This window comes from Brachypodium distachyon, chromosome 4 (genome assembly GCF_000005505.3).
Source record: "Brachypodium distachyon strain Bd21 chromosome 4, Brachypodium_distachyon_v3.0, whole genome shotgun sequence".
Classification (NCBI taxonomy): domain Eukaryota; kingdom Viridiplantae; phylum Streptophyta; class Magnoliopsida; order Poales; family Poaceae; genus Brachypodium; species Brachypodium distachyon.
Window position 1 is genome coordinate 5,799,969 of NC_016134.3, and position 140,395 is coordinate 5,940,363.

The following is a 140,395-nucleotide window of genomic DNA, read 5'->3' on the forward strand; positions in this document are numbered from 1 at the left end:
AAAGTTACATTAAGTTCTTTGAGTTTTGTCAGGAGAAGAACATAGCAAGGTTAGTACCTTCGATAGTATCGCTATTTTGTACCGTTGCGTGATTTATATCTTCATGCTGAATGTGTTGACTAGTTGCTCTACGCATCTAGTCTAGCCTCCCAAGTTACTTTATTTTTCTCCCTTTGTCAGCTGCCTGAGGGCACTCAACTCTGTGAGGAATGCGTTCTATGATGTGCGCACAAAGTTCCTGACCATGCATCAGGTATCACCTTATTTAGTACGTAATGTCATGTTCGTATTCTACAAACTCTCCTCGGTCGCTTACGGTGCTGACATATTTTTTTCCTGTTTGAATGTAGCGGGTGCAGCAAGTTCCGTCCCATTACCTGAAGATGTAAACCCGTTGGAGTAACATAGTGGAGCTGCATGTTCCGACGATACCTCACTACACCTTTGAAGTCGTACAACATGCTCAGCTTGGCTCCTAGTCGTTTGCTTGGGTTGTTGCATTGCTTGAGGTTGTACGACTTCAAAGGTGCAGCGTGGTAACGTTCGAGCATGGTCTGGACTTTTTGATCATGGAACTGATTCCTCACATAGTCGAGTGTCTTTAGGCTGCTCATAATGGGGAAAACAGTTCAGCAACTTATAAGGCTAAAGTAGATGAGTAGATGAGTTCAGCAATAGGTTCAGTATGAAGATCTAAATAATACAATGCAATGGTAGAAAATGGCGATGTTGTGACATAATGCTATAAGGTACTAAACCAAGCTTTGTTCTTCTCCTCACAGAACTCAAGGAACTAAAGGAAAGTTCTCTTGACTCTCTGAGCAGCAAAGCTGTAACATGCAAACACATAAAATCAGGAGTTTGCCTTACAAACTTTGATACCATTTTATTGGAGAAACTTTGACAAAATTTGTAAGCCAAACTCCTGATTTGTATACCTTTTCATGTTACAGCATTGGTGCTGAGTGAGTCAAGAAAAGTTACATTAAGTTCTTTGAGTTTTGTCAGGAGAAGAACATAGCAAGGTTAGTACCTTCGATAGTATCGCTATTTTGTACTGTTGCGTGATTTATATCTTCATGTGAATGTGTTGACTAGTTGCTCTGCGCATCTAGTCTAGCCTCCCAAGTTACTGGATTTTTCTCCCTTTGTCAGCTGCCCGAGGGCACTCAACTCTGTGAGGAATATGTTCTATGATGTGTGCACAAAGTTCCTGACCATGCATCAGGTATCACCTTATTTAGTACGTAATGTCATGTTCGTATTCTACAAACTCTCCTCGGTCGCTTACGGTGCTGACATTTTTTTTCCTATTTGAATGTAGCGGGTGCAGCAGGTTCCGTCCCATATTACCTGAAGATATGTAAACCCACTGGAGTAACATAGTGGAGCTGCATGTTCCGACGATACCTCACTACACCTTTGAAGTCGTACAACATGCTCAGCTTCGCTCCTAGTCATTTTCTTGGGGTTGTTGCATTGCTTGGGGTTGTACGACTTCAAAGGTGAAGCATGGTACCGTTCGAGCATGGTCTGGACTTTTTGATCATAGAACTGATTCCTCACATAATCGAGTGTCTTTAGGCTGCTCATAAGGGGGGAAATAGTTCAGCAACTTATAAGGCTACAGTAGATGAGTAGATGAGTTCAACAATAGATTCAGTATGAAGATCTAAATAATACAATGCAATGGTAGAAAATGGCGATGTTGTGACATAATGCTATAAGGTACTTCAAAGGTGCAGCGTGGTACCGTTCGAACATGGAGCGACACTTTGTTGCTCGGGATGGTTTACTTCTTGGGTTATAGGTCCAGACCTGCTGCACTAGCTGCATTTAAAAATAGAAAAACATGCCTGGACGGTAAGCGATCAAGAAGATCTTACGACATAACAACATGACATTAATAAAAATGAGGTGATGCCGGAAGCATGGTCTGGAACTTTTTACGCAGACCGTAGAACTCATTCCTCACATAGTCGAGTGTCTTTAGGCAGCTCATAAAGGGGGAAATTTAGTTCAGCAACTTATAAGGCTACAGTAGATGAGTAGAGCACACCAGTCAATAGATTCAGTATGAAGATCTAAATAATACTATTCAATAGTAGAAAATAGCTGTTGTCACATAATGCTATAAGGTACTAACCCTGCTTCGTTTTTCTCCTCACCAAACTCAAGGAACCGGATGCACGTGTTTTTGACCCTCTGAGCACCAATGCTGTAACATGCAAATGCATAAAAATAAGGAGTTTGGCTTACAAACTTTGATTCCATTTTACTTGAGAAATTTGACAAACGTTGTAATCCAAACTCTTGATTTGTATAGATTTGCATGTTACATTGTTGGTGCTAAGAGAGTCAAGAAAGTTGCATTCGGTTTTGAGTTTTGTTGGGACAAGAACATAGCAAGGCTAGTACCTTTGATAGTATTACGTCACGGTATCACTATTTTGTACCGTTGTGTTATTTATATCTCCATGCATGCTGAATGTGTTGACTAGTGTGCTCTACGCATCTAGTCTAGCCTCACAAGTTACTGGACTTTTCTCCCTTTGTCAGCTGCCTGAGGACACTCAACTATGTGCGAAATGTGTTCTATGATGTGCGCAAAAAGATCCTAACCATGCATCAGGTATCACCTTATTTAGTACGTAATGTCATGTTCGTATTCTACAAGCTCTCCTCGGTCGCTTACGGTGCTGACATATTTTTTCTGGTTCGAATGTACCGGGTGCAGCAGGTTCTGGCTTATTACCCGAAGATGTAAACCCACCGGAGTAACATAGTGGAGCTGCATGTTCCGACGATACCTCACTACACCTTTGAAGTCTTACAACATGCTCAGCTTGGCTCCTAGAGTCGTTTGCTTTGGGTTGTTGCGTTGCTTGGGGTTGTACGACTTCAAAGGTGCAGGTACCGTCCGAACATGCATCGACACTTTGTTTCTCGAGACGGTTTACTTCTTGGTTGTAGGCCCGAACCTACTGCACCATCTGCATTCAAAAACAGAAAACATACCATGAAGAGATTACAACATAACAACATCGCCGTGGGCGCCGGGTGCCTGTCGCATGAGGGCAGCACAAGGAACGCCTTGGAAGTAGAGCTGCAACTTTGTGACCCTCAGGGTATTCTTTGACCCTGTTTAGTTCAACCAAATGAACTAAAGTTTCAAAATGACACAACCTTTTGAAAAACTAGTTCATTTGTTTGAACTAAAAAGGGTCAAATGATACCCTGAGGATCAACATGTTGCACTTCTACTCGCAAGAGGTCGTCGTTCGCACGCACCATCGCCGTGGCCGCCGCATGAACCCAGCGCCAGGCCTCTATCGCTTGGGGACGATCTAGATCGCAAGGTGGCCTTGGAATAGTCACTCCTTCGCCGCCTCGTCGTCGCGCCAGGCCTGGATGTCGGGCTCAGTGGCGGTGTAGCCGAGGTGGCGGCGTGCGCTACTCCGCCTCCTCCTGGCTGGCACGCTGGGCGGCATGAAAGCCCGGGAACTCCTCGGGGTCGTCCTCGCGCCGGTACTCGAGCAAGGCGCTCGTACTCGGCCTCCGGCGCCCGTTCCCTCTCAGGCTGGACTAGCCGGAGGTGGTCGTGCGACCACGACGCGGCCCGCCGCGCCCGGGAGGAGGAGGCCGAGCCCGGCGCATCCTTGATGAGTCCGAGCGTCGGGGTGCGCGCCGCCGATGAGGAGGACGACGACGAGCCACCGCCCAGGTAGCGGGGGCGGCAGGCCGGCGCGGGAGGAGGCGCCCCTGCGGCGATGTGCATCGTCACCACGTCGAGGGTTTGGCCTGGCTGCCAGAAGGTGCGCCGGTCCTCGATGTTGTTCCGATCCACACCGTCGGGTGCGGAAGGTCTTGGACGCGGCGCCGCTGCTCCGCCTCGAAGAATGGCGTCCAGGCGGTGCCGGTGTGGCGGTCCCACTCTGGCATCACCCTCTACGCCTCCTTCAGCACGTCGACGTAGTGGTTGGCGATGGCTTCGCGGCAGCGTGCTCCTTACGGTACCAGCGCCACAGGTCTGCCACCCAGGCGGCTAAGCACCCATCCGTGGGGCAGGCGACAGTCCGGCGGCGCGGGTTAGGTGGCCCGCGCCAAGGCCTCGGCCTCATCGACGCGCAACCACTGGCGGGTTTGTGGGTTTCCATCGTCCATTGGCGAGGGGCAGGGCGAGAGAACGGGCGAGCGGAAGGGCTAGAGGAGACCGGTGAGGGGCGGCGAGGCGAATGGCGTGTCTGATGGACCTGGATCGAGCTGGAGGGTCATCTTGGCTCCAAGGACACACAACGGCCCAGCCCAAGGCCAGCCCAAGATGCAACAAATGAGGCCCAACTCTGGAAATATTGTCATCTTTAGTATTTTTCTTCCTTAATCTGAACTAATACATGTATTCGCGTTTTTGCCGGAAATCAAGGTAGGTCGGCGCCCGACTTCGCCATACCAGAGCTCCGACCATGACATGGGCACCTGTCTTTTCAGCAAATGATCATTTCTGCTTGGAGCTTAAAGTACTCTTTTCTTTCAAAAAAATAAAATAAAGTACTCTTGCACCAAAAATTTAAAACTATCATGCGCTCTAAATAAGTACTCCAACTTTGACCATTAACTTTTGTGTGAAATTTTCTTGTAAGCCAGCGGTTCTACACTTATACATAAGTACATTGCTGAACAATCTTTCGTGACAAATCTAATGGTAGAATTTATGTCTAAAAATCTGTCTAGATAGTTTTTTTTACAGCAGTCTGTATAGTTTTTATTGATAGTGATCAATGATTAAAAAAATGTTCTACAGCGCTTTCTCGGCAACGGATGATTCTTCACTTGGTGCCATGCTTAGTTTCGCTAAAGCAACATTAATAGAGCCACAATGAAAACCTTTTGCCATTCCACAATCTTCGCTCAGGTATTCCAAGCGTGTTGTGTGAGTAGTTAAAAGCTCCAAGGGTCTTTGAACGAGCTTTCTGGCTCGGCTCTACATCATAGTGCAAACCAGTGAGGTGACACTCTCTGACATATCAACAGACATTGTTTCTTGAGAGGCCACCGCAGCATAGATGTAGGTGTCGCCACACCTCTCAAATCCCAATGCCTCCCAAGCCCACCAAAGCCAGCTAGATGCAAACCCTCTGTATGTAAAAGAACGAGAAAGAGCGGCCACCATGAATAGAGAATGTATTTCATTTAAATGAACTAAATAGCAGTTTAAAATGACTGTTCATCTCACAAAATGTAGCACATGTGCACCTTTCTCATTTCTTTTATAAACCAGAAGGTATCACCGTACAATATTCCACAAGATAGTACTATGTGATCCCAGCCATTTACTCAAGACACCTACAGGTTGCGTGGCACTACAGCGAGTTTTCAGAAGGTAATTATATGGCACTCTATTCAAGATGTATGGTGATAATCTTCCCCTTCCAATAGTAGTTGAATAAATTTTACATTTTTGTTACACAAGTGACAATTATTACAAAATAGAGTGCTGGGTTACTATATAGTACACTATACACGTGCAACATTCTTTTTCATGCGCTGTGGTAGATGCAAAGGTAACCTCAGCTCAGGTCAGCCCAACCTTGGATTATTGTGTAAAGTATTTTATTATACATACGGAATTTTAATGAACTGTTCTCCATGAAATTCAAGTATAGCAATGCTTTTGGATAGAGATCTTTTGGATATTCTAGAACACTGGACGTACTCCAAGCACAGCAGCAAATTAAATCGCAGAGTTTAAATCCCGGTTTCCTCGTTCACCACGTCATTAATGAGTTGCATGCTTTACAAATTCTAACCTCTCTTTTTTTCCTTCGCCTGATTAGCATTTTGTCTAGAGCTGAGATTATATTTTACCTTTTGAGGGTATAAATAATCGATCAAGCACAGAGACTAGTAGTTCAGTGCCCCTACTTTTACTACAGTACTCCCACTTGCCCTTTAATTTCTTTCAAGATGCAGAAGTTAGAATCTGTTAGTATGAATACCAGATGACCTAAAAGATATATGGTACTCCAATTGAAACAATACTTCAAGAACAGATTGATCATGGTTCCCAAGAAGTTAACAGGCCTTAATAAAAAAACAAAATACTAAAGTCATACTCTCTAAATGAGAGCAACTTGTATCCTTAACCTACGAAACGTAGTGCCTTGCGAGATCACAATAGCATAGATCTCAAGGTGTCATCAAAGCTCTCAAATCCCAATGCCTCCCAAGCCCACCATAGACAGAGACAAACCTCTGAATGTAAAAAAAAGTGAAACCATGAATGGAGAATGTATTTCATTTCTCTACTTGTCGACAGTCCAAAATGAACTAAATAGCACTTTAAAATGAATGTTCATCTCACAAAATGTAGCACTTGTGCACCTTTATCACTTCTTTTATAGACCAGAAGGTATCACAATATTACACAAGAGTACTATGTGATCCCAGCCATTTACTCAAAACACCTACAGGTTGCATGGTACTAGAGAGAGTTTTTAGACGGAATGGTCAGAGGACACTCTATTCAAGAGGCATAGTGATAATCTTCCCCTTCCAATAGTACTTGAATAAATCTTACTTTTTGGTTACACAAATGGAAATTATTACGAAATTGAATGTTGGAAGGCGATAAAGTGTACAATATACATGTGTAACATTTTTATTATTATTATGCATCATGGTATACGCAAAGGTAAATACTCAGCTCTGCCCTAACCATGGATTATTGTGTAAATTATTTGACTATTATACATAGATAATTGTGTCACTTACCTGAGCCTTGGTCGAACGTACTAGAAACCTTGTGCCTCAGACCTGAGCCGCATGGGGTGGCCTCATTCCTTCTTGAATTTCAATTAAAGGTGAGTTCCAATTTTGGATGTTAGGGTTTGTAATTTCGCTTTCTTGCAATTTGGTAAAATTTGCAAAACGGGGATTATGGTTTTGAATTTTCTGACAGAAAATAGGCATGGTTTGATGTATATATCATGGTGGATTTGCATGAGATTTGTGGTAGGCTTTCAGAATTGATCTTCTTAATCTTAATCTTAAGAAATGAAAAGCAGCATTGTTGCGTTTCATCAAAAAAAAATTCATAATTGATGGGTGAGGATATGCATGGCGATCCTATGAAACACCCACCACATGGAGATGTGCCCTTGTCAACAAGGGTTGGCCAGTCACTACCGTTGTAGCAGGGTCGTCTTCAATCCGCTCGTACGGGGGTAAATTTGTGTGATTGTACTCATTCAGAATGCACGAGAAACAGAAATAATATTTCTCCCCATGGCAGCAGCATAAAAAACACTAATAGAACGGTGAAGTTGTCTTTATTCACTAATGGTCCCTGCAGCTCCTACATCAGCCTCCTGTCCATTTGCAACTTTCCACTCCCCTGTGAAGCTTCATCATAGTAAGGAGTCCCTACAATAGGAGGAAACTTGGCACTAAGTATTAGGGAGAAATATCAATAAAACAGTATGATCAGTCATGGATATTGCATCCTTACCCTTATTGACAAGCTAGGCAGAATTTACTCCTCAATTACAACAGGCTTGGACCCCTGGGCCCTAAATTTGCTTGATTCCGCCATAGGTGAAAAGCATGCTTTCTTCTTAGGATCATTTTCACCCTTGAATTTTCTTTTCCCCGAGTTCATGGAAGCGAGGCGAGTGCACTCTTTCTTTCTACCCTTAAGCCGCTCCTCTTCATGAGCGCACATAGCCGTGAGCTCACTCATGGTCCACTTCTCCTTAAGCATGAAATAATTATTCCTGAACGGACCATACTCAGCAGGAAGGGAAGCCATCATGAAGAGGACCAAAAATCCCTCAGAAATCTCCTCATCCATTCCCTTCAGTTTTGCGGCCAAATCCATCATCGTCATCATGTATTCTCTTATGCTGCCCACACCATCATACTTAGTTTTGAACAGTCGTACTGGCATAAATCTTAATGCAGCTTCTGAATTGCTCCTCAACTGAGGCCAAGTAAGTTTGAGCATCATTAGACTCGGGGATTGCTGCCCTAATCCCAAGTGGTATGGTGCTCTTCATGACCATGAGGGCCATGCGATTGGACCGGTTCCACTTGTCCATAGCAGACTCATAAGCCTTGGTTTCCTCGGCCAGCTGCTTTTCATCACTAGGGGCTGGTGCTGCTGGAGGGTTGGGAGCCTTCTCCCTAAGTGCATAATCAAGATCCATGACTCCCAGTAAAAGAAGAATCTGCTCCTTCCAGGAAGGAAAGTTTTCCCCAATATATCGCTCTATTCCATTGAGGCAACCAATAACAGCTAAAGGGTTTATGCCTGGATTTAAACAATTGAATAATATAGTAGGGATGTCAGAACAGAATTATGTTACCCACAAATAAATTATGGCATGATATTAAGCCTACTACGTTGATCTGATTAATAGCATGCTAATTAAAAATCCTCGCAACACTATTGCATTGGTAAGAAACGAGAGGATACAATATTCCATCAACGGGAAATTAATTCCAACTATTTTTGGCTATAATCAACTGTTGTAAGAGTATGAACATACACCAATTAATTACATTACTCCTAAATTCATATGTAGAAGTAGTTTTTTTTTCTCTGTTCTATTTGAACTTGTAACTAATTATACTCGGAACTTTTTTAAAGACTAATTGTAGTGATATGATATTCTACTTTAGTTAGACAAATGGTACTTCTCTCGTCCGAAAATAAGTGTCGCAATTTTTTTTTTCAAAATGAACGAATCTATGCAATAAATCTGTCTAGGTACATACATACATACATACATACCTAGACAAAATTGTGGCACTTATTTTACGACGGAGTGATTAAACCTTAACCGAATAACCAGAGGTAGTAATTGATAGCAGAATGAAAAGCGAGACATATACCAGAGTTACAACACATAACAACATTTTTTAGAGAAATTAACACCAACAGTGAAACATCGTCGTGTACTGCTTCTTGCCAGCAACGCGTGCATGGCCAATCTAAAGGACAGCTTAACGTAAGTTGTGAAATTCGACGGCGGCACGGCACAGATACGTACTCTGATGCATGCCGCCATGCCGTCCAGGTGGCGCAACGTTGAGGAAGCCCGATCGTATTACTCCCTCCGTCCCATATTAAGTGACTCAAAATTGTCTAAATATGAATGTATCTATATCAAAAAACGTTTAGATACATGTAATATTTCGTCATTCAATATGGGACCGAGGGAGTATTAGGAGAATTTACAGACTAATCTACCGTGGCTCTGGATCGGAACTGCATGCGAGGCCTGTTAATACAGGCTAACGCTGATGGATGGATCTTAATCTAACCCTTATGTACCCGGTGGATATTAGCGTGGAATTAGATATGGACTAACCTGAATTTGGTGTAGCCATCATCTCCGAAGTTGACATGGAGGAAGAAGCGCAATCGAATTGGTGATGAGAGAGACCTTCCGGCCGGCAGCTTTGCGTGGCCGATCTTCACGTACGTACGCCAATGGAAATGCCTTCCAGATTGGTTTTTTTTGGAGTACTGATAGCAGGCAGGAGTATTTTGGAAGAAGCGGCATGCGCGAGTTGTTCCTGATCTGTATATATTGCTTCTGGGACCTAACCGTATCTGCGTTTCAGCCGCGCGCAGTTTATGGTAATTACTCATCTCCCCCCTTAAATGAGGGTGTTAATCCCGTTTTTTAAGTGATTGTTCTAGGTCCACTTTTGACTGTGGACGTTTTAACATTTTGATCGCATCTTCTGGCTAAACACAAATAGAGACCTCCTACGCGAGAGCAACTGAAGGCTAAATTAAAATTTGGTCCTCCATATGTATTAAATATTTTATCCTAATTGCTTAAAAGTGCATAATGCTTATGCACTTATTGGAAAGAATGGGCGCACAGGCTTCCGGGCCACCCGATATCTCTTAAACGAGGGGCACCGCCCGATCCTTTTAGGATAACCTGCGGCCTGCCCTTCTCTCCCGACTCTCCGTTTCTCTCCCGTCCCCATTTCTCTCCCAAAACAAATCTCAAATCATGTCAGGTTGTGCTCGTGAGGGAAGTCAGTGGCGACGGGGGCAGCCAACGGCGAGTTGATACAGGGCGACGGCTTCCTGCGCGACCGCCCGCTGGCACCAGCTGCTTGGAACGCGCTGATGGGGGCAGCCCCGCCGCGGGCTCGCAGATCAAGGCAAAGCACGGCTGCCGTGTCGCAGCAGACTGGTCGGGGTCGGGGGAGCACCCGTAGACGGAGAATCCGAGCGCGCGGGCGACGTGGGCGTCGGCGAATAAGGACCAGGAGATGGAGAGCACGGCAAGCAGCGGGAGCTTCACAGGGGAGTTGAACGGGGCCGTGGGGATTTTTAGCGGTGTGGTTGGCGGAGTTCAGGGGCGGGGGGAAGAGGGAGCGTGGCCGACATGGTGGGCGAGGCCGACGAGGTGCTCGAGCTCACTGTTGATTTCTTGCCGCGGCGTCGACAACCAACGGCGAGCGCCATAGGGGATTGAGCCATTTGGGAGGGCCTCTGCATGTCGCACGACGCCTTTCCGTGGGTTGAGCGAACAAGGTGCTGATACGTGCTCGGAGGGCGCGTCGACGACGTGGAACGAGCTCGGAGGCCGCAACGAGCACAACGATTTTCTCCCGATTTCACGGTTAGTCCTCTCCCAACCCAGTGTCTACACATGCATTGTTGATTTGCATCTCCTAGGGTTACTGATGTCGTCGATTTGCACCGCTGCGTCTGCTTTTTTTGGTTGTTGATGTTGCCCTCGCGCGATTTGGGGCTGTTGGTGTCAAATGTTGATTTAGGCTCCGCGCGGTGGGTGTCGCCAGGTGATGTTGCTCGCCCTTATGTTTTGTTGCAAAAGTAGTGACGCCGATCGTTTCCTCGTATTTTTTACTGTGCTAAATAAGTGCTAATGGGGTGGAGCTGTGGATTTTTGGGACTCGGTCCCGGTCTTAGTACTGGGATATGACCTAGAGTTGTTTTGAATTTGTTGCATGCTACTAAGTATCTATTTTTTTTATCATAAGTTGGTTCACTAACCAGTTATTATTTGACGATTAGTTGCTTCACTAAGAGCTGAAATGTACGCTAATATTTAGTTGTTGCAAATCCTCCATGGAACTGTGTGTTTTATGGGTATAAATTCATCTGTACATTGGGGAACTATTATGTTTTGTGGTTTGTTTTAGTTATGGGGATATCAAACTATGCTAAACATATTAATTCGATGTGTGTTATGTCGTCGTAAAATAAGAACTGAAATGCATATTTTTAGAAGATGTATTATGAGCGAACATTTTCTGAATGCAGGGTCGCATGATTAGCAATTCAACTTGTTTTTAGCTTGATGCTTTCACGAGTTGCTGGACTACTAAGTTCTTTTTGAGTAAAAGTGGCATCTCCTAGCAAGATTTTGAATTAGAAGTTGCTATACTAGTTACACCTTTTGCTTTATCATATAGTTTCTTTTCTGACCAGTCAACCCTGGTCTAGAAATTGTATTACATAGTCAATTTTCTGAAGCAATTTCTACATCACTGAGCATTCAGTTTTTGCTTTTTCATTTTACTATTGTAATTAGTTGCCTTTTCAACCACTTAAATATTTCCTGAGTAAAAGTTGCATCTCTATCAAAATTTTGCATTAGAAGTTGTTCCAATAGGTACACTTTTTTGTTTTATCATATAGTTTCTTTTTGACCCGTCAACCTTTGGCTTCAAAATGAATCAGAGAGCCAACCTTTATCATATAGGGGCCATAGATATTGATACAACCATTTTCTTTTCTTGTTGCAATTCAGCTTTCTATGATTAATTAGTTGGGAGATGTTTGTTCATAGTTACTTTTAAACCATCTTGCTGCATTTTCCAATGTTTGTACATAGTTGCTTGTCCTTGCTATTATAGATTGCGCCTAGATGTCTTGTAGTTCTGAATTTTGTGGGGCCAGGTTTTGTAGATGTTATTGATGTCTTTGAACACTTGCTGTTTTCCTCTCCCCATAGGCATGACTGCGGCATTTTCATGCTAATGACTGCACAAATATGGGATGTGAGGACACCTCCTGAAAATGGACAATCAAAATTCCGAACATAAGGAAATTATTCACCCATGTGTGGATTGATTCTGATAAAAACGACATACCATGGAAAACCGTCCTCAAACTCAAATAAGTAAGTCGCTGCTCATCTCAATCATTTTAACACATATATGTTGTGACTCTGTTCACTAGTCCTTTGTTGCTTTATTCATCAAGCATAAAATCCACAGGCAGTGCTGCCATCTTTTGCTCATCAGCGTTTCCTAGCGATTTATTTTATTCATGAAGCAATAATTTTTTATTAGATTTTATTTTGCACTAATTGTTGTACTTCTGGTCATAATTATTTGTTAGGCATTTTGCTGCCATCTATCCTTTTTTGAGGGTTTTATCATTAGTAAATGAATCATATCAAGCAACTTCTAACAAGAGGGTCTAACATAATTGCTTTACTATGTTAGGTTTTTGAATATTTGTGGCATCGCCGATCAGGCAAACCATTGAGCAGCTGGTGTTTCTCTGTTTTTTCTTTTTCTTTCTTATAAGTTGCTTTTATCTAATTGAACTCTAATCTTTTCCCAAACAGCAGTTGCATTTTCATTACCGATTAGTCAACTTATTTAGTAGCACTCGCTGCACCACTCATGAGTTTTTTATAAGTTGAAGTTGATCATGATTTTTGAATTTGATTTTGCACCACCCTTTAGGCAACATTTTGACAAACTTTGACTTGGAGCCACTTCAAAATGCTTATGTTGTTAATTATAAGTTGCTTTTAGTCTCTTTGAGCAACCTTTTTTTTTACCCTTTCTCACAATTTGGATGACTGATTAGGCAAACTTCGGTTAGCAGTCGCTTCAAAAATCCTCGAGAAGTCGGGTGTGTTAATTATAAGTTGCTTTAGTCTCTTTGAGCAACTTTTCCAACTTCACTCGCATTTTACTTTTTTAAGTAAAAGTTGCATCTCTAGCAAAATTTTGAATTAGAAGTTGCTATACTAGTTAGCCTTTTTTGCTTTATCATATAGTTGCTTTATGACCTGTCTACCATTGACTAGAAATTGTATTAGAGGGTCAAATTTTGACTAGAACTTGCTTTATCATATACTCCCTCTGATCCTAAATTGTTGTCGAAATATTACATGTATCTAGACGCTTTTTAAGAATAGATACATCCATATTTAGACAAATTTGAGTCAAGAATTTAGGATCAGAGGGAGCATTTTTCGGTGATAACTAGTTGCCTTTTCAGCCATTCAACTATTTGACTAAAAGTTGCATCTCCTAGCAAAATTATGAGTTAGAAGTTGATGCACTAGTTAGACTTTTTTTTTATCACATAGTTGTTTTTCTGACCTGTCGACAATTGAATAGAATTGTATTAGAGAGTCAAAATTTGACTAGAAATTGCTTTATCATATATTTTCGGTGATAATTAGATGCTTTTCTAGCCACTCAACTATGTGTAAAAGTTGCATATCCTAACAAAATTTCAGTTAAAAGTTGCTAGACTGGTTACACTTTTTTTTGCTTTTGTCACATAGTTGCTTTTCTAACCAGCCAAAGGTTGACTAGAATTGTGTTAGAGAGTCAATTTTTTAAGTACTTTCTGCATTATTGAGCATTCAGCTTTTGCTTTTCATTTTTCCTGTGATATTTAGCTGCTTCAACCACTCAAGTCTTTGAGTAAAAAGTTACATTACTCGGTACACTAAGCAGCTTTTTCTTGCAATAGGCATCAATGAACACAATTGAGGAAGAAGAAGCAGCGGGAGTACTCGAACATGCTCAAACTTGGGATTTAGTGCCTTGTTGCAGGAGGCGCAATGCACATGATAGGCATCTTTCAATGGCAGAATCTCAGGGAGAAGCATCCTATTTATAACCACCGGAAGCATGCCCTTCCTCCCTGACCCAGATTTCAATTCTCGGGTGTAGGGACATGGATCCATGTGATATCTATAGGTGCATACGAACATTTATCTACTCTGGTTTTTTTTCCTATTTTTCTGCCTATTGTGTACATAAGCAAATTTGGGGGGTGGGGTGGGGGGGGGGGATATGATCGGTGTGATTTGCAGCAATTTGGGAGGCAAAAAAAAAACAGTTTAGATCAGCAAATTTTTTGGTGGAAAAAGTGCTTTATCATGTTTTGTACCGATGAAGAAGTGTTTTTGTTACTACCACAACATAACCAGGCAACTTTTGTACATTTTCCCCTATTGCTTATGTTCTTTTGCAAATCACAACTCATAATTAGGCTCATAATTTGCCTTGATCTGCAGGGTGTTTTTGGCATGGTAGGCTTTGTGTACAGATGCAGATGATAGTTTTCAGTAAAATCAAAAAATAAGAACATGTACATGGGAGCCGATGATGGGGATCAGATGCAGGGGAGCAACATCTAAAATGCAGCAAGCAGCATATGGCTGCAGTATGTTTTGTGTTGGGGAAACAACAAAGCAACTTATGTAGGATAAAGTATTTTGACTACTTTTGCAGCTACCAAGGAGGGGATTATGTGAGAAGGGGGCTCAACTAAAGTGCTTTGTAGCTGATTTTTTTTGTGTGTATGTGTGCTTCAGATAACCCTGTGTGCGCGCTTGCTTGTGCTGTTGCTTTTCTAAATTTGCTGTTACAGGGGTTTGCCTGAAGCATGACCATCCTCCTGACTCAATTTTCAAGTTTGGGGTTAGGGATATGGATCCATGTAAAAGTTGTGTCCTGGCAAAAGACAAACCCCTAAGCAACTTGTTATTTGTTATCCTATTTGTTTTCGATCAACAGATTTGAGGGGGAAACTGCTTTTCTTTGCTGTTTATGTAGAGAGGGGGACAATAGCTCAGTAGTTTTGCTTGATCTAGCGCAATCCCACCCTCGTCCATATTTTATTATAATAATTGTTGTGTTAGTACCATTATTCAAACTCATATGGATCATTAGGGTTTTTAGATCTAAAACAAACTCCTTTCCATCCATATATCCATACATGTATATTTTTTTGAGCGAATTATCCATACATGTATTATGATCCATAATATGTATTATAGCCATTTGCAATGTCTTGATTTACCAGAACCGAGGTTTTGAAAGCACATAATGTAAATCTTACTGGAAATGGTGTAATGCATGCAGGGCGCATATTTTCTGGCACAAATATTAACCCAGCCGGCCTTTTCTCCTCCGTGCAACTGTTTTACTCCTTACAATTCTGAAATTGGTAGAAAACAGAGAGAGTACTAAGAATCAACTGTGGATGTTTCTAATGGTCTTTTATGTGTCCCACCTGATAGTTTTTGCGGGGAAGGATTGAGATGATGTGACGTGGACAAGAAAAGAATAAAAAATAGTGTATATCAATGGAAAGAGGAGGGGAAAGCTGACCGTGAACTCTAGCCACGTCTACACTACCTCTCTAGGTCCGACCGTTGTCTTGTGGCTTCAAAAGAAGTCTCCATAACTATGAAGAAAATCAGCCAATTTTTGTTTTTCATATTATTTTTATTCGAAAAGGTTTGCAATTTGGCTTTTTTTTTCTTTCGAGGGAAGTATTGTAATCCGATTTTTTTTGTAACTACTCCTTCCGTCCAACAAAAGATGTCTCAAGTTTGTCAAAATTTAGATGTATTTAAATATGACTTATTGTATAGATGCATTCAAATTTAAGTTAAAGTTGAGACTTTTTTTTTTATTGGATGGAGTAAGTATTATAATCCGACTATGTGATGGACAGACTTTACATGGCCATATAGCCGAGAGGCCGAACCGAGCGAAGCCCAAACCGGCCCAAGCCCAAGCCGTTGACAGCTGCTTCCTCCTCCGCACGCCACGGCGAGTTTCTTTCCGACAGACCCCCGACCTCTCCTCTTCTCGCTCGCTCGCCGCGAGATCCCGCGCGCAAGCCCAACCCATGGCGGTCGGCATCGGGCTCCTGCTCAACCAAGCCACCCGCCTGCCCCGTGCCCCCATCCACTCCCACGCTGCCTTCTCCGCCGCAGCTGCAGCCGCGGCGGCGGCGGCGGCCGTCTCCTCCTCCGGCGTGCCCCTCTCCGCGCGACACTTCTTCGGGTTCGTTCGACCCTCCCTCAGCTTCTGAATCAATCTCTTACTACCAAGGCTCCTGTTATTTGCCTTCTCCTCTCCCGTGTCGAATTTCTTTTGTTTGTGCGCGCGTCGTGCTTGAGTCGCGATCGAGGTGTTCGACGCATTGCGCGGGAGGATTATTACCAGGGTTTTGGCTTCACCCTAGAGCAGTTTAGCGCGGCCGGGGTTTGGTTTTAGTAGCCACACATTAGGCGATCTCCATGCTCCGCCGGAGCCGGAGGAAACGGGGACCTACCGTGTTCTATGGATGTGTCTGAGGCGGTGGAGCCCTACCTCCTTATAGCGTTATCTTTGAATTTTATGCATTAGCCACTGCAGTTGCTAAAGTTTCTACCTTTGGAGTTGGAGATTGTTTTCCGATAGCTACTTTCAAGTATTAATTGTCTCAAATTTGCCCAAATATGGATGTATCTATGCCTAACAATCATCTAGATACATGTAATATTTCGACAACTAATATGGATCGGAGGGAGTATTTTACTTGTTTGCATTCAAATTTTGTTGTGTCAATTTTTACCAACTTATGTCAACTTGGCCTCGGAGGTGAACTTCGTTGTGATATGATGAAACTTGATGATTTGATCTATTAATTAGGTTTTGTCTTTCAGTATACTGTCAATGATCATTGGATCATTCATTTGAGTTGTAAAAAATAGTACTCCCTCCGTCCTGAATTAACTGACGTGGATTTTTATAGATTCTTATACAAATCTACGTCAGTTAATTCGGGACGGAGGGAGTACTTGATTATGTCTGTGGGACAGTTAGAAAAATGCCTTCTTTCTGGTCTGGAAGATTGATTGCCTCTAGCAGCCATATAGTGCAACAAAATACTCCCTCCGTCCCATATAAAAGCGACGAAATATTACATGTATCTAGACGCTTTTTGTGTATAGATACATCCATATTTGGGCAAATTGAGCCACTTAATATGGGACGGAGGGAGTAGATATTTATGGATCTATGTGTTTGTGGATCCATCCATGAATCGTTACATACGGCATTGGTCTAAAAGTACGGATCACGGATGTTGTTTGTCATTGCTGGCAAGTTGCATTTAGTTTTTTTTATCCATTTTAATTATGTTGACCTAAATACTACTACTGTCTAATAACTGTTGTGTTCTTGCTTCAGTTTTCCAGGGTTCACTGTTGCTCATTGTGATGCTAGTGCAACATATGGATTGAACGATACTCCTGATCTTATTAATGATCTTAACAGCAAGATATATGACTCGATTCATTCGCCAATAAAGGAATACCCTTTGGAGCTGAAGCCGCTTTATTATGCATTTCAGTTTAAAATTTTTGGTGTGACAACCCTGAGGGCCTTTTTATTGTACTATTTGCCGCTTCTTGAACCTCGTCCACCTAGTGATGATGACGAGGATGATGATCTGCTTCAAGATGATTCAGAGAGGCCGCCTGTCGACCTGGTTACTCCCTTCCACAAATCATTGAAGCAAATCGCCCGTGAGGTACTTATTTGCTCAATGGCACTTCAGTAAAGTAGTGCAATCAGTTCTAACAGTCTTTCGTAAACTGACTAGCTAGATACAATAGTTCAATATCTTGTTATCAGATGATCCCTTATGTTCACCTTAATTGACCTCCATTTCTGCCTTTGCCTTTTCCGTTCCACCAAAAACGTATTTTGATCTTCGCATATTTAATGTTTGCTGAATTTTCCAGTCAGTAGTGTCTAACAGTTGATTTTAGCTTTCCATGTAGACCTCCTTTGAAACAGACATAGATTTGTTCTCTATACGTGAAATATAAATCTACTTTTTATATCCATGTTCATGGCCTGGGCTTCTGGCCTTCTCTTGTAAGCCTAATCTGTTTTTACCAGGAGCCCCAAATAAGCTGGCGTGACTTGAGGGCGTTTATGAGTTACAACGCTCCTTAGTGCAAGCCTAACCTAAATATTGTAAAAAATTAAAGCTTGGCCTACACCTTTATTTGCTGTTTTGTTTATCCTATGCAAAGTAAAAGTCCTTGCTTGTTCTTCTGTTCTACATTTCAGACTTCAGTTGTAACAACAAGACGTGTATTGGAAAGGATCACGGTTCGTCATGTGTCGCAACGAACAGCATGGAAGTATCTAAAAGGTAAGGTTTCTCTGTTTTACTCATATCTTCAGGCAGCACGCTCGATGATTGAAGGGTTGTGGACTTGTGGCATTCTAGCAGCCTATAAGTCTAAATGTGGTTGTTGTTCCAACTGAATCATTCTGAAAAAAGTTGGAGTTGTTATTTTTCATATGAAGCAATATGTTCCTTGATTAATTAGAGACCATATTACCATATTTTCATTGCCTTAGTTTCCCCCCCCCCCCCCCCCCCCTCCTATAACCTTCCTGAGCAGGTCATTGACATATACTCCATATTGCTGCTATTCTCCATAATAACTATTTGATGCTCACTTCAATTTGCAAATTGCTTATTGGTTTAATTTGTAGTTAGCTTTTAGTCAACTAAACACATTATGACATTAGGACTACACAAGCTCTCTCGTTTACATACAATCTTCTTTCGCATGCATGTTTAAAGGACTAGTCTTTTTATAACCTGGAGTAGTTCGCACATGACCAGGTTAAGGTAACTTTTTTCAGAAACCTGAATTTGGCTCGGAGGTCCAGAAAAATCTAGCGCATAATGCTTATTAGCTTATCTGTTTCTTTGGTATGTCTTGTGCTCTCATTGCCCAGTTGGTTGGTAAGTCATTATTCATTAGATTCCAATCTCTTTGTGGTCGAGTTGAGCACTCCTGAGTGACTGTTGAATAGGTACTCCCTCCGGCCTCTGGGACAAGTAATATGGGTCGGAGGGAGTACAACATCTTGGGTTGTGGCCAACATCATTCAATCCCTTTGCAAGGATGTTCCTCCAAATTTACCTTAGATACGCTAGCTACATTTTGTTTTATATGCAAAGCGTACCAATAAGTTACATCGTTTTCTGTCTGATGTGTTCTCTCTGTTGCTTTTGTTTCAACACATTAATCTTACTGTATTCTTTTAATTTCTTGTCTGCCGAGTTATGATTAATATATTATCGCATTATCTGCTGTTACTTATAATACCGTTTACTTTGTTCTCTAAAGATGCTGCAAAATCATCAAAGAGGAAAGCTATAAGGGGGATGCCAATTCCAGAATACACATACTGTGTTGCCAGAACAACTTTCCGAAGTAAGACTTTGCCTGCACTCGTCGTTTCTCCTTTTTTAGGTTATTACTCATTCTTTTTATTTTTTAAACAGCTCATACATTGGGGGTAGCTGCTGCTTGGGTTGTACAATCTATAGTCCAGGTTTACAAATGTTTCGTTCGTAAACCTGATAGTGATGATGATCAGGAATTGTTTGATGAGATGGAGAAATTCAGATTGTTTGGGAGAAAGATCTATAGTGTAACCATCAAATGTGGTTTCTCTTTGGTATTTGCCTCAATAGGAGCAGGCCTTGGTGCCCTCCTTCATTCACATCATGGACAGTGGATTGGTGAGTTACAACTTCCTTTCTTCTGTCAATTCAAGTACTGGACTGCCGAAGCTTCTCATTTTGTTTCTGGACTTAATAATCTTTGTTGGAGTGTTTCATGTTCACTTTATGTTAGCGATGAAGATATCTTTTAGGGCAACGTATCAGGTGAAAACCTCTACTCGGTGAAAACTTGAAAACTTCCAATCCTAGCCATTAGATCTCAAATAAACGGATCAGATAAAAGGTGGAACCTCTAATCACTTGAACACATTTACGAAAAAAACTTGTGATTGGAGATAAAAGCGCTGCCAGATTCAGCATGTTAGCATTGGTTCTGCTCAAACTAAGTTGACACTGTTTCCTCCTATGGCTTGCAGGTTGTGTCCTTGGAGATTTAGCCGGACCAGTTATTGCTATCCTTGTTTTTGAAAAGCTCGGGTGCCCGCTAGAAGATTGAAAAACCCTGGTCATTGGACTATGCATCCGTCGGTTCTTTCTCCCGTTGAAGAACATGATGTGGCGCTGCTTCGCCTTGAGTCCTGCCCTTTGGGGTATCTACGTTGATCTAACCTGGAGCTCACACTTGATGAATAACTAGCCATCACCTCTGCCATGTGCATGGTTAATAGCTTCTTTGTGACGCATGAATGCCTTCGGGCATCATGACTGAGATGTTGATACTGGCATATGCTTTGTTACTCTGTCTCAGATTTTGAGTTTGTTGATTGATCTTCTAGCAACTGTAACAATGATGAAGCCTCTCCACGACTGGATGACTACGTCACATGAGTTATTTGATCTTGAATTGACAAATATTTTGATTTTTTACGGATGCGAATACCACGACCGAACCAGCAATGACTAGCACAAATATAATTAAATTAACAGTTCTTGCAGAAATACAATCACAGGCTTGACAGTTTCCATTGCGGTTGTTCATATAAAACCCATGAGCAGGCCGATCGTTCGAACTGTGGTCTTGTACGAGTTTTGTCCAAAATCAGCCATTGCCATCGAAACAGAGCTGCATTTACAACTCAGGGGCACAATGTTTCATAAGAATGAACAATGATTAAATAACTTCGGGCCAAGAGAAATGGAAGAAACGGCTTATATGCTGGGTAGACGTGCGTGAGATTGGGTGGGATACGTGCTGTGAAGAGATCTCTTTTCCACACTGGCAAACAGGTCGGCATCATTTCGCCAAAGGCAAAATCGGCTATGGATTTGATGAATTGGAGTATGCCAAAACCATCAGAAATGCAATAACACATGTGAATGCAGATCACAAATCCTCCACACTTGAGTTGAGTCACCTGCAAACACACACATGCATATATGCAAGTCACAAACGGTAACAAAGCTATCTCAAAAACATCTACTTCCTCCGCCCCTGTTGGTGTCGTGTGGTGTTGGCCGGGACGTACGGAGGTAGTAGCTCCGGCGTGCCGTGAAGGTCACCATGGCAGTCTGGCAGAGGGATGGATATGAGACTGATTAGAGAGTGTGCTTGTATATTCTGCAGCGCGGTGGAAGCTAGGGAAGCTAATGTGTGAGCTGCTGATGATGTACTTGATGAGTGTTTGTGATGAGAGCTGAATTCTCTGTGTCTATTTTATACGCGCATGCAGTCAGGTAGGGAGTTTAAAACTAGGAAGGATGTTTAGTTTGACTCGCTTCAAGTATAGGACTTGCTTGGCAATTTTTCTGTCTTTTTCAGGATCTTCTGTCCAACATTTATCCATAACATGCATTTTCCGTGATCTTCTGTGCAGTTTCAAGATTATTTTTTTAAAGGGCCGTGAATCGTTTCGTCCACTGGTTGGCGGGCGCGTGGACGCCATGCCCGCGCCGGCCAAAGTATCGCCGGCCGTCCATTGCAAAAAAGAAAGTATCGCCGGCCGTTCGCTCACTGATAGACTAAAGAATCTATATCCACCTTTTCGAATGCACTCCTCAGAAGAAGAGAATGCCCAGTGTTAGCATCCTTTTGGGTCCTAAAATATTCAAGGAAAATTGAAACAAATCGAATGAGTTCATAAAATATGTGTTTACCAAATATTCAAATCCAAATTCATTATACATATAGAGAAGAAGAAAAAAAGACAAATCCAGCCATGAATGATGCCTGAAATTTCGTCTTTTCTATTTGTGTTTTTGTGATATTATTCACAATTAGGGGAAGAAAAAGAAGGGCACTTTTACTACCAGAATCAGCATTCCAGGCACATTTAGCTTGACATGATTAAAACAACCAGAAAAAACATTTTATGTGCAAAGTAAAAATGGGACATGATCAGATCTCTCAAAAAGAAAAGGATATCAAGTTTTTGGCACACCCTCAGAAGTCCAGAAATGCACTGATCATAGAAACATTGCTGCCAGAATCATCTCAAATTTAAATGCATAGCTTCTCTCAGCACTCAGCAGCATGAAACCTTTTAAGATAAACTGCTCAAACAGGGTTTGTTTTCCTACATTGAAAGCTTGTACGTGACAAAAGATACATCAACTATACAGGAACACTCCGCTCCAGACCCAGCTAGTTCATACAATTTGCGTGTCAAGGTTCAGCTGTTCTCATGTGAACGGGTAGAAGTTGGGGAAGAGCAAACTGCCTAGAAGAATATAAGCAATGAAGTAAACGACGATGAAATATCCCCATCTCTTGGAAGAGCCCCTCGGAGAAACCAAAATGTGTGAAGCAGCCCAGTAAATTGGAGGACTAGCAGACAAAAATCGTGTTGACACCTACACCAAAGAGATATAAGCAATGAGACTTGATGCACAGGGGTCTGCAGCAGCACCTCCAAATGAGCTACACTTTTTATGAAGAAATCATTATACTGACCTGGACGTGCATCACGAAGAAAGCAGTCAATGTCATGAATGCCAGATGTAAGATGAAAGGGATAACTAGTATGGGGCACCCATCCTTATCGTCTTTGAGAATTTGGCCGGTCGAACAATTATCATGTAAAGATGTCGAAGCAGACTTGGCTGCAACAGATTTTCTCTTCTTAATCTCAGTGTGTTCTGTTCAAGCAGTGCACAGTTAGATTCTATTAAATGTTCTAACTTATTAGTATCCAATATCACTAGGTTCATGTAGGTTCTCTATTTCTCAGGTCACTTCAAATTTTCTTAATTCCTAAAACACTTTCAAAATACTCAACTTTATCCACAAAATTTATAATAGTATTTCAGAGGTAATAGCATGTTTAAGAAAGCTGAAAAATATCACTTCATGGTGACTCAAATAAGGAAAACATGTTGAGGCTGTGTTAATAATAATAGTACCTTGTTCTTTGTAATTTGGTCCGATAGAAAATTTGCTCTTCAATACTGTGGCAACATCTGAGCGCTCATATGCTTCAACTGACCTCTCCTCAACAGTGGCAATAATCTGCTCGTGCAGGCTAGTTGACTGGAAGAGTTGGCAAAGCATTTTTGTGTAATGAACAATAGAATAAACCGCAAGAGATAGTACTGGTGAAGCCAAAAGAAAGTTCGGCAGCTGCTTCACTTGAAAGTATCTCAAGAAACCAACCCCCCTAGAAATAAAGAAAGATAAAAATGTAAAGTTTGTAGAAGAGCCATGTAAAATAGTAAAGCTGCTTCACTTGAAAGTGGTCAAAATTAATTATTCAAAGAGTAAGCTAGTAGAAGAGCCATGTAAAATAATAGTAAAGGAAAATGCATATGCGGCCATTCAATCAATGATCTCAAACAGCAGAGATACTTCAAAATTCTGGCACACATAAATGAGAAAGAGTTCTGCTTATTTCCTACAGGTGGGGCATACAACCCAAGTGGCATCCTAACAGCATACACGATTGGCCCAACAGAACACATCCTTAATGATGAATCCTTAATACACATAACAATTCTTATTAACAATACAATCATGCTTATACGTGAGTTGTGACAAAAAACAGAATACTATCCGAAGATAATGAAATTAAAAATGTGAGGGGAAAACGATGGCCAGATTTGATAAATGATAAAGTTAATACTGGTAAGGCTAAGATAGAAACTATTACCAGTAGTGGCTCTGGATAAAACTGTACAAAAGGGGCAATTTCGCTTTGCACCATGGCCTCAGCTCATCTGAGTTTCCGTGTAGGCATATGTTGAAATACCCATATGCTTGGAAAGCAAAGAATGGTATAAATATAAAAATGGAGTGCAAAACTCCAGTGATAAGGGCCTGCATTGCCAACTTGGGCCAAAGGAAAAGGTAATGCGGTTAGATAAACATCTCTTTCCTAATCGCATCTCAAGTACACCGACATTACTTTTGCATATATCAAATTAACACATAAGGTTATGGGCTTATGCACCCACACTACTATGCACTTTGGAGCTCCAAAATTGGGCATTTCAACAATTTCCACAAAACATTATAGCAGTAGAGCATGTGAAAGTATATCTGCACGCAAACGTTGTGGAAACAATGAATGCTGTTTGTATTGCAAGATTGTACTCATTTAGTCATTTTTCATATGAGCATAATCAATTGCCTTTTTGCACATCACATATATGATAATATTTTTGAACAATTTTTTGCATGGATGATAAACCCTGATTTTTTAGGACTCAAAATTTCCATGACTCTTTTTTAGGGGGAAATTGTAACTTCCTGGTGATAAACCCCGAACTCAGGGTGCATAGGAGTGCGGGAGCATAAAGTACCATGTAAATCAGTAGAACAGTTCATAAAGACTAAATTAAACTTACTATGGGCCTTTTCTTTTGGACAGCAGCATCATATGCTTGTAGCAAAGCCTGAAAACAGAAATAACCAGCATTAAGTGCTCCATTTGACCTAGCTGAACCAGAGAGAGCAAGCATTATCATTGCAACAGTATTAGCACCAGAAAACAGGTAGAACACCCCTCCAAGCGAAAACAGCGCATAAAGACTTTCTGAGTATCTGCCAGAAAAAACGAAAAACAGAAACATGTCTGTTAGTTCATCCGTCCAGCACATGATTCTTTCTAGTTCAGGTAGAAAGGAAAAGAAACTTACAGTGATGAGTAGAACACAGAAGCAGGATTGAAGCAAAAGAGAACCGATGCTCGGTAAGCTGCTCTTGAGTCCTTCAAGATTATCACAGACAATCTGCAGGAAGCATAATTGAAAGTCACTTTACTACTATATGAAATGGTAGGGAAAACGGGTCTAAATCTTGTGCTTCGAACATGGAAAAGAAAATCATCAGTGCTTGTGCACAAAGGCAAAATTTAGAAACTAGAAATAGGTCGTCCTGCGCTTGAAATGGATCACTACAACTAAAATTTGCGAGCAGAAATTTCATTGCAGCTACTCATGCACTACAAAAAGAAAATGCAATCACTCCAAAAGATACTAAGACCGTCCGAAGCACCAGGCATCTCAATGACTAAAATGCACCAACATTAGTAGGCCACCAATCAAACGACCCATGAAATATAATAACCTATAAATTCTCTACAGACATTACCCCAATAAAATGAAGCAGATACAATCCAAATATTTCTGTACACTCTTAACGTGGACTTGCACTCATTGCTACCTGTCAAATATAGTCGAACAGTTCCAAGAACCTAAAACAACAATTAAATGCTAAAAACACTTAAAGTCCGACATCATAAATACACACAGACAAATTGCGTCGTTGAAGAACTTCAATCACCTGTAGAAGTAGGCCGCAGCGGCTACGAACGCCACATTGTTGAGAACAAGCCCAGAGATCACGAGCACGGCCCTGTACCCAAGAACAGGCACCAGCGGCGCGAACACTGCACAAGAAGAGAAAGCCCCAGCCCATGGACCGAGCACCAGATCAGACGAAGAACACACACCTCAGCAATGAGAAAGCGAGGTAGAGGGCGGGAGGTAACATACGGGATCGGGAGAGGAGGACGAGGGAGGCCGGGAGGAGGGGGAGGAAGGCGAACGACTGCTCGTACTCGTAGCCGCACTCGGCGGGGCGCGCGAAGTGGACGCCGTCCCATACGGCTAGCGACGAGATGGCGGCGGCGGCGGGAGTGGCGGCGGGCGTGGAATTAGAGGACGAGGGGGAGGAGAGGCATGGCGGGTGGAGGGAGGCGGAGGTGTCGTAGGGGCGGAAGAGAAGGCGGGCGAGCAGAGAGAGGGCAAGGACTAGGACGCGGGAGGCGGCGGCGAGCCGGACGACGGAGGCGAGCGGCGACGGCGGCGCCATGGGTCGCCGGCGGGATGGTTTGTCTTGTCACACCGGGTTCGACTCAGCCGATGGATCTGATCCTCGGGTCGAGCCGGGGGCAAAATGGTCACACCGGTCAAAAAAAAATCACCCGCACACTCCTATCTCCGGCTCTCCGCTGCCTGCCGCCGGGAGCCCATGCCCCAGCCCGCCCTAAGCTTTGGTAGGCTTCGTCCTGCTGGGTGCCCATTGGCCTAATGGCCCGATCCAAAGCTGTTCCTCAGCCGCAACAGTCCCTCCGTGCTTAGTAACCTGCTCTCGCTCTGTGCAGACAACTTGCTCGATGAAATGACCAGGTGTGGCAAAGTCCAGCGACCGCAACAATATGTGGTTCCAGTTTCATTTTCCAATCCCTGCCTTTTGGCCTCTTCACAGTGGCAATTTCAGGAGAGGTCAGTGTCATGCATACAAACCCTGTACGTACAGGACCAACTGCACATGCATGCCTAATTTGACAGTTTTCGAATTTCGATGAGATTTGACCAATGAGATGTAGCCAAATTCCCCCATATTATTTTATGAGATTTAAAGGGTTAGGCTGCACCAGTTGACCTTAAGGGTTACTTTATATTCTCTTCTATTCATTCACGCAGCAGCGGCACAGGAAACTTCTTGATTCCCACTGCTATAAAGCGTTGACTTATACTCTTGAGCAAGAGGACATCTGAGTTACTCTTCCAGATCCAAGAGAAACACTCGGCAAGTTCCAAGATCCTCTTCTGATTGAGACTCCTCTTCTGAACTCTGATTGAGACTAGATAGATGCTAGCCGGTAGCCGCAGATCAATCAGCAAGGAGGCCAGCCAGTTTGATCAGGTATGCGAAGGTATTTTTTTCCTCACTTTTCATTTTCTGCATGATAGCAATGTTGTGTTCATGTTCCAGACATGAATAGCTCAAATGCATCGGTAATAGATTAACCTCATATGGATTGTTTTCAAGGGAATGGAATGGATGACATAAAATTATTTTTTGTGACCTGTTTGAAAGAAGTCTGTGAAACCGCAGTTAGCATTTTCACCAAGCCTATAAGTTTCTTAAAATTCCCAAAACATGATGACATGTAGGGGATGTTGTCTATCTCTTCATGTCAAACTTCAAGACCAATCACTCCCATCTGTGACACGAGATAAGAAAATAATACTTAATTAACACATTAATTAGAAAATCTCCCTATCTTTCATATCCATAAATTCTACGGAGTTTGGTTTTGAAATTTTGCATATAAATAGAATGTAACATGCCCGTATTTGACGGAGTTTATTTTGTAACGTAGCAGGGTGGAATTGAGTCTTGAAGTGGCATACTGATTTATCATTACTCTTCGCAAAAGCAGTAACAATACAATGGCAGAGACTGCTATTCTTTTAGCCATAAAGAAAATAAGCATAGCTGTGGCAGGAGAAGTAGTAAACCTAGCAAAGCCCATATTTGCAAAGAAATCTGGATTAGTCGCAGCCCTTCCGACTAACATGGAATTGGTAAAGGAAGAACTTGAGATTATACATGCATTTCTCAAGAAAAATAGTACAAGGGAATGCAGTGATACAGTCTTGGAAACATGGGTAAGGCAAGTTAGGAGGTTGGCATATGACATTGAAGATGTTGTGGATCAGTTTATCTTTATTGTTGGTGAACAACACGGAAAGAGTTTCTTCAGTAATTTGAAGAAAGTTGTCAGGAAACCCCAGTCCTTGTTTTCATTGGATAGGATGGCTACTGAGGTTCAGAAACTAAAACAGAGACTCACTGAACTGTCGAGTAGGCGAGACCGCTGGATACAATCAAAAGTTAGTGGACTCGATGTTGAGATACCAAACTATGGCAGCAAAGAAGAAGCATATCAATTCAGACACAGTCAATCGGACAATGAGGATGACTTTGTAGGTGTTGATAAATATAAAGAAATCCTGGATAAGTTGCTGAACTCTGAAGATTATTCTCTGCGTATCATTGCTGTTTGTGGTATGGGTGGATTGGGCAAAAGTTCTCTTGTTCACAATGTCTACAAGAGAGAACGGTCGCATTTTGATTGCCGAGCATGGATTTCTGTTTCACAATCCTGTAAAATTGATGATATTTTGAGAAACATGTTGAAACAAATGTATGGCAGCGATAACAAAATACAATTTGAGGTTGCAAAGATGAATATTGAGGAACTAAGAGAAGACTTGAAGAAAGTTCTGGAACAGAAGAGGTTCTTAGTTGTATTGGATGATGTATGGAGAGGTGCAGTTGCTTTGGAAATCAGAGATCTCCTTCTTAACAGTGGGAAGAGAAGCAGAGTGATCATCACAACTAGAATTGATGAGGTAGCTTCTATTGCTGAAGATGCATGCAAGATCAAGCTTGAGCCTCTAAACAATCATGATGCATGGATTTTATTCTGCAGAAAGGTGTTTTGGAAAATCCAAAATCATGTTTGCCCTCCAGACTTGCAGAAGTGGGGTGAAAAGATAGTGAAGAAATGTGCAGGCTTGCCATTGGCTCTTGTGGCGTTAGGGGGATTATTATCACTAAGAGATCAGAGTGAAGCAGAATGGAAATCTTTTCACAGTAAACTAACGTGGGAATTGCATAATAATCCTGATATAAACCACGTGGAGTGGATTTTGAATTTAAGTTACAGGCACCTACCGAGTTATTTGCAAAATTGTTTCTTATATTGTGCTATGTTCCCAGAAGGCCGTCTCCTTAAGAGGAAGAAGCTGATTAGACTGTGGATTGCGGAAGGGTTTGTTGAACAAAGAGGAACAAGCAGCTTGGAAGAGGTTGCTGAAAGCTATCTCATAGAGCTTGTCCATCGAAACATGATTCAAGTCATAGCAAGAAACAGTTTTGGTCGTATTCGGCGTTTCCGTATGCATGATCTTATACGCGAATTGGCCATTAAGCTCTCTGAGAAGGAATGTTTCAGTTCAACTTATGATGACACCTCAGGAGTCATACAGATTGTGTCAGATTCCCGCCGTATGTCAGTGTTCCGATGCAAGACCGACATTAGATTGACCTTAGATTCACCGAAACTTCGCACCTTTTTAGCATTTGACAGAACTATGCTGCATTGTTCATCGTCTCATTACATTCCAGCCAAATCTAAATACCTTGCAGTGTTGGACTTGTCAGGCTTGCCTATTGAGACTATCTGCCATTCAATTGGCGAATTATTTAATCTTAAGTATTTGTGCCTCAATGACACCAATGTAAAGTCACTGCCAAAAACTGTGAGTGGCCTTCAGAATTTAGAGACCTTGAGCCTTGAAAGGACTCAGTTAACAAGTCTCCCTTCTGGGTTTGCAGTACTAAAGAAGCTGCGGCATTTACTTTTATGGAAATTGCAAGATACTGCACAATCAAGTTTTACTCATTCCTTAGGTGTTCGGACAACTGAAGGTCTTTGGAATTTGAATGAACTGCAAACTTTGGATGAAATACGAGCAAATGAACAATTTATCAGCAAAATGGGAAATTTGTCCCAATTAAGGAGTCTTTACATTTCAGATATAAAGAGTAAATACTGCTCACAACTATGTTTGTCTTTGTCGAAGATGCAGCATCTTGTGAGATTACATGTGAAAGCAATCAACCAGGAAGAGGTGCTCAGGCTGGAATCTTTGGCATTGCCTCCTCAACTTCAGACACTTGAGCTTACAGGGCAGCTGGCAGGAGGGATTCTGCAATCTCCATTCTTCTCAGGTCATGCAAACACCCTTGTCAGGTTGAGTTTATGCTGGTGCCATCTTGCAGAAGACCCATTACCATATCTCACCAAGTTTTCAAATTTAACAAGCTTGCGTATGAGGAGGGTGTACACTGGGAAGAAGCTGGGGTTCAGTGCAGGTTGGTTCCCAAAGTTGAAAGGGATGGCCTTGGTAGACATGTCACATGTTTGCCAGATTTACATAGAGGAGGGAGCTTTGATCAATCTTGAGTATCTGAACCTTGATGGTCTCAATGAATTAGTTGATGTTCCTGATGGCATCGAATTTCTCCCATCCATAAAGGAGGTACACCTCAGTAGGTTGCATCCTGATTTCATGGGCAATTTGCAAGAAAGCGCGAGAATGGGGAGGCTACAACATATCCCAGTCATGTATAGGAGGTAGAAAGGTAAAACATATCCATCTCTGAATATCACATCTTGCACAACTTCCCCTGATTTTCAGTTGTCATTTTGGGGTCTCAATATACATCTGTCACAATTACTTCTCCCTTTATATGTTACTAAAATTGGTAAGAATATATGGGATAAAAGTATTTTGCTAAATAGAACTGTCATGGGCGTACATCCCTATAGGGGCACATCCCTAGGTATCCAAATAAGGGACAATATCCCATTAGCATCTCCTAAATTAGTTAGGCACGAGATAAGATAGGAATATTAAGATATGGTTTGTTAGGAAAGTAGAGATTAGTTTCTTAGATGTCAAGTCAAGTCTTCCCTATATAAAGGGCCCCCTGTAATCGTTATGAGGCAAGCAAGAATAAACCAATCTAGTTATACCTCCTCCTTGCCCTTGAGGTGCGGCTGCCTTTCATGGCGCCGTCGCGCCTCTTGGGTCCAGGGTCACCTCGTATAAGCCCTAAAGCCATTATCCCCATGTCGTGAACCTGGTTCATGACAGAACTTTCGTCAAAAAGTAAAATAGTACTCTAAAAAAGAATGGAGGGGTATGTTAGTTAATAATCCATCTGGTTTTAATGGTTAATGTATCCTAAATCTTCAGGTCCACAGGGGTCTATATGGATTCTGGATTCTGGAAAGTATGCGAAGCTGCTAGTACTTGTTTGGTTTTCCTATCACTTCCTTATTTCTTTGTACTACTCGTGTGTAATATATCTATACATATGCATGACGATCTCAATGTTGTTTGTACTATTATTATTTTGCTCTATTTTGCACAGGCATCTAGCTCTTGCTAAGTGAAAGTGCATCTTCGTCCTCTAAGTGTGTTTTAATTTTTAACGGTTAATGATCACCAACTAATGGACTGTTGTGTTTACTAAGAGGGATAGTCAAGCTATTAGGGCATCCACAAAGGTATAGTTACCATTGACTCTCCATTAAGAGTCAATCGGAAAAAAAAATAGACAGTGGGTTGTTATGTCTATAAGCTAACTCTACATAATTTGTTAGCATTAATTCAATGATCTGTAATGGTAACGAGATTGACTCTTAAGATCTTTGCCGACTCTTCGCAAACAGTAGGTTCTTTTCTCTCTTCTCTCAATATCTGTACATGTAGCCTTTCGCAGTCCAAATAAGTCAAGGAAACAAATTGTTGTTTGGTATCCATTTCCTTTACATTCTTCGTACAATTAATTTTATCATTCATCTGCTTCTTGTCCCATCCAATAGGATGATGACAGCATTAAAATTGTTTGGAAAGTTAATCTGCTTTCAAAGTAAATATCCTAGAGATTCTACTAACTTCGTATTTTCACTTTGTTACTGGTTGGATTACTGGTCGTTGCTTCAAAAGCCTGAGGCCAAAAAGAAGTTGATGGCTGGTTCTCTGATGCTGAGAAGTATGATCAGAGGTATTCTGAATAAGGGTCATGGTTGGAGTTTGTCTAAGCGCCTGTAGGGAGCCTGATGCTATCCTATCATGAGTTTTTGCTGCTCTATCGTGTCTTAATTGTTTACTGGAACTATAATGCTGGCCCCTGTGCAGTGTGATGCCTGTAGTCTATTGTCCAGTCCAGCGTCGTTCTGGCAATAATAAAGGAAAAAATAAAAGGGAAAAACAAAGGTGCGAGTAACTAAGGCGGAAAATAATAATAAAAAAAAAGAAACAAGAGGATCAAAAACTTCTATTCCCATCCCCACTTCTCTTATCTCCCGCTCTCTTCTCCCTCCACTCCCCATGGCTGCCGTTGGCGTCACTTCTCCCTCGGCGCCGGGCACCGTATCCGCGGCCATCTCCTCTTCCTCGTCCACCCGCTCTCGCGTCCGCCTTCTCCCCACCCGATTCCACGCCGCGGCTTCTTTCCGCGCGCGATGCGCCGCCGCCGCGGCCGAAGGCGGGGCCACGGCAGCGGATGACCCGGCCGGTGCGGTGGCAGAAGCGGCAGCGGAGGGAGACCCCGAGGCGGGGAAAGACGTCGCCGGAGGAGCCGCCACCTCGACGCTTCCTCCCTACTCCCTCATCTCCGCGGCCAACGTGCAGAAGGCGATGCGCGGTCTTGGTGCGCCTTTCTCGACCCACCCCTGTTAATCTGAAGCAGCTGTGTGCTCTGATATTAAACCAAATTAAGTTTGTCCACAGTCTAAACCAAATTAACAGCATAACGTTAGTCACATGTAAAATTTTGTGTGACTCAGCTCCTGTTTGCGATGCGATAAAATTTTCCTTCCTTCGGTAGGACGTACATGCTCTATTTCCTGTACGTGATTCCTGCACCCAAATCAGTAGTATATTTTAGGCAGGAATAGTCTAGTATAGCACATAGTTATCTGTTGGAAAAACAATTTTATTCAAGGGGACTTTTCCGTACTTGCAGCAATTACAGATGCTGATCACTATGGGAGGCTTGGAATCACCAGATTAGCTTCAACTGATGAGGTACAATGAAAATTTGAAAATAGCATGTATCTAATTAGTCATTACAGTGGCATGAGTACGGTACCTGATTAATGCAAACTTGAGAACATTATGAGAATCTTTTCGGTCCACAAAATTTGCATGGTATCAAACAAGACGAAACCCTGGGTGGCCCCACTATGACCAGCCAATATAATCACATCGTCCAGTCATGCTAAAGTTGGATATTAGCCTAGGCATGTCTGTTTAACTAACGCTCCATGGCGTTTAATATTCTCAATGTGTAAGAAACTTTGGGATTTTACCTTAGAAAACAGATTGTGAACACACTTGTCTTTTTCTTTGAGATGTTCTAAGGTAAAATATTCTATCAATGCTCGAGAGGCGGAGAGGCAGGGATTTAATGTATTCTTGAGAAATGAAAAAAACAAAATGATAACAAAATGTCATGCTGTACCGAACTTTGGCAGATCAACCCATCATTGGTCTCACGAGCTTCTTCTTTATCCAACACAATCATGTAGCCCAGGGACCAACAGGTTGTCCATCATCAGACAACATTAAAGGGGCACACTAGTCTTAATAGTGGAGATTGGTATGTCAGGATATGTTGGCTATGTAACAGCTTATTTGTAGTTTTAAACCCTTGGAGTTTATTCTAAACGTCAATGACTCAATGTTGATACCAAGTGCCATAAAGCAGGCATATTTTAATGGTTATAAGAGGTATACAAGTTCCATAAGTGCCCACAATATGTGCTAGTAGCCTCAATTGTAGTCTGTCGAACAGCCTTATTGGCAACGTGCATGACTTTTCACATTGAGTGCTCGGAGTATCATTTATATAACCTCCATCAGAGTCTCGAAAGTCCAGAGTATAAAATCAAGTATTGATTTGCGGCTAGTCTCATATCTTGGTTACTTTCAGAAATATCTGGAATTTCCATTTTTGATTTGATTTGCTCTCAAATTTTAATTATTGAGTAATATGTATATTGGTATTTATATTTGCTGGCTAACTGGTAAATTAGTAATAAGATTGTAAATGCACTTTCTAAATTTATCACCAATTGATTTTAACTTTGCAACCAGGTTAAAGCTGCGTATGAGAAGAGGTGTGAACAGCTAAATAGCCAAGGACTGGAAGAAGAGGAAATCAGCAAGGAACATGATCTCTTAAAGGTTTCAGACAAAATGAGGAGTCAGGGTGATTCTCTTTACCCATTTTCAATTTCCACCACTTAAGCACATGTGCATCATTGCAGGAATCTTTCACCATACTATCAACCGAGGAAGAGAGAAGATTGTATGATTGGAGCTTGGCAAGAAATGGCCAGCCCGAGCGATATGTCTGGCCTTTCGAAGTTGATCCCATGGAATTAGCACCAGACCCTCCAAAGGTTTGTACCAGCCTGTAGAAGAATAGAGGATTTCTAGATGAATGCGCATCCATTTGAATTTGAGTAGTCTTACTGATGATTAAGCTCATCAACATGCTCCAAGCTGATCGCAGTCATTAAGAAGTGTTACTTTTAAAACAAAATACAATGAAACTGTTTATAGTTAAACTGAAGAAAGAGCGAAGGTGTTATATGTAGCGGATTAACAAGAACTCATGAATAATTATGGAGAACTTCAAACTCTGTTGACAGTTCTGATTGAAAAAAGGGAAACCTTTTATTACAGCCCTTGCACAAAAGTATTATGTTTCAGCCACTAACACGAGTTCTTTGTATTTATGATTTATGTCAATTTCGCTTTTGGTTATTTATAACTATTCAGAGGTGTGCTTGTTTGATGGGACAGGAACCAGAAGATGAGTTACCAACAAAGCTTGTCGGCTACTTCTTCCTAGCATGGTTCATAATTTCTGTGGCCTGCTCGCTGATTCTCAACAGATCATGAAGTTCTCCCTAAAAGGAGATGGATCATGACACAATCCTATCCTGCTTTAATACGAATCCTTTTCCTCCGACAGTCATACTGTTTATGTTAACTAGTTTAAATACTTTAACTTGCAGTTTGTACAGCTCAAATATATGAATCTTTATCAATATACCGAGATGCAAAGTTTTTTGCGTTTTCTCGGGGAAAAAAAAAAGCTCTTTACAGGAGTATTCCTGAGTTGCTGACCATGTATTGCGCACAGGAATACGCCATTATGGTCTCTATGTGTTCCCAGTGTTGTTGTGTTTCCCCTCGCAGAACAGATACAGATTTATGAGCTGTAGTTTGAAATTTTTAATGCTTGCAGTGCAGAAAGGGGCCAAAATCGATCAGCAGGTACATAAGTTCATATATATAAAACATATACCCTTTTTTGCGACAAAGAAAATATATACCCTTGAGTTTTAAGATTTTTTTTTATTATCATAAATTATATGTTTTCACAAGATTACTTGTCTTCTTTTAATAGAACAACTGCAATGGAGGCCCTGATGGTATATATTACTTCGTCTGATCCATAATAAGTGTCTCAGATAAAATAGCTTTATGTAAAACACTGAGCACGCAAAGAAAACCCGGGAAAAAAAGTCACAATCTCTTCCTTGGCCCTAAAAGGGTGCGAGTTTACGGCCGTTTGAGCAAGCGAAGACATGTGTGAACTCAACGGGAGATGAAGAACTCCATGAAGAAACAAAGGGCATGAAACAAATGTTTGGCCGGCATAAGCATTCATGGTATAATCCATATTTGATTTACAGAAAATCACTACTAGAAATCACAGGTTTCCCTAGTACCAAATACTCTAGGGGAAAGCATAAAAACACTAGGTAAAGGCTTTACCTAGTGATCGCACTAGGGAAAAAACCCTAGGTATGGTATGGTGGGGAAAGAGTGTTTTACCTAGGGGCATTTGTACAACTCTAGGGGAATATTTCTTTTCGTAGTGGCTGGAACTGTAGGTAAAGAGATCACATGGCAGCTATGTGCCAACGTGGAAAGTTATGATCCCTAGGGTCAATTTGCCTCTAAGGAAAGGTGTGGGACCAATATTTGAATCAAATTTGCCACATCATCATCTTTCACTAGAGGACTTTACCTAGTAAGATCTAAACTACACTCTAGGGAACCATATGGAATTCATATTGACCATATATAAATTCATATTGACAATATTTGAATTTGAAATGAACGTAATTCAAATATATTCGAATGGGGTAGAAATTAATAACCAATAGAAACTTCACAAGACACATTATATTCACTCATTCTTAGTTTTCGTTCAAATAACATGTCTGATCAGATTACAGCCGTGATAGATCAGTACATGCATGCTAGAGTTAGCTATGGCCAAAAAATATGACACGATATGTCTACTATTGTCCCATATCAACTATTGTCACATATCAGTAAGTAGCTAGATTTTGCTACTCCAAAAAACTACATAAGCAAGACCTATTCAGTTGCTATGGCTACTCATGAGCAGCGATGAGAACGTAATTGCGCCTGCTGGAATCTCATTGAAGAAACCTCCAAACGCATCTTGATCTGCAGCATGCGCAGGCTCGTCGGCAGAAAAATTTGAGCTGGCATTGTGCTCCTGAAAATAAGACGACAATCATGTGGTAGCATCAATATATACAATGGTAGTAATTAACAACATCTCATTAGATATCTAGTCAGTATGTACCTTTAACTTAAAAGCAACTCTACATGTACTCACTCTGTTCATATGTTCGGATGCATTGGAGTAATTATGTGGTAGCATCAATATATTCAAGCATGCTCGTACTAAACTTATGTTCACATGCATTGGAGTAATTATGCTAAAAGGGCTGCAATCTCTCAAGCTGTACACACAGTTATATGACATCCTCAAAAAGATAATAGCATTTCTCTATTGTGAGAAGAAAGCACAGGACAGTGTGTTGATCAGTGTGTTGACAAACAAAACTCAAGAGTGCAGATCTGGAAGAAGGCATCAAATTACATGACAACGAGATTCTAGTCTTTTGGAGGAAAAAAAGGAACAACCAGCAAAGCACGTATGTCCAATTAGCAAACCTGTCCATGACCACAACCAATCTGAGATGCATACTTACCAAAATATAGGTGGTTATCAAGCAGAAGTCCTAGAACCCAAAACTAAACATGAAAGTGGAACCCAAAACTAAACATAGTGGAACCAAAAGGGTGGCACCATGGCACACTCATGTACAGAATGCAAAATAAAAAACATTTGGTCTGTCCCTGCATTTCAGTCTAATTTACAAACAGCGCCTGATGCAGTGAGACACGAATATTAACGCCCAAAAAAATAGGGACAGAGGGGGTATAAGGCTGCATGTATACCAGTGAGCCTACTGAAAGAGAAAATCAACCAACTGTTGTGTGTCAGATAAAACTATCTTTTACATGAAAAGCTCATAACTGTTGTGTGTCAGATAAAACGCTCAAAACTGTTGTGTGTCAGATAAAACTTGATGAGACTTGGTTGTGAAACCTGACTATGTACATCAAACGTGAACTATATTTACAGGTTAAGGAAGTTTTGTGCATTTAGCAGAGAGCAGGTCATGAGTAAGGAAAAGTCCATACTGAACAATCTCCCAAGTGTCATCCTACAATTTTTTTCACATATTAACATAGGGATGAAAATGCATAAGTAAGGATAGAGGTACAGTAAGATAAGAAACACAATCCAAAATACTTAAAATTGTTGAGAATGGATACAAGAACACGTTCATTCAGAAGTTTACAATGGATACTTAAAGCACACAGATTGTTCACAACAGATAATAAAAACATACAGATTGTCCACAATGGATAATAAAAGCACACAGGTTGTTTAGAAGGGATACAAGAACATATAATGTTAAAAAATCATCAACATCTTCTTCAATATGCTCTATGATCTCTTCAGGACATTCTTCTTCTTCCACCACATGCCGCCCGGCCCTTGTACCAGAAACACCGTGCCTTGTGGTTATGTCAGATAACTCACTTGGATCAACCACCTCATCCAAACCACTGACAGTCATGTTATCAATATCAGCTCCTAGGTGGGCAACAAAACCATCTGCATTATCAGTATCTTCTTGAAAGACATCACCACTAGCGCTTGGTGCTTCGGTGTAATCATCAATTGATGGAATTGGCTGACTGCCTAGCGGTGGAACCTTGTACACAACTTTCCAAGCATTAAGATTGGAAGAGGTGCAAGAATAGGGCACGAAATATACTTGGGATACTTGGTTGGCAATAACAAAAGGCTCATTTGCTGGATTGCTGGATTCATGTGCAACTTCAACTAGTCCAAATCTATTCAAGTGCCTGATTCCTCTAGTTGGGTGAAACCAATGATAGTCAAACATCACAATCGTCAATTCATCATCACCATCGAACTTCGGTTCTACAATGTCCTTGATAAAACCATAGTATTCTAGCTCTCTATTAGTAGCATCATCAACTCCAAGTGCAAGTACCCCAGTGTTAGTAGTTGAAAGGTCTCCTCTAGATTTTTCATATTTGTCTGACCGGAATCTATACCCATTGACCTCATACATGTCATATGATTTCACTCGCATACTACAACCTCGTGAAATTTTGCGTAATTCAGGATGAATAGAGGCATCCTTGATGCACTGCAACAATTGTACAATACAACATATTATTAGTAAAGTTTATGTATTATACAATTTAATTTAGATGTTTCAATTTTAGATTCTTACTAGGGTTTTGAACCAATCTAGCAAACCTGGTTTGCCTACACCAGCACCATTACGCCTTAGCTTGTCTAATTCTTTTTGAGTTGGTGGTCGAGGACGCCTCCATTGTTCAAGTTCGAATTGCCTACATTTGGTAATGTTGGTAATGTAGAGGAACTTACTTGGCAATGTATACAATTGTTGATGAGCAAGGAACTAGTGAAAAATATCTGTCATCCATTTCTTCCAAGTTTGTTAAGAGAAAAATCATTGCTGTCTTGTACTCTTCAATTGATAATGTCCTAGACTCCCCCCTCCCAATTTTCCAACCTCTTTCTTTAAACAAGGAAATGGTACTTTTACTAGGAAGGTCAGATTGCACAAAACGTGGGGGGCGATTTCTTGAGGTAGATACATAATCAGGGAGGTATAAAGAGATAAAATTTGCTATCTCCTCAACAAGATAGGCCTCACATATTGAAGCCTCCACACATGCCTTGTTACGAACCTTAGCTCTAACCCTTTTTATTAACCTACATGTACATGCTGTGAGTTAATGTATTTACTAGGAAATGATAGTACCGGTTCGATGAAAATGCATGACAAGGAACATACCTTTCATAATGTCGCACCAGTGGCACAGGGGGAACCACCGCTGCTTAACCCGTGGGTCGTCCCACGTGCTCCCCGCAAGGACAACGCCTTGGGTAGCACCGCTCGAGCTGCCCGGGAGGTCACCAGCCCAACAGGACTAGCCGGGCTGCGGGGGTTACCCCGAAAGGCAACAAGAGAATCTTGGTCAGGATGTCCCCAGGGAAGGTCACTTGCCGGGAGGGTGTTCCCGGGCACAGGCGCCTACAACAGGGCCGGTGCCCAGGAGGCAGAGCATCCGCGCCACGTGGCCGCCCGGCAGGCTCCCTGTGTGCAGGGCTCGTCAGGGCGAGGAGTGTGGCACAAGCAAGCATTTAATGCACCGATAGAAAGGTGGTTCCTTGTCAAGTCAGCCCACAGTGAGTGGCTCTTAGTGAATCCAAGGCACGTACCGTCCTAGGTGCAGTGCTTTGTACCATACATGCAAGCCAGCGCAGCAAGGGCAAGCCGCCTAGGGTCCTTGCTCAACACTTGTCACCCATGCACTCAGGCACCTGTGGTATCCCCTTGAGTATAAAAGGAGGACCATCGCCAACGGTCAAAGGGTTCGGTTCGGTTCCTACTAGTTCTAGCCTAGAAATAGCAAGTAGCACTTAGCAGAAAAGGAGAGAACGCCCAGGAACTCCTCCGGCAACCTGTAAACCTTGTTCACTGGCTAATACAAATTCAGAAGTAGGACGTAGGGTTTTACACCTCGGGGTGGCCCGAACCTGGGTAAAACGGTCTTGTGCATCTTACGCTTGACATTGGCCTCGCCGGCGATCACCGGAGTGATCCCCGACGCCCTCTGCCGAATCTGAAAGGGGGTGCCTCGCATCCCCGGTGTCTAAGCCCCAGGCTACGACACATAAGTATACATCCAACGATACTTGACAAGCCCTCCAACTCTAGCTTGGTAAGGGAGGTGCAGCATTAAATGCACCATAGAATCAAAGAACCCCGGTGGGAAAATCTTCTCTAATTTACAGATTATGACTGGAATGCTTGCCTCCGGATTTCTCATTTGATCAGGATCGATTTCTTTTGCACAAAGCAATCTAAAGAAATAGTTGAGCTCAGCTAAAACCTCCCACACATCATCATCTACATACCCTCGCATCATGACAGGCAACAGCCGCTCCATAAAAATATGGTAGTCATGACTTTTGAGGCCATGTATCTTGAGTTGCTCTAAGCTAACACCTCGCTTAATATTGGCCACATATCCATCTGGAAATTTGAGCTTACTAAACCACAACATGACTTCCTTTTTTTGGTCCCTAGTCAAGCAAAATGGTGCCTAGGCTTTTCCCATTTGTTGTTGGGCTTTTCTTGAAGATCCAACTTGGATCTACTACATAGCTTTGCTTGGTCAAGGCGGGCTTTAGCATTGTCCTTAGTCTTACCAGGAATGTCAAGAACGGTATTGAATTTAGCTTCAGCAACATTCTTTTCAGTGTGCATAACATCTATGTTGTGAGGAAGCAAAAGCTTTGGGAAGTACGACAGCTCTCACAAGGATGGAAACTGTCGTACCAGTGGCCCACGGGGTCCCACTGGTACGGGACGTGTGGGTCGCCAGTGACGAAGCCCCATCAGGAAGGCCTCCCGGGAAGCGATAGGTCCGGGAAGCCTGCCTCAAGGAGACAGTCCTTGGTGAAGACAAAGCTAAGGGCCGGAATGGAAGATGCGCCCGGGAACCCTAGTCCCGGGAAGTGGAAGAAACGCCTCCCCGACAACTAGCCGGGTGCGCTAGCCGGGAAGGGGCACCCCAGCAACCCACGCTCGGGCATGCAGGCGGGGCCCGCAGAACAGTGAAGACAGGACAAGACGGCGGACACAGTGCAATTAATGCACTGACAGGAGTCCTATCAGCAGGCCTAGGCTTGCTCAGCAAGGCTAGAGCGTCTACTCTACAAACTATTTTTCTACCGTGTACAGTGAACTGGGCGCTACATGGCATCCAGCGTGGATCAGCGGGAGTGTACTTCTTGTGGCTGTGAAACGCATCTAGGAGACGTGTCACACTGCATGCATTGGCACCTGTGGTATCCCCTTGTCTATAAAAGGAGGACCAATGCCACTGGTCAAAGGGTTCCGATCAGTTTTAGTTCTAGCTCTAGTTAGAGTCATAGCCAAGCAGCTCCCCGGGAACTCCCGGGGCACCTTGTAAGCCACATACATAATCTGGAATACAACTAAAAGCAGGACGTAGGGTATTACACCTCCGGGTGGCCCGAACCTGGGTAAATTCACGTGTCAACGCTTCGTGTCTTTGGTCACACCGGCGATCGCTGGAGCAATCGCCTCGCCCTCCACCGAACCAAAAAGGGGGTGCATGGCATCTCCGGTGCCGGAGACCCGTGCTCCGACCTCTGGTGCGCCAGGTAGGGGGGCGTGCAGAGAGCTTCGAGTGACCGCCGGCGTCATCGTCTTCGCCACCGACTTCCTCATCCGCGACATACTCAACGACTAGCTCGCAATGCCGCCCAAGAAGACAGACGAACCCCGGGTCGACTTGCGCGACACCCTCGCCATGCGCACTCGATCCCACGATGCCGCGCGCGTGTCGCAAGTACAAGGGGACCAGGGGTCCCCTCCAGGGTAGCAGCAGCAATCGCAGCTGCCACCTCCACCTCCTCGGCCGTCGGCGGACAACCGGCTGAGGGGGCCTGCGACGCCTAGCACCAGAGCCAGCCGCACGAGCGACCTCAACGTCGCGTGTGCCAGCCGGCGACTCCACTCGCGGGCTGAGGATGCGCAGCGATAGCTGCGCAACGACCATGGTGCGCCACGTGCGACGCCAATGGAGTCTCGCCCCACACATCTGAGGGCACCGGGTGACAGGGCGGAGGGCAGTTGGTCGGAGAACCGGTAGCCTCCCGCCCAAACCCCAGCGGAAGCTATCATTGCTGCGCGTGTCATGGTGCGCTACGAGCCACCGCAAGGCATGCCGGCGCATGACGTGTGGAGTGCGGAGCTAGACACGCTCCTTGCGCTCGCTGCCCAGCAGCCGCAAGGCGATGACGACCCGGCCGGTTCGAGCCGGGGACAGAACCCGGGACACGGAGACGCACCCCGCGTCTCGGGGCACGGAGAGCACCCTCCCCCATTGGGAGGGCAAGGATCCCGAGGGATACTCGGACTCGTCACCGACCGTCACGCTAGGTGACGCGCGAGGCGTCTTAAACGCCCGCCAGCAAGAAGACCTCCGCCAGCGCCTAGAGGAGCAGGAAGATGCTCCCATGGGCGCCACTGATGGCTGTGCCGCGTTCATTCACGAGTTGCGCCGGGTGACAAGGTCCCGCAAGTTCCGATCGCCGGCGCTCGGGACGTACGACGGGACCGTGAATCCCAAGGACTTTCTCCTGACCTACACGTTAGGCATGCACGCTATCGGTGCCGACGACAAGGTCAGGACCAACTGGTTCCCGATGGTCCTCAAATGATCAGCGAGGACTTGGTTGCTCAACCAGCCCGCCGGGTCCATAGCCTCCTGGGCTGACCTGCACGGGCAGTTTGTGAACGTGTTCCAGGGCGGCTACAAGCGCCCGGGAACCATGGCGGAACTGCACAAGGTAGCGCAGAAACCGGGGGAGACGTTGCGGGACTTCACCTACAGGTTCACAACCTGTAGGTGAAGTCCCAGAGGCGGAAGCGGCCGCTATAATCAACATGTACGCCATCAACGTCCGCGACCCGAAGATGCGTGAGAAGCTGAACACGCACCGGATCCGGATTACAAGGGATCTCTACGCTCTTGCGCACAAGTGCACGATGGCCGAGGAAAGGCGCATGGCGCCCGAGCTTGCTGCCAAAGCGGCGGCAAACCCACCCGAGGGCTCCGGGAAGAAGGGCTCCCGGAAATGCGGCGGCAAGCAAGTGCTTGCCACGGAGCCGGGAGCTCGCCGGAGGCCCACCAAGAAGGCGGCGTCGGCGGGAGCATCGGGTAGCAAGCCGGCAGTCGCCGCGGGCTGCCCTATCCACACCAACGCCACCCACGACGTGTAGAACTGCCGCACTCTCCAGACCATCAAGGAGAAGCGCGAGCAGCGCCACGAGGAACGCCGCGCTACCGGGGCTTGTTTCAACTGCGAGGACATCAGGCACCTCTCCTGGGACTGCCCGAACAACCCCTGCAGCGAAGCAGGCTGGGGCGCAGCCGGCGGCGACAAAGGAGAACCCGCGAGGGATCGCGGTCAAGCCCGCGGCGGCAAGGACCGGCCTCCCCAGGGACACGACAAGCCTCGTGCCGAACAGCGTGAGGATGACTGCAGCGCCGACGCTGACGAGCCCGGCTCCCAGGAGCCCCGTGACGTCACCTGCATCCACGGGGGAGCGTACGCTCTCACGTCTCACGCTGCCGTGAAGCGGCTTGCGCGCGAGGTCTTCGCCCTCCTCCCCAGCGTGGAGGCACAGCAGCCGTTGAGGTGGTCGCATGTGCCGATCACCTTCAACTCGGCCGATCACCCGATCCGTCCCTTGGGGTCAGGGGTACTTCCCCTCGTGGTGCCGATCATAAATAATGTGACGGTGACCAAGGTACTGGTGGATAGCGGGGCAAGCCTCAACCTGCTATCCGCCAAGCTGGTGGAGAAGCTTCAGCTGCCCCTGGAGCAGATGAAGCCCACCGTCCCATTCCGGGGGATCAACCCTGGAGTGGTGCAGCCGATGGGGCGAATTATGCTCCCGGTAACCTTCGGTTCCCGGGAAGCGTTCCGGACTGAGCACTTCGTTTTCGATGTAGCTCACACCCCGTTGCCGTACAACGGGATCATTGGTCGGCCGGCGCTGATCAAGTTCATGGCGGCAGCCCATTGAGCCTACGGCATGATGAAGATGCCGTCAACATACGGCGTACTCTCCATCAAGTGCGACCTGAAGGACGCCTCTTGGTGCATGGGCGAGGTCGTGAAGACCTTCGCAGTGGAGGATCCCGGCGACTGTGACGTTGCCGGGAGCGAGGATCCACTTGCAGGTGAACAGCCCGCACAAAAGAAGGCGCGAGCTGCTCCCGGACAGGACGCCGGGGGCAGCTCCAGCTCCAGCCCGTGCGTTAGCAAGGGCGCAAAGCTGAAGGAGGAGGGCACCAAGGTCAAGAAGGTGCCCCTGCATGCCGGCAACGAGGCACGCAGCGTCTCCATCGGTGCGAGCCTCGGCGACAAATAGGAAAGCGCCCTCGTCGCCTTCCTCCGGGAGAACTCTTACGTGTTCGCTTGGGAGCCGTCAGATCTTCCTGGAGTCCCGAGGGAGGTGATCGAGCATCGGCTGGCGGTGCGGCCAGACGCGCGGCCCATCAAGCAGAAGGTGCGCCAGCAAGCGCAGGAACGCAAGGACTTCATCCAGCAGGAAGTGGAGAAGCTCAAGAACGCCGGGGCAATCAGGGAAGTGTTGTACCCTACTTGGTTAGCAAATCCTGTTGTAGTCCCTTAGGCTGGAAATAAATTGCGCATGTGTGCAGATTTTACTAATCTTAATCGCGCATGTCCTAAGGACCCCTTCCCTGTACCCCGAATCGATCAAATAGTAGATTCTACAGCAGGTTGTGAGTCTTTAAGCTTTCTGGATGCCTTCTCTGGCTACCATCAGATTAAGATGGCAATCGAAGACGAGGAGAAAATAGCGTTTATCACCCCGGTTGGCTGCTACTGTTACACGTGCATGCCTTTCGGGCTGAAGAACGCGGGCTCGACATTTCAGCGCACCCTGCGCTAGTGTCTGGGACCCCAGCTAGGCCGGAATATCGAGGCCTACATGGACAATATCATCGTCAAGTCGCGGCATAGGGACTCGCTCGTCGACGACCTGCAGGAGACGTTCAACAACCTCCGCAGGATCAAGCTCAAGCTTAACCCAGAGAAGTGCACGTTCAGTGTCGACTTGAAGCACTTGCTGGGCTTCCTGGTGTCTCGCAGGGGAATCAAAGCCAACCCACAGAAGATCGAGGCGATCGAGAAGATGGAGGCACCCCGCAAGGTTAGAGACATCCAGCGCCTCAATGGGTGCATTGCGGCGCTTGGGCGTTTCATCTCAAGGCTGGGCGAGCGAGCCATGCCTTTCTTCAAGGTGATGAAGAAGAAGGGTCCGATCAATTGGACTCCCGAGGCGGAACCGGTGTTCCAGGACTTGAAGCAGTACCTGAAATCGCCGCCGGTCCTCGTCGCCCCCAAGCCAGGCGAGCCGTTGCTGCTATACTTGGCAGCGACGGACCAGGTAGTGAGCTTCGTGCTCGTTGGCGAGAGGGAAGAGCAAGTCCCGGGGGCTGAGGCGGTAGGGCCGGGGGCTCCCGGCGAGCTGAAGGAACCGCCGGCTACCACCTCTGCCCCTGGGCCCGAGGGACAGCCCATGCAGGCTGCCCCCCGCAAGCGGCTAGTGCGGCATCCCGTGTACTTCATCAGCACGGTGCTGCGTGATGCCCGGGTACGGTACCCGCAGGTCCAGAAGCTTCTGCTTGGGATCCTTCTCGCTTTAAGGAAGCTGCGCCATTACTTTCAGGCGCACAGCATCATGGTGGTGTCGGGGTTCTGCCTAGAGCGGACCCTCATCAACCGTGAAACCATCAGGAGGGTGGCCGAGTGGAGGATGGAGCTGGCGGAATTCGGGCTGCGTTTCGCAAACACCAAGAGCATCAAGAGCGCCGCTCTCGCTGACTTTGTCGCGGAGTGGACATCGACGGGCATAGAGGAAGAAGAGCCGGGAGTGACCTTCCCGACAGGTTGGACGAAGGGTACTGGGTCATGTACTTCGACAGCGCCTTCTGCTTGCAGGGCGCCGGTGCCGGAGTAGTGATTGAGTCACCCACTGGAGATCAGCTCAAGTTTGTAATATAGCTCGACTTCGCCAACTCCACCAACAACACATCAGAGTACGAGGGACTGCTTGCCAGGCTGCGCGCGGCGATCGCCCTCGACATCAAGCGCTTGGTTGTTCGCGGGGACTCCCAACTCGTGATCAACCAGGTAAATAAGGACTACGACTGCCCCCAGATGGCAGCGTACGTGGAGGAAGTGCAAAAATTGGAGTCTAGGTTCAAGGGACTTCAGTTTGACCACGTGAAACACAAGGACAACTTTGTTGCGGATGAACTGTCCAAATGGGCAGCGGAACGCAGCAAGGTGCCTCCTGGGTGTTCGTACAGAGGCAGTCAAAGCCCTCTGTCGATCCCAAGACGATTGCCGGGGAAGCCCCTCCGGCAACTCAAGGTGACCCTGCAGCTGCGGGGGACCATGCCACCAAGCTGGTGGCATACACTAGCCGGGAACCACCACCTTGGGGGATGGATATTATTCAATACCTCAGGGACGGGACCCTCCCGGAGGAAGATGTTGCCGCGAAGCGAGTATTCCTGCAAGCCAAAATGTACGCCCTGGTGGACGGGGAACTCTACCGGAGGCGTCCTAACAGAGTCATGCTCCTCTGCATGCCCTAGGAAGAAGGGCGCACGTTGCTGGAGGATATACATCGAGACACATGCTCGCACCATGTGGCCTCCAGGGCACGGGTTTTACTGGCCGACAGCATTAGCCGACGCCGAGCTATTAGTCAAGACCTGTGAAGCGTGCCAGTTTCACGCCAAGAAGAGCAACCAGCCAGCGCAAGCCCTGCAAGTCATCCCGTCCTCGTGGCCGTTCGCGGTCTGGGGGCTCCGACGGAGGCAACCTCCGCCGGAGCATCGTCGTCGACCTCGTTGGTGAGGTCAATTACCCGCACCTCGGTGGCGTGGGCGCAACCAAAGCATCCCCAGCAATTGCGCGAAGAGCACCTGCGTCAGTCCAGGATAAGGCACAGATAAGTAAAAGATATGTTGGAGCTTGCACGTACCTGCCGCCGGGCCGGTGCCCTGCAAGCTCGAGTCGGGGACCCTTGAGTCCCTAGCAGCAGCTGCTGCCGCCGCAAGCACCGCATCAGCGGCGCCTTGGTCATTGCCGCCCGATGCCGGGCGGGGCTTCTTCGTCGGGGCTGCCGGCGACGTGCTGGTCTGCCCCCTCTTCCTCGAAGAACTGGAATGTAAAAATAAGTTAGCAGACATGAAAAGTTCGCAAAATCCAAAGTGTTCAGAACAACGTCGAACTCACCCCGCCGATTTGAGCTCGAGCACCCTGTCCACCAGGATGCTCCTCGCCAGGGGGCCACTTCGCGCGGGGGGAACTGGCGGAGCCGCCGAGGTAGTCGGAGAGGCTGCTGCTGCCGCATCGCTACCGTCGGAGGCCCCAGCCCCCACGTCAGCGTGAGGCTCCTGAGGCTGCGTGCTGGCCTCCTGCCTGCTCGCCCGCTCCGCCGCAGATCGCCTCACCAGGGGGACGTCGTCCTCTTCCGGCGCGACCCACAGGCTTCTGAGGGGGGGGGGGGAGCGACCCCGCCGGCTTCCGGGGGAGCGTCGTCCTCGTCGTTGAGGTCTCCTCCGATGCCCAGCGAGGAGTCGTCCGAGTCCTCTGGCCTGGCGGAGCCCTGGCTTTGGCCCCCCTTCCCTGAATCGGCAACCGGCTCCTTGCCCTTGCGGGGCCTAGGCTACGGGGGGGAGGGCTGCGCCTAGGGGTCCTCCACGATCCCCCACTCATCGCAGAGTGGGAGATCCCGGGCTCCCGGGTTCGGGATCCCGGCATGGAGTGGGTGCGCTCCAAGCGGCGGCGGCCGGTAAGCTTCGTCCTCGCCGGTGAAGCCCTTCACCCAGAATTGCACCTCCTCCGGCAGGAGGTCTGTGCGCGACAGCCGGGTTCGGTCGCCTGGCCTAGTGTACATCCACGCCGGATGTGAGCGCCGCTGCAGGGGAGCCACGTGCCTCCCGATGAAGTGGCACGCAACATCCGTGTCCGTGAGCCCAGCCTCATGGAGCACCTTGATCTTGGCACAGATTGGGGCCAGCTCCTCGTCCTTCTGGTCACGGAGTGTCCAGTCGTCAGAGCCCTTCGGGGGCCCGAGGGGCTCCTCGTGGAACTCCTGGAGCTCGTCGGTGCGCACCCAGCACCAGTCGCGGCACCACTCGTGCTCGATCTTCTTCTTCCCCAGCCAGATGAACTCCGACTTGATCATGTCGCAGAACTGGAACACCACTCCTGAGGACAGGGGAGCCTTCCCCTCCACCCTCGGGTAGTAGTAGTGGCGAAACAAAGCCACCGATGGCATCACCCCCATGAACGCTTCACAGAGGTGTGAAAGACAGCCAATGTGAAGAACGACGTGGGGTGAATCTGCGCCATGATGAGCCCATAGATTTCCATGATGGCGGAAAGGAAAAAAGATTGCAGCCGCACGAACCCAGCTAGGATGAATCTCCCGACGACCCGGAAGTACTACAGGTCGCGCTCCGCGCCGACGGGGAGAATCCGCGTCGGCCCATACTCGTTGTGCTTGGTGGCGAGCGCCAAGACCAACTTGTCAACCCCTTTGCCGTTGTACACGGGGGGGGGGGGGGGGAGAAGGCAAACTTGGCCCGCATTTCCTCATCCTTCCGAGCTCGGTCCAACAGCTCCTTCTTACTAACCTTCTCGCGCTTCTCCCCTTTGCTGGTGCTCCCCTTGGGTCGGTTCTGGCCCTTGGAAGACATCGGCGGAGGTGGGGAGGTGATTTGGTTGGATTTGGCGCGGGGAGCTTGGGAGGGGGCAATGGCAGAAGCAAGAGGCAATGGGGAGTGCCCGCCGCCAGCCTTGGGTATTTATCGGGGCTGGCGGGCTGCAACGGACACCCCCACGATCGGCAATAAAGTGCCCTAAAGAATCAGGGATTAAGATGGGGGTGCGCGACGTGGCCTTAACTCTCTGGTGATTAAGGGGGATAAGGCACGAAATCGTGCGCCCGACCGTTCCGCTCGGAAGAGTGGAGCTGTAAATGCGGCCCACAAGGCCGGGTGCCAGGGGGACTCCCCTTGGGACCCACGCGTCGGATAGGGCGTAGCCCGGAACTGACCGAGGATAGCACTTACTGGGAGCCTCAAGGCTGCCGGCCCACGCCCGGGGGCTACTGTCGTACCAGTGGCCCACGGGGTCCCACTGGTACGGGACGCGTGGGTCGCCAGTGACGAAGCTCCATCAGGAAGGCCTCCCGGGAAGCGATAGGTCCGGGAAGCCTGCCTCAAGGAGACGCTCCTTGGTGAAGGCAAAGCTAAGGGCCGGAATGGAAGAAGCGCCCGGGAACCCTGGTACCGAGAAGTGGAAGAAACGCCTCCCCGGCAACTGGCCGGGTGCGCTAGCCGGGAAGGGGCACCCCAGCAACCCACGCTCGGGCATGCAGGCGGGGCCCGCAGAACAGTGAAGACAGGACAAGACGGCGGACGCAGTGCATTTAATGTACCGACAGGAGTCCTATCAGCAGGCCTAGTCTTGCTCAGCAAGGCTAGGGCGTCTACTCTACAAACCATTTTTTTACCGTGTACAGTGAACCGGGCGTTGCATGGCGTCCAGGGTGGATCAGCGGGAGTGTACTTCTTGTGGCTGTGACACGTGTCTAGGGGACGTGTCACGCTGCATGCATCGGCACCTATGGTATCCCCTTGTCTATAAAAGGAGGACCAATGCCACTAGTCAAAGGGTTCCGATCAGTTTTAGTTCTAGCTCTAGTTAGAGTCATAGCGAAGCAGCTCTCCGAGAACTCCCGGGGCACCTTGTAAGCCACATAAATAATCTGAAATACAACTAAAAGCATGACGTAGGGTATTACATCTCCGGGTGGCCCGAACCTGGGTAAATTCACGTGTCAACGCTTTGTGTCTTTGGTCACGCCGGCGATCGCCGGAGCAATCGCCTCACCCTCCACTGAACCAAAAAGGAGGTGCACGGCATCCCCGGTGCCGGAGACCCGTGCTCCAACAGAATGTTTGTCCAATTGTGTGTGACATTATAACCAGCAAAGTTATTTTCCTTACATTCATTCATGTAAGCAAAGACTTGTTCCCCTGTTAACTTATGTGGAGCTACACCATGTACTGTTGTATCTTTGAAAAAGGCATGTCTCTGGGTTCGAAACACGTGGTCAGATGGCAGAAATCTACGATGGCTATCGAACCATGTCCATTTGTGTCCATCATAAAGCCAAGTTGTTTGTGGATCTGCCCCACATTTATAACAAGCCAAACCACCATGGGTAGACTACCCGGCAAACATTCTAAATGCAGGACGGTCATGCACAGATGTATGGAAGGCTGCCCTCACATTGAAATTTTCCTTGCGAAAACTATCCGAGGTTTGTACCCCCCCCTCCATGCCTCTTTCATCTCATCAACTAGAGGCTGCATGTACACATTGAAGTTTTTGCCAGGACCCATTGGTCCAGGGATCACCATGCTAAGAAATATGTTTTCCATTTTCAAGCAAAGACCGGGGGGTTAAGTTAAGAGGAGCAACAAATACAGGCCAGCAAGAGTATGTTGTTGCCCCGAAACTAAATGGATTGAAGCCATCCGTACACATTACCAACCTCACATTCCTGGGATCGTCTGCAAATCCATCCCCATTGAAACCTTTCCATGATTCACTATCCGCTAGGTGAACCATGATGTTAGCATTTTCCCTCATGCCTTCCATGTGCCACCTCATATGCTTTGCAATTTCTGGCTCCATTAACAATCTTTGCAATCTTGGAATCAATGGAAGGTAACGAAAGACAGCCCTTGGGATTGGTTTATGCTTCCTTTGAGTGACATCAGATGGAAATTCTTTATACCTTGGTTCCTTACAGAAATCACACACTACCTTTTTCTCATCTTCTTTGTAGTATAACATACAATGGTTAATCCATGCATCTATTTTAATATACGGCATTTTCAGACCACTTAACAAAGACTTGCAATCATACAAAGAAGATGGCAATGTGTGGCCCTCGGGCAGACCGCCCCCTACTAGGTTTAGTATTCTATTGATGCATTCTCCTGAAAGGTTGAAGTCTGACTTGATGCCCATCAATTCTGTTCCTGCTCTAAAGTGTGATACTTTTGTTACATTATGCAGGGGGTCTTGAATAGCAGCTAACATTGCATAAAAGGCTTTGGCATCAGGTGTAGGCTCGGCTTCTACATTATCATCATTATCAACATGCATAGAATCCTCAAAGTCCCGCAACATTTCCTCTAAAGTGTTGGCAGGGTCTGTATTGTGATTTAAAGGTTCACTTCTAGGCTGCTCCCCATGAGATGTCCATCTATAGTAGTTGGGCATAAAACCCCATTGGCAGAGGTGAGAGGTCATCAAAGTTTTTGTTCTTCTAATATCATTGCAACATTTTGCACAAGGACAGCGAATTCCATACTTGGCACTACGAACCCCATCAAAAGCATGATTCACAAATTCATTGGTGTTTCTAATCCATTCCTGAGAATGCCTTTCACTTTCATCCCAACCATTGTACATCCAGTCACGGAATTGTTCAGAAGACATGGAATGCTTACTTGATTGCTTTGTAGCACAGAAGACCAGTTTGTTCTTTGTTCCTTCAATCTGGCCAGCAAAAACTTGTATTTCTCTGAAAAGAATCAATGTACAAATTAATTAGACAAAGCAAAATAATGCTATAATTAGTACTGCACTTGGTCGTATATATATTATACATACCTCTGAACACCAAGCTTTCAAAACATTTACTTATGAACAGCAGGCTTCACACAATTGCTCCTTCAAAATACATACAAGAACATCAATAAATTAGTTATATACTTTGGCCATTGAAATTTAGCCCCCATCATGACCAAATTCTAGGTCTGCCACTGAGCATGTGCCACACAAACAACACTCCTTCAATTTATAGGATATTTAGATAACACATGTAGCAGACGGAACTATATCAATTGATAAAAACTTCATGATTTCACAAATCATTGAGATATCATAGCCAGCAAAAGCAAATCGTGCTTCAGACAACCAAATCAATCGACTGAAATCATTACAAAGACACATAGATCATGACACATAGCAAATAAAATTAGAAATTAGAGAGGGAGAGAGAGAGCGTTGGAGAAAATTGAGATGAGAGAGCACGAACCAGAAGGGGGGTGGTCAAGGGGCAGCCACCACAGGGAGCCCGCTGCTGCCAAGATTCCTCGGTGAATCCCTCCAGAAACGGTCACCGCGACTACATCCTCGCAGGTGGCACGCCCATCTTGACAGCGGAGGAGGCAGTTCTCGGTGGCGCGGATATGGCGGGGAGGGGCGGAGACTACGAGTATGGCAGGGAGGGGCGGAGACAGAGGGGAACAGCGGCGCAATGCTGGTACGGCGGGCGGGGGAGGGCGGGGTGGGGCTGGCCGAGGAGGGCGGGGCGGCGTAGGTACAGCAAGAGGAGGAGGGCGGGGCTGGCTGGGGAGGGTGGGGCGGCGTGGGTACAGCAAGAGGAGGAGGGCGGGGTTACCGGGGAGGGCGGGGCTGGCCGGGGAGGGTGGGGTGGCGTGGGTACAGCAAGAGGAGGAGGGCTGGAGGAGGAGGAGGAGGAGGAGTCGACTGCGAGAGGGGAAAGAGAAGCAAATCTAGGGGAGAAGATTATCCCGAGCTGGTCCTCCACAGAACAGAAAATTTTTGCTCGACTCCCTCGCTGTCGACTGAGCCCGTGCAAAGCATTGCGCGCCCCGTGCAAAGCATCACGCGCGCGACGAGGAAAAAGCGCGGGATGGACCCGAAAAGAGAAGCAAATTGCCCGCCATGAGCTTTTTTTTCTCAACCAGGTGGCATTCTTTACCTAGGGGTCAAATAAACTCAAGGTAAAGTTTACTTCATATTTATTTTTGGATGCAAATTTTCTTTACCTAGAGTTACACTATTTGCACCTTTACTTTACCTAGAGTAACTAAAATCGGATCTAGGGAAACACATCTACCCTAGGGAAATTTGTGATTTCTAGTAGTGAATTCAAAATTTCTAGCGGTTTGCCAACAATCTACTGAAGTGGCAAAACTTGTGTCAGGGTATCTCAACAACCTGTTACATAGCCCACTCTTAAAAAGGGAAAGGATATTTAGACTCATCACTAGTAATAACATCTCAAAATCATTGTACTAAAATAAAAAAAAAACTTATTATTGTGAGAGGATGGAGCCCACAAAATAAACGTTTTCGTAACAATAAGTCTCTGCAACATGAATTTGATGGTTACTGACATCTTGATATACTTAAGTGACATGATCTTAGTAACTGTATTGTTGGACACGTTCTATCTTTAAGTGACATGATCTTAGGAACTATTGTTGGACATGTTATATCTTAACAAGCGTTCGCGTTCGCGAACAATCACGATGTTATGAGTTTTAACGTACCGAATTGAACAAGAGTTCCAGCTTGTTATTTAATGAGCTTAACAATCATGTGCTTTATGAGACAACATATACATAGTTGAAAGTTGAAACCTAACTTTTTCGACTAGTTATCAAAAACAAATTTTACTGCCGCTGCTGCACAAATTAGAATTTTTTTGATAAATCATCACCAAATGATATGACATTGTAAATACCAGAAGCGCAGTTCCAAAACAATAATAATGCCGACCATGCAGTACGATAATAATGTCATCGATGCCGTAAGTTTCAAAATGACCACAAACATGATACAACAATTTATTAAAGACTTCGACACTACGATAGTAGAAGCTCATCACCTAAAGTACCACCCAGACATATCCTCAGTAGTAACATATGTTACGCAACGAAAAACTAGATGTAAAAACAACACTAAAATGGGGTTTCTTGCGGTTCAGGCGTCTTCCCATCGTCCATCACAATCTCCCTGTCGAGCAGCTCGTCGGCAGCACGTTTACCCAGCTCATCAAAAAAACCCAGCCCAAAAGAATAGAGCGGTCCAGCCAGTATCTCATCTGCAGTTGCTAAAAGAATAGTTCCGACCAGTATCCCACCTGTACTTGCTCGTACCTTTTGAATATGTGAGTGGCCGAGTAAAAGAGACCACATCTTTTGACGACTTCATGGCAATTCCGCCTTCCATATCCTCACATGCTGAACATGACAACAATGAAAACTTTTGTGAATTTTCCTTATTATTTTTTAAAGCATTACTGCTACTCATGTCTATTCAAACGTCATATTTCACAAGGTTTTTTACGTTCCCGTATAATTCTTTTTCTAATTTGGTAGAACAATTGATTTAATATTGATTTTCTCTAATACTACTACTTCTAGTAGATCTATATAGTAAGATGTTTAGATAAATTGCTTATTAGGATACAAGGATTTGTATAAGCAGACGACAACATTGTCATCTAAATTCTACTATACTTCGGCGGAATTCTCAGATCTTACCCCGTATATTTCACACTTATGTAATTTATTCATATCTTCAAATCATTTTTTTCCTAATGATCTATATTTAAACAACTTGATTCAAAATAATATATTTAAAACGGTTATAGTTCAAATTGAATCATTTTATTTTACTCAATATATCATTTAAACAAACTACAAATGTTTAATTAATTAGCAGATATTTTCATTCCCGAATACATTGCAAATTATAATAAAAAATAATCTCATTTATATATACTGCTTTCCCCCAATACCTTTTATCTATTTATCTCAAATTCTCCATTTTACTAGATTCTTCTCAACATAACCATGAAACAACACGAAGAAAATGTCAACGTATGTATTTCTCCTAAGATTCTTCTCAACCTACTGTGAGCTAGCTGGGACCCACTCTTTATATCTCTTCTTATCACAAAGTGTAACTGTTGCAACGAATAGAGGAATTGTTTTCTCTAGGCTACATCACCAAGTAAATATTCTTTTTTAACTAGTGCTTGTTTACTGGCGGGTGGGTCCCACTATCACTTTACCTCCAAGGAAAGATGCACCTCCAAGCTTAGAAGTAGACAAAAAAAATAGTGCAATGTTTAGAAGCACCTCCAAGCCCTAAGGGGGATATCTTGGACAATTTTGGCCTCCACATGAAATTTGAAGAGAAGAAAAAAAAAATACCCGCACCACATGTATGGGCCTCTTTGATTCAAGGGATTGGAAAAAATCGTAGGAACAGGAAAAAAAATACAAGATTGCAATGTCATGTTCACTTATTTTTCGAAAAGGGGAGGAATTCCTGGCCTGCGCATCACACACCCAAGATGTCATGTTACTTGATTTTGTTTGCACCAAAGTTTGTTTGATCGATCACATCATAGAGAAAACAAGTAATTTCTTCCAAGTGGTTGGAATGGATGAAAAGTTTCCTATGAAATGTTGTGCAAATGAATCCTTTGTAAAAGTTGTTATAGGATTCAATCCTACAAATCAAATGACCAAAGCAAAAAATCTAGGAGCGGCGGCGGCTGGCGGCGAGGCACGCCTAGTCCACGGAGGCAACGGCGAGGACCAATGGAGGACTAGCATTATACCTGGGCATGGGTGGCCCGACCCGAAGCCCGATGTCCCGGGCCAGGCTCGGGCCTCACTTTCCAGTCCCAAGCCCGGCCCGAAAGCCCGAAAAAAGCCTGAAATGACTAAAAACAGGTATTTTGTAGGAAAAATAGGTATAAAAAATCATTTATTTATTCTGAAAATAATTATTTCGATGCTTAAATGGCCTATTTTTGGGGTTTCGGGCCGGGCTCGGGCTTCAGCTTTGACCGTCGGGCTTTTATAAAGCCCGGCCCGGCCCGGGGTTTGCCCAGGTATAACTAGCATGTACTTGTGAGGCGGCTGTCGTTGACGAAGACAGAATATCCAATTCCAACCAAATCGAAGGGTTGGGGCTCTGATTTGAAGAAGAGCTATTTTAGTTGTGGTTGAATACCATGGTATTGGCTTCTAATCCCCTTTCCTAGATTCCAAATACATCCAAACAACATAATTGAGGAAATCCAATTCAAATTTCTTGCTTCAGTATCTACATCCAAACGATGCCAACGTGGCTAATTTTGCACAATTTTGCTTGCTGAATGACCCACACTTTTTGACCTGCTTCCCCCAGCTCCCACCCCTCGAGTGAAGTCGCCACCGCCGGCACCCAGCTCCGTGACGAAGCTAGCCGGCAGTGACCAACCTCTCCGACTAGGCGCCGCCGAGTCTAGAAATCCCACTCCCCGATGCGCCTCGATTCCATCTAGATCTACGCCCTTCCCCATCTCGACAACGTCCTCTTCTCATCCTCCATGGCAACAGGGGCTCAGACAGGCGCTGCAGATAGGGTCCCGTGTAACAACCAGGTGCTGCCACCGGAGAAATACATATCCCCCGACGTGCTAATCAGCGGCGATCTTGACGTCATCGCCGGCTTCAACAGAAGTGTGAGCACGACTTGTGTTAGATGGAAGAGAGACGAAGGGCATGACGAGACGGTAACTTTATTTGCACGAAGTTTTATATCATGTCCAATTGATTCATACAAGATTTTGTTTGCACGAAGTTTGTTTGGCTGACTTCTAGAAACTTCTTCTAGAAGGTCGTAGTGCATGAAAAAAATTCTACAAAATGCAATGCAAATGAGTCAGTAGTCAAACAAAAAGTTGCTATATGATTCAATCGAACGACCAACGCATCTCCAAAATCTCTATAAAAATCTTCTACTCCCTCCATCCAACAAAAGATGTCTTAAGTTTGCCAAAATTTGGACGTATCGAGACATGACTTAGTATATGAAAGTGCATGTTACCCCATGTGTGGTTTTGGTAATTAATGACAATTCCTATGGACTAATGTTTTAGTTGAGATATATTTGAAGGAATGTTTCATAGGCAATGAATGAAGACCTCTTGGTTAATTCAATGATAAATGTCATTAAGATAAAGATATATAATGAGAGTTGACAATTGAATGTGTGGTTTTGGTATCCGATGACAATCCATTTGGATAAGTGTTTGCATTGAGCTTTATATGAAGAAATGCTAGTATATCAAATATTGTCAAGAGGAAGAAAGTGAAGTTCCCATGAAGAATTAATATCTTGAGAGAATGATTACAAGATAAGGATTCAACATATGGTTTCATGATAAGGTTATGTTGAGCTCATGAGTTGAGTCATGGTTAACCAAAACATGGAGCAAGTAATCGAGTGAAGAATCCATTTGGTGTCTCAAGATTTTGTGTTAGAAGATGCAAAGGACTAAAGTGATATTCATGATATCATAAAGATGGAGTAAAGCAAAGATGAAGGTTGACCAAGAATAAGTGCAAATATTGGATTCAAGTTGGTCAACTCACAAGCGTAATTATGTACCACATGAGATCTAGTGGTATGGTAAGCATTTGTCAATTGCGCTTTGTGCACTATGTATTTGGTATATCTATATGGGTTAGGTGAAACTCATGGGTTTGGATCAAAAAGGAAGATCTCATATAGCCCATGAGAGATGAGATCAAGTGGTGATGATTCATCAAGGTTAAGAAGAGCAAGATCAAGAAAAGCACTCCGAGAATTATATACATGAATCATATGGTAAGCAATTGTATATTGCACTTATGGACTAACCAATATTATGTCTATGTTATTTGTTTGAGGGTTAGGTGATACATATGGGCAAGTTTTGAAGAAACAATCTTATATAGCCCATATGGAGACGGTCATCAAGATTGACAAAGGGCAAGCTCAATATAAGCATCCCGAGAAGATACATGCTTGAAGCTTGCCATCCATTTGGTGATAATGGACATGTGAAGATGAGCTTAAAGTGAAGGTCTCCAACATTGGAGTATGGGGGAGCAAATTGAGTATCTTCACCAAGTGACCGTGATCAAGCGAAGGATTCCAACTTGCGACGAGCATTGACGCCTACATCAACCTAAAGTGGATTGCTCAAGGTAAAAGTATATTCTAGATAGGTTTTCCTAGTTTTACCGGTCTCAAGGAGTTTGGTGAGAGACCAGTTTATAGGTTCGATAGCCATTCTATCAAGAGGGGCTTTCGGACGGTAGCTTGAACTCGTCGTGCGTAGAGTGCTCAAACCTTTGCATATTTTGCATCATCTCTTTTGGTTGATATTTCTTGGATTTCTATGTGAGTTCGTAGAGCTCGTTCTTATCTTCGAAACAAGTCCAAGTTCATCGAAATCGGAGTTCGTATGCAAAAGTTATTGCCATTTTCATGTGAGTGGTTCTGCAGCTTTTTGTTGGCCGGAACTTCCGGGCAAACCTCCGAGTGAGTCCAGTAGCGTTTTTCCCGTTCGATTTTTTGGTCCGGATTTCGTCCGAAACCTCCGGGAGCCCTCCGGGGTGTGGAATCTGGCCCCAACGGGCAGATTCGGGGGAACCCCTATATAAGGGGCTTCTTCCCCAACGGGTAGGTATGCTCCTAGATCGAAATTTCCTCATTCCTTTGAGCTTTCTCCACCTCCCCCAAGCCTCAAATCCTCCATCAAATTGAAGGGAGTTTGTAGATCTATTTGGAGGGATCATTTGTTGATCTCCTCCTTTGTTCCTCCTCTCCAATTTCTCCATTCCATTTGTTGATTTGAGTGAGATTTGGGAGAGAGGGATTTAAGCATTTCTTGTGTTCTTGCTTTGCATTTGGTGCATTGGTTTGAGCTCTCTATCTTGATTAGTTCGAGCGAGAGCCCATGAGCTTGTTACTTTTGGAGGTTATCCTCCTAGACGGCTTAGTGGTTGTTGCCCCGGTGACCTTTTCGTGGAGATTGTGAAGAGTCCCGAGGTTCTCCTTTGTGGTGCTTTGTGAAGTGGTTGTGGAGCTTGCCATCTCCGGAGTGGAGGAAGAAGCTAGCCATCTTAGTGATTGAGCTCCTAATTTGGTGTGGGAGGCTCAAGGAGTTGGGTGTGCCCTTTCACGGCTATTCGGGTTACCTCTTGTGGTGCCCGCACCTCTCCAACGGTGATTAGCTTCTTCGGAAGTGAACATCGGGATAAATCATTGTCTCCGTGTGCCTCGGGTATTTCTAAACCGAGTTCATTCAGTTGTGCTTAAATTTGTGATAGCCATCGTGCTTGAAGGCATATATTATCTTATATGTGCTTTGTGCTATCTTATATATCTTGTGCTAGCTTGTTGTTTAATTTTTGTGCACATCTTGTTATAACTTAAGTTGTTGGTGCACTATAGTTGAGCCTAGCATATTTAGGATTTGTGTTTGAAAATATCCGACTAGTTTAATTCCGCATTTAAGATATATAGAGCCAAATCCGTAGAAGTTTTAAAACGACTATTCACCTTCCCTCTAGGCGACATCGAGATCTTTTCAGTATATATATGCATTTAAATTTAGTCAAAGTTGAGACATCTTCTATCGCAGGGAGGAATTATTTTTTTTGAACGATGAAACCTGTCTATCTGACTTCTTCTCAACCTATCCGGCCTCAGTACCGTTGCCGCCAGCCCACTAATTTCGCCCCCTTTTGCTGGCGGCTGCCCCCAACTAACTGATGAAAGCCCAACTATCCAAAGCCCCGGCCCAGGAAACTTGCAAGCCCACACCGGAAGAAGAACTAGACAAGGGCATGCCGACGGATTGTTTGTTTGTTCCCTCCCGTGCTTCACCCTTCTCGTCAGACGCCGGCGCTTCGTCGTCTCCTCGTTTCGCCGCGATGTCTACTTCCTGCTCGCCCCCACTGTTCATCTGCTCCAGCGGCCAACCCAAGGTTAGTCCTCGCTTCATCTCCTTCTAGCCCCCCTCCAACCGCGAATTCGGGCTCCCTCCCTGGTCGCAGCAACCGCCGCAGTCGCCGGGCCCCCCTCGACGCCTGGCGCCGGATCCACTTCCCCTTCCCCCGTCCAGATCCGGTTCGCCGCCGTGCACGACCTCCCAGTTCCTACATCCTCCTCTTCTCCCCTTCTCGGCCCTCGTCGAGCGGCGGCGGCCCGGTCCGTGTCCCATGGTCCGGCGGTAGCGGGAGCGCGAACCAGGGAGAGGGAAAAGGCGAGCATACCTCGACGGGAGAGAGCCTTTCCATTGGAGTCCTTGGGGTTTGGGGAGCCCGAGCTGTCGGCCGAGTTTGGGGATTCCGGAAGGGATTTATTTCATTTTATTTTATTTTGCTCAAAACCCCTACTAAATGTGTGACTGGGGGGCATCGGATAGGGCAGCCGCTGGAGTTGCTCTTATGATTAACTTGGAGTCAAACAACATTCTGCATTTCCAAACGGAGGGAGCACCTAACTGTGGATTAGGGAGTAGTAAACATCCTACATTTCCAAACAGAGCATCAATCTCAGATCTCTGCAACTATGGATTAGTTTAGTACTTTGGTGTACTTTCTTTCATACATGAGATGTCGCATAGAGTAGAATCTTCTTGTTTATAAGTGAAGAGAATAATACTGGGGACCAATTATGATTGGTTTGCTCTATTATGGATTCTTTCCATACCAGTACTATATTTGTTGTTGCTCTGCTCGATCGGGTCATTGTGTTTTTCTGATGTATGTCCTTTATTTTTCTTTGTTTCAAAACGGCAAACATACACTTACATACCTTTTTTATTAGATACTTACTCTTGCTCTGCTGTCTACATACTTCTTCACAGATATTACTAATGTTGTGCTGGTATCGCCATAGCATGTATACCCTGGTATTGCATAAATTTCTTTAAAAATTCAGTTTGGCAGAAAGTATTGGCTGTGGATCCTACCAGGGTTGGCATGGTTGTGCTAGTGGGTTGCACTCCTCTGATCTTGATGCTGGATATACTAGGATTCTTACTAATATACAGTTCTTAATAAGTCAAACGTAATTGCAGGGATCTGAGATTGAATATACTCCCTCCGTCTCATATTAAGTGACGAAATATTACATGTATCTAGACGCTTTTTGGGTATAGATACATCCATATTTGGGCAAATTTGAGTCACTTAATATGGGACAGAGGGAGTATTTGTTTATTTCTTGTTTTTCCTGGTCTTGCGCACCCAAGCATGGTGTGCTTCCTTCCTCCTATATTCTTACACCAGTTCTGTTGCATTGCCATTACATACTACTGTTGTTTAATGGACGCGTTGCATTGCATGTCCTACCCAGTTTGTACAGCAGTTTCAAATTTGGTTTGCATTATTTCCATCTAATGACCTGTCATATGATTCTTTTGACACAGCTTTGTGCTTTTCCTCGTGGAGCATCTAGCAACATCATGCTTACACCTAGAAGACTATGCATGGAGCGCCAAAGCAGTTCACAGAGATCTAGTAGAACTTCGGCTCTTTCAAGGGGGGACTTTTCTCCTGTTACTCAAGATGTGGAAGGCTTTCTTCACAATATCGTTAATATGGGATTTCTTGACCGTCTGAAATTGGCTTGGAAGATAATCTTTCCTGCACCGACCGTAACGGAGAACACCAATGCAAATATTGCAAAACAGAGGCTTAAGATGATCCTGTTCTCCGACAGGTGTGAAGTCAGTGATGAAGCAAAGAAGAAGATAGTTGAAAACGTTGTTGCGGCACTATCTGAGTTCGTTGAGATAGAATCCCGGGACAATGTTCAAGTGGATATCTCGACTGATGCTGGCCTTGGCACTGTGTATTCTGTGACTGTTCCTGTGCGCCGTGTGAAGCCCGAGTATCAGGAATCTGAAGAGCAGTACAGAGGAAAAATCGTCGGTGTTGACTTCAAGGACACTGGGGAAGTATCGGGCAACGTTGATGTCACCTTTGATTTCTTTGTACCCAACGAGAACCACTGATTCCTCGTGCCACCAATGTGCTCCTCTATGTTCGATATGATAGAATGTTTGCTAGTGTGGTGTAAATATCTAGGCTTTTGTTTAGTTCCGTGTTTCATGTACTCTGGTTTTCAACGGTGACAAACATGTGGTGCCAGATTCGTAGAAACTGTTATTCTTTTCTAATGTTTTTATTTTGTAAAACAACACTGCGCTGCAGTTTGGCCAGCCATATGCAACAGTTGTTTTCGGATATGTATTGTGCTCTGGCGATATAGTAATTGCCACCATTGAAGAGGATATTTGTTTCAGAATCTGCTCTTTCAGAATGTTCACCACTGTTGTACAGGCACAAAAGGTACCCTCCGTTATGGAATCGTCACGCCATTGGTTACATTCATGTGAGCGAACAGTCGATGTACTGGGCAGCCGGATGCTTGTGGATGCGAGTGACTGCTACCCCCTCCAGTCTCTTGCTAGATCTGTGCTTTAAGAAAGTATTGTAGGGAACATGGTTCACTTTTTGGGCCGGAAAACGGTTTTCAACGTTCCTCGTGGTGGCATGGTCAAATTTTGGACGGATTTCTTCCCAAAGTTTGCATTCAAATTCAAAATGACAGTAGGAGGCAATCAAAAACACAATATGCTAAATTTTCTTGCTCAACTGCCTGCCATGCCTACCACATATCACAGGCGAATCCATTAGATGATTTCAAATTCTAATTACAAGCTAGACATTAACTCAACAATTTAGTATCTTAGGATAGGTATTCCAAGTTACCACCAATGGCAGATCTGGAGATACTGTACTTTTTAACGGGAGGTATGCCCTCATTGTAAATTACCGCAGGCCCCATACCAGGCATGTGCTTGCTTTATTCTGTCAACGAAATGCATAATTTCATTGACATTTGTATGAAAAATAACACAGATCAGTTTTTTCTGATGGACCACCAAAAGCTATATGCTGTGACTTGATAATTTCTGAATTACTACTATAATATGGTAGATAACAGAGCATCACAAAATATTTACAGGAAAACTACATCTTCTCAAGGAATTACATGCTATTGCCAAAATACAAAATGAGGTACCCAACCTGAAAATGACACAGAATGCAGCAACGCATTCAATCTTCTGATCAGATCGAAAGGTGACATATACATGTATTATTACTACCTAACTAGACCACACATGCACCAGCCCATGACTATTGCCAGTGTAGATCTCATTCCTATCCTCGTCGTAGAACAGCGCTGTGACATCTTCTAGAGCTTCTGGAACAGTGCTCCAGATTGAGGGGCTACCATTCTTGCGAGGAGCGATACTCAGGGTGGGGTCATTGGCAGCAATCTTGGCAATGCACTTGCCAGTCATTATGTCACTCATGTTGATGGATCCAATCGGAGAAGCTGCACATGGAACACTTATTTCAAGATAATTTTCTACAGCTAGTTATATGAAACCAAAAAAAATTAATCACATTTATCTGGCCCGAAACTGTATACTATTTTTGGAATTACCAAGTATATATCAGTTGAGCAAATAGAAAATAGCATGCACTTACAACTGGCTTTTTGGAACTACCAAGTATATATCAGTTGAGCAGATAGAAAATAGCATGCACACACAACTGGCTACTGTTGACAATCCTACTTTTGAATGATGTAGTTGCACACTAAATAAATGATGCAAATCTATGTACTGAAGAAGAAATTAGGATGTGAATACTGCACCAGTGCTGTCATTAGTCGCTGCCTCGGATTTACAGTACGAGATAATCAGGTCCTGGTCGCTTGTAATGTAAATATTGTTGGTGCTACAATCTTGATGCCAAAGCAAATGGTCCTCAAACGATGTCACAAGCTCCCCTCGGAAATTCCATACAGCAACTGTTCTGTTTCGGAATGTCAAGAAGAGATTGTTCTCATACAAAAAAATGAATGCTGATGGGGTCATAAACTTGTTGATGCCAACTTCAATTAGCTCAGAACTTCGTACCTTCATAAAGACAAGGAAATTATTAGGATTGCAAGCAGTAAACATTAAAAAGTGTGGTATATTATAACACATGAACTGTGTCATACATCAAGTATCTGAAGGTTCTCATCTTCTTGTTTGACAAGGAGCTTCTCATTGAACTGTTCAATGAAATCAATCTTCTTGCCACGGTGCAATAAGTGCTTGAATGACTTCAGTAGCTTTCCATCTTCTATAGATAATATCTTCAAAGGAACATAACTTGGTGTTCTATCATATATCAAGAGCATGATTCCTGGGCTGAAAAGAGAAATTGAAGTAGTAGTTAGGGATGGCTGAAATATGAGAACAGAAAGATATAAACAAGGGGAAAAGTGCAAACCTAATCTTTATCTCCTGTACATTGGTATCTGGTATTGAATACAGAAAGGAATAGTTCTTCAAGTCAAACACCTTATAGATACTGCCAACAAAAGTTATGACAATTAGATTAATGTTGTGAAGAACACATTGTACATGATGAATGCTTAAGCCATACCCGTCCTGTGCCGAGTAAGTGAGTACTTTCCCATTTACATCATCAAACTCCACAAAGCCAGGCCACTTCAGGGATTCTGTTTCAAAAAGAGGAAACCCTGCATCTAACTGATTCCTCCTTATATACCTGAAAGAACAAATCAATAATAATACCATTATTATTAGTTGATACCCAGAAACTTGGCATACTACGATCTTCAATGAAAACTCAACATTCTACTCAAATCAATTAAGATACACTTACATAAATTTTAAATACTATCAATCACAAGTAACAGCAAAACATATATAAGATTGCATCTTGACAAATCAAACTAAGGCATTATTATGCAGAATTCATGGACACTTCTAAAGTCATATGTTCTTACTCAATTGGGGTTGTTCTGCACTTCAATGTGCTAAAATTGTCTGATGCATAAACTGAGACAGTGATAAGTGAATCATTGTTCTTGTTGTAGAACAAGCTCCGAATCACTTCATCTGGGCTTAAATTCAGGAAGGATATGCGCTTGTTTGTTACTGCAGACACAAAGAAAACAATGCAAGAGGTCAAATAAGATCCAGCGTCTTTATCACTGCCTGTCGAATGCAGATCACATCTTATTGAATGTGGAAAAACCTACCTCGACTAAAAGCAGCACAGAGCCCAGAATGAGCAAGAGCAAATATGATATCTTTTGCTGCGACAATCTCAATAATTTTGGACCGCTTTTTAAGAAACTGTAGCTTCACAAAGAGGTGAGCATCCTGATCATATGTATCGAACTCTTCCTGCATCAAAGAGATAACTACAATGTCAGTCCACAAATATTTAAATGATTCATATTAAGAAATGAGCCACATAATATAGCGGGGTTTTTTTCAAATGAGAAACACCATGTAAAGTGAGCTGTATACATGCTGGAATGGCCTGTGGTTTGTAGGATTAATTCTCGCATAAACCCAAGACGTACACCATCATAACTTGAGTGAAATTCCACTAGCTACATCTGTACCTTCAAACTCTTTTACTACAATCACCAAAATTCAGAAAAATATTACCACTTATACCAACAAATAAGGTATAAGGACCCAGCTGGACGGCTCTGAGTAACTTTAAGTCTTAAAACTATCACATGGAAAGGCCACAGTTTAATCTTAATTTCCGTGCAGACCAATCACACTCATACGCAAAATCTCAAATACTTCAAGGTTCAAACCTAGCCCCTTTTGTAAGTGCAAATCGATTTAAGCTAGGTCATTATGGCTGCAAAATTTCTACCCCCAAAACATTACTTTCCAACAAGCAATGCCAAAATGCAGTAACGTCTAACAATGGCGAAGTGAGCCATCTACTTGCAACCATCTACAACAATCCAAAACTGTACAGGCTGTGCTACTGTGCATAACTGCATGGGCAGATGCAATTCGGCCACCAGGTGCACACAGGACAATGTGTTCAGTTCAATTCTTATAAGTGTGCAACTATATTTTGTTTGCGGCTCTTTTATCAAAGCACAATAACATCTTTCATGTCAAATTATAGGTTCCAAGATATACATACATCACTACTTGATACTATAACATGAGTTGATAATTATACTTGCACACATATGTTTTCATTATGGATCCATCAAAGTGATAGTTGGAACTGGATATGTTTCATTCAAAACATTTTGTGGAATGTCATCTTAACCCCCGTTGGCTCACTGATTGAATAACCCTGTAACACAATCCCAAAGGTCCCTTCCTAACAGAGGTAGCTGCCACTCAATTCCAACAGCTCCTACCCAAATACGAGAGAAGGAAAGCTTAAAAGAGGGTCATCTAATGCCAAAAATGACAATTCCAAGCCTAACTACAAAATAAGGAAACCTCAGAACAGGCCTCAAGATCTGAACTTTTTCGTACCAAGGCAAGAACTCAACAAACCTAGGTCCAGAGGAACCTAAACTGGACCTAAACTTGTTCCGCGGAACAACCTTAAATCGCACGCAAGACATCCACAAACAAAAATACCCCGTCAATTTCTCCTCCCGAGCCATCCACAACGACACAAATCGTTAGTGTTAACCTCCTCGATTACGACGAGCTAGAGCCCCGGGGAACCGAAGGCTAGAGATCTCGAGACCCCCCGTTACACCATCCACCAAATACGCGCAGGGCCACGGGCGGGCCGGCATATACCTGGAGCTGCATGTTCCGGAACCGCTCGGGCACGGCGGCCGCGGCGCCCCCTCCGCGCGCGGCGAGCTGGCGGCCCCCGATCTCGCGGCGCTGCAGCTTGGCCGCGGAGTTGACGAGCGGGGCGTCCAGGCGCCGCTTCCGCCCGCCGCCCGCGCCGCTGCCGCCCGCCCCGAACCTGTCCGCGCCGTCGGCAACGCCACGCCGGCGCGCCGTCACCCGGAGCCGCACCCGCAGCTGCGACCTCTTGGGGCCGTCCATCCTCCTCCTCCTCCCTACGGCACTCACGCACGCGCGCGCGGGCGCGGGATGGAGCAGGGGCTAGCTAGGGTTTCGAGGGGAAGGCCCGACGATGGGGGGTGGGGAATTTCAGTTCGGGTCGAGCCGGGGGAAGAGGAGAGGGGGGTTCCTTTATGTAGTGGGGAGGGCTTTGATGGTTTGCGTCAGGATATTCGTGGTCGTGTGATGTTCACTGCGTTTGCGTTGTCAGGCCCTGCCTTTTTCTGGATTCCCGATGCGCACGGCTGATTTATTTCTCTCCCAAATGACAACTTCGAGTCATCTTTCAAGAGCTTGGTTCTAGCCTAAAATTGCCCAGCTAAAACATTGGCTAAACTTTTGTTGGATCATCAGGTTGGCCAACTTTGGTAAATAAAAATTGAAGTAGATTCGGCAAAATGATACTAGCAAATATTACATATCTAGACGCTTTTTAGACGTAGATACGTTCATATTTGGACAAATTTAAAACAATTAATATGAATTGGAAGGAGTGATAACCACCATCCAAACATACCCTTAGTACTCTTAGAGCGCATGTTTCATCTTTTATATCTAAGTAGGATAACCCCACTACTTGACTTATCTCAACATACAAACATGTCACATCATCACATCATATCATGAATTTGTTCACATCTACTTAGGGTTTCTTTGGATCAAAAGAAATCAAAACACAGGAGTAGGAAAAATGTTAAATACCACAGGAATAAAAACACAGAAATTATTTGAAAGAAGTGTTTGGGTACTATACGGGAAAAACACACGAGTTTGATGATTAGATGATACTTAATTGGAGCAAGAAATGAGAGAGGTAGAGAGAAGTTGCATTGAAACTTTCAAAGGAAAATTTCCATGAGGTTCCTCATGCTTAAATTCTTACAAATTTTGGAGGAAAACTTTCTACCCTATGAAATTCCTTTGGTGACAATCCTATGATCCAAAGGGCATGTATAGGAATTATTCTTTAGGGCCAGAATCCTCTATTTTTCCTCAAAAACTTCTTTGATCCAAAGAGGGCCTAGTGGGAGACTAATGATTTTTGCACATTCATGCATGTTCATTTCCTTCAAGTTATCCTACTAATCTTCTAGCTATATCTAAGTAGGAGAACTAGACTAGCTACTTGATTTATCTCAACATGCAAACACGCCACATCATTAATTTGTTCACATCTATTTAGTAGAAAACTTATACTTTTTTTGCACGTTCATGCATGTTACTTCAAGCTATCCCCACTAAGTGAAAAAATTATCATACAATTTCATTATATATATACACAATTTTTCATACTCTTTCGTTTCTACACACTTTCACTCACGTATGTTAACTAAAAATTTGCGCAACAACGTGTGGACATCATCTAGTATAGTGTGTGTGTAGGACAGCTCCAGCTTCACGAATTTGGTCGAGGTGATCATTCATAACTTCACATTTTCATGAAGTTGAAGCAAGGGATACTTTAGAGATGTTTATTAGTCTTACATTGTCGCATTCCCAAGTTAATCTACTTGTACATACGAGACGACAAAATAGAGTCTTGATTGTTCGGGGTACCACCGCCATTGTCAAGCATGGTTCTCAAGTGAACCCTCTTTAAGCCATATCTAATTAGAGGATGTCTAATCTCATGTATAATTGCATGTGCATTTATAATATTTTTCCATGATATCTATCATTGCACTAGTTGTTGGATTTCAAATTTTTAGAATATACTTATTTTACACCAAACGAGTTTTAAAATGTTGAAAAATGAGCGCCGGAAATACACCACGCTTTTGCAAATCCCACTGGATTAATTCGCCTAGCATGGGGGCAAAGAGAACCACACCACAGTGTAGCCTCACTACTAGTTGTGTACAAATGTCCAAATTACCGAAGTAATTACAAATTAGCCGTTTGATTTGCAATTAATTGAGCGCTTTTGTAGTTATATTGAAAAGTTTCCAAATTAGTCATGGTGTCAAGCAATGAGTTTGATTGATAATTAATAATAAGAATTGTTCGTAATAGCTGGGTTTCCATAATTGATAGATTATAGTGACTAGTTATACAAGTGACAACAACGTGTAATTAAAACATGTTTGTCGGGGGGATGACCCGGATAGGGTCATGACAACACAGCACTAGCCGGGATGACAGAGGCGGCTCTAGGCCGAGATACAGGAGGTCAGGTCAGTTTAGGAAATCCTGCCTGAATCTCTAGGTTTGGCTAACGCTAAGCCGACATACTTAGCTTATGTCGGCCCGGCGGTTCTATGCTGCTCAGCTTGTAGGATCAAGAAGAGTACGGGAGTCTCGGCAGGAGCCGAGATCCCTCAACGGTCTTATCCAAGCTACGCGGCTGGAGGAAAAGCAAGCTCATCATCATCACGGGAAAGCGGTCAGCGCCTGCACCAGGACGTCAGAGGACCACACGCTGGAAGCACCGAAAGGAGATTTCCTGGCAGAGTTGGTAAGGTAAAGTAGTCTTGTTCCCCATCGCACGCACTGAGGGAACAGGGCCGCGTGCCGGCGGGGGCCCCGGATGACGACAGGCAATCCCGGGCCACATGGCAGTGAGCCGGGAGGCGCCCATAAATAGACCATCACCCCTTGGTGAGAGGGAGGGAGGCTCCCTGAGAGATAGATGCTTTTCCTTGTTCTTCCTCTTCTTCTTCTTCTTCCCCAAGAATACAGCTCAAGGAGCGCCATTGTAAAGTTTATCAATCTCGGCTAATACATCTAGGCAGGAGTAGGAGTCTTACCTCGACAAGAGGGCTCCGAACCTGGATAAATCGGTGTGTTTTTGTGTGATTCGTGCGTGTTCTTCTTCACGTCCTCCCTCCTCCGGATCCCCCATCGTCCATCGGCCTCAATTCAAGCCATCCTATGGCATCTGCCGTGACACCACCACGACAATGTTGTAGATCATAAATCATTGGCGCTGTGTGGCACTAGTATTTTTTAAATCCACATTGACTCAAGCTTTTAATATCCTTCCATTTCATAAAGATTGGTACGGCTTTGATTAGAACTAGAGCTAGTTCAATTTAGTTCGAAGCTGTGCCAATCTTTATTGAACGTGGGTAGAATAGATATAGATATAACTAAATATTTCTAACTTTAATCCATGTGTTCAAAACAGGTAAGGTTTGGTTGAGGAATGGATAGCAAATTGAAACCATAGCGACAAACAATCTTTTTTGCTAAATTTCTCAAACCTGCGTGGATATACTCTAAATTACAACAAAGTTTGGCAAGCAAACCAAACACAATTTTGCTCCACAAAGTGGAAACCATTCTGATTTAAATCTCAAAGATGAATTCTAGCTTAAGTAAAGCAGCTCAGAAAAACGACGTATGAACCACAACATGCTGCTGCAAGTCTCGCCGATGCGATATTAAACAGAGAAAAGAGAACGCGGAGTACAAAGTAACTGACGAGACAGAGAGAGAGATGTGTAAGATTACTAATCTGAGGCCTGGAAAAAAAAGAGTAAACGTAAATTGGGGCATTCCGAGAATTGAACTCGGGACCTCTCGCACCCTAAGCGAGAATCATACCACTAGACCAAATGCCCTTTGATTTCTAATCTTCAGTTTGACCTTATTTACCAATTAACTATCTGTCGTAAAATACAGAAACGACACCGACGTCTGAGATCGTTCCACCCTCTTCTCCCAGATCAGCCATTTCCTCCTCCGTCTCCAGCTCCTCCCTCATGGAGCTCGACGCCGCCCAAAACCCTAACCCCGACCCTCCCATCTCCGCCTACTACCAGACGCGGGCGGAGCACCACGCCGTCGTCTCGAGCGACTGGCTCGCCCACGCTGCCGCCGCCGCCGCCGCCGCCGCCGCCTCCTTCCCAGATGCCGGTGCCGGCGCCGGCGCCGACCCCTCCCCCGTCCCCCGGGAGCAACGGCGGCGGCGTGATCGAGGAGTTCAACTTCTGGCGCCGCAAGCCTGAGGCTGCGGAGGCCGTGGCCGCCATCATGGCGCTCGCCGCCGTCATCCGCTCCAGCAGGGCCACCACCATGATGGAGCCCGAGATCGAGAGCTCAAGAAGGCTTCCGACAAGCTCAAGGTCGCTATAACTCAGTGCTGTCCTCTGTTCCATCCTACTGCTCCTATGTTGCTTGTTCCATTTGTTGCTTGTCTAATTGGTGCTTTTAGCTAAGTATCAGTTGAACAGTGTAATCGAAAAATTAGTTCCAATGGTGTTCTGGTCAATGATTGCTTGCTTTGGGGGGTTGCTATTGTCAAGTTAGGAAGCACGGTAGATGACATTCTGTTTGCAGGCTTTGCATTGGTGACAGACCAGACCTTTAGCTCCGTGGCTCCTACTGATTTAGCAACATAATCCCACGTTTCCAAACCTACGTTGCTGGAGGGGTTAAAAAAATTTACTATCAAAAGAAGAGGTAGAATTATATGGACAACAGGTTTTCTCTCTTCTTCGCAAAACTTTCTGGGCAGCTTATGGGATCCAATGGGAATGGCTCGCTCCATGCCATTGAAAGACAGGCTCTTCTTATAGAATTTTGCGCAAAATTCTACCACACCATCATCTCCAGCAAATGGTTCAACCACGCTGTTGCCACCTCCCTCCTAGGTCCCACTGCCATACGGCCAATCCCAGCTGGTAGAAAGTAGCAAGTGGCAACAGTATCGAATAGTTCAACTTCTGGCACCGCAAGCCGGAGGCCATAGAGGCGGTGGTCACCAACATGGTGCTTGCTACCGTCATCCGCTCAGCAAAGCCACCACCATGATGCAGCTTGATATCCAGCTCAAGCAAGGCTTCCGACAAATCTTAAGGTCCCTGAAGCCCAAGCTTTCCCCTGTCCTTCCTACTGCTCCCATGTGCTTGTTCTGATCCTGCATACCCTATTATAGCTATCATGTCCAGTGTTCCATTGAGACTGTTGCTTTCATACTTTGTATTCAGAATCATGTACAAACATACTGCCAGTCTTATGTTCACTTTGCCTTTATGTACTCATACTGATGTTCACAGTGGCATTGGTGATACAGGCCTCTTTGCAACGGCATTTAAGTTATCGGGTATTTTTGTAGTGGCATGTACAAAAATCCCCTATCACACTCTCGAGCCATATAGGATTTGTATTTGGATCATCACAACTTGTGTTGCATCATATATTTGATCGAGCTGCTTCTGGATGTTCCACTTTCTTTGTGGAAGCCCTCATGTGGTGCTGCTAAATAAATTAGCACATTTTAAAAAAAACATTAATGAATTTAACATTCAAAACCTGCCTATATTCCAGCCATCGATGCTACTTCTATTTCTGCTGCTGCTTGTGGGTTCATTAGTTCGTAACTTGAACCTCAATTTTAGAGCACTAAAAGTTTGATTCAACAAAGTCCTGCTTGATCAAGCATGCGATTTTTTTGGTGAGGTAAAGTCACCTATAATTTATTATCTAGTTAATTTTGTAAATATTTTGTGCTTTGAATTAATTTGTTGGAATAATATTCTTTAGGCCCGCGAGACAATTACAATGCTGACTGCTGGTACATGGTTATTCCAGAGGGGTATTGGAAACCCTAAAGCTAGCTGCCAACTCTTTAGGTACTATGCACATTATTTTGCTCTAGCCCTTTTCCTATTCAGTGCTCTCAGTGCACTTGTAGTAAATATTTCAATTATGTACGACAATGTATTAACCTTTTTGTGTACAAATAGCTAGGCCGCACTGAGGGTTGGGGGTACTCATGCATGAAAGTACATCCTAATGTGTTTGGACTGAAAATTCTATTGTATCCCAATAGTTCGTAGTCATATCTTGCTCTTATATATTGACGGTTAGATGATATCTTGCTCTTTGTTGCGTGGGATTGGTACATCTTTACTGAATGCTCTAATTGCGAATTGCAGCTGTCCATGTTTTGTTGTTAATCTCCCCTATGGCTAGTTATCACAATTAGAAATGGAGCACTTATACTCCATGTGTTAGTACTTGCAAGGAGCATGCTGTTATTACGTGTTATTTCTCAGCTTCGACTGTTAATTTATTCACCGCAGAGGGCATACCCGACAGAACTGGTCTATGAAAGTCAAATGAACTTGCAGCATTAGGCATTCCTGTTAAGGTGCTGATTTATTTGGCTGTTGCTTACTCCATGGATGAAGTTGATGTAATAATTGTTGACGCTGATGCGGTTATCGAAAGTGGAGGCATTTTGATTATGACGGGAACTTGCCAGATAGCTCTTATGGCTCATAGTCGGAATAAACCTGTATAAATGACTGCCGAGAATTCTGAGGTACTGCCTGCTATGATAGTGCAATTTAAGAAAACATATTTTGCTAGCGTTCACCTGTAGGTGCGTGTCTGAGCAGGGCTGATACTCAGGCCGCAGAAGTTCATAGACATATGGTTTTCAGTTGGCATAACTGCGGAAGCTCAAGACAGATTCATAGATATCATTTTGCAACTTCAGCATAACAAGATACGTTCTAAAATAGTATCAGCTAATATTGGAAATGATTGTGGCAACTAGCAACAGCTGTTGACTGGCCAATGACCCATTACGAGACATGTGATTTTCAGTTGGCATAACTGCGGAAGCTCAGGACAGATTCATAGATATAATTTTGCAACTTCAGCATAACAAGATACGTTCTAAAATAGTATCAGCTAATATTGGAAATGATTGTGGCAACTAGCAACAGCTGTTGACTGGCCAATGACCCATTACGAACCTGAAGGGGACAAAGAATATAATTCCTATCAAGAAAACCTTGCAACATTGCCATGATATATCCCTTGAATAAGGTCAAAAGCATAGGGGAATTCGGTTACATTTATTAATTGGAGATAAAGATGCACGGAAACAAGAAAATATAAGGCACAAAAAAGGTCGAAAGCACAAAATAAACTTGCACCACGTACAAGAGGAACCAAGTTTGTGCCGGTTTATTAGAAGCTAAATTGTTATTTGACTTAAACCAACTAAAGAAGGCGATCCATAAGCTTCATCCTCTCTTCTCCAGACATGGGAAAGTAGTAGCGCTAGCTGACTGCTGCATGATCTTGTACGTACGGATGTGTCTGAATCACAGAAGGAAAGATACATTAGGAAGCACCGGAAGCTAGAAAAAATGAAGAGAAAACGAGTATCTCCATAAGTTATAGTTTGTTGTTACTAGCCTGGATTAGAATCAGACGATTATGTAGATTTATTGGTACATACCTTGCTGCAGCTTGAAACATTTTGGAGGCAATTGATCATCAGTCACTAGCTTTCAACTTCCCCAAGCTTTCTTGGATATACTGTCCCTGCAACATCTTGTCTTCATGATCTCTGATGAGTTCCAAGGTGGGTTTGCAATGAAGCTCGGATACTTGCTTTGTGATGGCTTCCTCTGCAAACTTGACGTCAGAATCTATGGAGCCTTCGCAGTCGATGGTGGTCTGAACCTGCTTGAGTGAACTGAGGTAGTTGATACCAACGGGCTTTGTGTGCACCCTGGCCTTGAAGGAGAGCTGGAGGTCCTGGAGCTTCGCCATGGCTCCCTTTCCGAGGACGAACCCTAAACCCCCGTCCTTGCACATGAAGCAGAACGTCTTGAGGCGTTGGAACATTTTATCGGTGATGGTCGTTGGGACAGTTACTCCTGTCTGTAGCTTGAGAATGACCATAGAAGGCAGGTTGCCAAGGAGCTGAAGATCCGGGTCTCCGAGCTGATCAATGGAGATCTTGAGGTGGGCGAGTTGCTCCAGCTTTATCATCTTTGGTGGCACTCTGGGCAGGTGGTAGTTGGAGCTCGTGGTCATGAGAAATCTCCGGAGGCGATACGGAGGGTCCCAAGACTCAGCCATCACATCCAGCGATCTGTGGGTGTCACCATCGACGTGGAGGAGCAGTGACTCCACCATGGAATTGCCCAGCTCGCCAAGAGACCACATGAGTATTTTTGCGAAAACTTTGCCCCCGTCACCACCGCCGCCACTCGCGCTGTCAAAACACCAGTTGAGCCCAAGAGTCCTGAGGCGTTTCATCCTCATCAGCTTTGCAACATTCCTTGGCGAGCTCATGTCGCTGAGCTTGACCATGTGTACCTCCTCCAACGAGGTCATGTTCTCCATTCCATCTGGCACGGGGAGATCGTTGGCTAGTAGGCGTGCAAGGTTGGGCAGTCTGACTATGCTCGCGGGCAGCTCTTGGATGCTGGTCCTCCGTACATCCAAGGTCTCCAGCTCTCGCAGGAATCCTATTTCTTCCGGAAGCCTTTTGACACCTTCGCCCCCGAGCCCCATGTACTTCAAATGAACCAACCTCTCAATGCCATTGAGATGATCGTCTGCCAGCTTGCTGGCATCTTGTAGATCCAGCATCCGCAGAAACTGCAAGGTCTTGATGAGATCCATCACCCACCCGGCGCCACCGAAAACGGTCAGTGATCGGACTTTAGATAGGTAAACATTTTTTGTTGACTCCGGCACCAAGTGGCCATCATCTTCCTGGTCGCCACAGCTGAGCGAGAACCGACGGATCACATCGCGTGGCATGGACCGCACTCCTGCCTCGGATGTGACAAAGTTCTCCTCCATGGACGTTGACACGATGAAATCCAGGACCACACCATGGACGGTGCAGCCTAGTGGCTCATCATCGTCATCGGTGATCTCCTGCTGGATCAGCCTCCTGTTGACGAGCTCGTCGAAGTAGGCCTCTCCTGTGATCCACTTGCCTTCAGCTTTCACAGGGATGAACCCTTCACCTATCCATCTCCATATCAAACGATCCTTTTTGATCGTGTGATTCTCAGGGAAACAACTCAGGTACAGGAAGCAAGTCTTCAATGGCGAAGACAGGTCAGAATAACTGACATGTAGTATCCTTTTCATCCCTTGTAAAGCTGAGTAATGGTCCCATGCTGAAATAGCATAGCTCTTAACCTCCTCCCAGCTTAACAACTCTGAGAATTTCCTGGTCAGCAACCCAGCTATGGTGACCATGGCCAATGGCACCCCACCACAAGCCTTGAATATGTTGCTGAAAACTCCTTTTAGCTCGGATTCATATTTTTCCCTTGGACAAGATATTCTGCTAAGGAACAGCTTCTCGGCGTCGCTCTCGCTAAGAGGCACCATGACATGGATGAAGGGACGGCTGGAACAAGCATCGGCTACTTCACTGGCGCGGGTTGTTGTAATTACCCTGCTTCCGCAGTTACTCTCGGGCAATGCACACTTGATAATTTTCCATGCTGATATGCTCCATATATCATCCACTACGACAAGGTACCTGAGATCGACATTAATTAATTAGCAAGGTATGCATGTCATGACTAACTTAATATTATCACATTCAATTTGTGATATAATTTCCATGCTAATACAAAATTCTCACATTGTGAGAAAAAAATAAATATGTTAAGGAATTTTACAGATCTGCCATTAGGAAATCTACAATTACAATCTGCCATGTCGATCAGTGAAAAATGAATAGTACACCTCATTAGAAAATGTGTAAAACGTATGGCAAATCTACAAGCTGATTTGGAACTAACTGAAAATGCGCATCAATACTTCTTCATAAAGCACACAAATAGTACAAAATTTAAGAGCATCTCCAATGGCACCCCCCAAACCTATGCAAAATGTCTTATTTGGGAGATATGGACATTTTGCCCCCAAAATCATCTCTCAATGGCATCCCCTAAACGGACAAAATGTTGTGTTTGTCCGGACACATCTTCCCAAACTTGTCCCAAATTTGTGGGAGGTTTGGGGTGTCCGGACAATGTCCGGTGCTCTCTTTTGTCCGTCCCGGCCCGACAACAAGAGATGGGAAAATGAGAAGAAAACGTGAAAAGGAGAGGAGAAAGAATAAAGAGAAGTAAAATCTAATTTGGGAGAGAAATTTGGGGGACATGGTTGGGTGATGAGGGCGGACATGAGAAGGACACTTGTCCACTTGCTCCCCCAAATGACAAAAAAAAAAGAACATTTTAGGATAAAATTTGGGGGATCTCATTGGAGTTGCTCGTTTTGGAACTAACAGATAATGCGCATCAATACTTCTTCATAAAGCTGATTTGGAATATAGACTTGTCCTTTGTCAACTTCTTAAAGTTTGACCAAATTTATAGATAGAACATATCTATATCTACAATAGTCCTTCCAAATTGACATTTGTAGATCCAGCATGAAATATATTTTCATAATTTATAGATTTGGCATCATAGATGTTGATAATTTTTTCTATATGTTTGGCCAAACTTTCAGAACTTTGACTTAGGGCAAAATCTACATGCCTACAAAAATGCATGGAGGGAGTTACCAGCATAAAAATACAAGCTATGGTGGGACAATTTTGATCTAAACCGTAAAAAATATTGAATGCAATTAATGTTAGGGCATCCAATGAGTGTGGGCCTATTTATTGTACGCACTGCATCATAATTACTTTCTAATTTAATTTTGCATGCCAGAATTGTTGTTTTTTCATGCTTACAATGTTACTATTATGTGGTAGTTCTTTAATGATTTTTTTTGTTCGCATGCCAACCGAATGTTTTTGACAATGTTATTAATTTAACATGAACTGTTTGATCATCAACAGGTTTGGGCTTGTAGTTTTTCGTGCTAGGTTTGTGGTGCTAGCCTTTTTTTTTTACAAATTGTGCACATCTTTTATTTTTATTATAGTTTTTAACATGAACAATGTTCAAGGTAAGACCCATGTAATTTTGCAACACCTTGACAAAAACTAAGAAATATCCATTGTTTGTGTGTCTTTTGCTGTCATGCCCATCTCTATTTCTCTTTCTTAGTCTTGTCCCTGTCAACATATTTTTTTCCTTGTTTTGATTCTTTTAATTTATTTTGTAGTTTATCGAGTGTTTAACCAATACACAATCCACTTATGCAACTTAAAACATTGGCCTTATGAAGGAATTTCATAGGAATTTTGCTGGATTGTAACCCATAGGAATGATTTTCCTATATTGAGGCTCTTTTGTTCAAAGGATCGAACCCTCTTTAGATGATAGGAATTTTGGAGGAAATATGAAGAATTCTGATCTTAAGGAAAATAATTATATACATACCCTTTAGATCTTATAGGATTGCATCAAAGGAATTTCATGAGATAAGCATGAGGTCTAACCTCTCTCCTCTCTTACTCCAAGTATCACATAATTTCAAAATTTCTATATTTTTCCCAGTAGGGTGTTATTGGACCATATGGGCCTTTGGCATAACTTATGCGCCGAACAAGTTTTAGAAGTCATGTGAACATTTTATTTGACATAGTGGGTATGCAACATTCTGTTTTGTCAATTTTTTTTTTCATAAACCACATGAAGAATTTATTTGACACAATCAAATACTAAATTTGACATGCAAGAGCATTTTTCATTTGGTTTTCGCCCGGTTTCCCGTTAATTGACTGGGCAGCTCTCTTCTTATTTAACCAAATAGGCAAAGCTTATGCTTCTGTTTTGTAAGAACATTTTTCATAGATAGCGAAACATACTTAAGAACACAATTATTTTGCATACAGAACGTTTCATTTGCTAGAAAGTATTTGGAAGTTTCTTGAACATTTTATTGCACATGACAGAACATTTTGTCTGGCATACATGGGCATTTTTCATACACAATAAAAATATTTCAAAAACCGATTTTAGGTTTTTTTCTTATTAAACATGGCTTACAAATTATACCATTGTCTCACTTTAGAACATCATAAATACAAAAGTCAGTACAAAACTAGTTGTGCCGCCCCCTCCTCTTGGGCGCACCCATGGTTTCTCTAGCGTGTACTGAACATGAAAACTAAGGTGTGTTTGGGATAGCTCCGGCTCCACAGATTTGGTGGAGCTGATCATTCAAAACTCCACTTTTTTGCGGAGCTGAAACTATGGATATTTGGAAGTTTTTTTTTTGTAGTTTTATCTTGTTGCATTCCTAAATTAATCACAGCCCTAACTCCAAAAAAAAATGAAGCTACGAATGACCCACTCCACCAAATCCATGGACCTGGAGGCCTGGAGCTGTCCCAAACACATCCTAAGTAAAAGATCCTAAGTAAAAGATCAATTTGTTAAACCGGTTGAACTAACAATACAAAATGCAGGAAGAACTTAAGTTCAGAAATGGCCTTTGTAATATGAGTACCTTTACGCTTTGCCGAAATGTAAGGGGCCATTTTAGGATTCCATTTCTTAATACCATGACCAAAATGAACTCCCGCTTCTATCATTTCTTTCAAATTGACGTTTCAATATCTTCTTGTCATTTTTTCCACACTTCCTTTTTATTTTTTATTTTTTTCATCCTACCATTCCATTAGGGAATAATCCAAACTTTTTTTTTACTGCTGATGGCACCAATATTTTTGTCAACGACTCCTTTTGTCCATAAATAAGTGTACTTCTAGTTCTTGTCCAAAGTCAAAAGATTTAAACATTGACTAACATCAAATCAATATAATATAAATCTATATTTCGAGACGGAATGGATCTAATGATACTAAATTGGTGTCATGAATGTTGTTTTTTCCTATAAAGTTGGTCAAACTTCAAAATATTTGACTTAGAACAAAACTAGAAGTACACTTATTTGCGGACGGAGGTAGTAATAGGTACCTTAATACATTAAGAAAAGAATATATGTTCTATTAAACACTGAATTCCAAAACAAGTAGACGAAACCATAGAAGGTGCTAGCAGCAAGTTAAGACTGAAACTGTTCATAGGTAGCTATAGGTTACCTCTTGTTGCCGAGGAACTCCCTAAGACTGTCGATGGCCTGCTGCTCATCCAACGATGTTCCCACGTCGACATGCTCCTGCCGGCCGCGGCCCCGGGTGACTTGACGCAGGATGCTCAACAGAGTGGTCTTCATCGGCGTGTTCCGGCCGACTTTGACGAAAGCCCGGCAGTCGAATTGCGCAGGAACCGTCCGGCACACCTCCTTGGCAAGTGTGGTCTTGCCGACACCTCCCACTCCAACAATGGAGACCACCTTGAGCTGCTTCTCCTGCTCAACGTCCTTGAGCATGTCGACGAGGTCATCTCTTGGCCCGTCCATGCCCACGGGGCGATCGTCCTCCTCCTCGCCGGCTTCCAGCTTCAGCTGCCGGGGATCGAAAGCGCCGCCGGCGATGGCAGCAGCAGGATCGGGAGCGGCGTACTCCACGGAGTCGAGCTTGTAGTCCAGGCGCCTTTGCCTGGCATCCTTGATGCGGTCCCTGAGCTCTTTGATGCGCGTGGTGACATCCGATTTTTTGCTCCCCAGCGGTTTCCACGAGAAGAGCCCCTTGGAGGAGGAGCTCCGTCCTTTCTTCTCCGTCGCCGTCGACGGGTTGTCGGCTGGCGGCTCTCCCCCAGCTGCTGGGGGTGGGCAGAGGTCGTCGATGTAGTCTTCGGCTTCGTATAGAACCTCCCGGAACTGCCGCATCCACTCCTTGACCTGCACATCAGGGTCATCCCGGACGGTAGACTTGCGCAGTATAGCAAGCATCTCGGTGAGATCGGACTTGAGCGACGTTACATCCTTGAGGGCTTCCTTGATGTTGGGGTTCTTATCAGTGATCAAGGTAGTCAGCTTGTTCAGGAGGGAAGTCATCACCCCCATCGAAGCACTCACCGCAGGATCCTGTTCATCACCCATGGCGTGCAGCTCACCTTCCCGGCCACTACCTATACCAGCAGCACCATTTCCATGCGGGGAAGAAAGGTCATAGCAATGGATCGAGGGGGGATGGGGCTTGTTATGCCGGTCACCTTCCCTACATTTACAGAATAATATAGAAGCAACGAGTGGGTCCGTGGGTTGGCCAAATCTGATGGGCTGGCTCCATCCCCCTATGTGCAAAGTTGACCATGATCTAAAGTTTTTATGTTGAGTTGTACTTCGCCAGATAACCCACTTCCTTCCTACTAATTGAGTGCAAGTACTTCATGTCTGCGCTGACAAACACTTACGTTGAGTTTGACATTGCGGTGGATCATGATAATCCAGCCTTTTCAATCAGGTTTTGCCTATTTTTTTGTTTGGCTTACCAAATTTTTCATGTTTTCTTGTGTACTTTTCATAACAAATTTTTTTGAGAGAAGGACCGTAGGAAAAACACCTAAAATATATTGTGAGCATCGGGATTTTTTCTTGTGTATTTTTCATAACAGCTCCACCATCATACCAAGAGATGTTTCTCTTTTCATAACAAATTAGAAAATAAGTGCAGGCCAACATAGTTCAACAACCTCGAACTGAGCCTTACGCCAGTTCCCAAAAACAATTGATGCATGCATTCTCTAACAATTCAATTCAAGCCCTCAATCAATACTGACAATCTAATAAGTTGAACCAAGCACTGATGAGACATAGCTTACAATTAATTAAGGTTTCCGCTAGTCACTGAGAAGTTCAAGGGGTGGGTTCCACGAGCCCAAGGTGAGGCGATGGCGTAAAGAGTAACATGCCTGCACAACGATTGATGGGCGCACTACTAATCCAGTGGAGAGTATAAATAATAGAAAAGCACCTAGCTCGAGCAGTTGATGTTAGACTTAATCTTGAGTCCCTCTTTGTCTAAGATATATGAGATGCACCGAAGTATAAGGTGTAGTCTTCATCGTGTTGCATGCGGAGTTGGATCACAGTGCCAGTAAAATTTGAACTACACTCGTAGTGTTAAGCATCATGTTGGACTTCTAGTAGTGTTGTTGGTCGTTGTCTAAGTCTTGTAAACTTTTTACATAAAGCAATTATGTTTCGATTTTGTTTTCTGTCTACTGCGTCTCGGGGTGGGCGTTCGGTTATACCCGAAATTTCGGTTCGGTTCTTCAAATATGAGGACCGAAGTTATCTTAAAAAATTTGAGAACCGAAAATTCGGTTCAGAACCGAACTAACCGAACATTGTGTTTACGGCAAAAAAAATAATGAAAACAAATTTAGTTCAATCTTCTACTTACAACAGAAAATAGATTTAAGTTACACGCAAAAATAAACACATAATCTTTTGTGACACAGACACACGTAATGAGTAAATATCATCTAACATGCAATGAAAACATTAAATTTTAAAGATGCAACAATGAACTTTGGTTCTTCGGGTTTTTTCGGTTAACCGAGGCAAGAGACCGAATTAACCGAACAAACTTCGGTTCTTTGAGTTTGCTGACCGAAGTTTTAAACGGTTCTTCGGTTTCGGTCCAATCGGCTTCAGTTTCCGGTTCTTCGATGATCGGTTTCGGTTTCTCGGTTTTTATTCCCACCCCTAACTGCGTCGGAGATGTCGACATGTTTTTCATGTTGCGGCTGAGTTGCGGTAGAATTTTGTTTTGCTAGATGTGATTGATCTTGAGCAGAGCTAACACTTGGTTTTAGAGCGAAGTCCAAACTTACAAGTTACATTTGCCTCGGGGAGCGACCCCTACTAGCGCCTCGGGGCGGGCAATCGAGAGCTCTGTGATGGAGCGACATTCAGCACATGGGATCGTGCGACTATCACAGTTGAGCGACAAGGTAAATATGGTGGGCATGCATGCTAACGTCAGCAAGGTCATTGATGGTTGTTGATGAGAGTTGTGGTACAAAGAATAATCTTGTCAAGATTGTCTTCGGGGGATTATGTGCGTGCAGGGTCACCACATTGAATCGTGGTTGTGTCCAAGTGTTGGCTCTGTTGCAGTTGAAGTGTGTCATGGTCGAAAGGTTGTTCGGTGATCGAAGAACACGAGCATATACAAGGTGCCAGGTTGTCATGTGCGTGCTCGGTAAGAAGATCAAGTTCAAACGTATAGTGGGAAGTTAACCAGTAAATCTGAGAGTTCGAGACCATGTCTCTACGTGAGGCTACGTGATTAGCGGACATGTATCATGCTAGGTGTGAACGGTATAGCTAACACGGAAGTTACCATGTGACCTGGAGTCAGGATCATAAGTTGACTTGACTTTGTGAGTCAAAGAGTTGCCAGGTTTGGATTTGGGGGAGCACCAAAGGTATCCAAGATTATTTAAGGGGGAGGGGGAGGGGGGGGGGGAGGGGGATTGTTAGATTTAGTGTTGGGTAATGTGGGATTTACCGAAGTATAATGTGTCTTCATATCATGTTGCAATGTTGCATGTTGAGTTGATTCACAATGCGAGTAGGATTTTGAATTAGAATCATCGTGTTTAAATCGGACCGTTGTATTTCCATCTACTGTAGTGTTCGATTCCTAAATAGGAGTCGTGCTTGGTGCTCTCTAAGTCTTGTAAACTTTCTTTTCTACATAATAAAGGTATCCATAGTATTTAGAGGTAACTCTAGCTCTATGATGGGACTCATCTAATGTCTCTTGCATTGCCACCAAATTTTACATTCTTTAGAGGCAACTTTACTTGTAAACTAGTAGGCCCACACGTCTCAGTATAAAATTTTGATTCTGTTTTCTGGTCTACCGGGACAGAAATGTTAACCCGTTTTTCCGTGCCAGTCGATAGAGATTTACTATTAGTACGATGGATGTGGTTGACCTCGAGCAAAGCTAACAATCGTTTTTGCTACGAGATCCAAGATTTGAAGTTGTGCCCACCCTGAAAAGGCAATCCTATTGGCGCCTAGGAGCGGACAATAGGCCTGGTCTTCTCTCCGGACTCCGGCCAACCGAAGGTACGTGCTCCGGAACATGGAAACGGCCGGTCAACTTCATGGTGGGTGAAAACGATCGAAGGACCACACAGGCTCAGCAGTTCACTTGTCGAGATGAAATTGATGCAAGGGGAATCGTAGGTCAGGTCACGTGATAGAGAGGGAATGGATAATAGAGCTTGGTGTAGACAAGAGTAACTTTTGATCGGGTCGTCCGTTTGACACACCGATTGGTGCAGAAGCTTTCTAGCGTATAACTTCCACTTTTTCTAAAAAAAAAATAGTTCAGCGTATTCGATCAATAATATTTTTATTAATATGCAATTTATATGACAGGAAATCACAACTATTGGCAAGAACTCTAGAAGGAGAATCTACTGAAATAAAATTTACGTCTTAAAAACGCATATCAATAAAATAATTATTGGTCAAAATTTTGTCTTACTGAAACCAAATGTGCCAACCTTTGTGAAAAAGAGAGGGTATTTTACATCTGCCTGTTCTTATTTCTGCTGCACGTGAGACCGCTTTTTTCTTATTGAGCTATCGTGCACGAAGCTCCTCCATGATCCTTGTGCTCCTTAGGCGTGTGGATAGCTCTAGTTCTCTCCTTGTCAAATTTTTACTCTATTTTTCCTCTCCTGCAAATTTCTTGTATATTTTCCAAGCCAGTTTGCCGGCCCGGAGAAGCAACCCTTTGAGCTGCCGGAGCAGGATGTGGTGTCGCTGAATTTGTCACCAAAGATGGTGGTGCCCAATGGAGATTGGAGCATTTTGAAGACAAAAAATCGATGTTGCAAATGGTGTTTCTACATGCTACAAAAATGCACTTTTTTTTTTGCTACGTACACCAAGACATGCATTATGTTTCCACGATTCTGAGTATGTTGTGAGGGATTCGTTTCGATGATAAAAATGTTGCATGCTTGATTTTTTATGTTGCGATGAGTATTGGATGCTCCAAATGCTAGATGTGAGACTTTTGATGTTGTGATGAGGTTTGGGATCAATGTTGCAACAATGTTGCAAATGTTAAGAAAAAATGATGTATCGAAATTTTCATGTTGCGACGATCGAACGAACGAGATTTGACAGACCTTTCCATACATTTTCAGCTTTGAAGAAGATGAGTGGCGGCGTCTCCTCTTGCCCTAGAAGACAACAGCTCATTGAAGGAGCAATTTCCCTTAGAGCATTTCCCGCTCAGTTCATTTGAGGCCAAGCCGTGTCCCAGCCGCACCCCCCCAAACAACGGCCCCAAGATACAATTCAAACATAAGTTTTGCCGCCACTTCACAGGCCGGCCCAAATCTCACCAAATCGCCTGAATTCACAAGTCTCGGCGAACAAAATAACATCAAACTTAAATAAAGCAACTCACTCGGCTAGATCATCCTCCTCTGGGGTTGAAGGCACTTTCGAGCTCGCCAGTGGTGTAGAAGTGGCCGCAATTGCTGTGTCGGGCGCCGATGGTGTAGAGGGGGCCGGAGTTGCTGTGTCGGGCGTCGACGCTGGAGTCGATGTCGCCGGCACTCTTGCTTCAGCCAAAATGAGCTTGCATTGCCCATCGTACCATGCCTTCACCTCGTTGTCCATCCCGGCGGTGTCGCACATCAAGATCACCAAGTCCTCCCGCCTCTTCTTCGCCGCGACATCCGCCTTGAGGATCTCGAGCTTCACGTCTTGCTACTTGATCACCGTCGCCCACCGTGAGGCCGCGACCTCTTGCCTCTTGGCAGCGAGCTCCTCCCTCTTTGCGGCTTGTGCGGCGGTGTCAGTCATGCATTTCTCGATGCATGTGTGTAGAGTATACCTGGGCATGGGTGGCCCGGCCCGAAGCCCGACATCCCGAGCCGGGCTCGGGCCTCCCTTTCCAGTGCCAAGCCCAGCCCGAAAGCCCGAAATGACTAAAAACGGGTATTATTAGGAAAAATAGGTAACAAAATCATTTATTTATTTCGAAAATAATTATTTTAATTCTTAAATGGCCTATTTTCGGTGTTTTGGGCTGGGCCGGGCTCGAGCTGCAGGTTTGACTGTCAGGCTTTTATGAAGCCCGGCCCGAGGTTTGCTCAGGTATAGTGTAGAGGCGCTCTAGGGTCGGCGCGGCATCCCTCACCGCGTTTGCCTTCTTGTGGCCGATCGGCCGGCCCTCCACCGCTGCAGAACGAGCGGTTTTGGGTCATAGGAGGTGTCCTTGGACTTGGCGAGAGCATTCCGCGTCTCCATCCACTTGTCGCACATCTCAATTCTTGCAAAGATGTGGATGAACTTGAACTCGACGTCGTGGTGTCCTCTCGGTAGGCGGTGAACATGACAACCATCAACAAGACACCGATCGGCAAATGTAGAATTGGCCAACAAAGAAGGAAAAAAGAGTAAAAGGCGTCGGCTTACCTAATCGGCGTCGTTGCTGCCGCTTTGGGGTCGTCGGCACACCCCTTTTTGAATGCCATGCCATTTGTTGCATGCTTGTTGGATCAAGCCCCAACGGTGCGACATGCCGGACTCATTGCGATCATGGGTCAACATCTGGAACTCCCGATCCATAAGTCGTCTCTCATCATACACCGCCTTCACCCGCTTCCAATAAGTGTTGGCATTTTGATTCGCGTCGATGAATGGATCCGTGCTCACGATCTTCCAAGGTTCGGCGAGGCACTCGTCCTCCTTGGAGGTCCACTTGGGTCCCAAGCCTCCGCTGCCGGCCTTCTTCTTCCCCTCGGCTGCCGCCTTCTTCTTTCCCTTTGGGTCGGCCACGGCGAGCTCTTCGGTCTCCTCTGCCCAGCCCTCATAGGCCTCCTCGCTGGCACCCCACTACAAGAGGAATAGCCCGTATAGACACTATTTTTGGTTCATAGAGACACTATACATAACTTTAGACACACTTGGTACAGTGTCACAATACTGCCACTAAGGACAGTGTCGCTATGTGTGATGAGACTAATAAAACGCCTCTATTGTTTTAGACATTTCATAAAGGCACTATACTGTCTCTACGCTCAATATGACATTTCATAAAGACATTGCATTGTGTCTTTATACTTTTTAGACATTTCATAAAGACACTATATTGTCTCTACATTCAATGTGACATTTTGTAAAGACATTACATTGTGTCTCTATACCCATGTGCTAGAAAATATACATTGAAAAAAATCATGTTGAGACCAATCCTCGAACTCAAGACCTTAAGGAAAAGTACACACTCACCTAACCATCTCAACCTAACACTTATTTGTGCTTATACGCCTAATGAAACTGTTATGAGTAGTCTACTACATGTCTCAACCTTGCTAAAAATGTCTCTACACAATATAAAATGTGTCTCAAATAGTGTCTCTAACCATACCATAAGGTCATTTCATCAAGTATCTCAAAACCACGTCTCTACAAACTTTTGTGACAATATACTAAATGCCTCAAAAAATGTCTCAACTAGTGTCTCTATAATTAAGACATTTTTCATAGCGCCTCATAGATTGCCTCTACATGAAACTCTGCCTCAAAATTGTCTCTAGGTAGAGACAAAGAGTATATTGCCTCAACAAAAATGTCTCTACAAGACATTTGTGTTGTAGTGCCCTCATGGGCCTCCTCACCGGCGTAGGCCTCTTCCGCCCTCGCTGCGTGTTGGGAGCCGTCGTTGATCATGTCGACTATGATAGACTTGCCCTGTGACATTTTGCCGAATGGGGTTGGGCACGCCCTGGCTGCAGCTGGCGGGGAACAGGTAGTAGGAGACCGACGGCGAAGATCAGATGTAGGAAAGAGCCCGACGTCGTAGAGGAGGTGAGGCGAAGTTGTTGGGGTTGAAGCCGTCGAGAGGATCCGCGGCGAAGGTGTTCGGGTTGAAGCCGCCAAGTCGATCGGTGTAGGGGTAGTCCGACGAGAACCGCAAGAGCGACGGCGTGGCATTCCATGGTTTTCATGGGGCATATGGGGATACGTCGGCAAAATGCTCGACGGCAACAATGAAGAACACCCTTGGTTGTCGCCGCTCCAGTACAAGCCGGAGCAAGGCAGTGGCGCCGCCCTGCTCGCCATGGTCGTGGCCATCTGTGCTGCGGCCACGGACCTTTGCGCGTCCATCTACCAGGCCAGGGCGGTGTTCCTCTCCTTGGTCTTCTCCCTACTTCGACGGACGACGTTCTCGACTTGGCGACGGGTGCAATCTGCGGCCCAATTGGCGGCGCTCATCCCAGGCACACGCTCCACCCTCGATCTCTTTGGCGCTAAATTGCCGACCGCCATGGAGCGAGGTGCTATGTACTTCTTCGGCGCCATGGATTTGGGGCAGCGACGTCTGTGAAGAAATTGGAGGAAATGGCGGGAGTGGGCATCCAGGCAGGGGGAAGGGGAGGGAAAAGGGGGGCCGGTGAAAATTTGGAGGGAAATTTGGATTTTCACGCCGACAGGGTTGGCCCACCTTGCTTTTCGGCTTCAGCCGGTGCCCCCGATAGCCCCCCTCCCCTGCGAGTTGGGTGCGGCCTGGGGGCGCTGGCTAAACTCTTGGGCCACGCCGGCTAGTTTTCATATTTGGGTGAGTGGCAGGGTTGGTTGTTTGGTGCCGACGCCCCCATTTGGCGTTTGGGGGGCCATTAGGGGGGGAGGGGGCTGGAGATGCTCTGAGGTGCATAAGCACCCCCAAGATCCATGGCACCATAGAGAGCTCTTTCTTCATACAGATCTCGAGACATCTGTTCATGTGTCTTGTTTCAATGGCTAGCGATAACCGATCGTAGAGCCCCGACGTCTTCAATCGCTGGTTGCGCGTGGCGACTAGAAGATGTAAAATCGACGTGTGTGTCCCATGTGTCCATTAGGTATCGATTTGTAATTTTCTTTGTTTCTTGGGTCTAAGAAGAATCTTCTTGTTATCTTTGCAATGCTACTGCAAAATCTGTTACTCTTGGAAGCTCCCCACTGACGCAAAACTAAAATACGTCATTGCGGATTCTTATCTCTGAGGCTCCTTATAAGGACTGCCATAGGTAGCATCCGGATGCTGCGGCAAGAAGATATTTCTGACCCTTACCAACTCGAAACGTCAAAGAACTTCCACAATTCTGACGCTTCTTTTCTACTGACGCTTCCTTGTTTAGTAAATGTCAGAAGAAACACTAGTTGTTGTGACCCTTTGCTTTGTGGAAGCGTAAACTTTGTTCATGAGGAATTCTCTGACTCGTGGTTGTGTTGTAACGTCAGTATACTTTTTGATGCTCACCGACTTCTTGTTCTAGCACACGTCAGAGATTTGTTGGAACTCACTTTTTTTACATGCACGACGCGTAGTTGCTACTTAATTCAAATTAAAGCGACGCTACAGCTAAGAAAAAACAAAAATCAAAACATCAGCTAATACTGCTACAATGCTAACACATGCCACACAGAAGCTATTCTGCTCCTGTATCCAAACTTTGAGATTTTCAATCACTTTCTTCGCTTCTTGTATCTCCATTTTGAGATCTTCTGTCACCCCGTCCAGGGCAGCATGACAGAACTCTAGTTGGAGCTTCTCAGCGGACAATCTGTTGTCCGCCTTCTTTTTTTCCTCTAGCATGGCTTGCGCTTCGACACATGAGTTACCTCCACCATCCTACCTTCCAGGAGGTACTCAGGATCATACTCAGGATCATCTTCAAGGAGATGATATATGTCCTGGACGGAGGAGGTGCAGGAAACGGAGTCCCTAAGTCACAACATCATTGAGTCAGCACCATCGTTGGTGTATCCACTACGACCCATGAAGGAAAGATTCAAGGAAGAGATTTTGCGAGAGGTTTTTTTCCTTTTTAGTCTCTCTGGCAATTTTATTTCCATAAGTAGAGGACCGGAGATATATATAGGCTGCTAGACAAGAGTCGGCGGTGCAAGCTTTTGATGTTCAATAACCTTCTGACGCTTGCAGTAGAAACACGTGTCAAAGAACTACGGTCACCGGAGGTTTTTGAATGTACTGACGCTTGCAGTGGAAACAGGTGTCAAAGAACTACAGTCACATGAGGTATGTGACTCTTCTGACGCTTATCACAGGACAAGCGTTGAAATATATATGGTCACGGGATGTCTGTGACACGTCCTAGATCCGCTACGTAAAGGTAGCATGTTCAGACTTCAGAGCAAGCTCAGTATAGGTAAGGTGCATGCATATCCAAGGCGATGCATCGGGAAGACGCCGGTGCTCCTCTTTATCCGTTCCGTCGCTTCCCCTTCCGGTCCATGGACTACCTCGCCTCAGCTATAAAAGCGGCCGGATGCAGTGCAAGTCGACCAGGAACTCCATCATGGTTCACAAGATAATAGCTGCGTACTGCCGTCTCAATGGGTGGGAGATCCAAGAGCGACCACGTTCGTCCACTCCACGGGTGTTGGCTGAGCCGGCGCCTTCGAGGGGTCTTCATGCAGGCTCTCCGCCTCCGTCTCTGCCTCAGCCTCAACCTCAGCTGCCTTGGGCGCCTCAGCCTGAACCTCAGCTTCCTCATCCGAGCATTCTGCCGTTCACCGTCGACGAGGCTCTGGTGGCGAAACGGCGTCAAGAGATGTCCACGAGGTACCCCGGTGATCGTGATTAGGTTCCTTAAATCCCCTCTTTGTTCTTCTTCATTGCCTCAACTAACTCCACCGCCATAAGCAGCTTCCTCTTTTCTCATCCCCAAAACACCGGCTCCTCTTGTTGTCTCGGGCCGCGCACCTCGCATGGGCATGGCGCTACGAAGCTCATGGATGATGTTGCCGGGCGCTGTTGATCTTGTCGACAATGCTCTGATGTGTGTACCTGGTATGAAATGTAGCAGATAAGGTCTGCAATGTAATGTGGTCGAACTTGTTTGAAATGTAGCAGATCTTGCATGCAATGAATGAAATTCTGATTGGCTCAATGTTTCCCTGCGATTTAAATAAAAAATTTAATGGTGGAATCTGACGTCGACAAAAAAAAACGTCATATGTAACTTTTTTTACTCACATAAGAAACATCATTGACGTGTACTTCTTTAGGGAAGTGTCAAAGATAACCATTTCTGACTCACCGAAACATGACATCAACTCGCTCTTGGTTCAATTCTGCCTTGCAGTGTAGGTAATATATATTTCGGTGTGGAGCAAAAAGCAAGTAAATAGTACTATTTGTGATTTGTGAAGAGACAGATTATGTAAAGGAGAAGGAACTCCTATAGTTGTTGTCTTTTTATTCGTGTAATACAACTTACGAGGCGCGACGACCCATCGTATGAGTTATCTCTTGTGGAGTCCTAGTAACGTGCTGGTGTGCTGGTGCGCTGAATGTCAACGCTGCAACTTGGGGATGGCCTTAATCACCTGCTACTCTCTGACGTGCCCTTAAGAATCGATGCTAGATCCGCCTCGATCGAGCTCGCGTGGTAAGTAGTCTCTGCCAAAATAAGAGTCCAAAGAAGCGACTTCCCATTGAGTTGAGCCAGCTGTGTTTTTCTGTGTCATCTCTGACCAAGAAGAAGGGAGAGTAGCGTGTGTGAGTGAAACTGGCAGATCAGGAGTAGGCAGTCCGGCCGGCCGGTAGTGAGGCCGGCCACCGGCGTCCATTATCCGATGGATATTTACCGAGTCATCGAATCCACCCTGAGCAAGGTCAATGGAGTCATCCATGTGGTGGGCGAGGACAAGAGGCTGACGAGGGAGCTGAAGAGCGAGCTGGAGCAAATCATGAGTGACATGCACATGATGAATGCATTAATCAGGAGTCACTACGAAGGGGCGGGCAGCAGCGGCCAAGTTGCGCTAGAAGAGGCTTGGATCCTTCAACTCCAGAACCTGGCATATGACATTGAGGACTTCATAGATCTCATGGGCACCAAGCCTAAACCAGTGTTCATCCGCCGTGTGGTGGGCATGGCGGTGAAGCTGGACAGCCGCGACGAGCAAACCGACAAGATCCGGACCTTCAAGAAGCGTGTGGAGGCATTGCACAAGTGGAAGCAGCAAATCCCCCCGTCGACAGCGCCCGGCCTGAACAACGGAAACTCAGACAACAACAACAGCAACAATATTGGAGGAGACGACCACAACTCCTCCTCCTCCGTTGAGCCCGTTGGCATGGAAGAACCCATGGGGGATGTCCGTGAGCTGCTTGTCCACGCCGAGAGCCAGACAGAGCAGCTGATCAGGGTGATCTCCATCGTTGGGCGTCGCGGTCTGGGGAAGACTACCCTAGCAGACCAAGTGTACCGAGACCACCAGAAGGACTCCCAAGGTCGGGAGTTCGACTTCCGGGCGTGGGTGCCGCCACCGCCGTCGGGGAACAGCAACAGCAGTCCTAGTGCTAGTGCTAGGGACCTCCTCAAGGGGATCCTTATGCAAGTCAAGGATGATAACAAGGTTGCAGAGGAAGATGCTGCTGACCTCAGGCCCATTCTCAAGTCATACCTTGAGAACAAAAGGTATACTTACGTTTCATGCACACGCATTAGTTCTGTATAATTGCATATGCCGCCAACACGGCCTAAGTTCTTTAAAAAAAATGGTCGATCTGTTAAAAACATATAGTAGTTGCTCGTGGTAATGTTAATTAAATCTTCTACTCCCTCCGATCCATAATAACTGTCTTGGATTTAGAGGGCTGGTTCTGTATACACCTTAAAAAGTATTACGGCTTCCAATGCCGGTTGAGATTACAACTTACCTCTTCAGTTAAAAGGATAGTATGATCTTTTCTGTCTGAATTACTGAGAGTATTAACCATAGTTTAAAAACATATAGCATTCAAAATATGCACTATCTGTTAGATCAAGATTGGTTCGATCTTCTTTTTTGTTCTTCTCAGGCATTGCCTCATCTAACTTTTTGGCCACCAGTTGTTGCCTTTACATCCTTTTTTTGGTTTTCGGTCCCTTTAGGTTTTCTTTTATTCAAAGGAATCTTATAGAAATTTTAGAGGATTATATTTCTAAAGAAGTTTTCCTATACAACTCGTTTGATTTGGAGGATTTCAACCCATAGAAAATTTTCTATTCCGAAGGAAAATTTCTATGTGATCTAACCTCATGGAAATTTCCTTTATTTCTATGACAATTATGGTTAGCGCCAAATCTTTGAAGTATGTTTTTATTTTTCCTTTGTTGCAATTAAACAACTTTATTGCATATTGTTGTGTTTTGAATTCTTGCAGGATTTAACATGGCATGCCATTCAATTACTACATATTTCCTCTATATTTTTAAAATCATATGGATCCAAGAGGTCCTTAATCTGACTAAGCAACACATACGCATATGATTTGCTCTGCCTGCATCCTACATCTATTGAATAGTAAGCTAGAGAGAGACAGAGAGAGAGAGAGAGAGTAAAACAAGGAAATGGAGATCTTAACAGATTAATCTTATGCTCTGAGACATGCATGAATCAATTGAGGGATATGAGCCATGTTGGAGTTAACTAGTATATTGTCTAACTATTTTTACACTATTTATTACTTTCATACCTTCTAAATTATAGGATGTTCTAACTTCGTCATAAGTTAAACTTTAGAAAATTTGATTAAGTTTATAGAAAATTTTATCTAACAACATTTACAACTGCAAATTAGTTTAATTAAATCCCCAATGATACATATTTTCGTATTATAACCAGTTGATACGGTATGTATTACATTTGTCTATAACTTTGGTCAAATCTTAAAAAGTTTGACTTACTGAAAAATCTAGAACATCTTATAAGGGATGGAGTACCTAGAAATAGTAAGTTATTCCAAAACATAAATCACCTTCAGATTGTTTCATTTTCTTTTACGTCACTTATTGATTTGGAACAAATCATTGAGATGAGAACGAATATGGATTATATGATCTAAGATAACAAATAGCAGTACATCATTCTCTTTAATCGTGTTATTTTAGTCCAGAGCACTTCATGTGTAATTTGCTACTCCCTCCGATTCATATTAATTGTCTCAAATTTGTCCAAATATGAATGTATCTATGCCTAAAAAGCATCTACATACATTTATATTTCGACAATTAATATGGATGAGAGGAATAGGTTTTTTCTTTTTTTTTTTGAGGGAAAGGGTAATGTGCTAGTGTATGCTTAGTTTGTGAACTTGTCTCCAAAGGGCAAGCTGGCCCCGGTTAGCCCAGACCATGTCCTGGGCGCGTAGCAAAAAGAGTAAATTAAAAAAAGTACCGTCTCCGTGTCATATTAAGTGACTTTCTATTACATGCATTTAGATGTTTTTTTCATATTTTTGGCAAATTTTAGTCACTTAATATGACACGGAGGAGGACAACATTTGGGGCTAGGGTTCACGATCGGGTCAACATCTGGGGCTAGCGTTCATTTGGAGTAATTTTTTTAATTTACTCTAGACCAAAATTCTGGCCTATACCGTATACCTTAGAAGGCCTGAGCCTCGGCCTGGCGCTGGGACGCAGCCCACCTGTGCCTCAGTTTAGGGCGCAGCCCACCATTAGCTTAGCGCACTTCGAACCCTAACCGGCTAGCCCGGCACTGCCAATTGTGCCCAACGAAAAATCGCACGCACAAAAGGAAAAAAGCAAGCACACAGCAGTCGGGGGGCTCGAGATGTCCGGGAGAGAGCCGCTGCCGCCGCCTGGCCACAAGCGGCTGCGCCCAGCCTTCGCAGTGCTTCCAACGCAACGCCTTCCCCCGGCCTGCGGCGGTAGGTCGCCGCCAGCCGTTTCCCAAAAATTGGTCTCCCCCGAGCGATTTCTCTAGGCTCCAGCCTCCAATCGGTGGTCCTAACTTTCACTCCCCCTCGATTCCCAAATTCCCACTTAAATTTCAATGTTTCATTTGTGTTTGTTTCCTGATTTAGTTTAGAATTTAGACCTTCTGTAGTTAGGCGGAGTGTGACGGATGGATGATTCTGCTTCTATTTATGATCCTCCGTTCGAGCTTGTCGGACCAATCAGCACTTTGGTTACTTTCTTTTGTACTCATCTATTATGACTCGAACCAATGAATATCGTGTTTACATAATTATTAATTATGATTTCTTTTCATATGCCTTGAATTTGGGGGAACTTTTTTGGCTGCACTCTTTTTTGGTCCTGAGGCGTTAATAATTCCTGGCTCCACCGTTGCTTGTCTCTATGGTTATCTGAAATGTTGTCGAGTTATGTTACCTTTAGTATATCAAGATGGATTATCCAGCCTTTTCTGACTGTTTTCTTTTAGCCTATTTTCTGCTTGGCTATTTAATGTTTTTCTAGTCACACTCACATATCTATTTTGCCACGATATAAATTACTCCTTATAAAATAAGTTTTGTATACCACAGTTCTGCGGCTACAAACTGAGTAAAGTGATCACTGAATTTGTTCAATTAACAGGTACATGATTGTAATCGATGACATACGAAAAGCTGAAGTATGGCTCGATATGAAGTCCGCCTTCCCGAAGGGCGAAACAAGCAGCGTAATTATTACGACGACAGATGTTCAATCGGTGGCCACAGCATGCAGCTCCGGCGGCTACGTCTACAAACTGCGAGGTCTTAACAGTGAAGATTCAAAGAAGTTATTTCGTAGAAATGTGTTGGAAACTGAACACGACTGCCGTTGTCCAGATCTGGAGAGATATTCAGATGAAATCTTAACAAATTGTGGTGGTTTACCGCTGGCGATCATCAGCGTTGCTCGGTTCTTGAAATTACAGGGAAAAAATAATCTGGAGCGTCAGTGCAAGCAATTAGCTTGCCATGGCATGCTAGGCAAACATCTCACAGCACCTGGCAATCATGAAGCCTTTAAAAAGTTGCAAAGTGTCCTGGTAGAAAGCTACGAAGGGCTGCCAAGCTACGCCTACGAGTGTGATCTCAAGACATGCTTATTATCCATGAGCATGTTCCCCAGGGACTCTGATATCAATAGGAAAAGCCTTGCAAGGCGTTGGATAGCTGAAGGATTGGTGCCCAATTCTGAGCAGAACGACCTCACAGCACTGGCAGTCTTCCACACGCTGATTGACGGGAGCATCATTGAACCATCACCAGCAAAGGATCAACAGGTTCCCAGTCTGAAACCTTGGATGAAGAGGTGCAGAGTCCATGGCGTGATGCTCGAATTCCTCATCAACAAGTCCATCTCCAAGAACTTTGCTAGCCCTAGAACCAAAGGGAATTTCTTGAGTGCACAGACTTCCAGATGTTCCATCCGCTGGCTCTCCTTGGATAGCACCGGCAGCAAGAACGTCAGCAGTGAAGACTTACGGAGCGTCAGGTCGCTCAACATGGTGGGGTGCAAGCGGCCATTGGACTTGGGAAAGTGCAAGCACCTGCGCCTCCTTGATCTGGACAAGTGCACAGGCGTCAATCTGCAGGTGCTGAAGAGCATATGTAAGCTTGTACTTATCAAGTACCTGAACCTGAGGGGCACGGACGTGAGCGTGCTTCCCCAGGAGATGGAGAAGCTGTGCCATCTGGAGATGCTGGACGTGCGAGATGCCAAGATGGATCCGGTGATAAAGCTGCCTCTCGAGGTCATCCTCCTGCCCCGCCTGGCGTACCTCTTCGGCAAGTTTGAGCTGCCGGACCACATCAAGGACGAGGCAGCAGAGAAGATAGGCCGTCAGATGCACACACTGGCTGGCTTCGTCATAAGCAATAGCACCATCAACGGTGGGCCAGCCATGGCTGCCGACAGCGGTGGGCCAGCCAGCAGCAACCAGCGGTGGGCGACAACGATCAAACGCAAGGTAATTGGCGCCTCCTCGCGCAAGGACAAGATTCTGCTATTAAGTGGCGGCACTGGCAGCACCAACAATAGCAACGACAGCATCTGCATTACCACCGCCGCCGGCGCTGCCGGCGCTGACAATACCAGCAAGAGCCATGGTTTCCAGTACATTTTGCACCACATGAAGCAACTGAAGAAAGTTAAGATATGGTGGAGGAGCAGAAACGAAGGCGAAGCTCCAAGTGAACAACTCACTGAGGCCCTGGTCTCCTTCCTTCAGGAACGGTTCTCGTTGAGCGATGGGCTCGAATCTCTATCTCTTCATTTTGAGAACCAATGCATGGACTTCCTGGACAAGTTGAAGCTCAAGGAAAGGAGCAGCATTACTCTTGAGTCGATTAAGCTTCACGGGAAGCTGAGCAAGCTGCCTGGCTTCATCACGGAGGCGGCTGCGCTGCCGAGTCTCCAAGAGGTACACCTCTCATTGACTGGTTTATGCAGCAAGGATTTGTTGGTTCTCAAGAGATTGAGCTACCTCAAGTACCTGAAGATCGTCGAGGACAGCAAGGAGTTCGGGGATGACAGCTTGGACGTGGGCAACGATGATTTCCGATCTCTCAAGGGGCTATTCGTCCAGGCAAAAAAGCTACCACAGGTCAATATTACCCGAGAAGCCATGAAGTATCTTACCACCCTTCAGCTCATCTGTGACGATGTCCAAGGGTTCTGTGCCAGCAATATTGCAAACTTCAAGAATCTCGATCAAGTAGTCCTCAAATCCTCTCTCCAAGATGCCAAGAAGGACGAATGGAAAGCGAAGACAAAGGACCACAGCAACAGGCCAAGACTAGAGTTTTTATTAGCTAATGAGAAGCACGGCGTCGAATAATGACTTCACTAGTTTTTATCCCTAAAATAATTCATGTCCCGATTAAATAAAAGCGTATTACAATTTCAACAATGTATATGTGACGTGATGACAGTTTGAACAATATTTTCAGTTCTCCTTGTGGTACAAAGTTTGGTCATGCAGGGCGTACGTACCCCCAATGCTGTTCACAGAGGCCTATTTGGTTCCCACGGTTCAGGACTTGGCGACAGTGAGCTATGTGCTTGACGACCTCTTCAGCCCGGCGGTGTCTGGGCTGCGGGTTAACATCCAGAAGATCACGTCCTGCACGGTCTTGCCAATTCGCTAACATGATGTTTTCTTGGACGAGCTCCTTGCTAGAGACGTTCGTCTCGGCCCACTGCGTGTCTCCATGAACGCAGATGACGTTCTGGTGCTCATGCCTTGGCCTTCCCATGCCCTTTCGCAGCCCCGCCGTACGGGTATTATTTCAGCCTCATCTTGACAAAATCAAGTACTGCTTAGTCACACCAAAGTTTATGTATTATTTCATTTTTCTCTATTATTATTTCATTTTTCTCTATTAAACGGTTCAAGAAAATGATAAGTAATTATTTTTCACGTACAAGGTGTTGATTTAATTCACATTGCTCATCATTAATGCCAAGTGAAACCATAGTAAGAAAACAACACAAAAAGTGTACAAATTATTGCAAAACTTGGTTCGAAATTCAAATTTGGATCGAGGTTCACTTTCAAGATCATTCATTTTGTGAAGAATTTTATTTTGGTGTATTCATCTGTACTTTTTATCCCAAGCTTATATACCTATAACATTCAGCATGCCAAATATTATTAATGGTTGACAAATTGTAGTATTATTTTATTTTTTCCTATTAAACAACTCTAGAAAATGATAAATATTAAATATTTGTACAAAATTGGTGATTTTAATTTACATAAACAATATTGTTTATATAAGCTTAAAAATCTCATACTCCCTCCATCCAACAAAAGATGTTTTAAGTTTGTCAAAATTTGAATGTATCTAGACATAACTTAGTGTATAGATGCATTCAAATTTAGTCAAAATTAAGACATATTTTATTGGACGGAGGAAGTATAAGTATCGGAACTCATGATACGATGATTTAAGAGAGAGAATGCAAATGTGTTTGCGTGGTATATATAAATTTGGTTATCTTTGTCACTAATTTCTTGTGTGGCGGAAGAAAAAAAGTTAGACTGAATTACATGTTTGTTGCTGAGTTTATTCTTCCATAAGAATAACATGGAAATGTGTCGTCCTATTTTTCATGTAAGCAATATTTACCAATGAATAATCACGTGGCAGCTGGTTTAGGATGCGAAAGTCAGATACACCGGTGATGGTTTCGTATCCTCAGCTTTCTCCATTTTTTCCTCGTCTCCCCTCTCATGGAGCTCGACGCCGCCCAAAACCCTAACCCCGACCCTCCCATCTCCGCCTACTACCAGACGCGGGCGGAGCACCATGCCGTCGTCTCCAGCGACTGGCTCGCCCACGCTGCCGCCGCCGCCGCCTCCTTCCCAGATGCCGGCGCCGGCGCCGACGCGGCCCCTCCCCCGTCCCCCGGGAGCAACGGCGGCGGCGTGATCGAGGAGTTCAACTTCTGGCGCCGCAAGCCTGAGGCTGCGGAGGCCGTGGCCGCCATCATGGCGCTCGCCGCCGTCATCCGCTCCAGCAGGGCCACCACCATGATGGAGCTCGAGATCGAGCTCAAGAAGGCTTCCGACAAGCTCAAGGTCCCTAAATCATCCAGTGCTTTCCCCTATTCCATCCTACTGCTCCCATGTGCCTGTTCAAATTATTGGCATAATATATGAGTATATTGCAAGTGACAGGATTTCTCTCCGAGTTTTGTCTAATTGGTGCTATTGACTAAGTATTAGTTGAAAACTGCATTCAACAACCTTACGGTGAATGATTTCATACTTTGGGAGTGACGTTGTCAAGTTAGGCAGGAAAGTTGATGAAATTGTGTTTGCAGGCTCTCTAAGTCTGCATTGCCAACAGACCTGATCTTTAGTTCCCTGACTCCCACTACAGTTAGTGGCATGATATCATGTTTCATAATCTATATCCTACAGGGGTTAAAGAAGTTTTCATTTTTCTGGGTACCTTATGGAAGCCCGATTTGCAGCGATTCTTATTATAGCTAATTAGCTCCCATGGCCTTAAGTGTTCCTCTGAAATTGTTGCATTTCTATTTATATTCAAAATTGTTACAACATGACATACCCGTCATGTTACTTCTACTTTGTCTTTATTTGTTTGTAATGGCATTAAAAAGGAAAAATTCCTACTTTCGTGATTTCATCTTGAATTTCACCAATTTTCACTTTTTCATCCTAAATGACTTCATTTGGTGCAAACCAAACCCTAAGTAAAAATTTAGCAAGTCATTCACCTAAACCAATTTGTTCTTTTGGAGGGCGCACGGGGTGGGGAGTGGGCCATCAGAGTGTGAGAACAAATGACGAGATGGTCTGTTTCAAGACACGAAGGTGCTGGTACTGTGGTTGTCATGCAGCCATGTACCAGCATAGTGCACCCATCCAATGGGTGTATAGCACATGCAGCTCAATTGAGTTCAATCATATATGAGAAAGATAACAATGTAGAGCAACTTAAGGGCATCTCCAATAAGGGGTACCAAGCAGGTACTTAGAGTCTCTTTCTTACTTTTTGGCTGAGGTGGAACAAAAAGATGAAGAGGTGGTATGCTGTAGAAGTAACAACCTTGGCACAAGGACCAAGAATATGAGAAGATAGTTTAATGAAGAAATGAGTATGCCATGTGGGTCCAAACTGAAAATTTTACTTTGATAAATGATTGATTGAAGAGAGAGAAAAAGGAATGGGAGAGAGAAGGAAGCTAACTACCGGTACTTCCCCTTTGCTGTTGAGGATGCCCTAAGTGCTCACTGCTCAGTACCTATATTAGTGAAGCATATGCAATGTTACTGAGTGTTGTGGTTGCATGAACTGCTAAGTAGCCAGATTAGAAAAGCAGATAGCAATTCTATTGAGTTTTATGGTTGTCGGCCAAGCAATGGCAGTCTGGTTGGGTTTGGTGTTGTGGATTATTTTGCCGCATAGTCTGTTCCAGCACCTAGACCAGCAAAAGAGGGTCAGTGAATGATTTGGAAGTTCAGGGTTCATTTTGCACCAAACAAAACATGTAGGAAGAGAAGTGAACTTTGATGAAAATTCAAGAACGAAAAGTTTTTTCTCATTAAGGATGAAGACCCCTTTGCATTAGCATAAAAAGTATTAGGTACTGTATGTCAAAATTCCCCCGTCATATTTTCTTGAGTCATACAGGGTTTGAATGTTTGTTCATCACAAGTTCTTTCATGATTATAATTGGTTAGGTTACTTCTGGCTGTTCATGTTTTTTTTGTGAAAGCTCCCATCTTAGACTAAATGAATTAACATTTAAAATTTGTCGACATTTCAGTCCTGGGATGCTACTTCCATTTCTCTATCTGCTGCTTGTGATTTGTTCATGCGGTTTGTAACAAGAACCTCACATTTGGAACATGAGAAGTTCGATGCAGCAAAATCTCGCCTGATTGAGCGAGGGGAAAAATTTGGAGAGATATCATTAAAGGTTACTAATGATTTGTTATATACTTTTTAATAAGATAGTTTGTGCTTTTAACTAATTTGGTGGAACAATATTTGTGTAGGCTCGTAAGACAATTGCCATGCTCAGCCAGGATTTCATCTCAGATGGTTGCACTATGTTGGTACATGGCTATTCCAGAGTAGTATTGGAAATCCTAAAGCTAGCTGCCTCAAATCGCAAACTCTTCCGGGTGCTATGCACAGGTATTTTGCTCTAGTCCTTTTCCTATTCAGTTATTTCAGTTAGGTTCAGCAAATTTAATAACTTTTTCATAGCTGGGCGGCAGTGAGGGTTGGGTGATTATGTTCATGCATGAACTGAAAGTGCATCCTAATGTGTTTGGACTGAAAATTCTATTTTTGTCATATCTTGCCCTTTTATCTTGGCAGTTACTCCGTAGATGTTATGTAGTTCCTTGTCGGTTGGAATTGTTACATCTTGAGTGGATGTATGCTCTAACTGCCAACATCTTGTCATTTACAACTTTCAGTTGTCCATGTTTTGTTGTTAGCCTCCCTCAGGCTAGTTACCACGATGACAAATGTTTTGTTTTTTGTGTTCATTTTGTGCTTGCAAAGAGCATGATGTTAAGTGTTATTTATTATGTTCATCTGTTATTTTGTTCACGTGCAGAGGGCAGACCAGACAGAACTGGCCTGCGGATGTCAAATGAACTTGCAGCATTAGGTATCCCTGTTAAGGTGCTAATTGATTCAGCTGTTGCTTACTCCATGGATGAAGTTGACATGGTATTTGTTGGTGCTGACGGGGTTGTTGAAAGTGGAGGAATTATTAATATGATGGGGACTTACCAGATAGCTCTTGTGGCTAATAGCATGAATAAACCTGTATACGTGGCTGCTGAAAGTTATAAGGTATTGTCTACTATGATGGTTTACTAACAATTGTTTCGCTCATGTTGTTGCTCTACAAGCTTTTTCATGTTACCTTTTGTAATAAAAATAATTAAAACCAGAACTGTTTGAATATTTAAGAATAGTAAATGAAAACTGTTGTATATTTAAGTCTAACAGGTAGACATGGAGATTCACACATGTTACATACAGTGTTGCCGTTTACTTTATTGTTTTTCATGGATCATTACGAGCAATTGATATGGAAGTGAATTTCATTTCAGTCATCCTATTCACAATATGTGTACATTTTAAGGAATTCAATATTCTACACTCCGCAGACCCATCTTTCATAACTTGCTGCTGCCCACTACTTGCACAAATCATTTGCCACTGCTACGACTTGTCTCGTTCATTATTCATCATATCCTAGCAGGAGGAGTTCATCGCATTTTCTGTGGTTAACTTGTTGCATCTTACACTCAATTGTTGGCTACATAATAGATTAGTTCCAAATTGTACACGAGTGTATACATATGATGGTGTATCCTGTTTGGTATCTTAGCATATAACTATCATGTGTTCTTTTTAAATATATGTTTCAGTATTTGATTAGCCTATGTTTGTGATACTTTTGTAGTTTGCTCGTCTGTATCCCCTGGACCAAAAGGACATGACACCAGCTCACCGACCAATAGATTTTGGAGTTCCGATACCAGCTGGTGTGGAAGTCGAGACATCCGCAAGAGACTACACTCCTCCCCAGTACCTCACACTTCTTTTGACTGATCTTGGTGTTCTGACGCCATCCGTTGTGAGTGATGAGCTCATTCAGCTGTACCTATGATCACTGTTATGGTGTATGTTGTCCAGATGAGATGTAACGTACTGGGGGTTGAATTGGGGGTTTTCTTGTCATTTTTCAGCTGTCTTTGCCCCAGTGCTGAATTGTTTCAAAGAATTCTCAACTAGGTTATGCGGGAGGATAATCCAGTTTTGTCCGAGTATCTTTCTGGAGTTCAGCAATAATTTTGATGTTAATAGTCCTATGTGATATCTGACTCCTGGAATCAAATGAGTTTGAACTTACATGGTGTAATTTGGAAAGAAAAAAAATTATATTCTCAAGTGGCTTTACAAGGTTGCATTTATATAATAGTGTCTTCGAGGGAAGGTGTCATTTTGGTATTTGTATCTCCTGCCGTCAAATTGCTAATGATAGAAGTGAATATTACCGTCTTGCACATTTGAACATGACTACCTCCATTTCACAATATCCAACATGCCAGGTGACTCAAAATCAAAACAATATTTGACAGAATTGGACCATACTTGTTCTCACTAGATAGATTAGTATGTCTTTCTATTTGTAGCAAACTAGTTACAATTCCATAAAAGATGGTGGACAAAATGTCAGATTAGGTGCTACATGAAAACCACGGTTAATTCCAAGTTTTCCATTTCCTCCAATGGATATGAAGTAATGGCATGGTAATATGTTGTGACGGTGGGGGATATCAATACTTCGTTTCCTACCCGGCCTGGAAAATAACGTACTCTCCATCCAACAAAGGATGTATCAACTTTGACTAAATTTGAATGTATCTATACACTAAGTCATGTTTAGATACATTCAAATTTTGACAAACTTAAGACATCTTTTATTGGCCGGAGGAAGTAATTGCACTGTCTTCGTTAGATCAGTAGAACAGATTCTGGGGCCTACCTACACCTTTTAGGATAATTGCATTTTCTGGTCCATCAACCCTGACCATACCAACCTTAATCACAGTGTATGCTAAAACCTATGATATGGGCAAGGTCAAATGGAAACATAAGTTCATACTAGTAAGCTGTTTTTGTTGGTCAAAACAAAAAAATACATAAGCTGATCAAATGAGGGAGGATCATTGGGCCACTCAAATTTGAATAGCTGCTTGATGCAAGTGTTGCACTACATTGACAATGAGGAACAAGATGAGAAAACATCTATTAGGGGTGATTAACTGCACATCACATTTTCTCTCTGCCAACCCATTTCCATCCAGGGGAACCCTATTACCTACGGTGCCTCTGCACGCAGGTGGTTGCTGTACAGAAGGGCCTGCATCAGCACAAGCTAGCATCTGTTACTGAAGATGCAATCAGCAGGCTGGAGATGGATAGGAGCATTGGCATGTATCCCAGGACAAGCAAATAGCACTTTCAATCCTTCACATCTGTGACGCCTTCAGGTGATATCTGAAACCTTGCTTCAGCTTCAGCCAGGCAGGGAGAGCTTACCACTTTACAGATACGCTCCTCCGCTCTTCCCTTACGGAGATAAAGCCTGACATACAGCACCAATGCGTTAAACAAGATGCGAGGAATTGAACAGAATCAGTGGCACAGTGATGTCAGGTACTCGGGTTACTCAAGAAAGCGCACCTCGTTGTGGAAGCATGAGCCATGATGTTCCCGCCAATGGGTTTGATCTGTGGCCCAGCAAACATCGCACCGCCATCCACTTGGGCCACAACTTGATTGGAAATTACCACTGCCACCCCAAACTAGAGCAAGCACAAGAACTTAAATGAGCAACTATCCATGGGACCAATATCTTGCTGCTAAACTCAGTCAGCTGATCGAATACCATCTAGCAGAATAAAACCAACACTACAAGCTGCAATTTGGCTCTGATATTGTTCCATAAGATCATATATAAGTACTAGACGACAATGACTTCATGATTGATTGGCAGCTAACGGCAAAAGGTCTCATGTACCTCATCCGCTAACTTCTGAAGGCTCCTCAGAAACTTGGCTAGATGCATTTGCCTTGCTGATAGCTCCCCTCTACCAGAGAAATCAGTTCTGTATAGGGCAGTGGCACTATCTACAACCATGAGTGCAAACCTGCAGCAATAGAGTTCAGCATCGAGGGAATAGTCCAATAATTACAACAGTAAGAACTAAGAAATAACCAACATGTGTAAGTAGAATCAAAACCTAAGTGGCTTGATAGCAGCAGGTAGCACAATACTCAGACTGTAACTACCGCAACTGGCACTTGTAGTGTGTAGGCATGTTAATTGCCACAATAGCATCATCATACAAAATAAGTTTTTATTGGGCAGTTAGTCCACTAGGATCTTATTCTATCCAAAGCAAATGTAATAGAGTAACTCTGAAAGATATGTTCTATCATGGTGTATGATGATGAAAAAAAAGGGAACTCACCTTGTCTCCACCATCATGGAAGCTGCTTCCAACAAAAGTCTTGATTGATGATCAGTATTATATGCTCTGGCATAAGCTACATTCTCCAAAACATCAGCACCATTCAAGCCAAACCTAATTCAGAATTAGCTTGTTTAGTGGTTGAATCATAATCCACATAGTAACACAAAAACAATAAATTTAACTGGTATAGGAAGAAAAAAGTTGGCATATCACCTGTCTGCTATCTGGAGGAGTCTTTGTGGCCTGAATGTGCCTTCTGCATCAATATAGAGAGCCTTTCCTTCACCACCACCTTGGTCCAATGGGAGCTGCATAAATCATCACCATATTTTTCAAGCTTGGAAAAAATAGACAGCAAGTGAAAGAAGGGGAATATGACGTCATGACGATATTTCCTATGCAGCCACAAATTGGTGGTTAAGAAAAGAAGTAGCCAGTCCTCCAATATTGAAGCAAAGAGATCACATATTGCTCTAGGAATTATGCTAGTATTAAGGTGGTGGTATCTTAACTTAAAATTGATATGTCAACATGATACCTGACATGTGACACATAGAGTGTGGCACAACTGAGTCTTCCCAGATCGAAATTCACCATAAAGCTCTGTGATAGACCCTGTTTCTATTCCTCCTGTTAACACGATTACACTTATTATTATGTACATATTATATCAAGGTTACTTTGTAGCAAATAGGAAATAACAGAAGGCAGAAACACACACCCTCCAATATTCTATCAAGTTCTCTTGATCCTGTTGTAACTTGGATAATCTCAAGCCTCTGTGCATGAAGTTGGGTGGCACTAGTAAATCCCAGTGGAACCAACTTCGAAGCTGCAAGATTTTTTTGTCAACACTCAAGCACTTCCATATAGTAACATCAATTTTAAGGAAGCAATGTAAACTATGTCCCTAATTCCTATTAATGGACACAAACAATTACTTGCCTGCTTCAATTATCTTATCGACTTTGGCTTCACTAATTCCTTTAATTTGCAGAAGATCTTTCCTTGGAGAATAAACAACAGACTCCACTGTGCACAGACCAGCATCTTTGAGCTTTTTCACATCGACTGCGGCTATTCCAGATGCCTTCATAGAAAATATCACATAATTTTAGTTTTAGTTGAAATCAATAGCTGGGAACTTTCTCTGAGAAAGAAAATCACTATGTTTCCATTAAGAAAACAGATCACATACAATTCAACGGCATACACAAGAGAATTCTGCAAAGGAAGGTTACTGTGGGCACATGACTAAATGTTAAACCGTCTTTTCACTATGAATTGCAGACACCAAGCATGGGAAATAAACTTTAGAGAGATTGAGGATGACAGAAAAATGGGATACGATTTCTTAACGACAATGCCTTGGAGACTAGACGAATTACTTTCAGAAACTTGTATAGATCTTTCACAAAATTTGACCGAATTAGAACATCATACAATGAAATTGTAAATGCACTAGTATTTTCCAGAAAGACATTGTGTGCGTCTATAATGTACATAAATTTTAGTTGCAATTAGAAATCGGTATTTTTCAGACTTAAAGAACTGGCAGTGCAGATATATGATCGTATTTATCACTTGATCTGCAAAAATAAAAAGAGCCCACATCGGGATAACCACGTCTCATATCAGGAAGACAAGAACAAAAGGTTAATAGCAGATCAACTTCGTTGAATCACTGGATCAAGATTCTGCTGATACTCGGGCTGACAAATTAGGTCTTTACTACCGATTAGAGAGCGTCCACATTCACTTCATACATGTGAAATCCCCAGCAAACAATAAGCGGGAATTTGGGGGTTCAGGGCCAAAATCTGTTCAAGGAAGGGGGCTCCAACCTCAATGCAACCCCAAATAGGCCGAAATGCCGTCTAAATCCTCGAGTTCACGCCGTTTCGTGGGGGCAAGAACCTTGGGTTTACGGCCGAGAACCCATCGAATCAAACACGAGAGAATTAGAGGGTAAGAAACATAAACAATTGCAGCATTCAGTCACATCCCTCATTCCATGACGAGAAAAAAAAAGCGAATCATCAAGAATGGCCCGTCCTTGCCGCCATCCGCGGGTGAGGACCGGATCAATTGAGAAAGAGAGGGGAAGGAGTGAGATGGGTGCGGAGCGTACCGTACCTGGAGCTGCTCGATGGGGTAAGGCCCCCCAGCCTCCTCCTCCTCGGCGGGAGCCGCCGCCGCCGCCGCCGCGGTCGCCTTCTGGTGCGCTGCCGCCGATGACGACATGGGGACCTACTTGCAGCGGGCTGAGGGATACTGAATGCGGAGGTGAGCTGAGAGGTGGGGTTTGTTTTGGGGTTCGAACAGAACTCGAAGGCGCCAAACTTTTTATAATTGGGCTTCGCGGTTGTCGGGGACGCGGCTTCCTTTCCTTCTCGCGGAAGACACTAGGCAAAACTTCTTTCTCCTGCCATTCTTTTTCTCCCTTCGTCCAAAGTCTGTATTTCACTCATAATATCTCACATTCTATAACCATTGCTCGCATTTGGTTGATTTTTTAGATCCTGACATTTATAAAATCAGACAAATCACTCCATCACCTGCAAACATCAATCAAGAATTCATCTACACGTGCGGTTTTAGTGACCACTTGGCCAATTTAGGACAACTCTATGGTAGTTTTTTTACCACACTTTTAACTTGATGACGTGTCACTACCGGTTGTAGGTATCACACGTCTCCTTTCTTTGCCGGTAGCCCAAACACGGTCTCTCAAGCGTATAGGACCTGGGCATTGTAGGGGCGTGAGCCAGCCTGCTTCTGCAGCATTTGGCTCAAGAAAACATACATTAAGCTTTCAGATAACTACACTAATTATGAGTAAATTTTTCGCCGAGCCCGGGCAACTGCGCGGGGTGGCCGGGCGGTAGCTCCGCCAGTGGCCTGAGCCCGGCGAACTTGGCGGGACCCTTGACCATCTTCCACTCCACCCTTCCATCCTCCTCGTTGTGGACGTGGCATGCAGCGGAGACAGTCCTGATGACGATGCCAAGCTCGGTGCTGACCATACACTAATTTACTCATAATTAGTGTAGTTATCTGAAAGCTTAATGTATGTTTTCTTGAGCCAAATGCTGATTTATAAAGGATTTGCCCAGGCTGCAGAAGCAGGCTGGCTCACGGCCCTACAATGCCTAGGTCCTATACGCTTGAGAGACCGTGTTTGGGCTACCGGCAAAGAAAGGAGACGTGTGATACCTACAACCGGTAGTGACACGTCATCAAGTTAAAAGTGTGGTAAAAAAACCTTAATCTACCATAGAGTTGTCCCAAATTGGCCAAGTGGTCACTAAAACTGCGCGTGTAGATGAATTCTTGATTGATGTTTGCAGGTGACGGAGTGATTTTACGCCTCCCACTCGTGGGCGACAACATGCGGCCGACACACCTCCTATGGCACCCCGTTGTCGACCACCATCCGCCACTTGTCCCACAACTCACCGTGCCGTTTCAGCCTCCGCTCGTCGTACCCCGCCACAATGTACATTTGGCTGCCACAGACGAAGCAAGAGCCTATCCGGCCCTCGACACCCCGTGGGCCATCTCCGACCACAAGTCTGTCACCGCTCGCACACCATGCACTCAAGCATGTGCTTGAACACCCATGCCCACACTTCTGTAATGTACAGCTACCCCGCGGGCGCCATTGGAGCCCACCCCTTTCCTCCAGGAAAATCACCAGCGCCTTGTCGTCCTCCCACTGCCACACACCCTCCAACGGCGCCCGCGGGGTATACGGTCCCCGGCTACCATGTTCCTTCTAGCTGTCCTCATACCACCCCCGCCCCCGCCCACGTGTTCATCACCGCACCGTATACCCTCACACTCCTTACAACCTTCTCTCCACGCGCTCATCCTAGATCTCGTTGTGGGGAGACAAGCCACATAGGACGACTCGACCACCACGTCGCAGGGGACTAGAGGCACCAGTAGCCACCTCTGGGGAGTATGGATCTGATACGTCGCACCGGACTTGAAGAGTGGCGGGGCCAAAGGTGAAGATGAAGGGCAGCGAGAGCGAGAGCCACTGCCACGTCATTAGGTGAAAAAGTGATGTACAAAAATCCTAATCGTCCATTATATCACCCTAAGTTGGACATGTCGTCACTAAAATTACTAACTTGGTGTTTTTTATAGATTTCAGGATTCAAAATTGACCACATGCGCGTTCATTATATTATATGGTTGGAGATTATTATTGTTTAGAACACACAAATACATTCGAGAAAGCTGAAATATGGTTTTTTATTTTCCTTTTACTTTTTTTAGAGGATATTTTCTTTTTACTTAGGGTCGTAGGAGAACAGGCCTGACACGTAAAAGAAGGCTTTTGGATAGGTAGTGGGCCGCTCTGAACGTCGGCCCATATCCGAAATCTCTACTCCGGTCTCTGGATCGGATTGACTCCATTGGTTTCCTCTCAAGAAAAAAAAAGTATCCACTGGCAGGTGGGACCTACGGTTCCGTGACGTGGTACTCCGGCACGGTCGCACGGCAGAGGCAGACCCTCTCTGCGCTTCTACTTCTTCCTCAAGCTCAAGCAGAACCTCCCCTCTCTCTTCTCCTCTCCCAGACTCCCCCACAAACCCTTCTTCCCCGAGCCCAAGCAAGCCGCGCGCAACCATGTTCCTCACAAGGTAATAATTGATCCTTCCCCTCTCCAGATCCCCCCACCCGATCCGCGGCTGGATTCCGCGCCGGCGGGGCTGCTTCTCCTGTGAAATCTTCTGGGATAAATGTTGTTGTGCGGGTATTTCGCGCAGGACGGAGTACGACCGCGGCGTGAACACCTTCTCCCCGGAGGGCCGGCTTTTCCAGGTGGAGTACGCCATCGAGGCCATCAAGGTGAGTGGGGGATTCTGAAATCTGAGCCATCCCCTCTTTTGCTCTCGATCTCGGCGCAGATTTGGTTAGGAGGCAACCGCGGTGTGTTGTTAGTAGTGGGTTTGTCTGCGCGCGAATGGCGGTGAGGTCGTGGTTACCCCGTGGGGGTCTGGGGTTGTTTGGGAAGATATATGCTTCAGGTTGCTTGATTCGTGTTGTTCTGTTGTATGAGGTGATGATACGGTAGGATGCTAATGCCAAAGCTGTTTGTGGATTATCTGCAGTTTAACTTGTAGGATTTTAGATGTTTTTTGCGCACAACAAACATCAACTACGCTGTCTAGTTTTAGGACGAATTCAACAGGTAGATGCCTAGCTGCTACGAAGGGCTTCTACTGCGTACAGGAATGGCACACTTGTTTTGGGTGTGATTTTGTATGTTCTAAATTGTGCCATTTCCGCGCACCTTCTCATGGAGCCACAGTGCAACAACTTCTTTGCGGTCCTAAGGGCTTGTAAGGAAGAAATTTGGACTAGGGTCTAGGGTCATTTAGTCATGGTTGTGTTGTTGTGAAGGCTCACGTCATTTTTGTTCCAAGTGCTTATTTGCTAGGTCAATTGCTGTGATTATGTCCTTTAAATTTCCTGGGTCATTTTAGGTATAGTTGCAGCCACTTTCAGTTTCAGCTTCAACTTCACTGTTTAATATTGCGATCCATATGTGCATATGAGTGATGTTTTTTATTGCTGTTGATGCTTTTGTAGTTGGGCTCTACTGCAATAGGGCTGAAGACGAAGGATGGGGTTGTTCTTGCTGTGGAGAAACGTGTGACCTCGCCATTGCTGGTAATTGCTGTTAAGTTGCATAGATATATGATTGCAAAACTACTTCTGAAACTGACTGTGACTATTTCCTATTTTATGGCCTGCTTCTACAATGTCCATAACGGTACCAAACTATGAGCTCTTTGTTGCACACTAGGATGATTATATTTAATTTTACTTTGGGATAATCTTATGTTTCTCTTTGGAAAAACAAGTATCGGGGTTTCTTAATGCCGGTAAAATTATCTTGGTGGATTAGATCTTCTTATCAATTACGTTGTTGCTTGGGTTTCTCTAGTACTATATATTTTCCAGTTTATGCTCCATATATCTGTTAATTATTAGTGTTTTGATATTTAACTTCTAACGTAAACTTATTAAGTGTTAGAACCACCATTGATGGGATCCGTCCCATCACTTATCTGTTGTGTGATGATTTACAATATGAAGAACTGGTGTAGACCTTCTTTTTTTCAAAAATATATGATGCAGCATATGACATTATCTGCTGGATACTTGATATGTACAACTGAGTTGCATTATTTCAGTGAAACTAATTGGTAAAACCCTCTCCATCATATTTTATGTGTGTGTTCTACTTTTTACATGTTATATGGCTGTGTGTCATGTCCAATTGTGTCAAATAAATATAAGAGCACTAAATTTTGCCTTTCATACAGGAGCCTAGCAGTGTTGAGAAAATCATGGAAATTGATGAGCATGTAGGCTGTGCCATGAGTGGCCTTATTGCCGATGCGAGAACATTGGTTGAGCATGCTCGTGTGGAGACCCAAGTACTTTTCTTTTGTTATTTTTTCTGTTACTTTCTTCATTGCCTTTTCTGTTTGTCTTACTGTGAGCTCATAATCAGAATCATAGATTCTCATATGGGGAGCCAATGACAGTTGAGTCCACGACCCAAGCTATTTGTGATCTAGCTCTTCGTTTTGGAGAAGGTGAAGAAGAGTCAATGGTGAGCATTTTTTGCTAGTATTATCATAACACAATATGACCACTGGAGTTTCTGATCTACTTGTTTGCTTCCACAGTCACGGCCTTTTGGAGTTTCTCTCCTCATTGCTGGTCATGATGAAAATGGTCCCAGCCTGTAAGTGCAAATTGTTACAACTGACTAAATGCATTATAACTGAATTTGGAGGCATGCTTGTACAACTGCATCTGAATATGTTCTTAACACATAATTCTACCTGCATGTTTTTGTTTGTTTGTTTGATGTTTTAGCTGTACCCATGTCATGGTGAAAACAAAGAAAGTAAAAACAAAGAATTATGTTAGTTGCATTTTATCTCGATTCTTATGTAAGGAATTTGAAGGAACTGTCGATGTTGTCAAAGTTTCTCTTTTATTGTTTATCCTGTTCCGTCCGTGCTCAGGCCTTAGTGTCTACCTTCCTTTTTCCCAGGAATTTCTAGAAGGTGTAAACAAGGAAAATCTTCATGTCTAGATCTAGTTTGTTGATATTCGGTGTTTGCATCTTGTTTCATGCAGGTACTACACTGACCCATCTGGAACCTTTTGGCAGTGCAATGCCAAGGCAATTGGCTCAGGTTCTGAAGGTGCCGATAGCTCCTTACAGGAGCAGTTTAACAAGGTAATAGCCCCTCCTTGCTCATAAATAAGTTGTGTTCTGGACACATACTTGGTTTTCAGAACGTCCCCTTGGCCGACTGATTTCGACTGTAATATATTTTGGAGTCAATAAAGTTGCGATACTTTCACTAGTACATTCTAGGCAAATGAACACATGATTGCCAAGCATCGAGTCTAAATAATGAAGATATCGGCAGACAAAGTTTTGAAAGTTTAAATAGACCTATCTCCAAAAATAGAACTTTCTGTCAACTGGAAACAATACCAAGAAGCTCTGAACTATATCGTACACTACTTAACATGACATGTATATGTACAAAAGAACTTTACATGATGCTTAGACAGCTATAAGGCTGACCATGAGGTCTGTCACATTGGATTGTCCTGGATTTGTATAGCCAGTAGGCTTTAACATTGAAATGGCATGTTTGTATAACTTTTCTTGTATGTGATATGCTTCCATTGTTATCTGTGAAAATTGATGATTGAGTTTCTTCTGTAGGAGTTGACTCTTCAGGAGGCTGAAACCATAGCTCTATCTATCTTGAAGCAGGTTATGGAAGAAAAGGTAAACCATGTGAACCCAACTCCATGCTTGTGATTTCAGCCAAATTAGGACCCTTGGGCAAGTATCTGGAATTTAAATATTACGTGGAACAGGTGACTCCAAATAATGTCGACATCGCCAAGGTCGCACCAAACTACCACCTCTACACCCCTGCAGAGGTCGAGGCAGTCATCGGACGATTGTGAAACACAGAAATCTTTATCTTATGTCAGCCCGGATACATATGTTCTGCTTCCGTACGTTTTACACCTTGATGGAGGTCCATGCCTTTCAATTAGCACAAGCACAATTGCTGTATGATGTTGACCTCTTTTTCATTTTGATGTGGTGTGGACAAGGATTATAAGATGATAGTGTTTGTGGACTTGTCACCTGAGATCGACAACCTTCTGTTTGATACGCAGGACTTGCAGCCCAACATGCAGTATTTGGCCTTTTCTGTTTGATACGCAGGAGCAGTAACAACATGCTGTATTTGCGTAACAATGATCGTTTAGATATCACAGGAGCAGCAACAACATGCAGTATCTGCGTAACAATGATCGTTTTGAAATGCAGTCTTGACCATATGTTTCTTTTCTTCCGGAACTGGCCTGTCACAACATCAAGTCGCCCAACAAAATTTTTTACTACTTCCATAGTACAAATTTTATATTAAATGGATGACACTTTTTATGGATAGTGCTTTTTAATAAAAATGAGGAAATGAAGTGCTTTTTTTTCCTAAAAAAAATCCAGTGAATCATCCAGAATGACGTGTTTTAAATTTTTTTTATTGTCCCTGGATTCTAGAAGTGCTCTAAGCATTCTCATCTTGTTCCGTTGTTCGGTGGCTTCTTGGCCAAGTGCTTTTTGAATAAAATGAGGAAATGAAGTGCTTTTATTTCTCTTCAAAAAACCCAGTGAATCATCCAGAAAGACGTGATTCTAGAAGTGCTCTAAGCATTCTCTTCTTGTTCGGTGGCTTCATGGCCGATCTACCTTGCGCCGGTTTACCCTTTGTTGGCTGCTTATTTTGGAGCCTTATCTCCAGATAAAAAGATGAGACAACCACGCGCCGTGTTCCCTTTTGAGAGTTGGTAGAGAAATTTGGAAAATTGAAATATTGTAAATGGGAACCACATTAGTACTATAACTGTAAGTCTATAATAAACATGGAAATTTGACGGTAACCAAAATTAGAGAACACGTGCACAAAAAAAATATATACGCAATAATAGTCGTTGGATAGAACACCTAGAAAGTTAAAACACGTACAGTACTATCCTGACTCAAATTAATCTGAGCTTCCTTGTTTCAAAAGTTTATTTTAGGAAATGTAGTGGATTGAAATCCTTAGGAATGTTTTCTATGTGGGTCATATCATTTGTAGGATTGAAATTCTTAAGAACGTTTCCTAATTTTGGTCACTGTCAAATTGCCATGTTTATTATAAGGGAGTGTTGAGCAACTACCGTTGACGATCTCGAAAATCTCAGGTTATTCTCCATTGGAGAGAAGAGAGAGGAGGGAGATTGAAGGAAGAAAAACTTGCCATGAAGCAGACAAAGTTTCACCCGAAGAAAAAGAAGCTTAGAATATAAAATCTCGATATATGAGATCTTTGATGTGATTCTCCCATTAATACCTAGCTCATGGAGTATTGTTTAAGTTCTTCTTATTACGATGATAAAAATCTCGATACATGAGATCACCGACCTGGTTCTAATTCACTAATAGTGAGATCAGCTGCGAATTAACGGAGCATCTGAATCTGAACCTTATTAAAACCCAAGCCCACAATGCAACAATCCAACTATCCAAGCCAAGTCACAACGTTGCATGCGACGCCCAATGCAACTTCATTGATTTTCCGCCGGTGGCACCACAGGAAATAAGCTAGGATCGACCGATCAGCAAGCCGGGGCAGCGTTGAAGACGCGGAAGTTGACGGGCAGCGCCGACGAGTACTTGAAGACGACCGGCGATCCCCTGGCGACAGGCCGCTTGAGGACGCACATCCCTTCGTCCACCTCCACGACGCTGCCGTCCAGCGGCACGACGCTGTCCTCGACGCCGCCGCACCACACGCGCACGTCCTTGAGCGGGCACGCGCACGACGTCGTGATCGTCGCCACGTACTCCCGCTGCCCCCGGAAGTAGTTCTCCGTGGGCGTCACCGTCACGGAGATGTTGGACTTGCCGCAGGACGATGGCTGGGCATTGCCTGTGCTGCTGTGGTAGAGAAGGGCGGCCAGGAGGAAGAGGCGAGCTGTGGCGTTGGCCATATTGGTTTGTTCTTCGGTTTCGAGGTCTTCCTCCGCTGCGTACGATCGCGTGTACTTATAGCGTTTGGCATAAGTTCCTTGCCATTTGGATTGAATTGGATCTCTTAAATTCCTTGTGTGTTAAGTTTGCAATTGATATGTTTTTGGTAACTGGCGTTGTCAAATCAAACGGCGATCTCGTGGAAATTTCATGGGCATTTATATAGCTAGACTGGTCTGTAGAAACGGCAATTATGCATTGATTTCGAATGTAAGGTTTGTACTTATTGATTTTCTTTCCCAGGTGAATTATGTATACAAAAGCTAGTGGAATTTTATTTAATCAGTAACACTGACTACTACTAAGTGACTCTTAGCAACCGCAAGTGGTATGCGATTTTTGTCCTGGCATGCAGCGTTGGCTCGACTAGCCAAGCCTTACGATTCAAGAAACGTATTTATAAAAAAAAAATACGATAAGCCAAGGCCATATATTAAACGGAATTTATATTGAGCGAGCGTTTCCCTTTAGTTTTTAGGAGCGAACGATCTGCTGGCCATCCGATTGAGAACACTGTGCCTGAGATCGTGCCACGTGTCTTATGGGTGACACTTTAGTTATGTGTCGTGGCAACTTTAGTTCTGGATGGATGACAACCTTGACCCATGAGGATGGCAAGTTTAGTTCTGTGCGAGTGACAACTTTACTCTGTTGCGCCAGAAAACTAGTGAACGAACGTTTAATTTCGTGGGGTGGCAACTTTACTTCTGTAGGGTTGGCAACTTCAGTCTGTGAGGTTTGCAACTTTAGTTCTGTGCGCATGGCAATTTTATCCGTCGCGCCGAAAGACCAGGGAGTGAACATTCACTCCCTATTCCATCCATATATTAAATCAACCAACCCTTACAAAACAATCTTTTCTAAAAGTAAAAGAAAATCACACGCAAGTTCTTTTAGGTAAATGTCGTTGTGCTCCTCCTGCACTTGCCGGTGGTGTGCCTTCATCGAAGCACTACAAGAAATGTGTTCACTTGTGACCTTTTGTTAGTGACCGTGGGAGAAATGGTCATAAATCTATGACCATTTTGCCTCGAATGGTCATAGAGTGTTCAGGAGGGTCCAAATTCCAAATAATTATGACCATTTGTGTATAAAAGGTCACAATTTTATCACATGAAATGGTCATAAAATGACAATGCGGTGCACGATGTTATTTCTAATTGACCATGACCAATTTAAATGGTCATAAACTATGATGCATTGCTTTGACTGGACAGCCACCTCAGCAATTTTGTCCACTTGTCGTGACTAGGTGTCAACTCCATGCTTACGTGTCAAGCCTAGTATTAGATTTGAGTGCCACTGACATGTGGGACCCACTATGTTGACTGAGTCATGCTACTGTGTGGGACAATTCCTGACAGTGGGTCCAGCAACCCGGTGGGCCATAGTGTGACATGGGGGCCTCACTTATCCCGTGGGGCCCTGACTGACAAGTGGGCCATCGACATACATTCCAGCCATACTGACCAGTGGGACCGGCCACCACGTAGGGCCCACCGACTGACATGTGGACCACACCTACTGACAAGTGTGGGACAATTCCAGACAGTGAGACCAGCAACCCGGTGGGCCATAGTGTGACATGGGGGCCTCACTTAGCCCGTGGCCCCCTAACTGACAAGTGGGCCATGACTGACAATATTGAACTTTAAGGCACCGAACATTCTGTAAATGGGTGCTTGATTTGTTATTTGTCATTTCTGTTTGTCTGCCTGTGAATAATTATTTCATGTAGTATATTTTCAGCTCAAACCATAATTAGATTTTGTTTACATGTACACTTAGTCCACCTGAGCTTCATGCTTCATAAATTTATTATTGTGCAGATGCACGACATCATGCAGGAAGAATGCAGATGCCAGGGTGCAAAAAATGCTTTGTTGTGATCAATCATCAAGAAGCGTTGTGTCAGTCTACTTCAAGACCATTCGAATTATGTGTCGTGTACTATACTCTGCCTCTGTGTACTGTATTGTATTGATCGACTGTATGTAATATGGGTCTAATTCACTTAATGTATGTATTATTTGAATGCATGTATTGGGCTAAAAGCTGGTCTCGGGAAGGCCCAAAGAGTATATGTCTTAAATAATGTTGTTTACAAGGCCAATAACCAAAAGATTTGTCTGGCCCAAATAACCACACCCAGGCTACATAGAAAGGCTTCGGCCCAATTAATATTGGACGGGAATTGGAAAAAACGAAATAAAAAAGGCTGAAATCTAAAATTAAATCCTCTGAAGAAAATGAATTTTGGACCGTAAAACGGCCGTGGCCCAAACGAAATGTTGGGCTTGGCCCATTTATTGAACTGCATGGACCGGGCTGTTTCTATTTTACGACTGTCTCATTTTGTCACAAAATTGGCCACGTCGGACTGCCACGTTGGATCCCACGTGTCCTGGCCAGACAGTTAATGACCAAAAATTTTCGTCATCAAGTTCATGACCATTTGCCGAAAATGGTTATAAAGTGTCGTTAGCGACGGTTGCCGAAAATGGTCATAAAGTGTCGTTAGCGACGGTTGCTTTTTGACGATTCATTTTTGGTCATACGAAAGTCATAAAAGGAAAATAGTGACGATCTAGTGACGAAAATAGAGGGTAAAAAATCAGCATATTTCTTGTAGTGAAGCTCGATACTGCCTCTAGACCTCCGAACCACATAAAAACCAGAAAAACGTTGTTGACGTAGCAACCAGGAAGCCGCCAGTTAGAAACAGAAGACGCTGACGACAATGATATGAGAAACAGACCACCGTCACAGGGAAGAAGGCGACGAAGAAAGATGGATGACCATCCCAAATTCGGCTAGACGGATCTGAAAAGACCCATCCTCACTAACTCCACGATGAAGTCGAGGTTGGCCGAGCCTCGCCGATCGAAAAAGGAAACTATGAATCGAAACACGTAAGCTATCTGCAAAACACACGCAAAACTATATCCACCACTCCAGAAGAGCAACGACCAACCGTTTCGTCGTACTACTCAACGCCAACGGCGGCGAGATGGACGAAGAGTTGGAAAAACCTTATTCTTGACCCGCACTGTGTCACCATCACCATCATAGCGTCACTGCCGGTTGACCAAATCCTAGCTTTTGAGAACCTACCATAGCACCAGCCGTAGAAGAGGCAAGGACATCGTTCCTTGCCGGCCGGGGGACGAGTTGCGATTTGGAGGCGTTGGTGAAAGCTAGGGCACGAGAGCTTCTTTTTCCTACGGGATATGGGCATTAACGGATATATTTTATATGCCTTATTTATATAAAAAAAGAAAAATCAAACATACGAAGCCCACGGACCAAAAGTAGAACTTTCTATGAACCGGAGACAATACCAAGAAGTTCTGAACTATATGGTACACTACTTAACATGACATGTATATGTACAAAAGAACTTTACATGATGCTTAGACAGCTATAAGGCTGACCATGATGGCGTCTCATTGGATTGTCCTGGATTTGTATAGCAAGGCTCTTCAGGAGGCTGGAACCATAGCTCTATCTATCTTGAAGCGAGAAAAAAAAGGGCTGAAAATTCAACTGCTAACCAGAACAAAAACCGCTCTCTGCCCCCGCGTCGCTCCCGTGGGGCGACACGGGCGGCGCTCCGTCGTCCCCATCTTCAAGGCTTCCTTGGGCGCTCTCTCCCTCGCCGCTGCCGGTGGTCTCTGCCGGGCAAAGCCCGTGCGGCAGACGGCGGCAGCGGGGCCATCGTTCCTGCGGTGTTTTGCGCCAGGAGCTCCAGGACGCCACCGGCCGAACCTGAAGCAATCGGATCCCATGGGAGGAGGTGCTGGATCTAGCACGCCCCTAGCCGTCCCGGCCTTGGCGGATTCGGTCCCGACGGCTGGCTGCTGCCGGATCTCGGGTGGTGCGCGCGGCCTGGCGTGATGGCGGCGAGGCGCTCCGGTGAGCGCCAGGTGTGGTGGGCTGTCTTCCTCGGCTCTTATCCTGTTCAGCCTGTCTAGTCTTGCTGCCAGGTTTGATCGTCCTGTCCGTGGTGGGTGTGCTGTGGTTGCAGACGTCGAAGGTGGCGTCCTCGGACGTCATTTCTTTCTTGTAGGCATCGCAGTGCAGCCCGGATGCCTCACACCCTTTGTGGTCAAGGTTTCTTTGAGCGAAAGCTTTGATTCAGGTTTGGATGGAGCAACGATGGCATCTTCGGATGTCGTATCCTCCTTTGAGGCATTGCTTTCGGAGCCCTTGTCCAGCGGCATAGACTAGCTGGTTGCAGCGAGGTTGGTTTGGGTTTGGCCAGGTGTGTCGGCTTTGAGTAGCAAGGGCGTGCTGGTGCACGAGTCGCACATGTCAAGGGGGGTATTCTCATTGCCCCCGGTCGCTGGAGAGGGCCTGTTCTGCCTACCTTCTTGTGGCGTAGGAACTGTCTTCTTTGCGATATCATTCTTTGCAACATGAAATACGTCAAAACTTCAACATAGAGACTACAATCAGACCGGAGCAGCAACAAAGCCACTCCTATCACTAAGCGAATTTGACTACCTTCAAAGGTTTCAAAATCCCCCTTGAGTCGCTCATCCAAACAGATGAGAAGCCGTGAGCGTTGAACATATTTGGGTTGGGGATGATCCCCTAAAGTTGCATGCCGTCGAATCACAAGATCTTCACCAGAATGCCAGAGAACGATCCCAAAATTATAGAAGATAAAACTAACAAAATCACTATATATGGCACACTGACAAAAATTCATCAGTTGGGTATAAACGGATCTGTGAGTACACAAACACTGAACCTACGGTGACTAAAGTTCTCTGACTCCGTTGCAACGTCCGTTGAGGCATCACCATAACAGAAAAAAACCCAGAGTACCTTTATTGTGACGACATGACATCCTCTGTCATCGCGTTGCCAATCAAAACCAAACAAACGATATAAGCAAACACTTATGGATATTCTTAGAAGGAACCGAGATTGCTCCCCACCTCGCAGCGCCAAGGCGGCGGCCGGAGGCAAGGGGAAGCGAAAATCTTGGACGAACGGCGGCTAGGGCTCCTGGAAAACTTATGCGCATCTCACATTTGCTAATAGTGAAAAAAGAGCTCTGAATTAATAGAGGATCCGAACCTCATCAAACCCAAGTCCACAATGCATAATATAGATCCCAACAATCCAATCCAAATCCAAGCCACAACGTGGCATGCGATGCCCAATGCAACTTCATATATTTCCCTCCCAGCGGCACCACAGGAAAGGATCGATCGATCCTCACGCTTTATTATCAATCAATCAGCAAGCCGGAGCAGCGTTGAAGACGCGGAAGTTAACCGGCACCGCCGACGAGTACTTGAAGACGGCCGGCGATCCCCTGGCGACGGGCCGCTTGAGGACGCACATCCCTTCGTCCACCTCCACGACGCCGGCGTCCAGCGGCACGGCGCTGTCCTCGACGCCGCCGCACCACACGCGCACGTCCTTGAGCGGGCACGCGCACGACGTCGTGATCGTCGCCACGTACTCCCGCTGGCCCCGGACGACGTTCCCCGTGGCCGTCGCCGTCACGGTTATGTCGGACTTGCTGCAGGACGATGGCTGGGCATTGCCTGGGTGGCAGAGAAGGGCGGCCAGGAGGAAGAGGAGAACTCTGGCGTTGGCCATTGTTAATTAGTTCTGAGGTTTCGATGTTCCACACTACGTATTCTGGTTTCGTGGAAGTTGTACTTATAGCGTTTGATGGAAGAAGGCATTGCCATTTAGCATTGAATTGAGTATCTTAAATTCCTTGTTTACTTGTAGCGTTTGATGTAAGAAGGCATTGCCATTAGCATTGGATTGAATCTCTTAAATTTCCCTGTTTACGTTCGCAATTAATCTTATGGTAACTGGTGTAAAACGGCAATCTCATGAGAAATTCACGGGTATTTATATCTCTAGACTAGACTAGTCGATGTATAGAAACGTCCAGTGTACAATTATGCGTTTGTTTCGAACGTAAGTACTGATTGAATTCTTTATTAGGTGGATTATGTATAAAAAGTGGAATTTTATACAATTAGGTGAACACTAACAACTACCTGATTTCAGAAATCGTAAGGCTTTGTTTGCCGGCAGTGTTTTTTAGGATATATTATACACTCTAAATTGGAAAATATTAGAAATCCCAAAATGTTTGTTTGGCAGGGAAGGATTAGAGGGGATTATTTCTAATCCCTCTCCCCCAAAGCACCTCATTTTTGTATCAATTAAAAACGGAGTAAAATGCACCCGCAGTCACTGTACTTTATGTCTCACGTGAGAGCTGGACGTGATGATTTTGCAATTAGGTCCTTCTAGCGTGCGAGCCCCACCAATTTCCCTGCCTTAACAAATTTCCCCACCCCTGGGTCTGGCGGCCCACATCTCCGCACTGGCCGCAACGATCAAGAGGCTGTTTGAGCTGGCCGACATAACGTCTCCAGTCTCCGTGACAGAAGACATCGCGGCAGCGCGGGTGGCATGAGCTCGCACTCGCAACAACGCGCCTCTGACAGTGGAGCTGCAGACTCAAGCAACTTCGCTCGGGCGTACCTGACTCCCAAGATTGAGGAGATGGTGGAGATGCCGCGTGACAGTAGAAAGCGCACCAATGGAAGGCACATCGAAACAGATCAAGCAAGATCTCACTGAAATTTCTGAGCCAGCGGATGGAAAACTCCAAGTTGATTAAATTGATTAGGGCTGGCGATGTGGCCGGAGGCTATAAGGGTGGACGTCGAACTCACCGCAAGCTGGCTGCCGGCGAGCCGAGGGCTCGGGCCGAAGTGACGAGGAGCTGTTTTTGCCGGCTCGGTGAGCTTGCGCGCAGCTCGTCAGCAGGCAAGGCGGGGAGAAGAAGGCGTCGTGGTGTGCCTGCATCTTCGTCGGCGCCTGCTCGTCGACTAGGACCATCGCCATCGGACCGAGTCAGCACGTACAGGAGCAGAAGCGGCAGCAGCAGGGAGCAACAACTGCGTCGAGCAGCGGCGGCGAACAACAGCTGCTTCGAGTTGGCCCTGCACCTGAATCTCCTTCCCTGCTTGACAGCACACACTGCAGCAGCAGCAGCAAGCAACAACAACAACTCTGTCCGGATATTGGAAGGAGCAGCAGCAGCTCAACGGCAGGCAAAAGAGCAAACGACAACGTGTCCTTGTCCTTGGAGGGGCTAGCGAATGGGGAGGGTGGGGGAGCAGAATCGGGAGAGGAAAGGCATTAGGGATTTGAAAAACAGGTGTGAGGAATTTTGGTATGGCAGGGGGATTGGTGGGGCCCACGCGCCAAAAGGGCCGAAATGCAAAATCGTCACGCCAGCTGTCACATGAGGCATACAAATACCGTACCGGTGACTATATGTGAGATATTTCGTCATGTTTAGTGACCGTAACTTCCGATTTCCAAAATACAATGATTAAATTGAGAATACGCATCAAGTACAGTGACTGCGGTTGTATTTTACTCTAAAAAACGTTTTGCGGTGGAAGAGATTTTTGAGAGTATTGGATGAACAGTTAAACCCCTCAAAACTCAAAACACTAGTGACTACCTCTAAGGAAACAGTAGTGACTAAAAATACACTAGTGCCGGACAAGACCTAAGTGGTGTGTGATATTTCTCCTGACACGCAAAGTTGGGCTCGATTGGCCGCGCTTAAAACTCGGGAAATCGAACTGTATTGTGCGAACCCAAGGACCAACGTATCACAAGTTGGATGAAGGGATGAATGACGAGGGAACCTTACATATCTTTTTTCTTGAGGCAAACATACTTGTATTCATACCATAGTAAGAAAATGCATAGAGGAAAGTGCATACAAATACAAGTGTACTACTCCTACTAGGAGGATACAAGATCTCTGTGGAACTTCACTATCGTAGTCGCCATCAGAGAAGGAAAAGACCTGCAACACTTCCCGCAAGATCGAAAATGGCACCATGGCTAAGAAGCTTTGAGAGCCGCTTCCATTGTAGCCCGCCGCGAGAGGCGGGATCTTGGTGACTATTAAGCCTCAATTACGGCCAGGAAAACACCCCGTACGTCATGGAAGCCCTAAAACTCTCAGGATTGTATTTGTACACCCCACCTGGCCGCAGATTCAGGGTCCCGGTATGCTTGGCAGGCCAAATGGCTGCCGGAAGCGAGGGGGGCACTGTTATCCAGTGAAAATGCGAAATCGCCTTGAACCGCCTTCTTCGCTTGCTATTGTTCTTTTAGATAGGGAGATAAAAGGTGCTTTTTTTTTTGTGCGGAAAAGAGATAAAACGGTGCTGAAACAATACTTCATTTAGGTATATATTTTTAGGTCAGCATATATTTGACGATCGATTCGAAAAAAGAATGAAAAATGCACTTCCTTGGCATTTCATTTCACGGAAATAAAATTTGTGGGTCACGGGAAAGACAGGATTCTGTGGGCCTATTGGCACACACGTATTTTTATTCTACTCCTCCTCCTAGGACTAGGAGCATCTGAAAAGTCTTCCCTGGGGGGCAGGTCGGCAGCAGGTGGCGCCGCTTTGCCCAAACCCTCCTCCAAACGCCCAAACCCCAAACACAGCCCAAGAGAGAGAGGCGAAGCGAGAGCCGCCGCGATGCAGCAAGCGATGTCCATGCCGCAGGGGGCGCCGGCGCCGGGGATGACTCCGGCGGGAGGACTCAGCACCGAGCAGATCCAAAAGGTACCCGCTTTCTCCGCCTCCTCTCGCGATGCGTGATAGGGTTCGCGTGCCTTCGTCGGTTTGGGTTTTGGCCTTTTTGGGAGTCTTCCGGGCTATAGATTTTATCCTTTTGCCCGGCCCTGATCAGTCGCGGTGTAAGTCTGGCGGATTAAGGGAGATGGCGTTTTTATTGGCCAATACTGATTCGATTTGAACGGCTTGTTTGATGCTAGTGATTTGGCGATTGAATAAATTAGTGTTCCCGTCAACTGATTCTACAAAATCGGTATTCCTGTCATCCCTATTTGGCCCTGCATTTCGTTGTGTATCTACGGTCGTCGTAGTGCCGTATTTTCTCAAAAAAAATTAGTTGTCTATCCTGTAAGTGTTGCTTTTCTTTTGTGCCTAGTTGTACTTAGTTATTAGGATGCATCCTTTACTGTTTCACTAGATTCAAACATGTTTGTTTTTTCTTTGCTTAATGCTGGTGAATGTTAATGGGTATATTGCTTACATGCGATGGGGTATGGTTTGTTTCATTCTACTGCAAAAGAATAAATAAAAAATCCACATTGTGCGGCCAAGTTGCTTTACTCCAGAAAAATGCGGTGAATAACTTAGGGTTACTACTTTTGAACTATTTTGTACATGCTCCAAGTTAACAAGGGAGCTCATGTTTGTGCAGCAAACTGATCTTACATTTTCACTTCATGAATTTTCTTGTATACTTTTGACTCCAAAATTCCAAATGGTCTTTAGTTCTTAAGTTTATGCTAAAGCTCTGTGGTTCTACTTCCTAGCCTTGTAATATGTGCATTGAGATATGCTAAAGAAATTGTGCATTGAGATGATTAAAAAATTAAAATCTTATGTCCTGATTTTTTCTTTGTATTCTCCGCAGAGCTATAGAACTTCCAAATGTGTACAATGTTGTTTTGTTTGTTTTATTGCCCACCTGGGCTTTCTACTTGAATGTACTAACTCCGTACATGCTCTGTGTCAATTATCCATTTCTCCTAATTGAGATTTTCCCTTTTGCAGTATCTTGATGAAAATAAGCAACTTATTTTGGCTATCTTGGAAAACCAGAACCTCGGAAAGTTGGCAGAATGTGCTCAGTATGTGATGGACTCAACCTCTTTTTCTTAAGCTTTTACAATTTGTATGTCTTTGTTTGGCTAAATGATGAGTCATCCTTCTTGGCGTGGCAGCACACACTTCCATTTGTGGAATGTTTCTTATGAGAAAAATATAACTATCTTGTTCTTGTTGTCATCTTCCTGTGGTATTAGTAATCTGTATTATTGCTAGCTAATACTCCCTCCGATCCATAATAAGTGTCTTTCATTTAGTACAACTTTGTATTAAAGTTGTACTAAATCAAAGACACTTATTATGGATCGGAGGAAGTATCAATTATTACGGTAAACTGCGATAGTCCTCGTTCGTTGTTATGGAACTGCAAATAAAATTGTGAGAAGCTAATGTGTCAAAGGAGTACATTTATTTTGGATCAATTATCCGTGGCATGCAACAAACAATGACATCTTAATAGCGAGGATACTTGTTTTGTTAGAGTGGAGAGTACAGGGAGGAGAGAGGAGAGGTGTGAACCCACCACCAACATTTTCTAAGTAGGAAATGTATTGGAACTGGCTGCTGGTCTAGTCTGTTAAGAGAAGTAAATGAAGCAGAGAAAAACTGGGCATAATAACATTTTGCAAATAAAATATCCAGTCAAGCAGCTAAGCTACAACCTACTAGTGAATTGGACCTGTGAACTCCACTTTAAAACCCTAGGCCTTTGCCACATGTGTTATGGTTGATACAGGTGTGGTTAGTCAGAATACACCACTCTTTTAATGAAACACCATTTCTGCTGAAAGTATATTCAGCAAAAGCACACGTACTAGAGATTCACGCATGGGACGTGTGGCATGGTATGTCTAATTTGGCTGTGTTGACCCTAACCAAGCTAGTTTTTTGTGTGTCATACGAGGAAATATATTGTACAAAACAATAATGTTGAACCACGGTTCAATCGTCTAGACCGCCAAACCAATTGGAAAAGGTTGAGCGGTTCCATCGCCCCGAGCAGCTTTTAGAAGTAACATGTCTGTATTAATGCCCTGTTTTAAAGCACCATTACAACAAGCGGACACACACTCCGCCACACCCAGTCACACAACACCTATCGAAGTCTGAGCTTCCTTGGCTTTAATAATGACAAAGTCTACACATGTGCTCCTCTATCGACGGGTACGTCGCCTAGCACTGTGTGCCTTGCAGCTTGGGGACATGCACATGGACTCTAATGTGGCGGTTGATCCCTAGCGGTTAGTGGTACAGCTGCCTCCAGCAACCATCCAAGCAACAAGTTGGTTCTCTGTGTTCCTTGATGCTCGGATTACCTTTGAAAAAGGTGTTATCATCGACCTTTATACCATACCTCTAGTGGATTTGGGCATTGTGCTTGGAACCCAATGCCTTGTGTAGTTGCGACGTTGGAACCATAAGTTCAGTGTCCTTTCCCTTCTCTATTTCGAAACCAGTGGCGAAGCCAGGGTCCAAAATTTGTGATGTCAATGTATCTTAATATGCCTGAAAATTGTGCGGACTAATGTATAATACTAGACAACATGAAGGTTATTTAGGAAAAGCTGTGATGTCACTTGACAGCACAGCTTTCATGTGGCACCGCCACTGTTCGAAACATGAGTATTCACGAGGGACATAACAGTGTGGGAGCAGTCAAGACTAGGAGGCAGTCACAATTATATCTTTTGTCTCTTGCAGGTCGGCTGTTGGCCAATGATGTAAAACCCATTTATTTGAACTTGGTGTGGTTTTCTAAGATGTCCATGATAGTTTTGTAGTCCCTCCATTAATTCCATAATATAAAGCGCATTAGGCTTCATTAAGACAGGACTTTGGCCAAGAATTACTCTATTGATATGTGGCTTGTAAGATATGAAATCACAACTATTAGTAAGTACTTTTGATAACAAATCTAACAATACCAATTTCATGTCACATAAACCACATAATATTTTTTGGTCAAAGCCTTTCTGACGAAACCGTATGCTTTATATTACGGAACAGATGGAGTTAGGTGCAGTTTAGTGAAATTTTTATTACTCTGATCTATTCGAAGTTTAGCTGCCTTACCTTATGCAGATCTTACTGTTTTGCCTCTGAAGCAAAATTGTTAACATTTTATGGGAATTACTGCTTCTAATGGTTGAAAGTGTTAGACATTATACCATGATTTAATGAAATTTATGTCAAATCATATACACTGTTTAATATTTTGGAACTGGTTGGGCAGTTCTCTTTCATGTTACATGGTATATATAGGTGATAACGTAACTGAATCATCCTTCAAAAATTGTTGCAATCAAATTCAAGTCATACATGGAGTCCGATATGGAAAACAATTAGCACTAATTAGTGGTTATCATCACTTTGAAGTGCCATAAAAGTGTCTTAACCTCAAAGGATTTCTGCTCATTTCCTCATTTATTTAGTGTATATATCTGGTTATTTCTTGTAACTCATGTTTTCCTTTATTATACCTCAGCCCTTGCTAATAAGTGTAACTCAAGAAAAAAAAAGGAATGTTGTACATGGTTGAGCCGACCGTTAAACATATGCTACTTACAAACATCATAGGTGTATCAGGCATATGTGTGCATGACTACATATATAATTGTCTCTGAAAAGGAATGTCATATAAAAGGAGTGAAGATATAGTTAATGCAACCTCGATCACTTTGAGAGTATCTCATCGACTCAGGATTAATGTATTTGGAGTGTAACATACTACTTGCTGATAAAACAAGTTGATAAATGGTAAGGTTTAAAGATTTGGTTGGAACTCCTCCATAATCCTATAAACTTGGCGAAAGAGAAACACCCGTATATCATAAATTAACCTGTCATTAGTTTTATATTCGAACATGAATGATTAAGGACATACTATTTGTGCACTGGCAGAGCCACCGCCTGGCTAGCTAGGGCAACTGCCCAGGCTCCAGCCCGTGACATACACTAGCAATTAGTGTTGATAAGTGATTTAAGGTTGATTTTGTTGGGCAAAATTCTAGGAGGGCTGCCGCATGCAGTATTTGCCCAGGCTTGGCGAGCGGGCTTGCTCCGCCCCTGTATTTGTGGGTGTAGATGTGCATTTATTCTCACAAGTGGACCCTGACACTAGGCACAGCATGTGTGGACCTGATGGTTAGGAATTTCCATCCATGACTAGTGTCCCTAGAGTACCCTGTTGCCATTCTTACGCATGCAATTGTCTACACCTTGATAATTTTTTTGAGGTGGTACACCTTCTAGAAGGTTGGAGAGACATGGAGGCTACGGTGTTAGAGGAGCAAGCAGCTATCCTAGAGTTCCATAAGAGCGTGTAGGCAGGCAGCGGCAGTTTTCTTACATCATCTTTGCAGTTTTTGGCAATAGTGGACCTCATTGCTAACCTCCTAGTACCGGTAGGCGATAGCCCCATTCTCGGCTAGCTCGTCGTCTCCTCACAGTTGGATGATGAGATAATGATCTTCAGTTCTTCACCTTGTCGACAGAGCAGATGATGATTGCTAGTAGGCTGGGTGGAGAGGAGGGATGATGGGAGCCATGAATGGACTAATCTCATGCAGCAAGACTGATTGTTTTGGGCATGGGAGGCGGATAAGTTAGCATCTAGTTTTTCTTGGCAGGCAAATCAAAGGGCTCACAAAGTCCGACGCTAGACCCACACAACCTATCAGTATTTGACAGAAATAATTATCCTTGAGCCCATGCTTCTTAGTACTTCTTGTACTTGCCAAATAATAACCGCTTCCATGGACCTGGAGTTCCCAGGCTGTGCAACAAGCTTACACCTTCATATAAATCAAGATACGTCTCGTCCGACTGCAGCACCTCTTCTCATGCCAACCCTCTTGCCTTTGTCTGCACCACCCAGACTACAACCATCACCTCCGCACTCAACACATTTTTCAAATTTGCACTAAAACCACGACAAGTATTTAGGAACGGAGGGAGTACCAAATTTATTTTCATGTAACCATGTGTGTATATGTCCTGTTTGCCCGTGAGCACTATATCTGACCCAGTGTTGCTAACTAACTCACATTTTTTATTTTATGACTGTAGAAGGCAATTATGTTCTCTGTTGTTAGTCTATAATCTTTTTAGTTGGGCCATGCTATCTGATTTGTTTCTTTTTTCTAATCTACCTGGAATTAAATATTGCTTGTGTTCTAGAATTGTAGTAGATTGATGCAATTAATAAGATTTCAGATCCACTTATCCATAGCAATATTTGCTTATGTTAATGTGGGTTTTCTTCTTAAATGAAAAAATACAGCAATTTAATCTCCCGTGTAACTTTCAGGTATCAAGCCCAGCTTCAGAAGAATCTCTTGTATTTGGCTGCAATTGCTGATACCCAGCCACAGACCTCTGTCAGCCGTCCTCAGGTTAGTCATGTCCCAGGCTTGCTATATACTTTCTGCTACATGCACTCATGTTATTTCTGCATACAGATGGCGCCACCTGGTGCATCGCCAGGTGCAGGTCATTACATGTCACAGGTGCCAATGTTCCCTCCAAGGACCCCTCTAACACCACAGCAGATGCAAGAGCAGCAGCTGCAGCAGCAGCAGCAAGCTCAGTTGCTTCCATTCTCTGGTCAGATGGTTGCGAGACCTGGGGTTGTCAATGGCATGCCCCAGTCTATGCAAGTTGAACCACCCCATGCTGCAGCAATGAGGCTAGATGCAGGTGGGGCCACTTCCGAACCCTCTGGCACTGACAGCCACAGGAGCACTGGAGCTGATAATGATGGCGGAAGCGATTTGGCTGATCAATCCTAAGAAAGCTATGAGCTACCTTTTAGGCTGCAGAATGCTCTACCATGGTACCATCCCGACTGAAGAGAGGATCATTCCGGTGCCCTTCAATGATAAGTGGCCGCGATCTTCACGTGGATGGCGACTAGTAGTGGTTATGTTTACCTTTGCGTTTCCAGTCTGTAGAACAAACCTAGATTGTGGTATCTGTTGTGCCGTTCTTGACTTTCTGCAGTGTTGTCCGTCTGTATCCATTTTGTATGGAATAATATGTGCCGGTTGTTTCTTCGTCATGGTGGTTGTCTGCCAACTAGATGGTAGTGTAAAATACTGAAATGGTGATCAAAATTTTCTCCCGTCAGATACTTCTCTCCAGCTATTGAGGTAGTATGACTTTGTTATTGAAGAATGGTTCACTTTTTCACTAAGCACTCAAAGTAGTATGTGACTGTTACTTAAAGAATTTCCCCGGATAAGAGCGACTTTTTGTTGAAGCTAGTTATGATTATTTATTTATTTTTGTGAAGAATCTAGTTATGAATTTATGGTACTACCTTCCTCCGATCCATATTAGTTGTCTCAAATTTGTCCAAATATTGATGTATCTATGTTTAAAAAGCACCGATACATGTAATATTTTGACATTCCGGCCAGGTCGGGCTTTTGTAGCAGAGCGATATTAATTCTCTATATTGAAGTTCTCATACAAAATGTCTGGTGATGCACTCAGATGTTTTGCCCTCGTTCTGCTCCTGTGAAAGAGTGCCGTGTCTTTGGCAAGCTGGTACTGGAAGTGAATAAATGTACCCTGCTTGCCGTAGCAGGATTTTGCTAAACCGGTGGGATATAAACACGCATAGTTCTCTCGCACTCGAAGCGTTGCTAGTCTCGATGGGTACAATACTATTTGCTGAAGCTGAGAGCAATATATGAGGCTGTATATGTTTGACATGGGAGGTATCAGGAATAGGCAAAGGTATCGGCTTTGTTGATTTTGTCTCTTCGGTATGCTTAAACCTGCCTCAGGTCCTCCTCCAAAAAAAAAAAAAACCTGCCTCAGGTCCTGCTGCTTCTTTGGGACTCGATGGTCGACAATCTCCCGGGTTTGTTCTCATCGCCAACATGAGCGGAGGACCCAGTAGGACAAGGTAGGGTGGCTGCCCTACCTTGATTTTTGCCTCAGTTACGGATTGGGGAAGATTATGAAACGGGGAGCTAAAGGGCGGAATCCATTCGTGGTGTGATGGGAGGAGAAACGGTCGGGAGCGAGAGAATCGAAGGGGAGATCAACCTGCGGTGGAGGCGCTCGCGCGAGGAGGAAGACGATGGGCGCTCGGCAGCGTGATGGGTGGCGGCGCTCGGCCGAGGAGGAAGAAGATCCAGGAGCAAGGGGACTGGGTCGCTCGGCAGAGAGGGAGGGAGGGGCCGAGGGGGTATAGACATAGTAGCCAACTACCGACGAGGTAGAGGGGCAGAGGGAGGAAGTAGTAAACGAGCTCGCTTACACAGTTACTTCCTCCGTGGCTCCGTTTCGTAATCTGAGACAAGAATTATGTAACGGATGAAGTACATCTGTAAATGCAGTAAATTAACAGTTTAGTCCACAACATGAATGTGGTTTAAAAAAGCATCACTTAAGCGCGCAAAAGCTCTCATCGGTCAAAAAACGCATCGCTTAGACCTTGTTTGGTTGGGCTTAAAACCGCTTTTTGACTTTTGGTTTTTAAGCCACAAAAGTATCTATTTAGATGCTTTCACCTTTGGTTTTTCACATTTTACTTAATATTTTTAGATGATGGTATAAGTAAAAATCAAGTCAAAATCACCTAAATAGGAAAAACACCTAAATAGGTGTTTTTGTGACTTATAAGCCAAAAGAAAAAAAAGCAGTTTTAAGCCCAACCAAACCCAACTAAACAGGGCCTTAGGCCCTAAGTGACTACTTCAGGGCTAATAAGTCTCGTTAGCACAATTCTCAGCCGCAGGGATGGCTTCTCTCTCTCTCCTGCCTGATTCCCTCCAAGAATCCCTCCAATTTTTCCAATTCCCTTTTTCCTCCAAGGTTTCCGTCAATTTGGGCGAGCAATAGAATTCCACCAATTTCTCCTATTCCCTGGACTCCCACCAAATATCCCGCCAATTTCTCCTGGGCGAGCAACAGTGTCTCTCAAATTCTCCGATTCCCCTTGATTTTCTCCAACAATCCCGCCAACTTCTTAGAAACAGAGTCTGCACGGAACGCTTAAGATTCAATTCCTCTCAACGGTGCCTCACCGCTCGCTTAGCGCCTTTTTGAACCCTGGTTCACAAACTTATAAAACGCAAGAACAATGTATTAAACTGTGACTAGTGATACTGTTTAAGAAATACATGATATACGAAAGAATGACAAACTCATGTTAGGTACTGTAACCATTGCATCAAATTGTTAGCTATTCGAATTAATTCTAAGACAAATTATTAAATCTTGTTAGATGTACATTTGTTTGCACGAATTTGTATTTGCATCTCTGTATAAAATAAACCTGCAAAGTTTCAACTATTTTAACTCTGGATCAATAGAGACAACGCTGACGATGACTTGTCAAGCTACGCATTTGGACCGGGTCCGAGAAAAATGTGATAGGAGACAGCAACGGCTGGTCAATTGTTGCATACTTCGACGGCGACGCGAGGTGGTGCGTGTGCGTTCCAACGTGCCTTTGCGCAATCGACGGCGATATGGCCAACAAAGACCGGCTCTTCAAGAGACCCAACTTCCCGTACTATAGTTATTTTGGCTATCTAGTGTTGATGTCCATGTACGATTGCTCACTGATGTCTTAACTGTCGTTCCTTTAATCGTATTTTGTTGCTTAATGAAAGTTGATATAGAAATGTTGTAAAAAAAGAAAGTTGATATAAAAATCATCTTACTTGATAATAGTAGATGTGATAATCATGCTCAGGTGGTGTACTTTTTTCTTTTAGTGAGTTCTGATTTTGACATACCATGTTTTAGATTGTGTAATTTTTGTTGATAAGATAGCATATCTCTCGAAGTATGGAGAAGGTGTTGTTTATTATGCAAAATATTTACTCCCTCCGTTCCTAAATATTTTACTAAAATATATTTAGTTCAAATTTGCACTAAAACCGCGACAAGTATTTAGGAACGGAGGGAGTACTTGATATTTTTAGGTTGGGAAGTATGAAAGTATCTTTGGAAGTAAAAATAACTATATATTTACTCATAAAAAATTAAGTTGTTGGTAATCTGCTCACTTCGCTCAAGAACTATTTGCATCAGAATAGTAGCCATATATTTTATGTTGTAGATATTTATGATCATTCGATTATGGTTGATTTGACATATAATATGAGGAAAATTTATATTTAACATGAATATCAGTAGACTATATATCATAAGATGTACAAGATAAAAATCCATCCTAAAGTCTGGACAATCAATTTTACTAAAATATATTTTGCAAACCTAGAAAAATAATAAATGTGAGGAATTCGCCCTACCTCAAAAAAATGTTCTTCTCCGCCGATGATCGCCAAGCTGGGGCAATTATCACAGTACGACGAAATTTATGGACAAGTTTTTTAACAATCAAGCATGATAGTCCCCTCCGTTAGCCAATTATGACTTTTGAGGGCTGTTGATATTATTGACTGTTAGAAGGATCTTGCTAGTGCCATTTTCTCCCATCAGATGCTTCTCTCCAGCAAATTGTTGACGCGGTTGTGTTCAAGTAGTACTACGTACTATTTTCTTATTAAAGAATGATCAGTTCATTTTTCCACCGAGAACTCAAAGAATGTGTCCTTAATTATACCAATGACCTTGAGTTAAATCCTTCAATAAAATCATGATAGAAAATTTTGATGCTTGTGAATTGGTAAAAAGGTTGGTCTCTTGTACCGAAACCTCACATGGAAATTTCGGATGATGCATTCAGAGATTAATGGGGGTGTAAAATGGAGCAGAGGTGGTTGAGCCCTCTTTGCACTACTGTAAAAAGACAAGAAAAGACAACTGGCAAGTGACACTGAAAGTCTGAAACTAGCTCTTTGATGCAACTGCATTTGTCCCACCTAGTGGTGGCATACATAACACATATTCATATGATATTTTCTGATAGATGTAAGATGCATATTGCAATATTTCTGAAAAATGAAATATAGTTAGATGACATATAATGTATTTGTCATTTTCATCAAGCTTTTCTGTCAAAACTCTACTGTTACATTGCAATGTGTTCTTCGTACGTGATCTTGTACTCACACATTTGCTGATATTTCTACCAGATCTCCGTGGCAGGAGGCTGATGAGAGCCTTCAACATGGTTTCTGCAGACTATTTATTAAGCTTTTGAAGCTTTCACAGTTTTTTTATATGCTTTGAACTATATATATATATATATACATACATATAGACATATATACATATACATATATACATATATACACACACACACACACACATACACACACACACACACACACACACACACACACACACACACACACACACACACACACACATATATACACACACACGTTTTACCTTATGATGGGGTACCCAAAATAGGACAATGTGGTACCTGTATGGCCTTGTTAATTTTGATTTCTCCCTTAATAAGTACAGATGCTCCTCGCTGAAGTGTTTCAGTGTGTTGCTTTCTGCCATGAACACGTAAAATTAGTCTTCTTTTTTCGAATGCTTCAATGCTCCTACGGTCATATATAGATACTAGGTGATTTCCCCGGTGTTGCTGCGGGAACTTTAGATATGATCCTCAGCAAAAAAAAACATGTTTAAGAGCTGTTTTTTATGCATACCAATAGCCTCACTTCATCCTTCCTTACATCAGATGTTGCAACAGTAAACCCGATGAAGGATCGGTAGATGACGATTTACAAAATACAGGAGGATCGGGATTTGGAAATTTATCTAAATGATTCTGATCCTTACCGATGAAGAACCAATTGTACCATATCAGGATCTGTTGCAGATGCAAAATGAAAGTAAGAAGATTTACCTAATATACATATACATTAATACATGGGTATGCTGAACTCAGCCTACTAAATACTTCATAAATCCTAATTCCCATGATCCAGGTTCATAGGAGGAAGTAGCCAAGCAGCCCAATGTAAGGGCTCTATCAGCCGAAGGGCAGCCTCATACCAGTGGGCTCTATACCGCAAGTACCTCATTTGAGAAGGCATTCAAAACATCTCCAAGTGCTCTAGTGATGAATGTTTGTAGAGCATATCCAATGTTTTGGGCTCATCCAAATAATGCCCTAGGTATAATAAAAGCCAGAATAGGCCAGCATCAATAAGTCATGCCGACCAAGAGGGAGCTTTCGCTGGACTTCAAGATGCGATGGACCATTTTCATGGTGACATCCCTCATAGTGGGCTGGGTATACACTACGTGACGGTAGATAACCGGCCGCATTTCAAAGTACGTCAATTTGGTTTTAAAATGCGCCAAATTTATATTCGTGGCATTCAAAAATGTTGAATATACTCGTGTTGACAAAAATATTTGACGCATTTTTATAGGCAAAATCTGCGATTGAAATGCTAAAAGTGTGATTAAAAATCAAAATTAACTACATTTGAGCAAAATGCGGCTAACATAGTGCCGGCAAAATCTACGGTGAGGCAGTGGTAGTCCAAAACAATCATACCATACTTGGACAAAATGTGGTATATATCATGTAAATCTTCTACCCCGAGATGTGCTACTATACAATGCCTCTGATCAATGCCTCAAATTGGTCCTCTTCTGGCATGTCCTTGGAGAAGCAATGATAAAAAAAAAACTGAAACAAATATAAGCCATATATGTCAGGCTGTTAGGCATGCTAATACTCAACTTGGTTCTGAAATTTTCTTGTCGCTATTTAGCCAAGCAGCCCCAAAGATGCTGAGCGCCTGAGCGAGAGGATGATCCCAACGTCGGTGCCAGCTAGCAGGCGAGGAGGGGCCAGTCGTCTACACCACGCCTAGCTGTGACCCCACTTGTCGTCGTCCGGGCGAGCTACCAGGTGAATAGAAGCAGGAAGGCAGGTGGCGGCGGGAACTTGGGGAGCAGGTGGCGGCTGCACCTCGAAGCGGTGTCGGGGACATGGTGGCTCCGTTCCACCGGCCATAGGAAGGCATCCACACCGGTGGCTGGAGATCGAGCGGCTGCGACGTCCAGGGGCTAGGATCCCGAAGCGGTAAGGCAGGAGGGGCGAGGGAGCAAGGGCCAGAGGCGCTCCGTTCCGCTGGCGGCGAGAGGAGGTAGGCGGCGCCAATCGGCGCAGATCGAGCGAGGGAAGGACCGGAACGGGATTCCCTTTTCTTTGCCCGCCTAGCAGATCGAGCGAGGAAAGGAACAGAACGGGATTTTCTTTTACCGATGTAAGGCCCAGGCTGAGCATGGTGACGTGGATACACTGCATCTGCATGTGCAGTTTGCAAAATTAATTGCATGTAGTGAGTTTTAATTCTATAGAGTTTATAGCATAGTTTTAAATAGCGGGTCATGCTTCTTGGCAGCGGCATTTTCCAGCTGCTAAGAAAGTTATAGCAGCGCTAAACCATTTAGCGTTTTTCTCATCAATAATTTTTTTTTCATGAAAATTAGGCATCATATATTCATATCATCTAAAAAATATGACCCGAAATTGAATGACACAAACTTTTATTGAATAACCACGATGATTGTAGCAATAAAAGGATTGCATAAGTGCATATTACATAACTAGGTGCAACTTTCAAATTCAAATCAAGAAAATTTGGGGCTTAGCGGGAGAAATAGCACTATTTTCTGGCCCAATTTAGCATTTTAGCGCATTTTAGCGAGCTATTAGCGGTATTTTCTATTTAGCGCTAAAAGTGCATAGCTTTAGCGGGAGTGGTCCAAATCTGCTATAGCGAAGCTATAGCGTAGATATAGCGTGCTATTTAAAACCATGGTTTATAGATATATTGAATCATTTGGTAGTTGTCGGGACAAGCAACACTGATATTGTAGTGAGATTACATTGTTTTGAAAATCTATACCACTATATTAAATTGGAGTTGGTGGTGATGGTACGGTCGGCCGCCGTAGGTTAATTTCGTTAAAATTACAACCAATATGTCACTGCCCGTTATTTTCTTTTCCTCCGGTTAAAATTACAACCAATATGACACTGTCCGTTATTTTCTTTTTCTCCAGTTTTTTTCACGATTTCTCCTACTCCGTCTTACAACCGACGCCACCACACCCGCATGCCAACCTCAACGGCGCCATGAGTTGCCTACACAGAAAACAATAATAAATAGTTTGTGATTTTATTGACCCATAGCAACACGTGGGCACACCTGCTAGTCTACTAGTATTCTTTAATTTCCAGTTTGCGTACGTTGGTCGTCCCTCGTATGTCGCCCCCCTCCCCGCACGCAACCCCTTCCCCTTGAAGCGTTTTTTTTTCTCGTCACCTCTAACCTCGCCTGCCCTACCGTAGATGCGCCTGCGGCTGGCAGACAGGGGCGTAGCGCCCAGTATGGCAAGGTGTGGCACCTGCCATACCTTGCTTTCGTGCGTCATTAGATTAGGATCTCTTCTAATTTCTGTTTTGTGGACGATAATTGAAAAAAGAGGTACCGTAGAAGATGGTGGTGTTTGGACCTTCGGTGGATAGTGGGCCTTTTCTTTTTTCAGTTTGTGGCCATAAAAAAGGCCTGGTAAGTATACGATCAATTCCACGAATATTATTGCCATCTGTAAATTCTCGTCTTCCTCCTCAAATCCTCTGATCGGCAAAGCAACCGGCATCGGCGCATCGCAGAACAAATATCCCGTCTGGCCACCCCTTGTGTGTCCCCACTCTCCCTGCGGCCCACGGACCATTGCGACCATTCCTCACGCGGCGCTGCACTACAAGTCCACTATGAAGTCAAGCATTAGACTAAGTTGGTCTTAGAAATTTTATAATTTAGATGGCACTATAGTGCATCCATATGCGACAAGTTGTTGTTATTGTTCTTTTTTCTATCAAAATATGTCCGCGCATAGATTATAGTTCTTGCCGTGTCAATTAAATATTCCGGTGGGGTTGCTTTTGTCGCCTATGCCTTGATTTATGTTTTTGTACGCTCGTAAATACTCTATGTTCTTCTAATCGAATGGGAATCTATTTTTAAAAAAAATATCGCGTTTATATTTCAATTTTCAATGTATCCGTTATTTTTACCATTGTATCCATTATCACTCCCACGCTGCCAATTTCGCCGCACCAAAAATAGCGGTCAGGACCCCAGGAGGCCGTCGCCTTCTTCCAGAGCGTCAGCTTGCCGCAGCAGGTCCTCGCCCAGGTGACCTATTTGTAACAGCTCGAGATGCCAAAAGCTGGATCACCTGCTTTCTTGATCTGCATCAACCATCATGATTCTAAGTTAACAACTATGCCAAATTACGCATTTAGTTTGGAATCACTTGTTCTGTTATGTCAGAACTCAATCTTTGTTTCACCGAAGCTTCATGACGGATGACACACAGATACACACATATATCAGTCAGAGAACAATATAGTACGCATATCTTATTTGTATCGCAGTACCAAATACAAAAAAAACATATCCTTATGTTACACCTGATTCATTTTTAATGCTACATGTTATGAGGCGACAATGACTTACCCCGTTAAAACAGATTGTGATGGCAAAGGGTCAAGATGAAGATGTCATTAATACGGAGTAGATGATATCGTTTATCAAAGCCCTTAGCATTAGAAAGATAAAACTTTATCGCTACAATACAAAGAATTCTTTATCTGTCTGGAATTAACTTCACTATGTGCAGAGGCTGGATGGTGCAGAAAAATGTTTGGTTCTTCTTTCACTTCACTGTGTGCATAGTACTGCCGCTATTTAAACGTGTCACTTCATGATATGAAAATTAGTCATATTCTGAAGACAGGAACAATTGTTTAGTTGTGCATCTTATGGCTCAAATTGGTTTGCAGCAGACTTGTTTGGAAGGGCTCAATTTGGCGATGGCCGAAAGGTAGCAGTAGGCAAGTTTTACTGGAGTCTTCTTGCTCTGTAGCTATAAATGATCTCAACTCCAACTTACAAAATAGATTTACTCTGAACTGCACTCAGTCTGGTTTTTATTCATCTTTGCATATTGTTAAAGTTGCTTGTTATTATGGGGCAAATGCAAGACCCAAAGTTGACAGTTAGTGTTGATTCATCAGTATAAACTTTCTGATTTTAAGAAGGCAAATTCCCTGGATTTTATCATGGGTCAAATTACCCCCTCTTTGTTATGGGGCAAGTTTCCTAGATTTTACTTACTTCGATCTGGCATTTTCTCCAGCCTCGACACCGGTTGTTGGCATCTTCTTCGTGCAGCTGCCGGCCCAGCTCCATGTCTACTTCATCACGTTTGATAATATGCTCTTACAAGCCCTGGTGCATCACCGATTACAAGGTGAGATCTAAAAATACGGCTCCATCTTTCTACTCCATGTTCATCTGTTTCTCTTGATGCCCAATACGCTCTTCCTGTGTAACGTGCTTAATAAAATTCTCAAGGCTGCTTGCGAGGCAAGGAGTAGCACACTGCTGGCTGCCACTATACATATAATAAAATTCTCTCCAAAGATTTTTGACGTGTTACATTTTCCTTGTTATATGAAGAGGCAAGGAAATCTATGAATCAAACTGGTATTGTTAGAAGTTGCATATGGAAGATGTTTGGAACTGGAAATGCCATGCTAGCAGAATTGCTGTTCTGAAGAGCTAACTGGTGCAGTGAGCCTTGCAAATTATTGATGGAAATGAGCTCCTGAATGAAAGGATGGACACCGAAATCATTACCTGAAGTATGCAACTATTTGTTCAATCATCTGCTGGCTGTGCAATACCAATTTGGGGCCTCTCGCCATGAAGTTTTGTTGTCTCCTCTGTGGTTCAAATACAATGGAGCTGCCAAATTAACTCTGCGCTTTCCACCTCGTTGACCGGAGTCATGTAGGCTCGCTGGCAGACTTGTAGGAAACAAAGAAAATTTTGGCAAGGATGGATAACCAATCTAATACCATTTATGTACGAACAAGGTATGATCCAATCTAATACAAATAACCACCTCTTGGTAGAAATTTGAACCTCATGTTTGGAAATGTGAAATTACAATGTCTTCTCCATCTAACCAACCACCTGAAGAAGCAGCGGGGCTTCTGCCCTTCAGTTACTCATCGCTTCTTTTTGTTGTAGGATTTTTTTTCCCTTGTGTATTTGCTCCTTTAACTCTTTATGTAAAAAGAGTGTTTTCTTTATGTAAGGATCATTTAAAATATTCACTCTGAATAACACCATAATGTTCGTTCTCAAATTCCTTTCCAAAATATAAGGCACATAATTATGCGTGCAGTCAACAACGCTTTCAAACTTTGACCACTTTTATATGACAAAGTATATGAATTGACCATGTAAGGGTGTTATGTTGTTCGGTGGTCGTCAAAGAAGACCAGAGAGAGGAAATAATAATTTACTGCATGTCTTCAAATGTGTCATTTTATTTTGTTGTTCAGTGAGTTCCGTTGCAACGCACGGGCACTTTGCTAGTAGTAATAATATGCAGCTTTAATGTCTAAAAAATTACTCCCTCCGATTTTAAATTCTTGTCTCAAATTTGTCCAAATATGGACGTATCTATTCTTTAAAAGCGTATAGATACATGTAATATTTCGTCAACAACTTAGGATCGGAGGTAGTACAGTAGTTATTTTTTACGGGAAGGGAAAAAAATTATGTTTGGTATCTATCGTTTGGATTTCCACGGCAATGATTCAGTAATCCGGGAGCTGATATGGCATTGGTGTACAGAAATGGAGAAAGCACGTCGATCCTTTTGTTTCTTTGTGTCCGTCGAAAGAATGCAATGACCCTGGTTTCAAAAACAAATTCTCATTGTTGATTCAATTTTTCAATCTCAAGATGATGCCTTTTGGGTCTCCGATTAAGTTAGCATGGCCCTGCGCAAGGATGACATGCACAAATCGAGAAAAGAAAACAAAATGGAGAAGAAAGATTAAGAAAAGTGTTACCCGCTGATGATTTGGTAAGAGGCGAGTTGGGGACCCAGGATGGATATGTGGAATAGCCCATTGCAAAAAAAGAAGTATTACTCCCTCCAGCCGGAATTACCTGTCGCAGATTCAGTGCTATGGAGTAAATGTATTTCGAAACACCATCCACATGCCTTTTATAATTGTCGAACTAATGAATTGACACTAATAATTGAAGGAAAAAGAATATATCCACACTCTAGTTTTAGGTATTTATAACCGGCTGTTGCAAGGCAAACTAACTCGAAGTGTGTTGGTATTTATAACCGGCTGGTTCTATTTTAGTCAACTCGATGACACCGCGATTCTTGCAGCGATGGAATCACATAAAATTGTCGAAAGGGGCGGTTGCAAGGCGAAACCGATCGACAATTTTTTTGTTGTTGAGCGAAGCCGATCAACATATCGGATCATCGTTCAGCCGTGCCGTGATCCAAGAGCTGGCGCGACTGGCGGCCCAAGATAGAAGCGTGCAGGTGGCCCAGGAAGGTGGGGGCCTAGTAGCGCTGAGGTAACAGAAGGGTTAAGGAGCCTGTAAAAGAGCTGGGCCGGATGGCCAGAGAGGGTCGTGCTAGCTCGGGCCCGTAGTAGGCCGGCCTAGCAGCG

General features: G+C 44.2%; 12 protein-coding genes, 1 non-coding gene and 1 pseudogene across 20 annotated transcripts; 9 read left to right on the forward strand and 5 right to left on the reverse strand.

Annotated features, from left to right (window-relative positions):
- The first annotated feature begins 15,815 nt into the window (after window positions 1-15,815).
- LOC100835754 lies at window positions 15,816-20,462 on the forward strand. The gene is made up of 6 exons (XM_003576084.4): window positions 15,816-16,110; window positions 17,281-17,623; window positions 18,172-18,256; window positions 19,251-19,337; window positions 19,409-19,648; window positions 20,008-20,462. Exons 1-6 carry the CDS (start codon window positions 15,953-15,955, stop codon window positions 20,085-20,087), a joined length of 993 nt encoding a protein of 330 aa, XP_003576132.1. The 5' UTR covers window positions 15,816-15,952; the 3' UTR covers window positions 20,088-20,462.
- A 1,535-nt stretch (window positions 20,463-21,997) lies between these two features.
- On the reverse strand, window positions 21,998-25,967 carry LOC100825434 (GPI mannosyltransferase 2). Its single transcript, XM_003575451.4, has 8 exons — window positions 25,520-25,967; window positions 25,308-25,413; window positions 24,662-24,754; window positions 24,371-24,566; window positions 23,674-23,852; window positions 22,931-23,184; window positions 22,482-22,666; window positions 21,998-22,381 (listed from the first exon to the last, which is right to left on the reverse strand). Exons 1-8 carry the CDS (start codon window positions 25,836-25,838, stop codon window positions 22,211-22,213), a joined length of 1,503 nt encoding a protein of 500 aa, XP_003575499.1. The 5' UTR covers window positions 25,839-25,967; the 3' UTR covers window positions 21,998-22,210.
- LOC100825741 (disease resistance protein RPM1) lies at window positions 25,954-31,513 on the forward strand. 7 transcript variants are annotated; one of them, XM_014903110.2, is made up of 5 exons: window positions 25,954-26,022; window positions 26,131-26,251; window positions 26,453-26,675; window positions 27,139-29,969; window positions 30,587-30,782. In XM_014903110.2, exon 4 carries the CDS (start codon window positions 27,206-27,208, stop codon window positions 29,963-29,965), a length of 2,760 nt encoding a protein of 919 aa, XP_014758596.1. In that variant the 5' UTR covers window positions 25,954-26,022; window positions 26,131-26,251; window positions 26,453-26,675; window positions 27,139-27,205; the 3' UTR covers window positions 29,966-29,969; window positions 30,587-30,782. The 7 variants fall into 7 exon arrangements, with proteins under 7 accessions (XP_014758596.1, XP_014758601.1, XP_024318879.1 ...); XM_014903115.2 differs by lacking the exons at window positions 25,954-26,022; window positions 30,587-30,782 and adding an exon at window positions 31,343-31,513 and having other exon boundaries at window positions 26,025-26,251; XM_024463111.1 differs by lacking the exon at window positions 25,954-26,022 and having other exon boundaries at window positions 26,026-26,251; window positions 26,453-26,685; window positions 27,136-29,969.
- Window positions 31,514-31,665: 152 nt separating this feature from the next.
- Window positions 31,666-34,598, forward strand: LOC100840040 (NAD(P)H-quinone oxidoreductase subunit U, chloroplastic). Its single transcript, XM_003576091.4, has 5 exons — window positions 31,666-32,048; window positions 32,364-32,425; window positions 33,497-33,586; window positions 33,670-33,804; window positions 34,211-34,598. Exons 1-5 carry the CDS (start codon window positions 31,727-31,729, stop codon window positions 34,307-34,309), a joined length of 708 nt encoding a protein of 235 aa, XP_003576139.1. The 5' UTR covers window positions 31,666-31,726; the 3' UTR covers window positions 34,310-34,598.
- A 24,434-nt stretch (window positions 34,599-59,032) lies between these two features.
- Window positions 59,033-61,514, forward strand: LOC100841873 (cell division topological specificity factor homolog, chloroplastic). 2 transcript variants are annotated; one of them, XM_003576095.3, is made up of 2 exons: window positions 59,033-59,188; window positions 60,637-61,514. In XM_003576095.3, exons 1-2 carry the CDS (start codon window positions 59,048-59,050, stop codon window positions 61,222-61,224), a joined length of 729 nt encoding a protein of 242 aa, XP_003576143.2. In that variant the 5' UTR covers window positions 59,033-59,047; the 3' UTR covers window positions 61,225-61,514. The 2 variants fall into 2 exon arrangements, with proteins under 2 accessions (XP_003576143.2, XP_010237240.1); XM_010238938.2 differs by having other exon boundaries at window positions 59,059-59,188; window positions 60,631-61,514.
- A 652-nt stretch (window positions 61,515-62,166) lies between these two features.
- On the reverse strand, window positions 62,167-66,273 carry LOC100843694. The gene is made up of 8 exons (XM_010238940.3): window positions 65,887-66,273; window positions 64,344-64,491; window positions 64,089-64,239; window positions 63,722-63,847; window positions 63,566-63,646; window positions 63,291-63,483; window positions 62,940-63,204; window positions 62,167-62,615 (listed from the first exon to the last, which is right to left on the reverse strand). The coding sequence occupies exons 1-8, from the start codon at window positions 66,142-66,144 to the stop codon at window positions 62,383-62,385; spliced, it is 1,455 nt and encodes a 484-aa protein (XP_010237242.1). The 5' UTR covers window positions 66,145-66,273; the 3' UTR covers window positions 62,167-62,382.
- A 3,380-nt stretch (window positions 66,274-69,653) lies between these two features.
- On the reverse strand, window positions 69,654-69,725 carry TRNAP-AGG. The gene has a single exon. It is a non-coding gene; the product is annotated as a tRNA-Pro (tRNA).
- A 72-nt stretch (window positions 69,726-69,797) lies between these two features.
- LOC100826057 lies at window positions 69,798-70,378 on the forward strand (annotated as a pseudogene).
- Window positions 70,379-72,894: 2,516 nt separating this feature from the next.
- On the reverse strand, window positions 72,895-79,922 carry LOC100826366 (putative disease resistance RPP13-like protein 3). Its single transcript, XM_003575453.4, has 3 exons — window positions 78,896-79,922; window positions 73,364-75,421; window positions 72,895-73,221 (listed from the first exon to the last, which is right to left on the reverse strand). Exons 1-2 carry the CDS (start codon window positions 79,795-79,797, stop codon window positions 73,402-73,404), a joined length of 2,922 nt encoding a protein of 973 aa, XP_003575501.1. The 5' UTR covers window positions 79,798-79,922; the 3' UTR covers window positions 72,895-73,221; window positions 73,364-73,401.
- A 10,279-nt stretch (window positions 79,923-90,201) lies between these two features.
- On the forward strand, window positions 90,202-96,463 carry LOC104584396 (putative disease resistance RPP13-like protein 3). The gene is made up of 2 exons (XM_024463117.1): window positions 90,202-91,181; window positions 94,092-96,463. Exons 1-2 carry the CDS (start codon window positions 90,334-90,336, stop codon window positions 96,322-96,324), a joined length of 3,081 nt encoding a protein of 1,026 aa, XP_024318885.1. The 5' UTR covers window positions 90,202-90,333; the 3' UTR covers window positions 96,325-96,463.
- A 1,204-nt stretch (window positions 96,464-97,667) lies between these two features.
- Window positions 97,668-101,964, forward strand: LOC100824322 (translation initiation factor eIF-2B subunit alpha). The gene is made up of 5 exons (XM_003576111.4): window positions 97,668-98,070; window positions 99,789-99,941; window positions 100,021-100,162; window positions 100,593-100,834; window positions 101,454-101,964. The coding sequence occupies exons 1-5, from the start codon at window positions 97,723-97,725 to the stop codon at window positions 101,658-101,660; spliced, it is 1,092 nt and encodes a 363-aa protein (XP_003576159.1). The 5' UTR covers window positions 97,668-97,722; the 3' UTR covers window positions 101,661-101,964.
- A 562-nt stretch (window positions 101,965-102,526) lies between these two features.
- LOC100826994 (DNA repair protein RAD51 homolog B) lies at window positions 102,527-106,336 on the reverse strand. The gene is made up of 9 exons (XM_003575455.4): window positions 106,171-106,336; window positions 104,980-105,124; window positions 104,756-104,866; window positions 104,573-104,664; window positions 104,248-104,342; window positions 104,032-104,145; window positions 103,578-103,707; window positions 103,241-103,362; window positions 102,527-103,142 (listed from the first exon to the last, which is right to left on the reverse strand). Exons 1-9 carry the CDS (start codon window positions 106,276-106,278, stop codon window positions 103,019-103,021), a joined length of 1,041 nt encoding a protein of 346 aa, XP_003575503.1. The 5' UTR covers window positions 106,279-106,336; the 3' UTR covers window positions 102,527-103,018.
- Window positions 106,337-108,529: 2,193 nt separating this feature from the next.
- Window positions 108,530-112,326, forward strand: LOC100825853 (proteasome subunit alpha type-5). Its single transcript, XM_003576115.4, has 9 exons — window positions 108,530-108,689; window positions 108,816-108,897; window positions 109,642-109,722; window positions 110,382-110,495; window positions 110,573-110,674; window positions 110,751-110,809; window positions 111,211-111,313; window positions 111,815-111,880; window positions 111,973-112,326. Exons 1-9 carry the CDS (start codon window positions 108,676-108,678, stop codon window positions 112,063-112,065), a joined length of 714 nt encoding a protein of 237 aa, XP_003576163.1. The 5' UTR covers window positions 108,530-108,675; the 3' UTR covers window positions 112,066-112,326.
- Window positions 112,327-122,620: 10,294 nt separating this feature from the next.
- On the forward strand, window positions 122,621-129,109 carry LOC100826476 (GRF1-interacting factor 3). Its single transcript, XM_003576116.3, has 4 exons — window positions 122,621-122,841; window positions 123,862-123,938; window positions 128,225-128,309; window positions 128,376-129,109. The coding sequence occupies exons 1-4, from the start codon at window positions 122,755-122,757 to the stop codon at window positions 128,703-128,705; spliced, it is 579 nt and encodes a 192-aa protein (XP_003576164.1). The 5' UTR covers window positions 122,621-122,754; the 3' UTR covers window positions 128,706-129,109.
- Window positions 129,110-140,395: the final 11,286 nt, after the last annotated feature.

Bases quoted from the DNA above. Each gene is read 5' to 3' on its own strand.
- LOC100843694 (XM_010238940.3), bottom strand. From the start codon at position 66,144: ATGGACGGCCCCAAGAGGTCGCAGCTGCGGGTGCGGCTCCGGGTGACG. The intron at 63,484-63,565 runs GTTTGCACTTTT...TTCTCTTTTCAG, and splicing joins GTACAGGAGATAAAGATTAG to CCCAGGAATCATGCTCTTGA. The intron at 62,616-62,939 runs GTGCAGTATTCA...TTCCATGTGCAG, and splicing joins AGCGACTAATGACAGCACTG to CTTCTCCGATTGGATCCATC.
- LOC100826476 (XM_003576116.3), top strand. From the start codon at position 122,755: ATGCAGCAAGCGATGTCCATGCCGCAGGGGGCGCCGGCGCCGGGGATG. The intron at 122,842-123,861 runs GTACCCGCTTTC...TCCCTTTTGCAG, and splicing joins GCACCGAGCAGATCCAAAAG to TATCTTGATGAAAATAAGCA. The intron at 123,939-128,224 runs GTATGTGATGGA...TGTAACTTTCAG, and splicing joins AAGTTGGCAGAATGTGCTCA to GTATCAAGCCCAGCTTCAGA.
- LOC100835754 (XM_003576084.4), top strand. From the start codon at position 15,953: ATGGCGGTCGGCATCGGGCTCCTGCTCAACCAAGCCACCCGCCTGCCC. The intron at 18,257-19,250 runs GTAAGGTTTCTC...TGTTCTCTAAAG, and splicing joins AGCATGGAAGTATCTAAAAG to ATGCTGCAAAATCATCAAAG. The intron at 19,338-19,408 runs GTAAGACTTTGC...TTTTTTAAACAG, and splicing joins TGCCAGAACAACTTTCCGAA to CTCATACATTGGGGGTAGCT.
- LOC100826366 (XM_003575453.4), bottom strand. From the start codon at position 79,797: ATGGGTGATGAACAGGATCCTGCGGTGAGTGCTTCGATGGGGGTGATG. The intron at 75,422-78,895 runs GTAACCTATAGC...TGTCGATCTCAG, and splicing joins GAGTTCCTCGGCAACAAGAG to GTACCTTGTCGTAGTGGATG.
- LOC100825741 (XM_014903110.2), top strand. From the start codon at position 27,206: ATGGCAGAGACTGCTATTCTTTTAGCCATAAAGAAAATAAGCATAGCT.
- LOC100824322 (XM_003576111.4), top strand. From the start codon at position 97,723: ATGGAGCTCGACGCCGCCCAAAACCCTAACCCCGACCCTCCCATCTCC. The intron at 98,071-99,788 runs GTCCCTAAATCA...TCGACATTTCAG, and splicing joins AGGCTTCCGACAAGCTCAAG to TCCTGGGATGCTACTTCCAT. The intron at 100,835-101,453 runs GTATTGTCTACT...ATACTTTTGTAG, and splicing joins TGGCTGCTGAAAGTTATAAG to TTTGCTCGTCTGTATCCCCT.
- LOC104584396 (XM_024463117.1), top strand. From the start codon at position 90,334: ATGGATATTTACCGAGTCATCGAATCCACCCTGAGCAAGGTCAATGGA. The intron at 91,182-94,091 runs GTATACTTACGT...TTCAATTAACAG, and splicing joins TCATACCTTGAGAACAAAAG to GTACATGATTGTAATCGATG.
- LOC100826994 (XM_003575455.4), bottom strand. From the start codon at position 106,278: ATGTCGTCATCGGCGGCAGCGCACCAGAAGGCGACCGCGGCGGCGGCG. The intron at 103,363-103,577 runs GTACATGAGACC...TGCTTGCTCTAG, and splicing joins TTCAGAAGTTAGCGGATGAG to TTTGGGGTGGCAGTGGTAAT. The intron at 103,143-103,240 runs GTGCGCTTTCTT...GCTGTATGTCAG, and splicing joins GCTCATGCTTCCACAACGAG to GCTTTATCTCCGTAAGGGAA.
- LOC100825434 (XM_003575451.4), bottom strand. From the start codon at position 25,838: ATGGCGCCGCCGTCGCCGCTCGCCTCCGTCGTCCGGCTCGCCGCCGCC. The intron at 25,414-25,519 runs GTATGTTACCTC...CTTCTTGTGCAG, and splicing joins CGTCCTCCTCTCCCGATCCC to TGTTCGCGCCGCTGGTGCCT. The intron at 23,853-24,370 runs GTAAGTTTAATT...CTTTGGCCCAAG, and splicing joins TCCAAAAGAAAAGGCCCATA to TTGGCAATGCAGGCCCTTAT.
- LOC100825853 (XM_003576115.4), top strand. The intron at 110,675-110,750 runs GTGAGCATTTTT...TTGCTTCCACAG, and splicing joins AAGGTGAAGAAGAGTCAATG to TCACGGCCTTTTGGAGTTTC. The intron at 110,810-111,210 runs GTAAGTGCAAAT...TGTTTCATGCAG, and splicing joins GATGAAAATGGTCCCAGCCT to GTACTACACTGACCCATCTG.
- LOC100840040 (XM_003576091.4), top strand. From the start codon at position 31,727: ATGGCTGCCGTTGGCGTCACTTCTCCCTCGGCGCCGGGCACCGTATCC. The intron at 32,049-32,363 runs GTGCGCCTTTCT...CCGTACTTGCAG, and splicing joins GAAGGCGATGCGCGGTCTTG to CAATTACAGATGCTGATCAC. The intron at 32,426-33,496 runs GTACAATGAAAA...CTTTGCAACCAG, and splicing joins GATTAGCTTCAACTGATGAG to GTTAAAGCTGCGTATGAGAA.
- LOC100841873 (XM_003576095.3), top strand. From the start codon at position 59,048: ATGCCGACGGATTGTTTGTTTGTTCCCTCCCGTGCTTCACCCTTCTCG. The intron at 59,189-60,636 runs GTTAGTCCTCGC...CTTTTGACACAG, and splicing joins GCTCCAGCGGCCAACCCAAG to CTTTGTGCTTTTCCTCGTGG.